Source organism: Bufo bufo, chromosome 1, assembly GCF_905171765.1.
Source record: "Bufo bufo chromosome 1, aBufBuf1.1, whole genome shotgun sequence".
In the NCBI taxonomy this organism is placed as follows: Eukaryota; Metazoa; Chordata; class Amphibia; order Anura; family Bufonidae; genus Bufo; species Bufo bufo.
In genome coordinates this window covers 757,292,795-757,436,973 of record NC_053389.1, presented here as the reverse complement: position 1 = coordinate 757,436,973, position 144,179 = coordinate 757,292,795, and the positions used below count along the sequence as shown (strand labels likewise).

General features: G+C 45.8%; 1 protein-coding gene and 1 long non-coding RNA gene across 7 annotated transcripts; one reads left to right on the top strand and one right to left on the bottom strand.

Moving 5' to 3' along the window:
- The first annotated feature begins 42,958 nt into the window (after nucleotides 1–42,958).
- TGOLN2 (trans-golgi network protein 2) lies at nucleotides 42,959–94,460 on the top strand. Of its 6 annotated transcripts, XM_040414564.1 has the most exons (7): nucleotides 42,959–43,100; nucleotides 77,881–78,125; nucleotides 78,180–78,422; nucleotides 78,681–79,175; nucleotides 79,233–79,484; nucleotides 89,191–89,274; nucleotides 92,836–94,460. In XM_040414564.1, exons 1-7 carry the CDS (start codon nucleotides 43,028–43,030, stop codon nucleotides 92,839–92,841), a joined length of 1,398 nt encoding a protein of 465 aa, XP_040270498.1. In that variant the 5' UTR covers nucleotides 42,959–43,027; the 3' UTR covers nucleotides 92,842–94,460. The 6 variants fall into 6 exon arrangements, with proteins under 6 accessions (XP_040270498.1, XP_040270497.1, XP_040270495.1 ...); XM_040414563.1 differs by having other exon boundaries at nucleotides 42,962–43,100; nucleotides 78,246–79,175; XM_040414561.1 differs by having other exon boundaries at nucleotides 42,962–43,100; nucleotides 78,213–79,175.
- Nucleotides 42,979–43,300, bottom strand: LOC120986178. Its single transcript, XR_005775649.1, has 3 exons — nucleotides 43,289–43,300; nucleotides 43,149–43,158; nucleotides 42,979–43,117 (listed from the first exon to the last, which is right to left on the bottom strand). It is a non-coding gene; the product is annotated as an uncharacterized LOC120986178 (long non-coding RNA).
- Nucleotides 94,461–144,179: the final 49,719 nt, after the last annotated feature.

Below are 144,179 nucleotides of genomic sequence, written 5' to 3'. Positions count from 1 at the left end.
GCATCCGAGCCGCAAACAATGCGGCCCAGATGTGGAACCAAACAACGTTTGTGTGCATGAGGCTTAAGGCCTCTTGCACAAAGCCGTTGTGGTTCCGTTCTGTGCATTGGGGACCGCAATTTGTGGTCCCCAATGCACGGGCAATATCCGTGCGGCGGCTGGGACGGATCCAGACCTATTCAACTTGAATGGGTCTGTGATCCGTCCGTTTCGCAAAAAGATAAAACAAGTTCTATTTTTTTGCGGAACGGAAGCATGGATCGGAACCCCATGAAAGCACTCCATAGTGCTTCCGTGGGGTTCCGTTTCGTGCTTCCGTTCCGCACCGCATCTCCGGATTTGCGGACCCATTCAAGTTAATGGGTCCGCATCCGTGATGCGGAATGCACACGGCTGGTGCCCCATGTATTGCGAAACCGCCGTATGCGGGGGCACAACGGCCGTATGCAAGAGGCCTAAGTGAGATAAATTCTGTAAACCTAGATGTGCCAAACTGTTCCACCTGTTGGTGCAATTTAGGCCAGACTCTAGGTGCACTCATATTAGTAAGGCCACATGCACACGACCGTTAGGTGTTTTGTGGTCCGCAAATTGCGGATCCGCAAAACACGGATGGCGTCCATGTGCGTTCCGCAATTTGCGGAACGGCACAGACAGCCATTGATATAACTGCCTATTCTTGTCCGCAAAACGGACAAGAATAGGACAGGTTATATTTTTTTTGCGGGGCCACGGAATGGAGCAACGTATGCGGACAGCACACAGAGTGCTGTCCGCATCTTTTGCGGCCCCATTGAAGTGAATGGGTCCGCATCCGACCCACCAAAACTGCGGCTTGGATGCGGACCAAAACAATGGCCGTGTGCATGAGGCCTAAATGTGGGCCTCATTTTTGAAAATTGACTAAAAACTGTTGCCCATAGCAACCAATCAGAGCTGAGCTTTCATTTTCTACTCTGCTCTGATTAAATGAAAGCTGTGCTGTGATTTGTTTTTATAGAAAACACTAACGGTTTTACTTTTAGACAGTTGTCATAATATTTTCCCAATGTCTTAATTAGACAACTCCGTTCCATATTTGCAATTGAGGGTGGGAGTAGTTGTGTCACGTGTCCCTCAGGCTGTTGTTCCTTGGGGAATCGGTAGAGTGAAAATGTAGTTTGAAGGATCAGGCCAGAAGTAAACGTATAAAAGTCTCTCTTTACTTTGCAAAATATAACTTGTGGTACATCCTGCAGTATTAAAGGGTTTCTGTCACCCTGCAAAACTCATTATTATTTTTTTGGATAGTTAGATTTCTCATAGTGCGATATAGCAGAATATAATGCTCTTACTTACTTTCATGCGGCCGATTCTTTATAAAACGAACTTTTATAATATGTAAATGAGGGCTCTACCAGCAAGTAGGGCGTCTACTTGCTGGTAGCTGCAGCAGCAATCCGCCCCCTCGCCGTGTTGATTGACAGGGCCAGCCGTGATCTCCTCCTCCGGCCGGCCCTGTCAGTAATTCAAAAATCGCGCGCCTCGCGTCATTCGGCGCAGGCGCTCTGAGATGAAGAGGCTCCTCAGCACTCCCTCAGTGCGCCTGCGCCGATGACGTCTTCTCTTTCGGTGATGTCATCGGCGCAGGCGCACTGAGGGAGTGCTGAGGATACGAGCCTCCTCATCTCAGAGCGCCTGCGCCGAATGACGCGAGGCGCGCGATTTTTGAATTACTGACAGGGCCGGCCGGAGGAGGAGATCACGGCTGGCCCTGTCAATCAACACGGCGAGGGGGCGGATTGCTGCTGCAGCTACCAGCAAGTAGACGCCCTACTTGCTGGTAGAGCCCTCATTTACATATTATAAAAGTTCGTTTTATAAAGAATCGGCCGCATGAAAGTAAGTAAGAGCATTATATTCTCCTATATCGCACTATGAGCAATCTAACTATCCAAAAAAAAAAAAAAGAGTTTTGCAGGGTGACAGAAACCCTTTAAGCACAAAGTGCAGTTTCTGGCACCCAAGGAGGAGGTATGGTAGCTGGTTGTGTGCCAATTAAATGGCACTTGTAGGCACTTATTAATAAAGGTGTCTACTGTGAGATTCAGGCCTGAGGTTAGTCTGGACTGGTGGTTGTTCTTGGTGATGGGTGTCTGACCTGTTTTCCCTCACCAGCTGCAGTGTCTGTGCAGCAAGCCGCAAAACGACACAGCCAGTAACAATGAACAGTGAAGAAACATCAGTTTGTAAAGAGTTGGTTGAATATTGCTGAGGCTTGCATGGCCTTGAGGTTCAAGCTACACCATGACTGCGTCTCAGTCGCTGCATGGCCACACCATGTGGCGGTACCCTTACCAGACTGCCTTACTAGACCACCTACCACGTGCCATTAATAGTACTGGTATATTCTTATATGGCAGAGAGCCCTATGACTCTGCCTGTAACCAACCCCCAAAAAATACATTTATATTAATCATTAAGTATTATTAGTAGGCACTTGGTTAGCGGCGTAACTTTGGGGCGTGCAAACAGTGCAGGCCCAGGAGTCTAGGGGATCTATAAGACCTCTCTTTCCATGTGAGGAGACCAGTACTATAAGCATGATAGGCGAGGGACCTGTTGATGATTTTGCATTGGGGTCCACCACCTACAAGTTATGCTTCTGCAGTTGGTGTACATTATAAAGCACATAATGCATACATTAAATGGGGTTTTGTTTATTATACTTTACAATGTGCGCAATTTCTTATTTATTAGATGTATGACATCATGTCTGTGTAGATTCAGACCAGATACATATTTACTGTATATACATTTATCTTAATTGTGCAGCACCCTCTAGTGGGCAAATGGAGCATGACATGAAGAAAGTACAGAAGGGCTTGTATAATGTCATTAGTGTTGCTAGTATTGGGGGAAACACTGTTTCTCATGCTGTGGCCACCTGCTGCCATAGGAAGTATTAAAGGCAGTGCTCCCCGGAAAAAGGTATGCAAATGGTTAGGTCGGTGGAGTCTGCTGGGGCTGTGGTAAGGGATTGGTGGGGTGAGCTGTACTGTGTTCAGATCCAGGGGAGGCTCCTGTTGGGAAAATAAGGGAGGTCCTGGTCCCTGTGGGCCTTCAAAATAGCTAAAGTTTCGGTTGTCCTGCAGAACTGAGACAAGGTCTGGTAGTAAAGTCCTGAACATAGGCAGACTGGGAACTTAAAGTGGCCCTGGTAAAAAAATAACTAAAAGTGGCCCTATCTTGTAAGCTGGTCCAAATTGACAGAAAGTGGGGCAACATAAGTAGGAAGGGCAAACACAAGTAAGCAGAGACAAAAGAAGTAGACCAGGCCTGCAATACTGTGTTGCAGCACAAAATACTGCCTCAGCAGAACCAAATACCACAGTGCAGCACATAATACTGCCTCCCTCACTGGAGTATTCGACTGTATCACCATCCTGAGGACAGTGATACAGTTGAGTTCAGGAGGGCACCTGCAGACGTTGGCCTGTGCCTGATGGTCTTTGCATTAATTAATGCTTAGAGCATCAGATCCTTATGTTTCCAGCTGGCGGCCATGAGGAGGGCTGAGGTGGCCCCGAGGGCATTGGCCCACCGGGAAATTTCCCTGTAGGGTCTATGGCCAATCCGCCCCAGTCCTGAACTGGGTAGATTAGATAGTAGGAGGATTAGTGTAGTGGGAGTCTTTGAGAGTCAGGGCCCAGGTGTGAATGCTGACCTACTGTCTGAGTGAGTGAAATGCAGTGGACCTAAATAGTGGTCTGTGGCCTTAACATAGTTCTGTTTGTGTAGCATAGCTCCTTGTATGGGACTTGCAGAAACAGCGTAGCCCAGGCAGCTTGCCTATTTCTGTAACTTTGGCCACCCCTGTCCACTGCTTATAAGAATTACTCTGATCTCAGCCACGAAAGGCTGGGATGGGAATAACCCTTTAAGAAATTGCACCAATTTGTGTATACTGAAACCGCCAAGATTGTGTACCCCATTGGAATGTTATAACCAATAAGCATAATGTGCATCTTAAAGTGACAGTAACCAAAATGCTTTGTGTGCCACTATATTGTAAGTTGTGTGCAGTAAAGTTTAACTATTTGCAATTTTCTTTTTTAAAAGCAAAGGGAAGGGAAGAAATTCCCAACCTTATACACAAGGACCATTTTACTCATGTCATTGTAAGACATATGGATGCCATGGGGGCGGGGGAAACACACATTTCTATTACCCAGAGAGGCAAACAGCTCCAGGATTTGGCACCTGTGCTACATGGTTGCTCCTTCACTTGGGCACTATCTCGGGGGTACTATTAGTATGCTGCAGAGAGCACCAGAGCTGGAGTAGGGAGTCTTATAGGCCATGCAATGCTCACTTACAAGAAAAAAAAAGCTGTCTCTGTAGCGTGACCTACTGGAAGTAGCTACCTTATAGTTAATGTGATAATAACCAGTCGGCACTCCATATTTTTCAGGTGGTGCACGCCTCTAGGGTAGTCATCCCAAAATACAAATAATGAAGAAAGAGCGGCACTCGCTTCTCCTTGCGATTACTGCAGATTTATTGGGACATTTGTCTCTGTACATGGCCTCACATGGTCACAGTAATCACCCGGTCCTTCTTCAATGCCTTATAGTTAAAGGGAACCTGTCATCAACTTTATGCTGACCTTGATGAGGGCAGCATAAAATAGTGACAAAAATGCTGATTTCAGCGGTGTGTCACACATATGCAAACTGCTGTAATTCCTGCACCGTTCACCTGATTTGGATGTAAATACCCTCAAATTAAAGCTGACAGTCTGCAGTTAAAGCACTTCTTGTTCGTTTCATTTCAAATCCATTGTGGTGGAGTATAGAGCCAAAAATGTTAGAATTATTTCGATGTCCTAATATTTATGGACCTGACTGTATATGTAAAGAGCTGAGCAGCCATATACACAGATGTACTGTGATGGTGACAGCTTGCAGATGGTGCCCGGTAATATGACGACAGTGGACATCTTGAGCAGCGGCTAATATCCACAGTGATTAGCCACAAATAAAGCAATGTGTCTCCGCAGTAATGGTTAAACCGAAGGATTACATGGCTGACTGGCTTGTCTTTATTGCTTGTTGAGTTAGCTTTAATCTGTTTTACAAGGTAACAAATAAACATGCTTCACTGGGGAGCGGAGCAAATAAAAGCTTTGTTAGCAAAATTAATTTCTGTGAATAATTACATATTTCCAAAGGGTTTAACTCACCTGCTACTCAGTGCATTAGCAATGTGACTGTGCGCTGCGGCGTAAATCCCCGCACAAAAGCCCCAAATGTTCTGATGGAGATTAGTAACAAGTCATTGTCTTGTCTATAAAACCCTTTCCTTCCCGTAACAGGTTAAATAGAAATCTGCAGTAAGATATATGAAGATCACATCACTGCAATTCTGTCCGATATCCCCAGTAGAAGCCATATAGACCAGTCAGCTAAGTCATTAAAACCACATGACTAATTCTGTGTAGGTCCCCCTCATGTGGCCGAAACAGCTACGGCCCATAGAGGCATGGGCTCCGTAAGATCTCCGAAGGTGTCCTGTGGTATCTGGCTTAGAGACTTTAGCAGTGGATCTCTTAAGTCCTGTAAGTTTCGAATAGCGGCCTCCATGGATTGGACTGGTTTTCCCAGCACATCACGCAGAGCCTCGATCGGATTGAGATTTGGGAGGCCAAGTCAACACCTTGAACTCTTTGTTATGTTCCTTAAACCATTCCTGAACAATTCTAGCAGTGTAGCCTGCTGAAAGTGGGATAAATAATTAGGGAATTCTGCTGCCATGAAGGTGGGTACTCAGGGTCAGACTGTGGTCTATTGGACCTACCAGAGGTAAATATTCTCAGGGCCCAAACCCCATATCAACAATAAAGCCTAAAAGACTTTAATTCAACGAAGTAGAGTGTAGTGGCAAGTTATTGGCTCCAATTTTTTTTTTTTGGGGGGGGGGGGGGGGGGCTCCACGATGGTATCAGTGCTTGTGCCCAACAGAGGATCCTCTCGTAACCTGGTGGGCCAGTCTGAAGCTAAGGGTGCTTGGTCTGCAACAATGTTTAGGTAGGTGGTAAATGTGACATTCACATGAATTATTAAAGGCAGATTTACTCTTCCTCCACTATTCCATGGGTGCCACATTATTCATGGTTTTAGATGCTTTCCTGCTCCTCACAAGACACTTTATAAAGAGTCTAGAAAAGGGGTCGTGTCCAGGTAGATGTATAAAGCGGAACAGTTTTTTGGTGAAAAATAATGTCGAAAAGTAAGTCAACCTGGAGCTGGAGTAATGTAGAGAAAAGAACCTAATGTCACAAAAGATGCCCAAATCTATCAGACAGCATGCATCATTGTGACAAATTTGGCGCATCTTGTGACTGACTGGACTACGTTTACACTGTGTAAATATTAAGCAGCATTAATATATGTGGTCCATAGATTAACTTATACTTGTTACCTACCATAGGCCAGCAGTCATCATGATGGTGACAGAGCCGGCCACAGATGTTCCTGTGAGGGGGTTATTGTTCTTACGTAGTCCTTCAAGAAGTGGCGGCTCACTGTGATGTCAAGCACGTCAGGAAATACAGGGCGAGGCTGGTGTTTTTCTATCGCCCAGTTCCCATCCTTTCAGAACTAAATGAAAAAGAATTAGATGAATAGTTCATACCATGAAGACAGTGACTATAACATGGTGGTGTATCTGAGAGAATTTATCAGATTCATCTCTTTCATGGCTCATCATTACTTCCCGCCATGAACATTAAAATGAGTGTGCACGCCAAATGTATTCTTACTGTACCAAGCATTGAAGAGGCTGCAGAGCTGAATCTTGTAATAATGTACTAACAACACAGTTACATTCTGTCGATTCCGGCGCTCCCTCACAGATTTACACCCCATAAAGCTCCTCACACAGTTCTTCAAAACCGGAAGCGTGGGATTCCTCTTCAGGCGCGCTTTTCCCCAGAGGAGATCAGGGAAAGCACCCTATTCTAAAAATGAGTCACAGCCTGTACTAGGCTTCCAGGCTCATTGTTAGTATATCCCAGTTCAGGCCACTAGATGGCAGCACTGAACTCTGATAAAGTGATTTCTATACAGAATAATGGAGCAATTTACATCTGATGATTGTAAGTTGTGGTCCACTTGGGGGACTTAACAAAAAGAAATTTTTTTTTAAAAAAAGTTTAGAAAAAAAAACATAAAAAATTTAATCACCCCCATTCCCCCCCCAAAAATAAACAAAAAAATATAGAATTTTGGGCATCGACGCATGCGAAAGCACCCATACTATTAAAATATATTTAAAAAAATAGCCCATATGGTGAATGGAGTAACAGAGAAAAATTTAAAAAAAGCCGTTTTGAGTTTTTTTTCCATCACTTTATCTCCCAAGAAAATTGAATAAGAAGTGATACACAACCCAAATGGTATTGTTAAAAACGACAGATCGTCCCGCAAAAAATGAGCCCCCACACATCTCCGTGGACATAACTATAAAAAAGTTATGACGGTCAGAATATCGCGATGAAAAGAAAAAAATAGTGAGCCCTGATGAGGCTTAGCTTGCTTCAGTGAGCGGGCCTATAGAGGTCCTGAGTGGGGGGGCTGTTAGGGTTGCCATCTTTCCTAACAAAAAATACTGGTTACACAAGTTAAAAAGGTTGGTGTGGGTTAATACGGGTGTTATTTGATCATATTTTACATTTTGCTCCATTTTTTTTCTCAATAAAATAAAACTTTCCACTGTTAGGGACACCTTGTGTATTTAAGTTTCATTTAGTATCTATTTTTAAAATGTTTCTGTGGGGATTTAAACACAACCTTCTACATTAGGGGCAAAAACCTTAACCACTGGGCTGTAGACCTCAATGCTATGCTCTTGCTGAAAAACCTCATAGAAGTTTCTCTTGTATTATACAAGATAAACTTCTATGAGGTTTTTCAGAAGTAACTTAGCATTGAGCTTTATAGCCCAGTGGTTAAGGTTTTTACCTGTAATGTAGTAGGTTGTGAGTTCAAATCCCCACAGAAACATTTAAAAATACTGGTTACACAAGTTAAAATGGTTGATGTTGGTTAAGACGGGCATTATTTGATCATATTTTACATTTTGCTCCATTTTTTTCTCAATAAAATCTACATTTTCACTGTTGAGAACACCCTGTGTAGTTAAGTTTTATTTAGCCTCTATTTTTAAAAAGTTTCTGTAGGGATTTGAACTCACAACCTTCTACATTGAGGACAAGAACTTTAACCACTAGGCTATAGTGCTCAATGCTATGTCAGTGCTGAAAAATATCATAGAAGTTTCTCTTCTGTTAAAAACAGCATAGAAATTTCTCTTGTATTATACAAGAGAAACTTCTATAAGGTTTTTCAGCACTGACAGCATTGGGCTCTATAGCCCAGTGGTTAAGGATTTTGCCCTTAATGTAGAAGGTTGTGAGTTCAAATCCCCACAGAGACATTTCAAAAATAGAGTCTAAATTAGACTTATATACACAGGGTGTCCCCAAGTATAATGACAATGCTTGGGAATACCCCTTTTATGTTCATAACACTTACTCCATATATGGACATATACATATATAGAGTCAGAGCAGGGACTCCTAAGCTGGAAAATTCCCCACTCTGGAGTCCCTGCCAGGCATGACTGAAGCAGGGGGCCCCTAGAGAATCGGGGTCCTGGGCAATTGCCCCGTTTGCCGGCCCTGACTAGCAATTTAGATGAAGAAAAGTGGTGTTGCCAAAAACCCTTGGATACGGATTGAGATTTAAGTGGATCCCTTCAATGGAATCTATAGACCCTGTGATGCTAACATACTCTAAAAGAGTGTGTGCCCTCAGAATATATAAAATCAAGTGTGTAGGTAGATAATATCATATAAAATCACATATGATCACTTTTAAAATCAAAAATATTAGTGACTCACTTCACCCAGGAGGGTAATGTGGGATAAAGCTCACGACCCCCACACTACACCTCCTGCGCCTGGGTCGCCCGTAGAGGTGTCAGAATCGGACAAAAGCACACTCAGGAGTCTTTTTCTTTCCTTTTATTCCAAAGCCAGGGTGGGGGGAGTGGAGTATGGTGGCAGCTGGAGTACTCGAGATAGCTATTAGCATCCACCATTTATGTCTATGATAAACCAGAATGATTGGGGTCTCCAGTTCACCTGTGATTTTAACCCCAAGGTATCCACATTTCTGGATCTACACATTGAAATCATAGCAAACAAGATTACTACCAGCACCCACTTCGAAAAGGTGGCTGCTAATAGCTATCTCGAGTACTCCAGCTGCCACCATACAAAATGGAAAAGGAATATACCCTTTGGAGAAATGAAGAGAATCCGGAGGAACTGCTCCGATGAAAAGACTCTGAAAACACAACTAGGAGTCCTCAAAGAACGTTTTGTGGATAAGGGCTACCCAAAAAGTCTGATCAAGGCTTCATCTCATAGGATTCTGAAATTAGATTAAAAAACAAGCTTTGAAACAAGCCCCCCCCCAAAACCATTGACCCAAAGGGATATCAATATAATCTCATCACTAGGTACAATAGAGACCACCAGAATATCAGAAAGATACTCATGAAACACTGGAACATTCTGTTAAAAGACCCTATCCTCAAAAATGTACTCCCCAAACTGCCATCCATCACATTCAGAAGGGCACAAACGATTAAAAATATCATCGCCCCTTCCTGCCCCAAACTGCGAGCACCCAATAAAACAATCCTTTCTCCCCCGACAAGAAAAGGGTGTTTTAGATGTGGGGTAAAAAGATGTAAATGTTGTGCAATGATTACCCATGGCACTAGTGAAATTGAAGTAGAAGGTTCATCAGGAATGTGGGCCCTTAAACAAGAACTTACCTGTGGGATGAAAAACATAATATATCTACTCAGGTGTCCCTGTGGCTTAAAATACATTGGTAGAACTACTCAAACCTTAAGGGAGAGAATGTCCGAACATCGCTCTAACATCAAACGCAAAGTTCTAACACATAGCGTATCGCGCCATTTTTCTGAAATACATGATGGCTCTTTAACAGGCCATACAGTAACTCCCCTGGAGACCATTACGTCATCCTACCAACAACTATGCCGGAAGGAGATGTATTGGATATATACACTGAATACCTTATCTCCTTTCGGCCTAAACGAATGTTTAAAATACTCTAATTACTAAGGAAACACTATTGAGATACCCGTAGCAGATATACGTTCCTCAAGGCCAACACTTCAAAACATATCTAGTTACCTCATAAAATTATATTTTTTAAACATGACTTTTTAAACACGACTATATAAGGTACCCATCTTTACGCCAATTATATATAGATTTTTTCGATATGTTTCAGATCTCATAATCTACACTCCGTCGAACCCCCCCTTTTTTACCGATGTTTTTATTTTTATATTTATTCTTATTTTTATTTCTATTTTATTATTTTTCTATTTTTATTTTTATGTTATTTGTATAATATAATTTTTTTATGATCTGTCACACACTTATTTTCACCCCGAATGGATGAATGACCCATCCACAAATGTATTTTACCCCCATCCATGCATATATCTTCTTTACTTTTTGACTAATCGCCTTAGTATGGCTATGTTCCACGATCTTTGAGCTCTCTGTATATGTTATATATATATATATATATATATATATATATATATATATATATATAATGTTTTATATATACACTCACCTAAAGAATTATTAGGAACACCTGTTGTATTTCTCATTAATGCAATTATCTAGTCAACCAATCACATGGCCGTTGCTTCAATGCATTTAGTGGTGTGGTCCTGGTCAAGACAATCTCCTGAACTCCAAACTGAATGTCAGAATGGGAAAGAAAGGTGATTTAAGCAATTTTGAGCATGTCAGGTTGTTGGTGCCAGACGGGCCGGTCTGAGTATTTCACAATCTGCTCAGTTACTGGGATTTTCATGCACAACCATTTCTAGGGTTTACAAAGAATGGTGTGAAAAGGGAAAAACATCCAGTATGCGGCAGTCCTGTGGGCAAAAATGCCTTGTGGATGCTAGAGGTCAGAGGAGAATGGGCCGACTGATTCAAGCTGATAGAAGAGAAACGTTGACTGAAATAACCACTCGTTACAACCGAGGTATGCAGCAAAGCATTTGTGAAGCCACAACATGCACAACCTTGAGGCGGATGGGCTACAACAGCAGAAGACCCCACCGGGTACCACTAATCTCCACTACAAATAGGAAAAAGAGGCTACAATTTGCACGAGCTCACCAAAATTGGACTGTTGAAGACAGGAAAAATGTTGCCTGGTCTGATGAGTCTCGATTTCTGTTGAGACATTCAAATGGTAGAGTCCGAATTTGGCGTAAACAGAATGAGAACATGTATCCATCCTCTGATGGCTACTTCCAGCAGGATAATGCACCATGTCACAAAGCTCGAATCTTTTCAAATTGGTTTATTGAACATGACAATGAGTTCACTGTACTAAAATGGCCCCCACAGTCACCAGATCTCAACCCAATAGAGCATCTTTGGGATGTGGTGGAACGGGAGCTTCGTGCCCTGGATGTGCATCCTTCAAATCTCCATCAACTGCAAGATGCTATCCTATCAATATGGGCCAACATTTCTAAAGAATGCTATCAGCACCTTGTTGAATCAATGCCACGTAGAATTAAGGCAGTTCTGAAGGCAAAAGGGGGTCCAACACCGTATTAGTATGGTGTTCCTAATAATTCTTTAGGTGAGTGTATATATCTTTTATTTTTTACTATATATTGACCTAGCTATAATTTTATTCTTTCAAGTCTTCTTTTCAACTCTTATGCCTACCTTCAATGTTTACTGTAAACAACCATATAGGATAATTATTGATGATAATTTTGAACTATTGAGTATTGATATCTATAAGAAAAACCATTTACCTATCTTTATAATTGTTTTACCCTTTACCTATCTGTATAATTGTTTTACCATTTACCACTTATTTATTGTCTACTATTAATTGCCCTTTATATGTATTATCTAATGTCTATCTGTATCAGGTTGGTCCCCCAGAGTCCTAACCAATTGAACATATAATCTTAATCATTGAAATATATAACATTATAGTCCACGAAGGCTTGTCAATACCAACAGGGTTGCGAGCAGTGATACAAGTTCCCGATCATGTGACTGGGCTCCCGATCACGTGACTTTGCGCCCACTATTCTCCAATAAGGATTTTTACAACTAAAACCCTTATTGTGGGATATATGATACTCCATCCCTTGATGATCGCCACTCGTTATTTACAAAAAGAAGGTTTTGCTACCCCCTCCGAGTGTACTTCCGGTCCTGGTGCATTCCACTGTGGAACGCAAATGAATATGACCAGTGGAGACAGCAGAGGACTGCAGCGAGCGGTACCTCAGATATTAAGCCACATCGTGCCACATCCCTATATGTGTTCTTTATATACATGTTTTTTTCTTCTCTGCTAAATATATCTATTTATTAACCCTAACTTGGTATCTTTCGATCTGATGATCTGTGGGACGTCACTTCCGGTGCGTTCCACTGTGGAACGCATACAGATACCGGAAGTGACATCATTGTAAGTGTTTTTGGCGGTTTTTCTTGTTATTTAAACACGATCGCCTCATTATGATTGTATCTGCTCCTGATGAAGGGGACCCACCTAGAGGCCCTGAAACGCGTTGAGCTGTCCACTCCCCCCACCCTGGCTTTGGAATAAAAGGAAAGAAAAAGACTCCTGAGTGTGCTTTTGTCAGATTCTGACACCTCTACGGGCGACCCAGGCGCAGGAGGTGTAGTGTGGGTGTCTTGAGCTTTATCCCACATTACCCTCCTGGGTGAAGTGAGTCACTAATATTTCTGATAATATTTTTGATTTTATATGTGATCATATGTGATTTTATATGATATTATCTACCTACACACTTGATTTTATATATTCTGAGGGCACACACTCGTTTAGAGTATGTTAGCATCACAGGGTCCATAGATTCCATTTGAGGGATCCACTTAAATCTCAATACGTATCCAAAAGATTTTGGTGCCTCCCCCCTGGTCTTTTTTAGTGTTTCTACGCAACACCACTTTTCTTCCCTATCACCTACCTTGGTCATCAAGGTTAGGTTGAGACCAGTGGCAGCCTGCCTGCCTACACTTGATTTTTTTCTATTATTTTCCTAAATTAGTAGAAACTTCCTAGTTTGCCCTCCTTTGGCGCCCTGCGAAGTTACTCTCGGACCCTCGATCCGTAGGTCTAGTGACCTTTTCTTCTCCCGCTCTGACTAGCACTTTAGATGACATTCACTCTACTATTCACGGAGTTGGTTTCAGGATGTATACGAGTTCATCCTCAGAAAGACTCCAGGCCTTCATCTTAACACTTAGTGGGAGTGATGATCTACTCATGGAACATGGATTTTATTTGGACTTGACTCTACGTGATATATTTTGTATCTGCTTTGTGTCTTTGCTTTAATTACTTAGGCCTATACATGTAATTACTTTATGGATATTCACCCCTACCGTCTTAATTGCCCTTTCCCCGATGCAGACCTATTTACTTTGGTACAGACCCATATGCTCTCTCGAATATGGTGCCAAAACATTTTTAATTTGGAGGGGCATGGCCAGCAGCGCATGGAGTGAGCCGCGTCTTAGCTCGGCTCCGGCGCTACAGCTCTGAGACGGCGGGTCAAAACGCATCATCCCCGCTCAAAAACTGCCTGCACCTAGACAAGCAAGTACTGACTCACCCGGTCATGACGATGACTCAAAGAAAGGTGGCCACGGGCAAGTTAACAGAGTTTTTCTCCGCAACAAGCACTCCACAAGATGGCAGCGGTGGCGCGCTGCGAAGGCAAGAGGAAGCAGCACGTGTAACAGGCTCTCCTGCAGGCACCCAGCCACGCGCGTCTCCTACACAGGGGCCCTTGCTGCAGTATCCTGCTTCCTCCCCCAACAGCTCAGGGATGCATTTTCTTAATACCATTCAGGGGGCTAGTGTGGCAACACCACATGTCAGCCATGAGTCCTCTTCAGGGCAGTTCTTTACAACTGATGGGAGACCCCTAGTACACTGGATAAAAAATGGGGAATGTTCAAACGCAATGTACCCACAGCATTATTCTAATATTAATAACACTGACACACTATGTTAACACCTTTGCAGAAGGAAATCTCCGAAGTTGGGAAATCGCACATCCCATTTAGAGAATAAAATTTCTGAATTTGCTAAAGCTCATAACGAGCTAGTGGACACTACCAATGAAAAAGATGAGTAGCGCAAAAGTAATAGACTTGGAAGACGGCTCTCGTCGCAATAATATACGATTCCGTGGGATTCCGGAAGCTATGAAACCTGACCAACTGCACAAATTCTTGACAGACTTTTTTACGGTTCTCTTACCTACTGCATCTCCAACTGAGCTCTTTGATAGGGCTCACAGAATACCGAAACCTAAAAGATTGCCAGCAGACATCCCTAGGGATGTAATAGCGCGCATTACTTTATATCATATTAAAGAGCACCTTATAGCTGCTGCACGCAACAATCCGGTAGTACCAGAAAGATTTTGCTCCGTTTTCTCTACACAGATTTGTCCGCAGCCACTCTTAGTAGACGTCGGGAATTCCAGGAAGCTACAAAAATCTTGAGAGAGCACAGAATTCCATATAGATGAGGCTTTCCAGCTAAATTGTTGATATCCAGAGAAGGAGGCAAGCTGGTGGCGTCCACTCCATCAGAAGATCTACAATTGATCTCTAAATGGAACTTATCTATACCTTGTGTATCTGTGACACCACCAAAACCTGCCTCCCCAACGCACTTGGAAGAAAAATGGACCAGAGCCAGGCAGAGGAGTTCTCCAAATGACTGAACATGATCGCGAGCAAATAAGCTTTCTTCTTTTTTCTTTTTTCCCTTAGGGAATAATCCTTCATTGTCTCAGGCCAGTATGGCGGAATCTGGGACTTTTTGTATCTCCCCCCTAGTAACGCCACTTTCCTTCTGATCTAGGCGTTAGGTGTTCCTTGAGATGGGACCCACGTTTTTTTGATCTACAGTTTAATGTTTATGTATTTGTTGTTTGTTCTTATTCCTTTTTTGTAGCCGGAGAAAACACTTCACTGCAACTCAAAAATCCTTGGAGCCTGAAATCGTGTAGGTCGCCAGTGATTTGGGTGAGTGGAGGTTGTCAACTAGCGGTCTTACTGGTACATTACAATGGTACTTAAATTTACTTCAATTAATTCTAAAGGCTTAAATAGCCCATTCAAGAGGTCTCAATTATGGTGGGAGGCGATTAAAACTAAATCTGACATCCTTTGTGTACAAGAGACACATTTGCTTGCAGGCGACCTTCACAGACTCAAACATAAGCGTTTTCCTATTATAATTTCAGCAACTGCGGATTCAAAAATGAGAGGAGTCTCTTTAGCAATACGGGATACTATAGCATTCAAGCTAATAGACTCTTACACAGATGAAGGGGGCAGATACGTGATCTTAATCTGTGAATTTAATAACGTGGTATACACTCTAGTAGCTGTATATGCTCCCAATAACAATAAACTTTTTTCAAGAGACTTTTCGCGAGGGTGGGGACAGTCAGGAAGGGATACCTTCTTTATATGGGGGATTTAAACTCACTTATGTGGCCTGAACTAGATTCCTCAGCGATCTCTAAAACAACTCTCCCCTCTAAGGTATTTTACCTAACGCAAAAAGAAGGATTATTAGACGTATGGAGGTTGAAACACTCCACTGAAAGGGATTATAGTTTCTTCTCCTCTGCTCATAAAACTTATTCTAGAATAAACCTATTCCTGACAGACTATAACACCTATCGAAGGGTGACATCCTGCACGATAGGTCACATAGAATGGTCAGACCATGCCGCTATCTCCGTTATGATCTCGGAGCAATATAACGCTCCTCCGACTATACCTTGGAGAATTAATGGAAGGATTTTACATTCTTCCAAATATCTACCCCAGTCAAAGACGACTCTTGAAGAGTACTTCTCATTTAATGATCGGGGAGATACGGGCATTACTCCAATTTGGTGTGCTCATAAAGCCTTTATTCGTGGTCATTATATTAGTATAGCATGCCGATGCAAAGCAGAGCGGGAGGCCCAGTGTGTGCAGCTTACTGACTATTATACATCTCACCCAAATGAATAAACAGTCTTATGACCAGGGAAGAGAAAAAGAACTTAAGGACTTGCACCACAGGTTGCATCTTCTTCAACTTCATAAGTATGAGCTAGCTTTAAGAAGACTTAAAGCATCATACTATGGCCATAATAACAAGGCCACCTCTCGTTTGGAATCTAGATTAAAGGCCTTACAGGCTAAATCCAAGATATCCTATATATATGATTCGAAAGGGGATACGATTTTTGACCCCAGAGGGATAGCAGACTCCATAGCCGGGTTTTACTCCAAATTGTATAATTTGAAGGAGGACACTAACACATCCCAACCTGATTCCAAAGCCATTGAAATGTTTCTTAATTTGGTGAAACTCACACTAATTGAAGTATCTCAACTGGAAATCTTATTATCAGAGTTTACATCTGCAGAAATTACTGTGGCCATTAAATCCCTCAAATCCAATAAAACTCTGGGTCCAGATGGACTTTCCAATGATTATTATAAACAGTTCTCCTCCATTTTGGGGCCATACCTTTGCAGATTGTTCAATTATGTTCGTGACTCAGGGTCCTTCCCCGAAGAATTACTTTCAGCAACGATAGTTGCATTACCTAAATCGGGGAAAACACCGGACAAAACTGAGAATTTTCGTCCGATTTCTCTTTTGAACATGGATTTGAAATTATTTGCAAAGATATTAGCTACTAGATTGGCGGATATTCTTCCTAAATTGATTCACGGTGATTAAGTGGGATTTGTCAAGGGTAGACAATCAGTAGACAGCACAAGGAGATTTCTGGACCTGGTGGGGAGGGTGGAAACCTGTCGAACGCCTTCTTTGCTGCTTTCCCTTGATGCTGAGAAGGCGTTTGACAGAGTACATTGGGGGTATCTAGAAGCTGTACTAAATAAATGTGGGATCATTGCCCTGGCACAAAAAGCCATATTGGCACTATATTCTATCCCATCAGCAAAGGTATTGGCCTCTGGTCACTTCTCCGATTCATTCTATATTACAAATGGGACGAGACAAGGGTGCCCCCTTTCCCCTTTAATATTCACATTGGTCATGGAACCTTTGGCAGAGGCTATCAGATCATCAAAAGGGATTTGTCACGGCTGTATGTGAGCAACAAGAGTATACACAGTAAAAAGAGCTACTGACAGGACCCAAACTAGGGAAGATAAAGGGTGACCCCTGTCAGACACTCAAAGCTCTCCCTATGCTGCTAAAGCACATGCCCGGATCCAAATGGCGGAACGAGGCATGCCCGCGTACCTAAGACTCATGACCACTGTAACCCCTACAATAGTGGAAGGGGCACGGCCACCGGTGCCCTGCTCAGTATATGGAGGGAACCGTGGCCACCTCAGATCCAGTCAGAAAATAACCAGGTACCCAACAATGTCTGCACACTTAGCTGAAGGAGCTGCAGCCGCAGAGAAGACGGATCCAAGGACAGCTGGCAATATCCGGAGTGCTTGCTGCAGCAGAACACAGGTCCAGTGAACTGATAGCCACAAGTGAAGATACTCAAGCAAGAGCTACAACTGAAATGAGAAATATAATCCACGCCCTACAATAGGAGGAGGGGTGATTTAAAGGCAGGGAAATCAAACGCAGGAGGAACAGCTGGGAGGAAGGAAACAGAAAGTAAAGACTTCATCACAGGGGCGGAGAAACAGAGCAGTGAGAACTCCTCCAAGCTCTAGTAGTGACATCATCACAGGGGTGGAGAAACAGAGCTGTGAGAACATCTCCAAGCTCTGGTAGTGACAGTACCCCCCCCCTCTACGGGTGGACTCCGGACACCCAGGACCCACCTTCTCAGGATGAGCCCTATGAAATGCCCTGATCAGGCGAGTGGCTTTAATGTCCGACACCGGAACCCACATCCTCTCCTCAGGACCATAACCCTTCCAATGAACGAGGTACTGAAGAGAACCGCGGACAATGAGAGAGTCCACAATTCTGGAAACCTCAAACTCCAGATTGCCATCAACCAAAATCGGAGGAGGAAGCAAAGAGGAGGGTACCGTGGGCTGGACATATGGTTTTAAGAGAGATCTGTGAAATACATTATGTATCTTCCAAACCCGTGGAAGATCAAGACGGAAGGCAACAGGATTGATGACTGACAAGATTTTATAAGGCCCAATAAACTTGGGACCCAATTTCCAGGAGGGAACCTTCAGTTTAATATTTCTTGTAGACAACCACACCAGATCACCCACATTCAGGTCCGGACCAGGCACACATCTCTTATCAGCCACACGCTTATACTTCTCACTCATCTTTCTAAGATTACTCTGAATCTTTTGCCAAATGGTAGACAAAGACGAGGAAAATCTGTCCTCCTCAGGTAAACCAGAAAGAGCCCTTCCCGAGAATGTCCCAAACTGCGGATGGAACCCATATGCACCAAAGAATGGTGACTTATCAGAAGATTCCTGACGACGGTTGTTCAGAGCAAACTCAGCAAGAGGGAGAAATGAACACCAATCCTCCTGGTTCTCTGCCACAAAACAGCGCAAATATGTCTCCAGATTCTGATTGAGGCGCTCAGTCTGACCATTCGACTGCGGGTGAAAAACAGAAGAGAAGGACAGCCGAATCCCCAGGCGAGAACAGAAAGCCTGGACCTGGACACAAACTGCGTGCCTCTATCGGAAACAATATCAGAGGGAATGCCGTGCAATTTAACAATATGGTCGACAAAAGCTTGCGCCAACGTTTTAGCATTGGGTAAACCAGGGAAAGGTACGAAATGAGCCATCTTGCTAAAACGGTCCACCACCACCAGGATCACCGACTTCCCCGAGGAACGAGGAAGATCCGTGATAAAGTCCATGGACAGGTGTGTCCAAGGACGGGAAGGTATGGGTAACGGGAGAAGGGAACCTGAAGGCCGTGAACGAGGGACCTTAGCGCGAGCGCACGTCTCACAAGCAGCCACAAAACCCTCCACCGACTTACGAAGAGCCGGCCACCAAAATCTCCGAGCAATGAGATCTACCGTGGCTCTACTCCCGGGGTGACCAGCAAGAACCGTATCATGATGCTCCTTGAAGAGTTTGTGACGTAGCTCAGGAGGCACGAACAACTTCCCAGAAGGACAACGGGCAGGTGCCTCAGTCTGGGCAGCCTGGACCTCGGCCTCCAAATCGGAATATAGAGCAGAAACAACTACCCCCTCCGCCAAAATGGGACCCGGGTCCTCGGAGTTTCCTCCTCCCGGAAAACAGCGAGAGAGAGCATCAGCCTTCACATTTTTGATCCCAGGTCGGAATGTAATGACAAAATTGAATCTGGAGAAGAACAGAACAGAGACCATCTGGCCTGTCTCGGATTCATACGCCTGGCCGACTCCAACATATTTTCTTTTATCGATGAACCAATGGAGCATTCGCACTGTGCGGCTTTTTGCTGAATGAAGACACGGGGCAACCCGGGGTTAATAAGTCAGATGAATGTCTGCACAGTGTTTCATCAATTACAAATTGATTGATGTAAGCTGCGAAAAAAGGTGTGTCTGGGTGTGTTGCAACTGATGTTGCTTGAAACCAGTCCCTCCCTATTGGAGGAGGGGTGCTTTCAACTCCTTTATATTGAGGGGCCACACTCAGCAATTTGTTACGACTAAGGGTACTCACCCGAAACGCGTGAACCCTGCCGTGTACCTGATGGTTATGTCTGTCTACTGCTTATAAATAATAAAGAAGAGCTGAAAGAGGACTTTATCTGTCTCCGGGATCCTTCCTTAACTTTTCACTTCCAAAGAAAGACCCTGCATGCGGTCAACCAGGCCAGAAAGCGGATCCATGTCAAAAAAGGACGGTTTTGGTGGATTATAATGTCACGGCTGTATGTGAGCAACAAGAGTATACACAGTAAAAAGAGCTACTGACCGGACCCAAACTAGGGAGGATAAAGGGTGACCCCTGTCAGACCCTCAAAGCTCTCCCTATGCTGCTAAAGCACATGCCCGGATCCAAATGGCGGAACGAGGCATGCCCGCGTACCTAAGACTGATGACCACTGTAACCCCTACAATAGTGGAAGGGGCACGGCCACCGGTGCCCTGCTCAGTATATGGAGGGAACCGTGGCCACCTCAGATCCAGTCAGAAAATAACCAGGTACACAACAATGTCTGCACACTTAGCTGAAGGAGCTGCAGCCGCAGAGAAGACAGATCCAAGGACAGCTGGCAATATCCGGAGTGCTTGCTGCAGCAGAACACAGGTCCAGTGAACTGATAGCTACAAGTGAAGATACTCAAGCAAGAGCTACAACTGAAATGAGAAATATAATCCACGCCCTACAATAGGAGGAGGGGTGATTTAAAGGCAGGGAAATCAAATGCAGGAGGAACAGCTGGGAGGAAGGAAACAGAAAGTAAAGACTTCATCACAGGGGCGGAGAAACAGAGCAGTGAGAACTCCTCCAAGCTCTAGTAGTGACATCCTCACAGGGGTGGAGAAACAGAGCTGTGAGAACGTCTCCAAGCTCTGGTAGTGACAGGATTACAGGCATTAACATCAATGGTGTAGATCACAGAATATGGTTATTCGCTGATGATGTCATTATAGCTTTAACCAATCCTCAGAAGTCTCTACCGGAAGTTATGAACCTTCTTTCGAAATTTAGTGACATTTCATATTATAAGCTCAACGCTAACAAGTCCCTTATCTTAAATATGGGGCTTTCTCCCGGTTAGCTTCTCAGCTAAAATCCCAGTACCCGTTTAAATGGTCACCTGAGGGATTGCCGTACCTGGGAATAACACTTACATTCCCTTCTAAAGAATTGTTTATCTGCAACTATGTTCCTTTGAATAGGACAATCAAATCTGATATATCCGCCTATTCTAAGGTGGAGGTATCCTGGGTAGGAAAAGTTGCAACTACTAAAATGATGCTCTTGCCCAAAATACTGTACTTTTTCAGGAACCTCCCTATTGTTATACCCAAAAAATACATCGCCGGCTTACAATCATTATTGAACGCTTTTGTTTGGAATAATAAAAAGCCTAGGGTAGCTGCATCTACTTTATACAAATCTGAGGCGCAAGGCAGTTTAGTCCTTCCTAATTTATTTTTTTATTACCATGCTGCAATACTTGATCAAGTAAGGTGCTGGTTAGGGGGTGATAATGTACCACAATGGGTTCAGATAGAAAATACATTATAGGCCCTACACCCTTAAAGGACTATTTATTGGCGATCCTTAAAAAAAAAACTTGTTATTGATTCTGTCATTGCCACCAATGAAAGCAAGTTTAGACTCATGGCTTAAAATGGTGGTAAAAACCAATTGGTATCATGGAATATATTTGACATCACCTTACATATGGTGGAACTGCTGATACCAGATATCTCTTTCAAATTGGATAGCTGAGGGAATTACCAAAGTCCGTCAGATCTGGAGTTCAGGTCAGTTAGTCCCCTTCTCAACTCTGGCTAGTTCCTTTCAGATATCCAATAAAGAGTTCTATAAATACTTGCAACTACGATCCCTTTTGGGCTCCCTTTCAAAAATCTCGAGACTCGCTACTTCAACTTTTGAGATATATTTTTTTGGCACATTCTGACCGTATTAAAGGTTTATCAAAAGTTTATAAACTACTTCTGGAACACAGTTCCACTGATGGGGTGTCGGGGTTGGTGAGATGGACATCTGAACTGAATCTACGTAATGAAGAAATTTTTTTGGCATGTGGCATTTACTGCAGCAAGGAAATTTTTGAGCTATGCAACACACCTTGAATCTACACATAAAATGCTATATAGGTGGTATATGACACCTCAACGCTTATCACAAATATATTTAGATGTATCAGCAACCTGTTGGAGATGTGAGAAGGCGATGGGTGACATAAAACACATCTTTTGGGAATGTGAAGCTCTTATTGTCATCTGGAATAAAACACTATCATTACTGAACATAATTTTGGGTACCTCCATACCCAAAGATCCTGCTCTCTGTTTATTACTAATAGGGATTGAGGATTTTCCAAGAGTCGATAGGGTCATAATATTTCATATTCTCACAAGACGTTAATAGCTAAACACTGGCGTTCCATCCACATTCCTTCACTTGATTATATAATACGTAGGGTGGGCTATAATTGCGCAATGGAGGGTATGATGGCTTCCTGATCATGATTTATGGATTGGTATTAAAATATCACTTGTTTGGACCATTGATGGCACAAGGATGTCCCATACACATATCATTGCCTTATATGAATTGTGGGTGCTTGTTATTTTATTTAATTATTTATATGCCAATTAATATTTACCTTTATATTTTATATATTATATTATTTATTGGGTGTCATAATCGTGGCTGACTTATCTTATATGCATGAATATTACAATTTTTTGATGACTCACGTTATAAGCATGGGGGTTATTGTACATGTATTGTGGTAAGGTGCAGGGTACAGTAATGGATGGCAGATATGTGTCACCGAGGTTCCTGGTCTCGGTGAGGTAAGAGCCGGATTTTATGTGTTAACAGCAGAAGCTGTTGACACCTTTAATACTTAGTATGGCTGCAAAGACAATCCGGGCCGGCTTTTACTGGGAGTAGGTAAAAAGTTGGGGGGTGCCTACTCCCCACGTTCCAGAACCAGGTTTTGGAGCTGGGATTTAAATTCCCAGGCAGCAACCTCAGCTGGGAGGAGAAGGAAGGAAAATCACTGTTAGTTTGGGTGGTTTTTTCAGTGTGTGGAGCTGAGGCCTGGACCCCGACACAGGCATACAGAGTGCCCAGCATCCTGTGAGAAAACTTTATGTGGCTGTGCGATCGGCAAGGACAGGACTCATTCCAGTAAAGGAGCCAGGTGAAGCTCTCTGTTATTTTGTGTGTGCAGTGCAGTTTCTAGGTAAAATTTCTCTGAGGGCGAGAGACAAAAAAACTCCCCCCCCCCATCAAAACTGATGAAATCATATCAGAAGAGTACTTGCAACCGTCTCACCATATATATATATATATATCTATATATATATATATTTTTTTTTATGTTTTATGCTTAACACAAGATTTATTGAGAGCAAAAGAAAATCATAAATTACTGCTAAAAGTAGCAGGCAGAGTGGTACAGGAGAACTGCAGTATAAAGGAAGGCAATACCCTTAGAAGAGTAGTCATGAAATACAATCATCAATAATGTGCAAAACCAAAAAACTGTCATGTTAGCATTTAATAACTAACTAAAACCCAATCACAGCAGGTCTCAACTAGCACAAGCAAGTAAATGTACAAAAAACAAGTAACATATAAAACCAGATTCAAAGCATACAGTAGATGGCAAATCGGATTACTGTATACTGTACATAAAATGCATGGAGGTTACACCATGCCGGACAATATACCGTATTTTTCGCCCTATAAGATGCACCGGCCCATAAGACGCACCTAGGTTTTTGGGGAGGAAAATAAGAAAAAATAATTTTTGAACCAAAAGGTGTGCTTTTGGTGGGTTTGGAAGTAATGGTGGTCTGTGGATGACGGACACTGTTATGGGAGGATCTGTGGATGACGGACACTGTTATGGGGGGGATCTGTGGATGATGGACACTGTTATGGGGGGGATCTGTGGATGACGGACACTGTTATGGGGGGATCTGTGGATGACGGACACTGTTATGGGGGGATCTGTGGATGACGGACACTGTTATGGGGGGGATCTGTGGATGACGGACACTTATGGGGGGGATCTGTGGATGACGGACACTTATGGGGGGATCTGTGGATGACGGACACTTATGGGGGGATCTGTGGATGACGGACACTTATGGGGGGATCTGTGGATGACGGATACTGTTACAGGGGGGGGATCTGTGGCTGGCACTGTTACAGGGGGGGGATCTGTGGATGGCACTGTTATATATGTGCCATCCACAGACCCCCCCCAGCCCATAACAGTGCCATCCACAGACCCCCACCCCTTAACTGTGCCATCTACAGATTCCGTGTGCCCCCCCCCGCCGCCGCCGCCCCCCCCCCCCCCAGTATACAAATATAAAATGTATTATTGAATTAAAAGTTATTAAACATGCCCCCCTCACTCCTAATAGTACCGTATGTCCTAATTGCTTCTGTATAATGCCGGCAGGCGGGCCGGGCGGCCGGCGCGTCACTTACTGACGTCACTTGCCTGCGCCGCCTGCTTCATTCATAAAGGAGGCGGCGCAGGCACGTGACATCAGGGAGTTACGCTGCCGCCCGCCCAGCCTGCCTGCCGGCATTATACAGAAGCAATTAGGATATACGGTACAATTAGGAGTGAGGGGGGCATGTTTAATAACTTTTAATTCAATAATACATTTTATATTAGAATACCGGAGTGGTGGGGCGGGGCTATAGTACAGTGACCGCACCGCCCCGCCGCTATTGCCGGCCCCCAGCTCCTCTTCCCAGTCCCTCCCCCGGCCCCCGCTCCGTACATCGCATCTAGCGATGTTAAACTGTCAGCATTCGCCCCATAAGACGCAGGGGCATTTTCCTCCCATTTTTGGGGAGCAAAAAGTGCGTCTTATAGGGCGAAAAATACGGTAACCTCTGTGCCATGCTGTACAATAAACAGTATAACCCCTACACAGTGCAGCGGTATATTGTGTGGCACAGTGTAGAGGTATACTGTATATTGTGTGGCACAGTGTAGGCTATATGTGTATAACATAAGCATATTCCACATGAAAACTTACAATTACTTGGCTTGGCCCTTGGGGATCTCGGACACCACTTCAACACTTTGGCCGGGGGCTCGGTGGAGCTGATGTTGTGCTTTATCCTAATGAGAAAGATTTCATAATAAGGATTTGGAGAAGGGGCAGAGGGATAGCAGAGCAGGGAGAGGCTGGTGCTGCTACTAGGGGGTCATACCATGGGGGAGTAATAAAGCCCACCATAATGCCCCCCCAGTAGAAATAATTCTCCTTATAATGTGCAAAACATACCCCCTTGTAATGCCCCCAGTTGAGCTAATGTTCCCATAATGTGCCAATATAAAATACCCCTTCTCAGTGCCCCCGTAGATGACCCCATAGTGCTCCTCTCCCCCTTCCCTATAGTACCCACCATAATGTGTCTGTCACGACCGCTACCCCAGCAGCAGTCGTGTCGCACCAGACGGAGGAGAAGGGGGACCCTTATCTACGGATGGGAATAGTATGGCCACCCCTGACTAACCCTAAGCTGGCACCTGTCTGCCCTGATACCCTAGACGGGGTGTGAACCCGTGCGGCGAGCAGGATGCCTAAACCCTCAGTCACCCTAAAAAGGCCTAGAGTGGGGAAAGGCCGATGGGAGCACTAGTCACCATCACTCATGTCTAGGAGAACAGCAGGGGAAGACAGCAACAAACAAACTATATCAGAGATAGACTTATCCAGTCACGAGCAGAGAAGGCGATTACAATCACGACAGTCCACGCCGGACAAGAGCTCCACAGCAACACCATCAAACGATCTCCTTCAAAGGTCAGAATAGAACTGGAAGTAAGGACTATATCTGGCAATGACTGCAAGTGAAAGTGAAACTAATATAGTAGCTGGGAGTGGCAGACAGGACTCACCTGAGAAGGATGCCTACAAACTCCCAGTCAGGACAAAAAGGTTCACAAGGCAAAACCCAGATGACATACCCTGAACCACGGAGCAAACTCACAAGCTATCGCGAGTAGCAAGTCGCTGCGACCTTCTCCTCCCAGACCTGTCTGGATCAGTCACAGTCGTGACAGTACCCCCCTTTCTACGAGGGGCCCCTGGACCCTCAAGACCAGGCCTCTCCGGATGGGAGCTATGAAAAGCCCGAATGAGTCTGTCCGCTTTTATCTCTGATGCTGGAACCCACATTCTCTCTTCGGAACCATAACCTTTCCAGTGCACCAGGTACTGAAGAGAGCGGCGAACATATCGTGAATCAACAATCTTTTCTACCTGAAACTCAAGACTGCCATCAACAACCACCGGTGGAGGCGGTAGTGGCAATGGTTCAGGAGGTTCTACATATCTCTTAAGCAGAGATCTATGGAAGACATTATGGATCCTTAGAGTCTGAGGTAGCTCCAGACGAAAAGCCACCGGGTTAATGATCTTAATTACCCTATAAGGACCAATAAATCTCGGACCTAATTTCCACGAGGGAACCTTCAACTTGATATTTCTGGTAGACAACCACACCAAGTCATTCACCCCAAGGTCCGGACCTTCAGAGCGCTTCCTATCAGCCGCACGTTTGTATCTACCACCAATTCTCTTCAAACTTTCTTGCACACTCTGCCACACTGAAGAAAGTGAAGACGCAAATCGTTCCTCCTCGGGAATCCCAGACGGCCCCCCCCTCACTAAATGTACAAAACTGAGGATGGAAACCATACGCACCAAAAAATGGTGACTTATCGGTGGATTCTTGACGACGATTATTAATGGCAAACTCGGCTAACGGTAAATAAGATGACCATTCCTCCTGATTTTCGGAAACAAAGCATCTCAAATATGTCTCTAGGTTTTGATTGGTACGTTCAGTCTGACCGTTGGACTGTGGATGGAAAGATGAAGAAAACGACAGATGAACCCCTAAACGAGAACAAAAAGCTTTCCAAAATTTAGAAACGAATTGGGTACCACGATCCGAAAAAATATCGGAAGGGACCCCGTGAAGCTTCACGATGTGGTCAATAAAAACCTGAGCCAGTGTGTTAGCATTAGGCAATGCGGCAAGAGCAATAAAGTGCACCATTTTACTGAATCTGTCAACAACTACAAAAATAACAGTCTTCCCCGCTGATACTGGTAGATCCGTAATGAAATCCATTGACAGGTGCGTCCAAGGCCTGTTGGGGATGGCCAGAGGTAAAAGACGCCCTGCCGGACGAGTATGATCTACCTTAGAACGAGCACAGGTAGCACATGCAGACACAAAATTCAACACCTCCTGGCGCCATTTAGGCCACCAGAACCGACGAGACACTAACTCAGAGGTTGCCCTACTACCTGGGTGTCCTGCCAGTGTGGAGTTATGGTGTTCTTTTAGTATCTCCAGTCGTAAATTTTCTGGCACAAACAGTTTACCCGAGGGGCAGGAGGCCGGGGCGTCCCCCTGAGCTTCCAACACCCTCCCCTCTAAACCTGAGTGTAATGCAGAGACCACCACCCCCTTTTGCAAAATGGGCTCTGGTACCTCAACATCACCCCCTCCAGGAAAACTTCGAGACAATGCATCCGCCTTAGTATTTTTTGCCCCTGGGCGATAGGTTATTACAAAATTAAACCTAGTAAAAAATAACGACCACCGAGCCTGTCTAGGGGTGAGACGTTTAGCAGACTCCAGATATAATAAGTTTTTGTGATCAGTAATCACCGTGACGGGATGAACCGCCCCCTCCAAAAAATGACGCCACTCCTCAAAAGCCAACTTAATAGCCAAAAGTTCCCTGTTGCCAATATCATAGTTCCTTTCTGCAGTAGACAATATCTTCGAAAAGAAAGCACATGGACGCCATTCACCAGGGGACGGGCCCTGAGATAGTACCGCTCCCACCCCCACCTCTGATGCGTCAACCTCTACAATAAAAGGAAGCAAGACTTCTGGCTGTACGAGAATAGGGGCCGAGGTGAATCTCTCCTTCAGAGATGCAAAGGTAGTTTTGGCTGCATGTGACCATTTGGAAAAATCGGATCCCTTTCGGGTCATGTCCGTCAGTGGTTTGACCACCAAGGAATAGTTTTTTATAAACTTTCTATAAAATTTGGCAAACCCCAGGAAGCGTTGCAATGCCTTCAGGTTCTCAGGCAGATCCCAGTCTATAATCGCCCGGACTTTCTCTGGATCCATACGGAAACCTGAATCTGACAACACATACCCCAGAAATGGCAGTTCTTTTACGGCGAACACAAATTTTTCAAATTTAGCAAACAATTTTTTGGCCCTTAATATCTCCAGCACTTGTCTCACATGGATCTTATGTGTATCCAGATCCGGGGAATAGACCAGGATGTCATCAAGATATATCACAACAAATCTCCCGATAAGGTGACTAAAAATATCGTTGACAAAATGTTGGAATACCGCAGGCGCATTAGTAAGACCAAATGGCATGACCAGATTTTCATAATGCCCTTCCGGAGTATTAAAAGCCGTCTTCCACTCATCCCCCTCTTTGATGCGAACCAGGTTATAGGCTCCTCTGAGATCCATTTTGGAGAACCATTTAGCACCAGCAACCTGATAAAAGAGGTCGGGAATGAGAGGAAGAGGATAGGGATCTCGGATAGTTATCCGGTTTAATTCCCGGAAATCCAGGCAAGGACGTAGGCCCCCATCTTTCTTTTTAACGAAAAAGAACCCTGCAGCCACAGGTGAAGAAGAGGGTCTGATGTGTCCCTTAGCCAAACTCTCCGAAATATAATCTTTCATAGCCTTCCTCTCCGGGCCGGAAAGATTGTATAACCGGGTTTTAGGTAGTTTGGCCCCAGGTAGTAGATTAATCGGGCAATCATATGGACGATGAGGTGGTAACCCCTGACAACCCTTCTCAGAGAACACATCCATAAAATCTGACAGAAAGGCAGGTAAAGATGTTACAGAGAGTGTAGAGCACCTACTACTCAAGCAGTTGTCCTTACAATGTTCACTCCACTCCACAATCTCCCCGGCCTGCCAATCCACCACTGGATTGTGAGTCACCAGCCAGGGAAGCCCCAATACCATAGGAGCCGGAAGACCGTCCAGGACATAACACGAGATATGCTCTTTATGGAGGTCCCCTACCTGCAGATGGATATTATGAATGATCTGAGTTAACTCTTTCTGAGTAAGAGGGGAGGAGTCGATGGCAAAAACAGGAATAGTTCTGCGTATCGGTTCTGGAGTAAAACCCAGAGCCTGAGCAAACCGTGAATTCACCAAGTTGACCCCCGCCCCACTGTCCAAAAAGAAGGAACAGATCTCAGTCTTATTGCCCGCCTCAACGGTAGCGGACAACAAAAACTGAGACATGCGTATGGAGGAAACGAATACGCCCAGACTGTTATCCTCCGCACAATCTGGGGACTCTAGTTTTCCCGCGGCTCCTTTGTTTGTGGTCTCCTGGGTTCTGAGGGACAAACCTTTACAAAATGACCCCTCCCCCCACAACGAAAACAAACCTCTGACCTACAGCGGAACTTAGGAGGATTCACCCGTCTAGTGGCGCCCCCTATTTGCATTGGTTCGACTGGATCATAACAAACCGATCCCTGCCCTATAGAGGCCTCCGTAAAATTTAATAGTCTCTCCCTGAGTCGTCTGTCGATTCTTATGGACAGAGACATAGCAGCCTCCAGAGACCCAGGGACCTCGTATACCGCCAGCGCGTCTTTTAATTTTTCAGACAACCCCTGGCAGAACTGACTCCTAAGGGCCGAGTCGTTCCATAACGTATCAGTAGCCCACCTACGGAATTCGGAACAATATAGTTCAGCAGACCGGTTCTCTTGCCGAAGTCTACGTAGCTTAGACTCAGCCAGTGAGACCCTGTCCGGGTCATCATATACGAGACCCAGGGCTTCAAAAAACTCCTCCACTGATCGTAAGGCCAGAGAGTCTGATGGTAGGGAGAAAGCCCAAGCCTGCGGATCTCCTTGCAGGAGAGAAATTACAATACCCACCCGTTGTTCCTCACCGCCGGAGGATCTAGGGCGTAACCTGAAGAACAATTTGCAAGCTTCTCTGAAGGTTACAAATTGGTCTCTCCCTCCTGAGAACCTATCAGGTAAAGCCACTTTTGGCTCAGGAGTACCTTGGTTTCCCGTAGCAACGGTGGAACCCAAGGATGGCTGCTGCTGCTGCAGCACTGTTGCTTTTAATCCTGCCACTTCAAGGGATAATCCCTGTAATTGTTTCGCCAAAACCGTAACCGGATCCATAGTGGAACAGAAAAATACAAAGCAAAACAGCAAGCAAAAAAAAAAGGAAATGTCACTTTTTTTTTTTAAAAGGCCAGATATACTGTCACGACCGCTACCCCAGCAGCAGTCGTGTCGCACCAGACGGAGGGGAAGGGGGACCCTTATCTACGGATGGGAATAGTATGGCCACCCCTGACTAACCCTAAGCTGGCACCTGTCTGCCCTGATACCCTAGACGGGGTGTGAACCCGTGCGGCGAGCAGGATGCCTAAACCCTCAGTCACCCTAAAAAGGCCTAGAGTGGGGAAAGGCCGATGGGAGCACTAGTCACCATCACTCATGTCTAGGAGAACAGCAGGGGAAGACAGCAACAAACAAACTATATCAGAGATAGACTTATCCAGTCACGAGCAGAGAAGGCGATCCCAATCACGACAGTCCACGCCGGACAAGAGCTCCACAGCAACACCATCAAACGATCTCCTTCAAAGGTCAGAATAGAACTGGAAGTAAGGACTATATCTGGCAATGACTGCAAGTGAAAGTGAAACTAATATAGTAGCTGGGAGTGGCAGACAGGACTCACCTGAGAAGGATGCCTACAAACTCCCAGTCAGGACAAAAAGGTTCACAAGGCAAAACCCAGATGACATACCCTGAACCACGGAGCAAACTCACAAGCTATCGCGAGTAGCAAGTCACTGCGACCTTCTCCTCCCAGACCTGTCTGGATCAGTCACAGTCGTGACAGTGTCCCAGTATAGTTTTTTCTATGATCTAATACAGCGGTCCCCAACCGCCGGGCCGCGGCCCAAGACCGGGCCGTGGAGGATTGTTAGCCGGGCCGCGACGATCAGGGCAGTCTTTAACTCTGTACTAATGAAGCGCTTTCATTATGGAAGCGCTTCATTAGTACAGAAGGACCAGGGAGCGGTGAAGGATCTGTACTCACCGCTTCCTGGTCCTCGGCTCGGCTATCGGCTGTGCATGGCTGCGCACAGCGTGAGGTCTCTCTGTGACCTGACACTGTGCCCCGCTATACACAGCCAGCCAGCAGCAGAATGAAGAGGATCGCGATGGTGACCAGGAGCAGGAGAGGTAAGTGTTTTTTTTATTTGCACTGGGGGCTGATGGCTGACCTGGGGGACATGGGGCTGACCTGGGGGACATGGGGCTGACATGAGGGACATGGGGCTGACATAAGGGGCTAATGGGGGGCTTATGGCTGACATGAGGGGCTAATGGGGGGCTTATGGCTGACATGAGGGGCTAATGGGGGGCTTATGGCTGACATGAGGGGCTAATGGGGGCTTATGGCTGACATGAGGGGCTAATGGGGGGCTTATGGCTGACATGAGGGGCTAATGGGGGCTTATGGCTGACATGAGGGGCTAATGGGGGCTTATGGCTGACATGAGGGGCTAATGGGGGCTTATGGCTGACATGAGGGGCTAATGGGGGTCTTATGGCTGACATGAGGGGCTAATGGGGGGCTTATGGCTGACATGAGGGGCTAATGGGGCCTTATGGCTGACATGAGGGGCTAATGGGTGGCTTATGGCTGACATGAGGGGCTAATGGGGGGCTTATGGCTGACGTAAGGGGCTAATGGGGGGCTTATGGCTGACATGAGGGGCTAATGGGGGGCTTATGGCTGACATTGGGGGGCTTATGGCTGACATTGGGGGGGTTTATGGCTGACATTGGGGGGGTTTATGGCTGACATTGGGGGGGTTTATGGCTGACATTGGGGGGTTTATGGCTGACATTGGGGGGTTTATGGCTGACATTGGGGGGGTTTATGGCTGACATTGGGGGGGTTTATGGCTGACATTGGGGGCTGATAGATGGCTAAAGGTTTGGGGGTTGATCTGAGCCATTGGGGGTCTGATCTGAGGTCTGATTAACATTGGGGGTCTGATTGCTGGTCTGACCTGAGGTGTAATGAAAACATTTTTTTTCTTATTGTTCTCCTCTAAAACTAGGTGCATCTTATAGGGCGAAAAATACTGTACAGTGCAGCAGAGACCAGTGCAGCAGAGACCAGTGCAGCAGAGACCAGTGCAGCAGAGACCATAGTCAGTTTATATAGTCATTATATAGTGTTATATATTTTAATATGCACCTTGTGTTTTGTTATGCGCGTGAATCAGTCAGCTCCGCCCACCCCCTAAGCCCCCCCTTCCCCCCCCCACCCGGTCCCTGGGAAAATTGTCTTGCATGAAACCAGTCCTTGGTGCAAAAAAGGTTGGGGACCACTGATCTAATATATTCTCTTGGCAATATATTCAAGATGTTCCTTTTTATGTGATCTGGGGGATCGGGAGCTCCTTCCTGTATTTGGCATGCATTTTGATGTGCAGGCGAGGGAGATAGCTCGGATGCTCTGGCCGTGATTGACTTCCGGTATTTGGAACGCATTGCGGCCGAACTTCCGGTTTGGCACCATCTTGCGCACGCGCAAATGGTACTTCCTGCACGCCGTTACACATCACACAGCGCCATGGTGTGTCTATATGGTTTCTGCACCGGGGATTTCAACGGGGCACCGCTACTTCTTTGCCCTCCCTCCAATCAAATTTATCACAGGTGACTCTTATTGCTCATTTACTAAGGATGTATTTATATGGGACACCCTTATCCCAACACATTGACCCCTAAGGAAGCTAGCATTGGCTGGTAATATTGCGTGGGGCGTTCTTACCTGCATACCATGTCCGCCAATGTTTTATTCACTCATTGAACATTTTGTCTGGCGGCATATGTGTGTTACATTTGGAACTTGAGTGTTGCAGGTATGTGTGGTGGACATATTTGTAGTCCACACACAATTATGTAAATTGTATACAATGATTTTAATCTTTTGATTTTGTGTTCTTTGAATAAATTGTTACTTTTATACAAGAGGTGCAGCCTTGTTTGTGGTAGTTCTTTGCTTTTGGTTTTCATGGTCCCCTATTAATATCGTGACTTGCGCTCTGTTATATCCATTGGGTGTGCCCCCTGATTATCCTTTATGGTCTCTATAAACAGCTGATGAGCGGGGGTGCCAACCCCCACCACCCTAAGGCCTATTGCACACGACCGTATGGCTTTTTCAGTATTTTGCGGTCCGTAAAAAACGGATTCGCAAAAAATACAGATGACATCCGTGTGCATTCCATTTTTTTGTGGAACGGAACATCTGGCCCCTAATAGAAGAGTACTATTCTTGTCCATTATGCGGACAATAATAGGACATGTTCTATCTTTAAACGGAACGGGAAAAGGGAAATACGGAAACAGAATGCATAAGGAGTACATACCGTTTTTTGGCGAACCGTATACAGAATGCAAAAAAGCGGAACGTAAACGGAAAAAAAAACGTTCGTGTGCATGAGGCCTAATGCTGATGGCCTATCCTACACTGACAGCATTTGTCAGTGTCATCTAATACGTTCCAGAACGCTAAGGGTTACATCAATATAATGCTATGCGATCCTATCAGTGCTACATAGGTCAGGACGGGAGCTCTCACAGACACACGCTGCGAGTTCATCGCATTGAACATGCTTATGTGAAACCAGACAATGCAGCACCAAGGGCAGCATTTATGGAACCTCACCAAAAAGGCCTTCCTCCCATATCTGCCTGAATTTTCCCATCAAGGTCCAGCAGATTTTGTGGAAGTAAATCAGTGCAGTAATGTGGACTGCTGACAACTATTTTCCTGCCCTTGATATCTGCTTGAATAGGTGTCACTTCCCATCCCGCACAGTGTATAGATGGCAGGCACACACACAGGCACTTGAATGGGTCCGCGAACCGTTTTCCGTGAAAAAAATAGGACAGGTTATATTTTTTTGACGGACTGGAACCACGGATCACGGACGCGGATGACAAACGGTGCATTAGCCGAGTTTTCAAATCACGAAAAACGGAACAACGGACACGGAATAAAACAACGGTCGTGTGCATGAGGCCTAAGTGAAATAATGTATTGAGCCCCCAAAATCTGTAGTGTGGCCTCCTAAATACAACATGTCATTTACAGTACTGGTCTATAGGTCATGGTGTAACCGCAGCGTCTGCATCCCCTATAGTTTTGCCCCTGTATTTAAATAGAAACCTTACGGTCATCGACATCCTGCAGTGGGGTTACAATGCATACATACAGCTGGAGTTCAAAAATTTGGGGGAATTTTTCAGAAAACAAAGGGGCACATTTATCAAGCTCGTCTGTTTTTAGGCGTAAGATTAGTCGGGCGTATTTAATTTGTCTGTCTTTCTTTTGGTGAGTATTTATTAAAAGTCGCACAGATGTTGATGAATTAGACTAGGCGTAGTGGTATTAGTCTGACCTCTAGTGGTTGTTTATCAGTACGAAAGATTCGTATTCACTAAGGCCTCATGCACACAAACGTTTTTTTTCTTCTTCCGTTTTAATGGCTCCGCCAAAAAAAGGAATTCTGTTTCCGTATTTACGTTCCGTTGAAAGATAGAACATGTCCTATTATTGCCCGCAAATCACGTTCCGTGGCTCCATTCAAGTCAATGGGTCTGCAAAAAAAAAAAAACGGAACACATACCTAAATGCATCCGTATGTCTTCCATATCTGTTCCGTTTTTGCGGAACCATCTATTGAAAATGTTATGCCCAGCCCAATTTTTTCTATGTAATTACTGTATACTGTATATGGCATACGGAAAAACGGAAACGGAAAGACAACAGAAACAAAAAAACGGAACAACGGGTCAGTTAAAAACGCCAGCCCTGGGGTGGAGCAAAAATTAGACTGTTCCTAATTCTTGCATAAAAAAGGCGCAACTACATATATAGGTAGGAAAAAAGACGCAAAAAATAGTCAATAGACAATAGTTTTTTTTTTTTAAAGAGGTACAGAACATAAGCTCAGCTATCACAGAGCATAAAAGAACAAAGTAACAGCAATACACATATTTGTAGTAATGTACACAGAGAAAGCAGCGTACAATTTAGAAACAAAAAACGAAACTTAGGCATGAGAGTACAGCATATGACAATGTATCATCCTTTTCGTTTAATAGGAGTATCAAAGGTATCTATATATTGGGCCAGATTTATCATTAGCTCAAGTCAGAATAATGGAGTGAAAAAGTCGCAAACTTTTGTGCACTCGCTTAAACTGCGCAAAAATATGCAACTTTTATTGGCTCTGCACTATGCTCGCCAGTTTTCTGAAAGTGGGCGTGTTTTCTTATGTAAATGAATCTCTAGACAGATTTATTATTGGGACTATTTAAAAAGTTGCAAAAAAATGTGCAATTTCACTCCAGTGAGGACCATGCTTATCTTATGCGACTTTTTTATAGAACATGCGACTTTTTCGTAAAGACGTGCGACTTTTGTAAAGCTGCTTACTGACAGATAAACTGCTACCGTCAAAGCACATTTATTACAGTCTTAAAGGGCCGATCATAAATCTGACTTGGCTAAAACTGACTTTAGCCATATGTGAAAGTGGAGTGAGCGGTCAGAGGAATGATAAATCTAGCCCATTGTGTGGTAAGGGAGGGGTGGGGGGCAGGGAAGGGAATGGTAGGAGGAAGTCCTGATTTCTGGAAAGTGTGCCTTAAAGCAGTCACAAAATAGCGTCTGGGAGTGGCGTGGCATGAGCACTTAAGAGCCAAGACAACCATTGGTTGAGGACCCTGGATCTGGACTGAAGATCTGGTGTGTGAATTATTTCATGTTGCATATGCTGTTCAGTAATGGAGGGGGTGATACTTTGCTTCCAATGACGAGCTATCACTTTACGCGTGGCTGTAAGGATATGTGCCACCACCCATCTCCGGTCATAGGGGATGTTTGAGAGCCCAATACACAATATAGCTAGTTCCGGAGAAAGGGAAATATTTAGGTCAGTTACTTCTGAGATAAGGGTTAGAGATTGTTGCCATAAAGGAGAGATAAGAGGACAGAACCACCACATGTGCCCCGATGTCCGCATCCCCGCCAACACATAGGTGAATAATCCACTTTTACATGTGCTAGTCTGTCAGGCGTGAGATACCCTCGTAGCTGGATTTTCCTATTTTGTTCTGCATGGTTAATGCATTTAGAGGGTTTGATTGCCCAAAATAGCGTGTCATGCCAGTCCTCCAGTAAGAAGGTGGCTTTAAGTTCCTCCTCTCATCTAACCATAAATGGCAATTTGTTTACATTATAGCGAGAGGATAAAAATTGGTATATTATAGACAACCCTTTTTTAGCAAAAGAGGCAAGGTTGAGGACTTTGAAAATTGCTGCATTTGAAGCAGGGGGATCACTGGGGGAGAAAGAGGGCAAAGAGTTAGGGAGGTGCCGGACTTGAAGATATTGATAAAAGAATGAATTGGGCAAGGCGTATTGGCCATGCAGTGATTCAAATTGTACTATGGAGCTTCCGCTATATAGCTTTCCAATGGTATCAATGCCTCTGGAGTACCAGGAGGAAAGAACAGGTTAGGAATAAGATATTCCAATGATTTTAGAGGAAATTCTGTCCTATCTAGAGTCCGCGTGAGAGTGGAGTTGAAGAGCAGAAATTTCCAAGCCGCTGAGGTGGCCTATTGGTAGATCAGGTTGGAATTGTCTAAGCGTTTGTGCAGCTAAGGGTACTTTCACACTTGCGTTGTTTGATTCCGGCAGGCAGTTCCGTTGCCTGAACTGACTGCCTGATCAGGCAAACTGTATGCAAACGGATGTCATTTTTTCTGACTGATCAGGCATTTTTCAGACTGATCAGGATCCTGATCAGTCAGAAAAATGCCTGATCAGTCAGAAAAATGCATTGCAATACCGGATCCGTTTTTCCGGTGTCATCAGGCAAAACGGATCCGTTTTTTTTTTTTTTTTCATTTTTAAAGGTCTGCGCATGCGCAGACCGGAAGGACGGATCCGGCATTCCGGTATTTTGAATGCCGGATCCGGCACTAATACATTCCTATGGAAAAAAATGCCGGATCCGGCATTCAGGCAAGTCTTCAGTTTTTTTCGCCGGAGATAAAACCGTAGCATGCTACGGTTTTCTCTTTTGCCTGATCAGTCAAAACGACTGAACTGAAGACATCCTGATGCAAACTGAACGGATTACTCTCCATTCAGAGTGCATGGGGATATGCCTGATCAGTTATTTTCCGGTATAGAGCCCCTGTGACGGAACTCTATGCCGGAAAAGAAAAACGCAAGTGTGAAAGTAGCCTAAAAAACATGTGAGAGAAGATCCTTTAATTAGTGCCTCTTCAAGTTGTAGCCACCTCTGCGGATTGGATGTCTGCCACCATTCCTTGGCTTGTGAGAGCAGTGAGGACCAGTAGTATATTTTCACGTCCGTCACCCCCAGACCTCCCCTACGCATAGCTGGATATAATGCAGATTTACAAATTCTGGGCCTAGTATGGCCCCAAATAAATTTCAACATCTCAGCTTGAATTTGATTTAGTACACATATGGGTATTCGTAGGGGAATACACTGAAGTTTATAAAGGATCTTTGGCAAAATCAGCATTTTGACCAGATTAATCCTGTCTATCCATGACAGGTTATGCTTAGACATGGCTTTATAATCATTCTTGAGTTCTGCATTCAAGGCATTGAAGTTCACCCTCACCAGCTGGTTTGTCAATAGGGGCAGCAAAATGGCAAGATAAGTAATATGATCCATCACGCACTTAAATTGAAACTCTTCCTAGATTCTTTCCCTAGAATCATCAGGTATGAACAGGGGCAAGACACTAGATTTGGTGACATTTATTTTGTAGTAGGAGACCCAAGAGAACCTTGGCAGGACGTCCCATACAGCCCGTAGCAACTTTTCAGGGTCAGTTATGGTTAAAATCACATCGTCAGCATACAATGTTATCGTGTGATATTGTGCGCCGACCAGAATGCCCCCTATATCACTACTCGATCTGATAGCCTCGGCTAGCGGTTCCATTATGAGCGCAAAAAATCAAAGGGGACAAGGGGCATCCCTGTTTTGTGCCATTTGTTATATGGAAAGTCCTAGAGAGGAACCCCGAGGCCAACACTGTAGCAGAAGGGCTTGAATATAGACCCATAATACCTTTGACAATAGGGCCCGAGAATCCAAATTTATGCAGCACACCTTCCAGATACCCCCAATCCACCCTGTCAAAGGCTTTTTATGCATCCAATGACAGGAACAATGCAGGGGCCCTGGTCAGCTCCGCTACGTGGAGAAGATCTATAATGCGTCTGGTCCCGTCTCTGCACTGCCTGCCGGCCACGGATCCCACTTGGTCTATTTTCACCAAGGCTGGTAAGACTTTATGAAGTCTGGAGGCTAGTATTTTTGAGAATAATTTGATATCCGTGTTAAGCAAGGATATAGGTCTGAAGTTGCCAGGAGAGTCAGCTGGCTTTCCGGGCTTGGGTAATGTGACTATTGTCGCATGTAACATCTCAGGAGGTATGTGGCCCGTACTCACGAAGGTATTAAATAGTCGCTGCAGGTGTGGAACCAGAGAAGTCCGGAATACTTTATAATACTTGTTTATGCATCCATCAGGCCCAGGAGCAGAATGCAGTTTGGCTGAACCTATTGCTTTTTCTACTTCTTGTAGAGTGATAGGGGCATTCAGAGTGTCTAGGTCGGGGAAGAGTTAGTGGATCTAAAAAGGCTGCAATATCTAGTACCATCGTTACGTAAGTTATACAGGGATTCATAAAAATCCGCAAAAGTGTCTGATATTTTCTGGGGATGGGTCACTAATTGGGAGTTAGCTGTCTTAAGGTGAGCAATTCTGTTTGCTGCAGTCCTGCGTTTTAGGGCTCTTTCACATGAGCGGATGCCGCGCGTGTCATCCGCAGCGTGAAAGAGAGCCAAGCCGCGCTCCGGACAGCAGAGACACGGAGCATTAACATGATTGATAATGCTCCGTGCCTCTCTGTGATCTTTTCACTTCATGGTGACAACTTTATCTCACTGTGATTTTGTAGTAAAAAGATCACAGAAAGGCAGGGAGCATGCTTGTTTAAATCTCCAGAGTTATAGGAACATGATCAGACCATGTTGTGACACCTATTCTGGAGTCACTAGATTTATATGGTAGATCTATGGAGATAAGGAAATAGTCTATCCTAGATTGTGAGAGAAATGTATAGTCCCGTTCTCCACCATGGTGGTGCCTCCATATATCATGGAGTTGAGTTTCTGCTATAAGGGATTTAAGATCTTTTCTATGTGTTGGGGTTTGACTGCTGGAGTCCAACTCAGCATTTACCAGAATATTGAAATCGCCTCCCACCACAATGGAGCCTGAAGCCACAGCTCTGAGTTTCCGGAAAAGACAGCGGAGAAAAGATACCTGTTTAGTAATGGGTGCATAAACTGTGGCTATAGTTATTGGTAAATTTTCCAATAAAGCCGTCAGTATAATATAACGTCCCTTGGTGTCTACAATCCGGATCCGTCTGACAAATGCATTGAAATACCGGATCCGTTTCTCGTGTGTCATCCGGAAAAACTGATCCGTTATTTTTTATTTTTTTTGCATTTTTAAAGGTCTGCGCATGCGCAGACCGGAAAACCGGATCCGTTTTGCTGGAACACTTAATGCCGGATCCGCACTAATACACTTCAATGGAAATTAATGCAAGATCCGGCATTCCGGCAAGTGTTCAGGATTTTTGGCCGGAGAAAAAACTTCAGCATGCTGCGGTATTTTCTCGAGCCAAAATACGTAAGAGGGACGGAACTGATGCATCCTGAACGGATTTCTCTCCATTCAGAATGCATTAGGATAAAACTGATCAGTTCTTTTCTGGTATTGAGCCCCGACGACGGAACTCTATGCCGGAAAAGAAAAACGCAAGTGTGAAAGTACCCTAAATAGATCGGAAAAAAGTTTCAAAAGTAAGAGGGGGAGATTTATCACAACTGGTGTAAAGTAGAACTGGCTTAGTAGCCCATAGCAACCAATCAGATTCCACCTTTCATTTTCCAAAGGAGCTCTGAAAAATGAAAGGCGGAATCTGATTGGTTGCTATGGGCAACTACAGTAAGCTAGTTTTCCTTTACACCAGTTTTGATAAATCTCCCCCAGAAATTTGTGAATTAGTCTAAAAAAATCTAAATAGTCAAACGAGACGCAAAAGCTTCCAAAACAGGTGCAATTTCAGTAGTAAATGCAACAAAAAAAATAAGACTGTCTAAAACAGCATTTTTTAAACTAAAAACAGGTGCAAACACTTTAGTAAATGTGCCCCAGTGTCTGCACCTGTTTTCATGAGTTATAGGCCTCATGCACACGACCGTATTTTTATTCCGTGTCCGTTGTTCCGTTTTTTGTGATTCTCTGAGGACCCATTGACTTTCAATGGGTCCGTTGAAAACTTGGCTAATGCACCGTTTGTCATCCGCGTCCGTGATCCGTGGTTCCAGTCCGTCAAAAAAATATAACCTGTCCTATTTTTTTCGCGAAAAAACGGTTCGCGGACCCATTCAAGTCAATGGGACCGCTAAAAAACACGGAGGCACACAAGATTGTCGTCCGCGTTCGTTTTTTTTCCTATCATTTGCATGGCAAACCTGTCTTAGATTTTTTTTTACTTTCCTTCATGTCTGGTGATCCTCCAAAAATAAAGGAAGACACACGGAAACAAAAACGGAAACAGGTCACGGAACAACGGAACCCCATTTTGCGGAACGGAACACAACAACGGTCGTGTGCATGAGGCCATAAGCCTGTTTACGACTTTCTTATATTTTTTAAAGGGGTTCCCATATCCCCTTCTTCACCCAGACAGACCCTCTGTGTTGAGCATCAGAGCATTTCTTGCTCCAATGCTCTCCCTTGCCCTGCGCTGAATCGCGGGCGGTTTGTTCACATTTTTTGCTAGGCTGTATTACAGTCTTGGGCAGCGCTAAAGCTCGCCCATTAGTTCCGGTGACGTCACCGGGCTCACTGCTAGGCTGGAGCCTCCACCTAGCATAGCCCGGTACGTCACTGGATCTTAAAGGGGTTGTCCGGGATTGAGGACTTTGTTCCATTAGTACAAGACAGACAGACACATAACATACATCCATGTCCTACCTTTTCCACATGTTTCTGAAGCTCAGTTTTCTTTTAGGAAATTCTTCGCCGGAAGTGAATTTTTCTTAGACGTACCGGGTCCCTTGCAGGAGCGCTGAAGCCTCTTCTTCTGGCTGCTTAGGGAGCCCGTAAAACGGCTAGGGCAGCGCTAAATCCCGCCCATCAGAGCTGGTGACGTCACCGAACACACTGCCGGGCGGAGGCCTCTGCCGGGCAGTGTGTTATTGTAAACAAAAGAGCCTTTGCCCTGCACGATTTAGCGCAGGGCAAAGGAGAGCATCGGAGCATGAACTGCCCCGACGCTCAAGTCAGGGGGGGCTGCCGGGGTGGAAATAGAGGTTTAAGAAAAAGGCCTTGCCCTGCGTGATACAGCACAGAGTACAAAATGCTCCGATGCTCATGTCAGAAGGGCTGAGTGGAGGAAGAAGGGGTTATGTCTGGACCCGGACAGTCCCTTTAAGTATCATTTACCAACTGATTTTGTGCTTGTTTTGGAGGCTTTCGCGCCTGTTGCACCTATTTGGAGTTTTAAGACTAATTCAGAAGTTTTCTAACTTTTGTGCCTATTTTCCGACCTATTTATTTAGGTGTGCCTTATTTAGGAGTAAAAACAGCCTAATTTCTACTCCACTCCAAGGCAGGCCTATTTTTCTGCCTCGGTTATCAGTTGCGCCACATTCTGCCTACCTTCATGGAGATGTGCGCCTGATTTCAGCTCACTTGCGCCACATTTTCATGTACATACTAATTAGACCCGTCTTACTGACTATGAACCCGTCGTCCTGATAAAGAACCGCCAGTACAGTGTTCATTTTAGGACATGGTCAGATATCCTAGTCGGTCAGAGTCAGGTATTGGGGTGAGTATTATTCTGATACTTGACCATGTCCTAAAATGAACACTGTACACCAGAGGTCACAAAGAAAAACACGATTTATTAAGGGATAATAAATGAGGCGCAAATTAAAGACCGGTGTTGCCAATATGCCTTTTTTTTTTACTCCAAAAATGGCGAACATGATAAATGTGCCCCCATGTGTTCTATGCAGGGCGTGACTAGGACAAAAATGTAGCCCTGGCACACACAGCCCCAGCAGCCCGCATACGATGTTGAGACTCTCATCACTTCCTTAACCCCCTTAGAATGCAGCCTATTTTGGCATTAAAGGAGTTGTGGTTTTTTTTTGGCCTCGCCTCTGGGTCCTGGCTGCTTCACTCCCCGATCTCAGCTGCCAACAGTCGTTTCATGCAGCTGCAGCCAATAACTGGTCACAGCGGTGACCTGCCTCTCGTGTCACGTGACCAACTGACATGATGCAGGTCATCTCTGCTTCCAGTCATTGGCTGCTGCGGTGCCAGCGTAACACAAATGACTTCTTCAATAATCTTTGCATCATTTTTTTTACTGCACTTTATAGTAAAAATAATAGTAAACATGGTCAAACCATTGGTGTCAAGCCACGCCCCCAAAATACATGAGGGTAGATTTATCAAATGTGGTGCAAAGGAAAACTGGTTTTGTTGCCCATAGCAACCACCTTTTTTTATTTTCTAAAGGAGCTCTGAAAGGCCATAGCAGAGGTCACTCAGCTTTCCAGGAAGGCGAACATTATACGATTTCACACAAAAAAAAGACAATTATTCACATTTTCTTGAGGAACTGGCTTTCAGTGCCATGGATTACACTACATTCCTGGAAGTGTTCCGTGCATTCTTCCACACTCCCCCACCAGGTGGCGCCCGAAAACACTCCTCATGAGCGGCCATGTTTGTACACCGCAGATCCTCCTCCGCCCCCGGGTGTACCAACGTGGCCGTTCTCTGTGTCACCGGAAGACTTACAGGAAGTGTCAGAGACCGTTCACCAGGCATGGCTGTCCGTGTGTGCTCCGCGCTGCTCTTCTCCGTGCTGCTGCTGGCGGCTGCCGTGTCCCAAGGTAAAGGTGAGAAACAATACACACTGTACTACTGCGGGGGCCGGGGACTGTCACTTTAAATGCACTTCCGGTCTGCGGTCCCTTCCACCTGTCATCCGCGTCCCCCCGGTCCTTACCCCTTGCTGACTGCCCTGTATTAATAATAATACTGGTCCTACAGGCTGTGATTGCTATTTTGCAGATTATTACATAACCCTGATGATGATGATGGATTATGTAAGGAATGATAATATATGCCATAGGTATGGAATATTGCCAGTGGTGGGGGAGGGGCATTAGAGGCCTCAGTACAAAGATGGCCGCGCCCTGCAGGACCCCGGGTGCCCCTTCTATATGGTGACCGGTCTGATTTGTGACATTCTCCATTGGGATCACGGCCATTTTAGCACATTGGTGGACCCAGTGCAGAAATTTCATGAGTGCCCCCCTGTTATTGCCCCCTCACAGTAGTTACACCTCCTTAGTGCCCGCTCCCAGTAATGTGCCACCATACAGTAGTTACACCCCCTCACATTTGTTTCTCCATCTTAATGCCCCCTCCCATTAGTTACATCCATGTAGTGCCCGCTCCAAGTAGCTATGTGCCACCACACAGTAATTATGCCTCCTTAGTGCCCACTCCCAGTAATGTGCACCATACAGTAGTTACATCCCCTGACATTAGTTTATCTGCCTTAATGCCCCCTCCCATTAGTTACGCTCCTGTAGTGTCCGCTTCAAGTAACTATGTGCCACCACACAGTAGTTATGCCTCCTTAGTTCCCGTTCCTAGAAGTTATGTGCCACCACACAGTAGTTATGCCTCCTTAGTTCCCGTTCCTAGAAGTTATGTGCCACCACACAGTAGTTATGCCTCCTTAGTTCCCGTTCCTAGAAGTTATGTGCCACCACACAGTAGTTACACTGCCTTAGTGCCTGCTCCCAATAATTATGTGCCACCACACAGTAGTTATGCCCCCTTAGTGCCAGCTCCCAGTAGCTATGTGCCACCACACAGTAGTTATGCCCCCTTAGTGCCAGCTCCCAGTAGCTATGTGCCACCACACAGTAGTTATGCCCCCTTAGTGCCAGCTCCCAGTAGCTATGTGCCACTACACAGTAGTTATGCCCCCTTAGTGACAGCTCCCAGTAGCTATGTGCCACCACACAGTAGTTATGCCCCCTTAGTGCCAGCTCCCAGTAGCTATGTGCCACTACACAGTAGTTATGCCCCCTTAGTGCCAGCTCCCAGTAGCTATGTGCCACCACACAGTAGTTATGCCCTCTTAGTGCCAGCTCCCAGTAGCTATGTGCCACTACACAGTAGTTATGCCCCCTTAGTGCCCACTCCATGTAGCTATGTGCCACCACACAGTAGTTACGCCGCTTTAGTGCCCGCTCCCAGTAGTTATGTGCCCCCTCCCATTAGTTATGCCCCCTTAGTGCCCGAACCAAGTAGCTATGTGCCACCACACAGTAGTTATGCCCCCTTAGTGCCCGCTCCCAGTAGTTATGAGCTCTTGGCTATATTCACATCTCCAGTAACCTGATCTGGCAGAGACCAGCCTACCGGAGTTCACCGGATCCGGCATTGCACGATACTGCTGTTCACCGCCAGACTCCATGGACTTTAACGGGAAGCAGCCACTTTCCAGCATGAGTGCCAGGTTTCGGCCAGACAAACCCAGTGGCATGCGGTCTGCAGATGAGTCGGGCAGTGATGGCACACAGGAGGTTCAGTGACGGAAGGTAAACAGGATGGGAACCGTCGGCTCTGCTTCCCCCTGCTTTACTAGAAGAAGCTTCTGCCGGCGCTGACCCGAGGCCATCATGTGTGCTGTTCTCCTCCTGCTTATGGGTATAAAAAATATGTAAAAAAAAAATCTCAAACTGCATCCAAACTGCTCAGTGTGAATCCGTCGAGCGGTTCACCACTTGTTTTCCACCTGGGCTATTCCAGTTGAATAACTAAGCACTGTATTCGGACGTGTCCATCGCTCAATCACACTGCGATGGCGCAGAACCCGGACGAGAAGAACGAGTATATCCAGTTCTTATTTCTAGTTGTTTCTGAAACGCCGTCCCGTCTGCAGCGCTGCCCATTCACATCAGTCCGGTCCGCGATTGACCGGTCTACTGACTGCTATGTATAGCCGCACGATATTTCTGGGGTATTTTTGCGCCCAGGTTTTTGCCCGTAAGTGTTATAGCAAGTCAGTCAGTGCGCTTTCAAGACCCTTTAACACAGACAGATGATCAGGGTGGGCAATACCGATTGTGAACCTATCACCTGCCCACATAGAAGTCCCTTAAAGGGGTTCTCTGCAATTTTTAAATTGATGGCTTTTAAGATAGGTCATCAATATCCGATCTGCGGGGGTCTGACTCCCCTGTCCTGCAGTACCAGCTTCCTCCACTACACAGAAGATGGAGCTGTGTACTTTTGTTGCTACTGAAATAAAGCGGATTGGTGAGAGGGCTGGGAGTCCCTGATGACTATCCTAAGGCTTAGCCATCGGTATAAAAGTCCTTTAAAGTGTATCGCCACCTTTAGTAGGCAAGGAAGCGCCGAGCGGGGAGCGTGGCCCTAGAGACTGGGAGTGAAGCAAGGGCAGCGGTTAGGGACTTGTGTATCCGTCCCCACACAGCTCACATGAAGCTTACATCATCTCCACCACTGAGGCAGGCCATGGAGATGATGACACACTGTGCTTCTACCGCCATCTGGATTCTAAGTGACAGGAAACTTTATTAACCTGTCATTATTATTATTTTAGCCCACTAGTGTACATCACTTTTATAATGCACTGATCTTGGGTACCTAGCTGTGGCGTACAGTCTGGCAGGCCTAGGTGCCTATTTTATACCCCCAGCTGCCATGACAATGCATCTTGCAATTGCGTTCACAAGGGCGGGCGATGGTGACAGAGGGAGTCGGCACCCCCTGTCTAATTCAAAAGGAAATCCCAGCAGTCGTCAATTGTGAATAAGGATATTCTTTTTATTCAGTCATAATAGTATGTCTTATGACGCGTTTTGGCTATAGCAGCCTTCATCAACAAAGGTGACATACAAGTGTTCAGTACCATCTTATATAGCAGGTATACAGGTGATGCACTGGTGACGTCAGACGCAGCTGAGATTGCACCAATCAGCAGCTTGGCTTCACAGTGTGCAACTGCAAATCACGAAACACAAAACCTGACGATTCAGTGAATAATTCAAACAAGTGAACAGAATTTTTCTCTCTCAAATAGATGAGGATGGCGTATAAATAATATAAAATAATAGAATACAATAAGAATCAGTGATCGAAACCAAAAATCCTAAGCGCATGACTTCATAATCACGATTCAAACCTCTAGGTTGTAAGGTGTCTAAGGTGCGGATCCAGTAAGCTTCTCTCCGCAAAAGGAGTTTTTTAATGTCACCACCTCTCCTAGGTCTCTTGATCTGTTCTAAAACCTGAAACCTCAATTGTGATATTGTGTGTCCACATTTATCAAAATGATAAGGTAATGGTAACAATACATTTTTCGTTCTAAGGCCCCTTTCACACGGGCGAGTATTCCGCGCGGATGCGATGCGTGAGGTGAACGCATTGCACCCGCACTGAATACCGACCCATTCATTTCTATGGGGCTGTTCAGATGAGCGGTGATTTTCACGCATCACTTGTTCGTTGCGTGAAAATCTCAGCATGCTCTATATTCTGCGTTTTTCACGCAGGCCCCATAGAAGCGAATGGGGTTGCGTGAAAATCGCAAGCATCCGCAACCAAGTGCGGATGCGGTGCGATTTTCACCCACGGTTGCTAGGAGACGATCGGGATGGAGACCCGATCATTATTATTTCCCCCCTCGCCTATGACAGCACCCATGGATAGCATCCGCCCCCTTCCTCAGGACAGGAAACAGGAAGCACAGCCTCTTCAAAAGGGATGTACAACCCCCAACATGCCAGTTCTGTTTCCTGTCCTAAGGGACAGGGTGGATGCACAGCATGAAGAGACAGAGCTGCGGGAGCACCTTGGTTTTGTTACCCGTGGGAGGAGGGCCTACCCGAGCGGCGTAAGCCTTCCTCGGAAGCCGCTGCTGAAGCCTGGACCTCTGGACTCCCCCTCGTTCCGGTCACTCCCCCGTCGGGGCCGCCCTGTGTGTCTCCAGCACGGCGAACCGCTGCGGCCGTGCTGTATGTTCGGCTGCGGTCTGGTGTTCGCGACGCCATCACTTCCGGGTAGGTCAGGCCGGCACTGACGTCATTAGTTGGCGCCGGATCCTGGCCTCCCGATTCTGCAGAGGGAGGAGGCGTGGCCTTGGGCCGGAAGAGGAGGGTGCCGGTACGCGCCCGGCAAGTTCAAATCCAGCCAGCTCTCACTGCAGGCTGGTGTTTTTTGGCCTGCAGTGACCTCCATAGACGAAAGCCAGTGGCAGAAAATGGAGCCCACACAGCGCGCAGAACCCATTGAAACCACCAACGAATCCTTGGTACCGGTGGGGGTAAGAGGGGTGAATGCCCTGCTTTTTTCATTTATTTCAGATCTTGATGGGAGTCTTTGTTTATTTTATGTGTTTAGACTTCCAAAGAGAAAAGGGGGTCAAGGTCCAAGGAGCGGGGCTGTGCTATTTGCAAAGGAAAGCTACCGTCCGGTTGGGGTAAGCCTGCGTGGGAAAATTGTTGGAGGATGAGGCCCCCTCTCTCTTATCAAGCCTAAAAAAGATTATCAAGGATGAGGTTAAAGAATCAGTGAAGAAGTCCTTGAGTAATCTACTTGAAGATCGCCCTTGCACTTCCACTGCTGTCTCTAATCCCGCTTCAAGTGATCAGGAGTTGTTATCGGGATTAGAGGAGGAGGGAGAACTTCCGTCCTCGGATCACTCCCAGGATGAGCAACTGGCAGGGAGACCTCTGTTCCTTCCAGAGAACATTAATTCCCTAGTCGGGATCGTCAGGGCAACTATGGGGCTTGACGATCAGGCAGAACCCCAGTCCATGAGAGATTCCATGTTTGAGGGCTTAGGGCCTAGGACGCTGAAGTGTTTTGATGTACATGAAAACATAACTTCGGTAATTAAGAGTGAATGGAGTAGGCCAGATAGAAATTTTTTTTGTGCCGTCTGCCTTAAAAAGGAAGTATCCCTTCGAAGACAAAGCCTCAGCTGACTGGGATAGAGCCCCGAAGCTAGATGCTCCGGTAGAGAAAATCTCTAAGAGAGCAGCACTCCCGTTTGAAGACTCGGGTACTCTGAAGGATCCAATGGACAGAAGAGCCGAGGTCTATTTAAAGAAGAACTGGGAGGCGACAGCTGGCTCATTCAGGCCCGCTATAGCCGCCACTTCTGTTGCTAGGTCTTTAAAGGTTTGGATGAAAGAGATGGAAGAGCAAATAAAGATGGGAGCGCCCGTGGAACAATTGCTCTCGTCATTTCCAACTCTGTATAGTGCCATCGACTTTTTAGCAGATGCCTCAGTGGACTCCCTGAAGCTGTCAGCGAGAGCCGCAGCTCTTTCAAATTCCGCCCGCAGAGCGATTTGGTTAAAGGACTGGAAGGGAGATGCAGGTTCAAAGGCGAAATTGTGTGCTATTCCCTGTCAGGGGGAATTTCTCTTCGGGCCCACGTTGGACGATCTGCTGGAAAAGGCTTCTGACAGAAAGAAGGGTTTCCCTTCTATGCATCAGCAGCCTCCTAAAAAGCCCTTTCGTTCTCAGACATCCAGATTTAACTTCAAGAGAAGAGAAACTCCCAGACAGTCTGGTAATGCGGCTAGAAGGAACAAGGGGTTTCTTTTTTCAGGTGGAGAGGCCTCTAAAAAACCTCCGCAATGACGCCAGACCCCCGGTTGGAGGTCGTCTCTCCCTCTTCGCAGAGCAGTGGCGGAAGATCTCGAACAGCCCTTGGATTCTTTCAATCATTTCAGAGGGCTATTGCCTGAACTTCCTAAGAACTCCTCCAGAGAGATTCGTTTTGACGGACTATCGCTCCAGCCCAGAGAAGCTAGAAGCATTAAGTCTGGAGATTTCGGATTTACTGAAGAAAAGGGTCCTGCAGGAGGTCCCAGCTCAAGAGAGGGAGACGGGATACTATTCAACGCTTTTCCTTGTAAAGAAGCCAAATGGCACCTTCCGTACTATAATAAATCTGAGGCTGCTCAACAAATACCTGGTGTACGAGAGGTTTCGTATGGAGACTATCAGTTCCATAATCCCAAATTTATTTCCAGGCTGCTACATGGCGACCCTGGATCTCAGGGACGCTTATTACCACGTTCCAATCCATCCCAGTCACCAGAGGTATCTAAGAGTAGCAGTTCAGTTCCCGGACAGACTCCTACATGTACAGTTTCGGGCCCTGCCGTTTGAGTTGTCTCAGGCACCCAGGCTTTTCACAAAGATTGTAGCAGAGATGATGGCTCATCTGAGGGAGAAGGATCTGATTGTCATTCCCTATCTAGACGATTTCCTCCTTCTCTCTCGAGAACCAGGTCAATTAATCGATCAGATTTCCTGGTTCAGGGAGGTGCTGGTGAAGTTGGGTTGGGAGTTAAATCTCCAGAAATCCAATCTTGTGCCAAGCCAGATATGCACCTTTCTGGGGCTACTCCTCGACTCCCAGAAACAAACGTGTTTTCTTCCAACACGGAAAATTTCTCTGCTAGTCTCCAGGGTTCAGGACATTGTAGCCCGCCACTCCATCTCTTTAACCCCTTAAGGACCGGGCTCATTTTCACCTTAAGGACCAGGCCATTTTTTGCAAATCTGACCAGTGTCACTTTAAGTGCTAATAACTTTAAAACGCTTTGACTTATCCAGGCCGTTCTGAGATTGTTTTTTCGTCACATATTGTACTTCATGACACTGGTAAAATGAAGTCAAAAAAATTTTTTTTTTTGCACAAAAAAATACCTAATTTACCAAAAATTTGAAAAAAATTAGCAAATTTCAAAGTTTCAGTTTCTCTACTTCTGTAATACATAGTAATACCCCAAAAAATTGTGATGACTTTACATTCCCCATATGTCTACTTCATGTTTGAATTGTTTTGGGAATGATATTTTATTTTTTGGGGACGTTACAAGGCTTAGAAGTTTAGAAGCAAATCTTGAAATTTTTCAGAAATTTACAAAAACTCAATTTTTAGCGACCAGTTCAGGTCTGAAGTCACTTTGCGAGGCTTACATAATAGAAACCACCCAAAAATGACCCCATCTAAGAAACTACACCCCTCAAGGTATTCAAAACTGATTTTGCATACATTGTTAACCCTTTAGGTGTTGCACAAGAGTTATTGGCAAATGGGGAGGAAATTTGAGAATTTCATATTTTTGTCAAATTTTTCATTTTAACCCATTTTTTCCACTAACAAAGCAAGGGTTAACAGCCAAAAAAGATTGTATCTTTATTGCCCTGACTCTGCCGTTTACAGAAACACCCAATATGTGGCCGTAAACTACTGTACGGCCACACAGCGGGGCGTAGAGTGAAAGGTGCGCCGTTTGGTTTTTGGAAGGCCGATTTTTATGGACTGGTTTTTTGACACCATGTCCCATTTGAAGCCCCCTGATGCACCCCTAGAGGAGAAACTCCCTAAAAGTGACCCCATCTAAGAAACTACACCCCTCAAGGTATTCAAAACTGATTTTACATACGTCGTTAACCCTTTAGGTGTTGCACAAGAGTTATTGGCAAATGGGGATGAAATTTGAGAATTTCATTTTTTTGCCTAATTTTCAATTTTAACCCATTTTTTCCACTAACAAAGCAAGGGTTAACAGCCAAACAAGACTGTATCTTTATTGCCCTGACTCTGCCGTTTACAGAAACACCCAATATGTGGCCGTAAACTACTGTACGGGCACACAGCGGGGCGTAGAGTGAAAGGTGCGCGGTTTGGTTTTTGGAAGCCAGATTTTGCTGGACTGGTTTTTTGACACCATGTCCCATTTGAAGCCCCCCTGATGCACCCCTAGATTAGAAATTCCATAAAAGTGACCCCATCTAAGAAACTACACCCCTCAAGCTATTCAAAACTGATTTTACAAACTTTGTTAACCCTTTAGGTGTTGCACAAGATTTAATGGAAAATAGAGACACAATTTCAAAATTTCACATTTTTGGCAGATTTTCCATTTTAATATTTTTTTTCCAGTTACAAAGCAAGGGTTAACAGCCAAACAAAACTCATTATTTATGGCCCTGATTCTGTAGTTTACAGAAACACCCCATATGTGGTCGTAAACCGCTGTACGGGCACACGGCAGGGCGCAGAAGGAAAGGAATGCCATACGGTTTTTGGAAGGCAGGTTTTGCTGGACTGTTTTTTTTGACACCATGTCCCATTTGAAGCCCCCCTGATGCACCCCTACAGTAGAAACTCCAAAAAAGTGACTCCATTTTAGAAACTACGGGATAGGGTGGCAGTTTTGTTGGTACTAGTTTAGGGTACATATGATTTTTGGTTGCTCTATATTACACTTTTTGTGCAGTAAGGTAACAAGAAATAGCTTTTTTGGCACGTTTTTTTTTTTGTTATTTACAACATTCATCTGACAGGTTAGATCATGTGGTATTTTTATAGAGCAGGTTGTTACGGACGCGGCGATACCTAATATGTATACATTTTTTTTTATTTATGTAAGTTTTATACAATAACTTCATTTTTAAAACCAAAAAAATGTTTTAGTGTCTCCATATTCTAAGAGCCATAGTTTTTTCAGTTTTTGGGCGATTATCTTGAGTAGGGTCTCATTTTTTGCGGGATGAGATGACGGTTTGATTGGCACTATTTTGGGGTGCATATGACTTTTTGATCGCTTGCTATTACACTTTTTGTGACGTAAGATGGCAAAAAATGGCTTTTTTTACACTGTTTTTATTTTTATTTTTTTACGGTGGTCATCTGAGGGGTTAGGTCATGTGATATTTTTATAGAGCCGGTCGATACGGACGCGGCGATACCCAATATGTATACTTTTTTTTTATTTATGTAAGTTTTACAGAATGAGTTCATTTTTGAAAAAAAAAAAATCATGTTTTAGTGTCTCCATAGTCTAAGAGCCATAGTTTTTTCAGCTTTTGGGCGATTATCTTGAGTAGGGTCTCATTTTTTGCGGGATGAGATGACGGTTTGATTGGTACTATTTTGGCGTACATGCGACTTTTTTGATCACTTTTATTACCTTTTTTGGGAAGTAAGGTGGGCAAAATTTCAATTTTCTCATAGTTTTTATTTTTTTATTTTTATGGCGTTCACCGTGCGGGGAAAGTAACATGACCATTTTATAGATCAGGTCGTTACGGACGCGGCGATACCTAATATGTGTAGTTTATTTTTTTTTTTTTTATTTTTATTCAGTGATAAATGTTTTTTTTTTTAATCTTAACTTTTTTCACTTTTTTTTACATTTTTGTGACCCAGACCCACTTGGTTCTTGAAGATCCAGTGGGTCTGGTGTCTGTATAATACAGTACAGAACAATATATATTGTTCTATACTGTATTTTACTTACACTGAACAGATCTATGCTTTTAGCACAGATCTGTTCAGCACCATGGACAGCAGGACGCCTGAGCAGGCGTCCTGTTGCCATGGGAACCCTCCCCGTCTGCTCAGAACTTCGCAGACGGGGAAGGGTAAGCACGGGGCTGAGGGGGGCTCTCTGGGGGCTCTCTCCCTCTCCATCGGGGGGCTGCAAAGGCACAGCAGCCCCCCGATGGAGAGGGAGTGAGCTCCCTGACCGATGACAGTTAACTTTTTCCATACAGCGGTCCGTACGGACCGCGGTATGGAAAGGGTTAAACGGCTGACATCTTCACAGATGTCAGCCGTTTATACCAGGGTGCCAGCAATGTGCTGGCACCCTGGTACAACCACTAGAAGCCAACGATCGTTCATGGGGAGGCGGGCGGGGGATCGCGATCCCGCCTGCCGCACCGCCCGCCTCCCGCAACGCCCCCACCGCCTGCGACACCCCCCCCGCACCACCCTCCGGCATAAAATCGTGCAGGGGTGCAGGGGGGGGGTGAAAAATATTTATTTTAGCCACTCTAAAGTTTCTGATCCCCGCGGTCAGGGACCGCAGCGATCAGAAACTGCAAAAAGCGCAGCAAACCGCAGGTCTGAATTGACCTGCGGTTTGCTGCGATCGCCGATACGGGGGGGTCAAATGACCCCCCCCTGCATTGTTACGGGATGCCGGCTGAATGATTTCAGCCGAAATCCCGTTCCAATTAACCCCTGGGGCGCCGGAATACAGATTTTAAGTCAGGACGTACCGGTACGTCCTGGGTCCTTAAGGACTCGGGAAATAGGGCGTACCGGTACGTCCTAGGTCCTTAAGGGGTTAAGAGAAGCTATGTCAGTTCTAGGCCTAATGACGGCCGCAATCCCGGGGGTGGAATGGGCCCACTTCCACTCGAGGTCACTTCAATTGCAGATCCTGGGGGTTTGGGACAAAGATCCCCAATCCTTGGATTCTCTCTTTTTCCTTTCAACCCAAACGTTAAACGATCTAGAATGGTGGACGGTGCCTTCCAACCTTCAAAAAGGAGTCCCTTGGTCAAGGAAGGATCCCCTTACTCTGACTACAGATGCAAGCCCTTGGGGTTGGGGAGCTCACACAGATTCTCTACTTCTGCAGGGACAGTGGAATCAGGAGATAGTTCCCAAATCTCACAATTTCAAGGAGCTTCTAGCGATCCTCATGGCCTTGAAGAGGAGCCTCCACCTCTTAAAAGGCAGAAATATTTTGGTCTACTCAGACAACATGACGGCAGTAGCTCATATCAATCGTCAGGGGGGGACCAGATCTCCAGACCTAATGTCTCTCACCAAAGAGATTTTCGAGCTAGCAGAGGGTTTCCTTCCATCAATCAGAGCAGTACACTTAAAGGGAAAGGAGAATGTGACGGCGGATTTTCTGAGCAGGCATTGTGTTCGACAGGGGGAATGGTCCCTGAATCAACAGGTCTTCAGCGACATTGTGGCTCTTTGGGGTCTCCCAGTGGTAGATCTCTTTGCCACAAGGGGAAACAGAAAAGTGAAAAGTTTCTTCTCTCTGTCCCCATTAGAGCGGCCCACGGCGGTGGACGCATTGGCCCAATCATGGAGAGTAGGCCTCCTGTACGCCTTTCCTCCTATAAAACTACTCCCAAGAGTCCTGAGGAAGATTCGGGAGGAGAAGGCCCTAGTAATTACTATAGCCCCCTTTTGGCCCAGGAGGGTCTGGTTTTCCTGGCTAAGGAGGATGTCAGTAGCGGATCCCTGGGTACTTCCTGTCTTCCCGGGGCTACTAGTGCAGGGGCCGATACTTCATCCAGAGTTAGAGAGCCTGCACTTGACAGCCTGGCTGTTGAGAGGCGGATCCTAGAGATGAAGGGTCTCTCTGGGGAAGTGATAAACACCCTTTTGTCCAGTAGGAAAGCTGTTACTTCTAAGATCTATTTGAGGGTTTGGAGGGCCTTCCTTAGATTTGCAGATAAGCCAGTTAATGTCTTGGAGCCCCCCGAGTTGCCTCTAGTCCTTAGCTTCCTCCAGGAGGGCTGGAATAAAAAACTGAGGCCTAGTACTTTGAAGGTTCATATCTCTGCCTTAAGTGCTCTCTTTGAGTATAAGTTAGCAGACCACCCCTGGATTAAAAGATTTGTAATTGCAATGTCTAAACTTGCTCCCGTCCAGAAGTCTAGAGTTCCCCCCTGGGATCTAAATCTAGTCTTGTCTGCCTTAACCAGGGATCCCTTTGAGCCTATTAAGGATATCTCAATAAAGATCCTAACCTATAAATTAGTTTTTTTGCTAGCCATTACTTCAGCTAGAAGAGTGAGTGAGATATCGGCCTTCTCAATCGAGAGACCATATCTTAATATTTTAGAAGATAGGGTTATTTTATCTCCTGACCCTGCCTTCCTTCCAATGGTTTCATCATCCTTTCACCGGTCTCAAGATTTTTACCTTCCTTCTGTTCCTCACCCAAGAATCAGAAGGAAAGGGAATTCCATTGCCTCGAGGTTAGAAGGTGTCTAATTCAATACCTTTCTGCCACTCAGGACTGGAGGTCGTCCTCTAAACTTGTGGTTTCTTTTCAGGGACAGAAGTAGGGCTCCCCTGCTTCCTCTCAGTCCATTGCCAGATATATAAAAAAAGCCATTTATCTTGCATATTCCTCTAAAGGGGTTCCTCCTCCTGCCGGGTTTGGAGCACACTCAACAAGAGCGGTGTCTACATCCTGGGCAGAAAGAGCTTCCGCTTCTATTGACCAGATTTGCAGAGCTGCTACGTGGAGTTCTTCTCATACCTTCTTTAAGCACTATAGACTGCAGCTTCCTTCACAGGGAGGTTTAGGGTTTGGGCGTAAAGTCCTCCAAGCAGTTGTCCCACCCTAGATAATCTCGCCTAGATATCCATGGGTGCTGTCATAGGCGAGGGGGGAAATATAGGATTACACTTACCGGTAATCATTTTTCCTTGAGCCTATGACAGCACCCGCCTAATTCCCTCCCAAAAAAAAATAAAATATATATATATTTATATATTATAGAGAGAGATATACGTGTGTGTTTACATATACTTCTATGTACACACGGATATAAGCATTTGTTCTGTTGTAGATTTGTTGTGGTGTAGTCTGGTTTTTGTCTCCTTAGTTCTTGGAATAGGACTGGCATGTTGGGGGTTGTACCTCCCTTTTGAAGAGGCTGTGCTTCCTGTTTCCTGTCCTGAGGAAGGGGGCGGATGCTATCCATGGGTGCTGTCATAGGCTCAAGGAAAAATGATTACCGGTAAGTGTAATCCTATATTTTTCCTTATAACATGGTTATAAGGGAAAATAATAGCATTCTGAATACAGAATGCATAGTACAATAGGGCTGGAGGGGTTAAAAAATAAATAAATAACTCACCTTAGTCCACTTGATCGCGATGCCCGGCATCTCCTTCTGTCTCCTTTGTTGAACAGGACCTGTGGTGAGCATTATTTACAGGTAAAGGACCTTTGGTAACGTCACTCCGGTCGTCACATCATGATCTTTTACCATGGTGATGGATCATGTGATGATCGGAGTGACGTCATCAAAGGTCCTTGACCTGTAATGGACGCTCACCACAGGTCCTGTTCAGCAAAGGAGACAGAAGGAAATGCCGGGCATCGCGATCAAGTGGATTAAGGTGAGTTAAATTATTTATTTTATTTTTTTAACCCCTCCAGCGCTATTTTACTATGCAGTCTGTATGCAGAATGCTATTATTTTCCCTTATAACCATGTTATAAGGGGAAATAATACAATCTACAGAACACCGATCCCAAGCCCGTTCGGGTTTGGGTACCAAACATGCGCGATTTTTCTCACGCGCGTGCAAAACGCAGTACAATGTTTTGCACTCGCGCGGAAAAATCGCGGGTGTTCCCGTAACGCACCCGCACATTTTCCCGCAACGCCCGTGTGAAAGAGGCCTAATTGAGGACTTCTGTTTCCCTATCCTATCCCTAACCGCCTGTATGGTTTCACCTATGTAGGCTAAACCACAAGGCTATTTTATCATGTAGAGGACATTGGTTGATTCACATGTAAAAAAAAAAAAAGCCCCTGGCTTTAAATGCTTGTCCCGTGTGTGGATGATAAAACTCTGTGCCCTTGATAATATTGTAACATTGGAAACAGTGGAGACAGGGGAATGTGCCCCTCTTCACTGCTCCCAATCTGCTCTGTCTCATAATAGTTCTAGGACTACCCAAGTCGGCCACCGCTCCCATTCATTTCTATGGGGCCGACGGAAATAGCCAAGCCAGCGCTTGGCTATTTTTGTCGGCGCTCCATAGAAATGAATAGAGGGCGGCAGATAGGGACCCGCACCTGTCAGACAATGGGGGCATATCTTACAGGGGTTATCCTGTAATTTATATTGATGACCTATCCCGACACCCGGGACCCCCACCGATCAGCTGTTAGAAGAGGCTAGCACTCCGTGAGCACCGCGGCCTCTTCCTAGGCCATTTGATGTAACCGTACATCGGTCACATGGCCTGGTTGCAGCTCAGCCCCATTGAAGTGAAGGGGGCTGAGCTGCTGTACCATGTACGGCGCTGTGCTCGAACCGCCGCGGCAGCTCCCTGTAACAGCTGATTGGCTGGGGTGTCGGGAATCGGACCCTGCCGATGTGATAATCTACTTATCGGGATTACCCCTTTACGTCAGTGCCACGCGGTGTTAGAGCGGCCTGTTTGGGGTCTGTTCAGCTCCTGAATTAATGCTGCAGGAGCTGACTAGACTCGGCACAGACTGCACCGCTCCACACCGGAAAAAGTCTCATGCTAAGAAATTAGCGTGCGACTCTTTGCAAAGCATAGTAATGCTGCCTTGTACAGGTTTCTATGACGCCCGAACGTTAATGCAACCTCAGGTCAGTATTATTTATTTCTCATTGCTTCTTTAAAGGGGTTGTCGTGTGGCATTTATCACGTAGAGAAAGTTAAAGAGGACCTTTCACCGATCCTGACATTGTGAACTAAGTATACAGACATGTAGAGCGGCGCCAAGGGATCCCCCTGCACTTACTATCATCCCTGGGCGCCGCTCCGTTCTCCCGTTATTTCCTCCGGTATGTTCGGGGACTTGGTTATAGTAGGCGGGTTCTGCTGGGCGTCTCCTTCTCCTAGGCTGTAGCGCTGGCCAATCGCAGCGCAGAGCTCACAGTTTTTTTCTCCCAGGCTGTGAGCTCTGCGATGCGATTGGCCAGAACTACAGCCTAGGAGAAGGAGATGCCCAGCAGAACCCGCCTACTATAACCAAGTCCCCGAACATACCGGAGGACATAACGGGAGAACGGAGCGGCGCCCAGGGATAATAGTAAGTGCAGTGAGATCCCCGGGCGCCGCTCTACATGTCTGTATACTTAGTTCACAATGTCAGGATCGGTGAAAGGTCCTCTTTAATACAAGGCACTTACTAATGTATTGCGATTATCCATATTGTCTCCTTTGCTGGCTGGATTCATTTTTCTATCACATTATACACTGCTCGTATCCATGGTTACGACCACCCCGCAATCCAGCATAGGTGGCCATGCCTGCACACTATAGAAAAAAGGACTGCTCTCTCTGGTGGCCGGGACCATAGGAGGGCACATACGCACGGCCACCTCTGTTGTATAACAGGGTGGTCATAACCATGGAAATGAGCTGTGTATAATGCCATGGAAAAATGAATCCAACCGGCAAAGAAAGCAATATGGATAATAACAATACATTGTTTTAACTGCATCTACATGATAAATGCCATTTGCTGAAGTGAGACAACCCCTTTAACGCCATCCTGTCCACAGCACCGTACCAGTCACATCATTGCCCGTCACCATAGGGGCTCCCAGTTTATTTTCCCTATCTCAGACCTGCACACTGAGTCAATTTCATAGGAAGCCAAATAACCTATAAATGTCTTCAGATGAGTGGGAGGAAGCCAGAGAACCAGTACGTGACTGTAAGCAGGTCACATAAGTGGTGGTTTTAGTCAGCAGATCTACTTGGAATCCCCGATATTGCCTCCTAACAAGTCACTGATATCTGAGGTTGCTTTGATGTTTACCTGGCAGACCTTGTGTCTGATAAGCGGTGCCAGGAGAGACTGACCACCTATTTTTGTTCCCCGTTGAAATAAGTCAGCTGTCTGATGTGCTGGCTAATTTCTGTGAATACAGGCTGATTTTCTCATCATCTGAAGGCCACCAGTGGTCCTCTAACCTATGGCTTCCAGCGGTGACACTACAGCGGCCATCATGCTCTTATCGCTCCCTGGTGGCTTCCGAGACTCATATTAGCAGCAGATCGGTGGTGGCTATGTGTATTGCCCTTTATTGGGCATTGAGGTTATTCCCGTCACTCTAAGGGCCCATTCACACGGCCGTGTTGCCGACTGCAAACCGTGGGTCCACAAAACACGTGCATCGGCTGTGTGAACTACGCATAACGGTGCAGACCCATTGACTTGAATGAGTCCACGATACGCAAAGTGCGGTGAAAGATAGGACTTTGCACGGATCGGAAGACTTTCCGTGAGCTTCTGGGTCTGTGTCTCCGCGCCGCAAAAGATAGGGCATGTCCTATCTTTCGCTGTATCTTGTTCAAGTCAGTGGGTCCTCATCATGATGCAGAGTTCCCATGACTGGTGCCCGTGTTTTTCAGACCGCAACCGGGCAATAGCGGCAACACGATTATGTGAATGGGGCGTAACAGATGGGAATATCCTCTTAAATCCATTTAGGCTGCATTCACCCAATGGTGAAAAATAACAGCCATTCAAAAAAAGATAAACTGTCCATTTTTTTGGGCCATTGCGCGTCCATTTCCAGCGCGTCTAACGCTTGTTACTTCTGGTTTTTATCTTTTTTTAAGAACTGTGTTCTTGTAGCAGTCAGATATTATTCATTCGCTCCCTTGCACCCCCACGTTACACACAGCAGTGCCGCCATAGTTTCTTTTTTCTCATTATGCTCACATATTATTCACCGTTCCTCAAGGTTTTTTTTCATTTTACATAAGCCCCAGCTCTCTTCCACATATTAAAAGATCTTGGAGAACCCCTTTAAGGATTTGTTGTTCCTGTATATTTTCTAAATGGCGGTTGAAAATCGTCAAGTTGATAGTCAGTGGAGTCCGTCTGGACGTGTATATAGGGACTTTTGTTATTAACAGGCAATGTGAACAGCCCCATAGACTTCTCTGTTTCTGAAAATGACTGACACTTGGTTTTCACTATTGTGTGAATAATGCCTAACTTCTTCTCTGCTTTGTAGTTCTCCACTTCTCCATTTCTTGTCCACCTGCCTCAGTATGGTATGAAGTGTTCTTCTTATGACTTCCATTCTAGACTTTGCTGGTCAGAGATCTTTGACTTTTCACTTTTGCATCACATGGCAGCCACAGTCATGGCATGTCCCCACCACAACCTCGTTTGCCCCCCAGAGACCCAGCCTCATAGGCCCTCCATGAATCCAGCCTGTGCTTTGTGCAAGGCTTCTTCTCTTTTCATCTAATGTCTGTCACCCCTGCGTATTGGCTGCAATGTCAGCTACAGTATCTCACAAAAGTCGGGACACCCCTCACATTTTTGTCAATATTTTATTATATTTTCATGGGACACTTTGATACAATGTGAAGTCGTCAGTGGACAGCTTGTACAGTGTGAATTTGGTGTGCCCTGAAAATAACTCAAAACACAGCCATTAATGTCTAAACCGCTGAGTACACCCCTGTGACAATGGCCAAATTGTGCCTAACGTGTCAATATTTTGTGTGGCCTCCATTATTTTCCAGCGCTGCCTTAAAGTGGACCTTTCATGTTTTTATTTTATTTTGGATAAATACCTTTTACTTGCAGGGTAATGCTGCCACCCTGCCTGATTTTTTTTTGGGGATTTTTTTTTGGGGATTTTTTTTAATATCGCTCCTGCGCCCCGCGGTTTTCGTGCTCAGTATGCTAATACTGAGCATCGGTACAGGGTGGAGGAGACGCCAGGGTTTCTCAATGGGCATCTCCTCCCTGGCTGTAGCTCGATCCAATCACAGCGGGAGAAGGAGACGCCCATTGAGAAACCCTGGTGCCTCCTCCTCCCTGTACCGATGCTCAGTATTAATATACTGAGTGGGAAAAATACAGGGGGGCACAGGAGCGATATTTTAAAAGATAAGGCAGGGTGGCAGCATCAGTGGGGGGGGGGGGTACCCTCCCCCTCAAGTAAAGGTATTTATCTCAATTAATACAAAACTATGAAAGGTCCTCTTTAACTCTCTTGGGCATGGAGTTCACTAGAGCTTCACAGGTTGCCACTGGAATCCTCTTCCACTCCTCCATGACGATGTTATCACGGAGCTGGTGGATGTTAGAGACCGTGCGCTCCTCCACCTTCCAGCACCTTTACCCTCAGTTTCTTTGGCAAGGCAGTGGTCATCTTGGAGGTGTGTTTGGGGTCATTATCATGTTGGAATATTGCCCTTCGGCCCAGTTTCCAAAGGGAGGGGATCATGCTCTGCTTCAGTATGTCACAGTACATATGAGAACACACCAAATGTACACCGTTATCCAAGCTGTACACTGACGACTTTACATTGCATCAAAGTGTCAGATTACAAAAATGTGAGGGGTGTACTGACTTTTGTGAGATACTGTACATCTAATGCTGCCTTTCTGCTTCCTAACTTCCATTCTATCTACCGGTACGTCCTGTGGACACAGATAATGCAGTGGGAACGGACATCTGGCATAAAAAGATGCTTGACTACCCATGTTTAAAGGGGTTGTCCCATCTTGGATATTGGGGGCATATCACTAGGATATGCCCACAATGTCTGATAGGTGTGGGTCCAACGTCTGGGACCTGCACCTGTCCTTGGATCGGAGCCCGCAAAGTGACAGAGGGTGCAGTGCGCATGCAGACCCGCTCTCCATAATAATCCTTATTTCGATAGCGCCAACATATTCCACATCGCTTTACATTCAGTGGGTTCGTGTATAAACAGAGTCCTAAATAACATAGCATCAAACACGTCGGCAATTAAAACAAGAGGAGCGAGGGCCCTGCTCACAAGAGCTTACAATCTATGAGGAGACAGGGGTGACACAAAAGGCAACAAGTGCTTGTTTGATGCAGTGGTCCGGCCATCTTAACACAATAGGGGAGTAGATCTAAGGCCGCATGAGCCGTCACCAGCCGATATCTCGAGCGCTTCTCAGTGCATGGGGTATGGATGTCTGCTGATGGATCAGGTTCAGAAGAATGATGATGGGGGGGTGAATGGAGAAGAATTGGATTAGGCTATGTTTAGGACATTCCAGAGAACTGGAGCAGCTCAGGAGAAGTCTTCGAAGGTTCGGATTATGGTGGATTTCAGCCGTAAGTCTTTAGCTGAACGGAAAGCACAGGTAGGGTGGTAGATAGAAATGAGGGAAGAGATGTAGGGGGTGCAGCACTGTGGAGAGCTTTGTGGTTGAGAATGAGAAGTTTAAATTGAATCTAGTTCTGTATGGGCATTTCTGTGGGAGTGCCGAGTGGCGTGCGCTCGATGAAGTGATCATGACCGACAGCGTTTGTGATGTTATCACATCATCTCGTGAGACACGGTGCAAGAGGTCGCCCCCCTCATAGGCAGGTCGGATGTCTGAGGCAAGATACTCATCTCGCCTCATGGCAGAAGTGGGTCTGCCACCAGTGAACATGCATAGTCAAGTATAAAAGTACTGGTGACCTGTAATTGAGCTTAGAGATGAAGCACCAACTGGGATTAATGATTATACTTGACCATGCACGTTAACATTAAAGGGGACTTGCCATAGGGTAAGTCATTCATAGCCCTTATACAATTCAACTGAATGGGATGGGCTGTTGCAGGGTGGATTTGATTTAAATCACTAGTCAGTAAGGCTTGATTTAAAGGGAACCTGTCACCAGGATTTTGTGCATAGAGCTGGGGACATGGGCTGCTAGATGGCCGCTAGCACATCTGCAATACCCAGTCCCCATAGCTCTGTGTGCTTTTATTGTGTTAAAAAACCTTTTTGATCAATATGCAAATGAACCTGTTATGTGTCCTGTGTCCGGAAAGGAGCCCAGCACCGCCCCGCGTCCTCCGAATCTCCTCCTTGCTGGCTGACGTCACAGAGTTGGAGCGCCGAAATCTTGCGATGCGCGAGCTAGCGCATGCGCAGTGTCGGCATCATGTTCATTCCCTGTGCTGGCATCAGCACAGGGAACAAACTGCGCATGCGCTAGCTCGCACATCACGAGATTTTGGCGCTCCAACTCTGTGACGTCAGCCAGCAAGGAGGAGATTCGGAGGACGCGGGGCGGTGCTGGGCTCCTTTCCGCTGGACTCATCTCCGGACACAGGACACATAACAGGTTCATTTGCATATTGATCAAAACGTTTTTTTAACAGAATAAAAGCACACAGAGCTATGGGGACTGGGTATTGCGGATGTGCTAGCCGCCATCTAGCAGCCCATGTCCTCAGCTCTATACCCAAAATCCTGGTGACAGGTTCCCTTTAAATCATAGTTTTCTACATAAAGACTAATTCTTGCTGGTATAACTTATAATATGCAAGTAGATGAAGATTTTTAGAATAACTACTTTTCATATTAGTTTGATTAGGTTGATTCTGCATTCATAGGTTTGTAGAAGTTAGGATTAAGGTCTTTTTCTCCACTCTGTTCATGTTATAACATTTTTGCTGTGAAGAAGAGGCATGTGATCTCTGCTGAGTCAAATTCAGTTTTGAGAACTGCAAAAGTAAACCAAGCATCTGTGATAATATCTTGTAGGCAGAGAAACTGCCCAATAATCTTACAAAAACCTCTGGAAGAGCATGACATTGTGAATAGATTAATGGAATTTATTTACCCCAAAAATTAAACATATACAGCCTTATTCTACATAATTAAAAAACAAATTTTTATTTCATGATGGAATAACCTTTGGATGGTAATATATTTTCCTCAAAAAGCATTTTATATCTTAAAAAAAATCCGATATAAATCCCAAAAATCTGATTTAAATAAAAAAAATCTTTTTAATGATTTTTAAAAAAAAAATCATAGATTTTTCTCCACCCTGGGCTGTTGTAAGTACACTGCGCGCCTCTGCAAAGGAGACGACCCACAGCGGAAACTTCAAGTAGTTGATCGACCGGGTGTCGGGAGTAAGACCCTCACCAGAGGATAGGTTATCGGTATTGTAGCGCTGCACAGCCCCTCTAAGTTATAGAGTACGCTTATTCTGTGAATCAATATCATATCAGTGGGGCTCCGACTCCCGGCACCCCAAAATCAGTTAAGGGCAATCCACAGCATTGAACACCATTTGGTGGATGTAGTCAGAAGCAGAAAGCTCCGTCCCCTGTGTTGTGGCCACGCTGGGGTACTGCGGCTCAGCTTCCATTCAAGTGAATTTATTGCTGTTTATTTTTTAGGACAGGCTGATCCCAAACTGCATATTGCAGTCAACAAAAAAAAAAACACTAGTGCAGATGCAGACTAATACCGGCATACTGTGACCAGATGTCACCCCATACTATGTCTGAATAATACCACCACGCCATGACTGAATAATGCCGGTCAGTGGATTGTCAAGTCTTTTATTATTTGCTTACGAGAATAGAAACATAGAATGTGTCGGCAGATAAGAACCATTCGGCCCATCTAGTCTGCCCAATATACTGAATACTATGGCCCTATCTTATATAAAGGATGGCCTTATGTCTATCCCATGCATGCTTAACCCCTTAAGCACCGGGCTCATTTTCACCTTAAGGACCAGGCCATTTTTTGCAAATCTGACCAGTGTCACTTTATGTGGTGATAACTTTAAAAGGCTTTTACTTATCCAGGCCATTCTACTTTCAATTTTTCTACTTCTATAATACATAGTAATACCTCCAAAAATAGTTAATAATTTACATTCCCCATATGTCTACTTCATGTTTGGATCATTTTGGGAATGCCATTTTATTTTTTGGGGAAGTTACAAGGCTTAGAAGTTTAGAAGCAAATATTGAAATTTTTCAGAAATTTTCCAAAACCCACTTTTTAAGGACCAGTTCAGGTCTGAAGTCACTTTGTGAGGCTTACATAATAGAAACCACCCAGCCCTCAAGGTATTCAAAACTCATTTTACAAGCTTTGTTAACCCTTTAGGTGTTCCACAAGAGTTAATGGCAAATGAAGATAAAATTTCAGAATTTCAATTTTTGGGCACATTTTCAATTTTAATCAATTTTTTCCAGTAACAAAGCAAGGGTTAACAGCCAAACAAAACTCAATATCTATGGCTCTGATTCTGTAGTTTACAGAAACACCCCATATGTGGTCGTAAACTGCTGTACGGGCACACGGCAGGGCACAGAAGGAAGGGAACGCCATATGGTTTTTGGAAGGCAGATTTTGCTGGACTGGTTTATTTACACCATGTCCCATTTGAAGCCCTACAGTAGAAACTAGGGATCGACCGATTATCGGTTTTACCGATATTATCGGCCGATATTCAGGATTTTGACCGTTATCGGTATCGGCATCTATTTTGCCGATATTCCGATAACGTATGTGGAACACAGAACGCGCTGCTCTCAGCGCTCTCTGTGTTCCCTCCGCAGCACAGGGGAGAAGGAAGCAGTGTCTCCCTCCCCCTGTGCTGCTGCTGCCGCTGCCGCCAATGACAGGAGAGAAGACAAGAGGAGGGGAGGGGCTGTGGCCACCGCTCCACCAATGAAGATGAGTCTTTCATTAATTCATATACAGGAGGCGGGAGCTGGCTGCAGAATCACATAGCCGGCTCCCGACCTCTATGAGCTGTAGCTGCGGTCCGCGGTAGTTAACCCCTTAGGTGCCGCGGATCGCAGCTAACGCTCATAGAGGTCGGGAGCCGGCAATGTGATTCTGCAGCCAGCTCCCGCCTCCTGTATATGAATGAGAGACTTATCTTCATTGGTGGCGCAGTGCGCCCCCCCCGAGCCCCCCAGTATTAATCATTGGTGGCGCAGTGCGCCCCCCATCCCAATAGTAAAAACATTGGTGGCGCAGTGCGCCCCCGCACCCAGTATTAATCATTGGTGGCAGTGGCCACAGGATCCCCTCTCCCCTGCTCCTCCGATCGGAGCCCCAGCAGTGTAATCCTGGGGCTCCGATCGGTTACCATGGCAGCCAGGACGCTACTGAAGCCCTGGCTGCCATGTTCAGCTCCATGCTGCTGTGTGCACAAAGCACAGAGCAGCAGGGACAGTGTGAGATCCTATTCACCCTGATAGAGATCTATCAGGGTGAATAGGACAAGGGTTCTAGTCCCTAAGGGGGCTAAAAGTTAGTAAAAAAAACAAAACACAAAAATATTAAGTATAAATGAAAAAGATTTACAAAAAAAATAAATAAATACACGTTAACAATAAACATATTAATTTTCAGCAGAATGTGTAGGAAAAATTTTTTTTCTCAAAAATGAAAATTCCCAGAATATCGGTATAAATTATCGGCTATCTGCCTGAAAATTCACAAATTATCGGTATCGGTATCGGCCCTAAAAAATCAATATCGGTCGATCCCTAGTAGAAACTCCAAAAAAGTTACCACATTTTGGAAACTATGGGATAAGGTGGCAGCTTTGTTGGTACTATTTTAGGGTAAATATGATTTTTGGTTGCTCTATATTACACTTTTTTTGAGGCAAGGTAACAAAAAATTGAAATTCTGAAATTTCATCTCCATTTGCCAATAACTCTTGTGGAACACCTAAAGGGTTAACAAAGTTTGTAAAATCAGTTTTGAATACCTTGAGGGGTGTAGTTTCTTAGATGGGGTCACTTTTTCTAGAGTTTCTACTAGGGATCGACCGATTATCGGTTTGGCCGATATTATCGGCCGATATTGAGGATTTTGAACGTTATCGGCATCAATTTTGCCGATATACCGATAACGTATGGGGAACACAGAACGCGCTGCTGACGGCGCTCTCTGTGTTCCCTCCGCAGCACAGGGGAGAAGGAAGCAGTGTCTCCTCCCCCTGTGCTGCTGCTGCTGCCGCTGCCGCCAATGAGGGGATAGAACATAGAGGAGGGGAGGGGCTGTGGCCGCTGCGCCACCAATGAAGATAAGCCTTTCATTCATTCATATACAGGAGGCGGGAGCTGGCTGCAGAATCACATAGCCGGCTCCCGACCTCTATGAGCAATAGCTGCGGTCCGCGGTAGTTAACTCCTCAGGTGCCGCGGATCGCAGCTACCGCTGATAGAGGTCGGGAGCCGGCTATGTGATTCTGCAGCCAGCTCCCGCCTCCTGTATATGAATGATCGATAGACTTATCTTCATTGGTGGCGCAGTGCGCCCCCCCAAGCCCCCCAGTATTAATCATTGGTGGCGCAGTGCGCCCCCCACCCCCATCCCAATCCCGGCCAATAGTAAAAACATTGGTGGCGCAGTGCGCCCCCCCCCCCCCCCCCCCCCCCCCACCCCCACCCAGTATTAATCATTGGTGGCAGTGGCCACAGGATCCCCTCTCCCCTGCTCCTCTAATCGGAGCCCCAGCTGTGTAAGCCTGGGGCTCCGATCGGTTAGCATGGCAGCCAGGACGCTATTGAAGCCCTGGCTGCCATAGTCGGCTCCATGCTGCTGTGTGCACTATGCACAGAGCAGCAGGGACAGTGTGAGATCCTATTCACCCTGATAGAGATCTATCAGGGTGAATAGGACAAAGGTTCTAGTCCCTAAGGGGGTTAAAAGTTAGTAAAAAAAACCCACAAAAATATTAAGTATAAATGAAAAAGATTTATAAAAAAAAAATACACATTAACAATAAACAAAAAAAATACACATTAACAATAAACATATTAATTTTCAGCAGATTTGTGTAGGAATTTTTTTTTTTTCTCAAAAATGAAAATTCCCAGAATATCGGTATAAATTATCGGCTATCGGCCTGAAAGTTCACAAATTATCGGTATCGGCCCTAAAAAATCAATATCGGTCGATCCCTAGTTTCTACTCTAGGGGTACATCAGGGGCAGTGGCGTAGCGTGGGTTGCCAGCACCCGGGGCAAGCCATGTATTGCGCCCCCCCCTCCCAACCTGTGGACACGCCCCTTTTACAGATAATGTAGCAGTCCTATATAACACCACAGATAACATGGTGGTAACTCTCTAAGTACAGATGATGTAGTAGATGGGTATAAGGCCCCAGAATTCAGAACACACACAGTGTGACCTGAAGTCTGGGGCCAGGATGCGGCAGGGTGGGCCAAATTCTCAATCCACCCCCCAACCCTACCGTGAAACAGATATATGTTTGGACATTACATAGATCACTACAAAATATACAGTATAATACAGCACCACACCACTCATCCAGTGCCATCTCCTGTGATGTAGACTTTCCTCGGCGTCTTCATTCGGAGATGAGACCGCCATGACACCTTCTTTCAGCCGCGTCTCATCTATGCAGAGTTGTATTATTATTAATTATTATTATATATAATGGCCCCCAATGTATAATGGTCCCTCTGTAATATTAGGATATATAATGGGCCATTATATATCCTAATATTACAGAGGGGGCCATTATATATTATACAGAACTGTAATAATACAGGGGGGGGGGGTTATATATATATATATATATATATATATATATATATATATATATATATGTGTTATGGCCCCACAGTATAACTATAAATTATAGTTATACAGTGGGGCCATAATATATAATAATTATACAGGGGGGGGCCATTATATTTTAGAATTATACAGAGACAGAGGGCCCATTATTAATAGCCTCTCTGTATTATTATAATATATGATGGCCCCCTTGTATATTATATATAGTGACCCCTCTGTAATATTAGGATATATAATGGCCCCCTCTCCAGGGCTCCAGATGGCGACCAAAATGGTCGCAAATGCGACCTAGAATTGCTAAATGGCGACAAGACTTTGTAGTCTTGGCGCCTTTTGCGCCTAGACCTCTGCCGCTTTCACATTACTGACATGGCACGCGCTGCTGTCAGCGCGTGCCATGTTCTTTTCAACAGCACAGGGAAGAAGGAGGGGCTATGGCCACTGCGCCACCAATGAATATCCTTTATGCTTAATACAAACGTAGGCTGCCATGCGGGTGCCGTACACATCCCATACCCAGCACCCAGCTGTCTGCACGCTGCGATCCACTGCTATTAACCCCCCAGGTGCGGCATCTGAGGGGTTAATAGCGGCGGATCGCAGCGCGCAGTCATAGAGGCTGGGTGCCGGGTATGGGATGTGTCCGGCACCCGCAGCCTGCGTTTGTATTAAGCATAAACTATATTCACCCCTCCCCCCCCACAACCCCAGTATTATAAAGTAAAATCATTGGTGGCGCAGTGCGCCCCTCAACCCCCCCAAAGTATTATAATCATTGTTGGTGCAGTGCGCCCCCAACCCCCCCCCTAAGTATTATCATTGGTGGTGCAGTGCGCCCCCCATCCCCCAAGTATTATCATTGGTGGCAGTAGCAGCTTCCGATCGGTGCCCCAGCAGTGTAAGCCTGGGGCTCCGATCGGTTGCCATGGCAGCCAGGACGCTATTGAAGTCCTGGCTGCCATAGTCAGCTCCATGCTGCCGTGTGCACAAAGCACAGAGAGTGGGTGAAGTCGTAATCACCCTGATAGAGATCTATCAGGGTGAATAGGACAAGGGATGAAAGATCCTAGGTTCTAGCCCCTAAGGGGTTAAATAGGTATTCAATAAAATGTAAAAAAAAAAAAAAAGGTTAAAAAAACAAACACCAAAATATTAAGTTTAAATCACCCCCTTGCCCAATTTTACATCTAAAATATATAAACAATAAAAAAAATTACATATCGCCACACCCGAAAAAGTGTGAACTATTAAAATATGTAAAAATATCTCCTATGCGGTGAACGCCGTAACAGAAAAAAAAAAAAAAATTGCAATTTGACATTTTTTCGCCACCTTGGCCCAACAAAAATTTGGTTAGGACTGTTCTATTATGGTCCAGACGTTCCATAAAATCTGGAATGCGCGCGGCTTTTTTGGCGTTTTTTTTTTTTTTTTCACGTGGTATCGAGTATCGCAATACTTTTTTATGGTATCGAAATCGAGTCAAGATTTTGTTATCGTGACAGCCCTAGGTAAGACGTGTGTTTTTTAAATTTTTTTTATTATACCGTAATTATATGTATTTTAAGTTTGGCGACTAAAAATTTTAGTTTGGCTCCTAAATTTTTCAGGTTAGGAGCCAATGGCTCCTTGATATTTTTTTTAGTCTGGAGCCCTGCTCTGTATAATTATTATATATTATGGCCCCACTGCATAACTATAATATATAATGGCCCCCTGTATAATAAGTCATGGCCCCTCTGTATAATATAAAACTGTGCCCATTCTTTCTAAATATACTGGCCTCCTTTGTATCTCTTCTGCATACCTCCATTTGGCCCCCAGTAATTACATTAAAAATAAAATAATACTCGCCTCTCTTCATCACCTCTTGTAGTCTTTTCTTGGGCGTCCCGGCGCAGGCGGTCAGGAACAAATCACCCTGCCCTCCTGCGCCGCGTCATCGCGTCATCTCGCGAGACCCGGCGCAAGAGGTCTCAGTGATATAATCGCGATCTCCTGGACTCCTGCGCCGCTCTGCTGCTTCTTAAAGCTTCAGGCCAGGCGGAATGGAGGGGATGGGATGGGAGCCATAGAATTTGCGGGATGAGGTGCCGATTTTATTGTTACCATTTTGGCGTACATACGACTTTTTTTTAATCAGTTTTATTACCTTTTTGGGAAGTAAGGTGGGCAAAATTAAAATTTCATCATAGTTTTTATTTTTTATGGCGTTCCCCGCGCGGGGAAAGTAACATGATTGTTTCATAGATCAGGTCGTAATGAAAACTTCAAAAGGACACATCTTTTCATTTTAAACCCCCCCGCAGCCCTCATTGTTATTTGCCCGCGGGCTGTGCTACACATGTTTGATATCACAGGACCCCCCTTGGCATTGTCACAGAGTGCCTGCTGAATGACTTCAGCAGGCACTCTGTTCCGATCACCACCCGCCGCGCGGCGGTGATCGGAAATACACAGGACGTACCTGTACGCCCTGTGTCCTTAAGTACCGGGACATCAGGGCGTACCTGTACACCCTGTTTCCCCAAGAGATTAAACTCCTTCACTGTATTTGCAGCTACCACTTCTGCAGGAAGGCTATTCCATGCATCCACTACTCTCTCAGTAAAGTAATACTTCCTGAAATTACTGTATTTTTCGCCCTATAAGACGCGCTGGCCCATAAGACGCACCTAGGTTTTTGGGGAGGAAAATAAGAAAAAAAATATTTTTAACCAAAAGGTGTGCTTTTGGTGGGTTTGGAACTAATGGTGGTCTGTGGATAGCACTATTACTGGGGATCTGTGGATGACGGACACTGTTACGGGGGGATCTGTGGATGACGGACACTGTTACGGGGGGATCTGTGGATGACGAACACTGTTACGGGGGGATCTGTGGATGACTGACACTGTTACGGGGGATCTGTGGATGACGGACACTGTTACGGGGGATCTGTGGATGACGGACACTGTTACGGGTGGATCTGTGGATGACGGACACTGTTACGGGGGATCTGTGGATGACTGAAACTGTTACGGGGGATCTGTGGATGACTGAAACTGTTACGGGGGGATCTGTGGATGACTGAAACTGTTACGGGGGGATCTGTGGATGACGGACACTGTTACGGAGGGGATCTGTGGATGACGGACACTGTTACGGAGGGGATCTGTGGATGACGGACACTGTTACGGGGGGGATCTGTGGATGACGGACACTGTTACGGGGGATCTGTGGATGACTGAAACTGTTACGGGGGATCTGTGGATGACGGACACTGTTACGGAGGGGATCTGTGGATGACGGACACTGTTACGGGGGGGATCTGTGGATGACGGACACTGTTACGGGGGGATCTGTGGCTGGCACTGTTACAGGGGGGATCTGTGGCTGGCACTGTTACAGGGGGGATCTGTGGCTGGCACTGTTACAGGGGGGATCTGTGGCTGGCACTGGTACAGGGGGGATCTGTGGCTGGCACTGTTACAGCGGGGATCGGTGGCTGGCACTGTTACAGGGGGGATCGGTGGCTGGCACTGTTACAGGGGGGATCGGTGGCTGGCACTGTTACAGGGGGGATCGGTGGCTGGCACTGTTACAGGGGGGATCGGTGGCTGGCACTGTTACAGGGGGGATCGGTGGCTGGCACTGTTACAGGGGGGATCGGTGGCTGGCACTGTTACAGGGGGATCGGTGGCTGGCACTGTTACAGGGGGGATCGGTGGCTGGCACTGTTACAGGGGGGATCGGTGGCTGGCACTGTTACAGGGGGGATCGGTGGCTGGCACTGTTACAGGGGGGATCGGTGGCTGGCACTGTTACAGGGGGGATCGGTGGCTGGCACTGTTACAGGGGGGATCGGTGGCTGGCACTGTTACAGGGGGGATCGGTGGCTGGCACTGTTACAGGGGGGATCGGTGGCTGGCACTGTTACAGGGGGGATCGGTGGCTGGCACTGTTACAGGGGGGATCGGTGGCTGGCACTGTTACAGGGGGGATCGGTGGCTGGCACTGTTACAGGGGGGATCGGTGGCTGGCACTGTTACAGGGGGGATCGGTGGCTGGCACTGTTACAGGGGGGATCGGTGGCTGGCACTGTTACAGGGGGGATCGGTGGCTGGCACTGTTACAGGGGGGATCGGTGGCTGGCACTGTTACAGGGGGGATCGGTGGCTGGCACTGTTACAGGGGGGATCGGTGGCTGGCACTGTTACAGGGGGGGATCGGTGGCTGGCACTGTTACAGGGGGGATCGGTGGCTGGCACTGTTACAGGGGGGATCGGTGGCTGGCACTGTTACAGGGGGGATCGGTGGCTGGCACTGTTACAGGGGGGATCGGTGGCTGGCACTGTTACAGGGGGGATCGGTGGCTGGCACTGTTACAGGGGGGATCGGTGGCTGGCACTGTTACAGGGGGGATCGGTGGCTGGCACTGTTACAGGGGGGATCGGTGGCTGGCACTGTTACAGGGGGGATCGGTGGCTGGCACTGTTACAGGGGGGATCGGTGGCTGGCACTGTTACAGGGGGGATCGGTGGCTGGCACTGTTACAGGGGGGATCGGTGGCTGGCACTGTTACAGGGGGGATCGGTGGCTGGCACTGTTACAGGGGGGATCGGTGGCTGGCACTGTTACAGGGGGGATCGGTGGCTGGCACTGTTATATATGTGCCATCCACAGACCCCCACCCCATAACAGTTCCATCCACAGACCCCCCCAGCCCATAACAGTGCCATCCACAGACCCCTACCCCTTAACTGTGCCATCCACGGATGTTATCCACAGATCCCCGCCCCCACGCCGCCCCAGTATACAAATATTAAATGTCTTATTCAATTAAAACTTATTACACATGCCCCCCAACTTTTAATAGTACCGTACATCCTTCCTAACAGCTTCTGTACAATGCCGGCAGGCAGGCCGGGCGGCCGGCCGGCGCGTCACTCACTGACGTCACTTGCCTGCGTCGCCTGCTTCATTCATAAAGTAGGCTGCGCAGGCACGTGACATCAGGGAGTTACGCTGCCGCCCGCCCGGCCTGCCTGCCGGCATTGTACAGAAACTATTAGGATGTACGGTACTACAGGAGTTGGGGGGGCATGTGTAATAACTTTTAATTGAATAAGACACATTATATTTGTGCAGCACTGGAGCGGCGGGGCAGGGCTATAGTACAGTGACTGCACCGCCCCGCCGCTATTGCCGGCCCCCAGCTCCTCCTCCCAGTCCCTCCCCCCGCTCGCTCGTACAAACCGTACATCGCAGCCAGCGATGTTAAAATGTCAGCATTCGCCCCATAAGACGCAGGGGCATTCCCCCCCCCCCCCCATTTTTTGGGGGGAAAAATACGGTACTTTTAAACCTTTGCCCCTCTAATTTTAAAACTATGTCCTCTTGTAGCAGTTTTTCTTCTTTTAAATATTCTCTCCTCTTTTACCTTGTTGATTCCCTTTATGTATTTAAAAGTTTCTATCATATCCCCTCTGTCTCGTCTTTCTTCCAAGCTATACATGTTAAGGTCCTTTAATCTTTCCTGGTAAGTTTTATCCTGCAATCCATGTACTAGTTTAGTAGCTCTTCTCTGAACTCTCTCCAAAGTATCAATATCCTTCTGGAGATATGGTCTCCTGCTGCTCTGTGACATTGTCTGCCTACCTTTAAGTCTTCTGAAACAATGACCCCTAAATCCCTTTCCTCAGATACTGAGGTTAGGACTGTATCACTGATTTTATATTCTGCTCTTGGGTTTTTACGCCCCAGGTGCATTATCTTGCACTTATCAACATTAAATTTTAGTTGCCAGATTTTTGACCATTCCTCTAGTTTTCCTAAATCCTTTTCCATTTGGTGTATCCCTCCAGGAACATCAACCCTGTTACAAATCTTTGTGTCATCAGCAAAAAGATACACCTTACCATCGAGGCCTTCTGCAATTTCGCTGATAAAGATATTAAACAATATGGGTCCCAGAACAGATCCCTGAGGTACCCCACTGGTAACAAGACCTTGGTCTGAATATACTCCATTGACTACAACCCTCTGTTGTCTGTCCCTCAGCCACTGCCTAATCCATTCAACAATATGGGAGTCCAATCACAAAGACTGCAATTTATTGATAAGCCTTCTATGTGGGACAGTATCAAAAGCCTTACTGAAGTCTAGATATGCAATGTCTACTGCACCTCCGCCATCTATTATTTTAGTGACCCAATCAAAAAAATCTATAAGATTAGTTTGACATGATCTCCCTGAAGTAAATCCATGCTGTTTTTCATCTTTCAATCCATGGGATTTTAGATGTTCCACAATCCTCTCCTTAAAGGGTTTCTATCACTTTGTTTCACCTATTTAGCTTTCAGACACTAGCGATCCGCTAGTGTCTGCTTTATCTAACCATCCTAATATAAGAGCTTATTGTCCTGCCGTTTAGCTAAAAAAATAACTTATATAGATATGCAAATGAGCCTCTAGGTGCTATGGGGGCGTGATTAGCACCTAGAGGCTCCGTCTACCTTAACAAACATCCGCCGCCCAGCGCGTCCCTCCAGCCCGCCCATCTCCAGCTGAAGCGATCCTCTCTGTGCGCGTCTCTGTTCTGCGCATGCGCAGTGAATGTCTGATCGCTGCCCTGCTCAGACATCTCCACTGCGCCTGTTCCTCGGAGCACTATGACGTCATCGGCGCAGGCGCAGTGGAGATGTCTGAGCAGGGAAGCGATCAGACATTCACTGCGCATGCGCCGAATACGAGGAGCATCGCATTACGGAGGAGATGGGCGGGCTGGAGGGACGCGCTGGGCGGCGGCAGTTTGTTAAGGTAGACGGAGCCTCTAGGTGCTAATCACGCCCCCATAGCACCTAGAGGCTCATTTGCATATCTATATAAGTTATTTTTTTAGCTAAACGGCAGGACAATAAGCTCTTATATTAGGATGGTTAGATAAAGCAGACACTAGCGGATCGCTAGTGTCTGAAAGCTAAATAGGTGAAACGAAGTGATAGAAACCCTTTAAGTATGGTTTCCATTAATTTCCCCACTATTGATGTCAGGCTTACTGGCCTATAGTTGCCCGATTCCTCCCTACTACCTTTTTTGTGAATGGGCAAAACATTTGCTAATTTCCAATCTTCTTGGACGACTCCTGTTACCAGTGATTGGTTAAATAAATCTGTTAATGGTTTTGCTAGTTCACCGCTGAGCTCTTTTAATAGCTTTGGGTGTATCCCATCAGGCCCCTGTGACTTATTTGTATTAATTTTAGACAGCTGACTTAGAACCTCTTCCTCTGTAAAGACACATGCATCAAAAGATTCATTAATCTTCATTCCTAACTGAGGTCCTTTTCCTTCATTTTCCTTTGTAATAACTGAACAGAAGTATTCATTGAGGCAGTCAGCTAGTTCTTTATCTTCTTCCATATACCTTCCTTCTTTTGTTTTTAATTTGGTAATTCCTTGTTTTAGTTTCCTTTATTCATTTATGTATCTGAAGAATGCCTTATCGCCATTTTTCACTGACTGAGCTAATTTCTCTTCTGCCTGTGCTTTAGAAGCTCTTATAACTTGCTTGGCCTCTCTCTGCCTAATCCTATAAATTTTCCTGTCATCCTCGTGTTTTTTTTTCTTTTATAATTACTAAATGCTATCTTTTAGTTTTTAATGATTTTAGCCACTTCTGCTGAGTACCACAGTGGTCTCTTCCTTTTTTTGCTTGTACTGACAAGCCTAATGCAATTATCTGTTGCCTTCAATAGTGCCACTTTTAAGTAGAGTTGTTGCGATACCAAATTTTTGATTCGTTTTCGATACCATGAAAAAGTATTGCGATACTCGATACCATGTGAAAAAAATAAACCAAAAAAGCCACGTGCATTCTGCATTTTAAAAAATGGCGAATCGCGCAGTTTTTATTTATTTTTTCTGTTCCGGCGTTCACCGAATAGATTTTTTTTATATTTTAATAGTTTGGACTTTTCTGACGTGGCGATATGTGATATGTTTATTATTTATACATTTTATATGTGAAATTGGGAAAGGGGGTGATTCATACTTAATATCTTTTTTCCTTTTTAAAAATTTGAGAGGGGCCGGCGCACTGGGCCACCAATGATTTTAATGGGGTGGGGGGTTGAGGGGGGGGGGGGGGGCACTGCGCCACCAATGATAATTACCCCTTAATACAGGAGGCAGGTACTGGCAGATCAGCGGCAGTTAACCCCCCAGGTGCCGCACCTGAGGGGTTAACTGCCGCTGATCGCAGCTCCCTGTCAGGGGCAGGGTACCGGCAATGTGATTCTGCTGCCGGCACCCGCCTCCTGTATTATGTGTTAAAGACTACTTTTCCTGGGTCCAGACTTTAAGTATTAGGCTACACAGAGCGGCGCCCAGAGATGTCCCAGCACTTACCATTATTCATGGGCGCCGCTCCGTTCGCCCGCTGTGCCCCATTACGGTCTCCTCTCCTGCTCCATATGCTAATTACTATCGGAACGATGGAGAGGAGACATCAGCTTCTCTAGTGGGCGTTCCTACTCCCTGCGCAGCGATTGGACAGCGCTACAGCCAGGGAGAAGGAACGCCCACTAGAGAAGCTGATGTCTCCTCCCCATCGCTCCGATAGTAATTAGCATATGGAACAGGAGAGGAGACAGTAATGGGGCACAGCTGGCGAACGGAGCGGCGCCCATGAATAATGGTAAGTGCTGGGACATTGCTGGGCGCCGCTCTGTGTAGGAAAAGTCGTATCATTGGTCGCGCAGTGCGCCCGCCCCTCTCTTCTCATTGGTGGCAGTGGCAGCACAGGGGGAGGGAGGACTGCTTCCTTCTCCCCTGTGCTGCTGAGAGAACATGAGCGCGCTGACAGCAGCACGCTCATGTTCAGAGATACTAGACTGCGCAGCAGAGCAGCCCAGTATCGAAAAAATGGAAATCCCGGTATCCTATCGATACCGGGACAAAAGTATCGATTGGGTATTGAAATTTCGACACCCGCAACAACCCTACTTTTGAATAGTCCCATTTCTCCTGGACTCCATTGAAACTGTTCCAATCTGATAGGGACTCGTATACCACTAATCTAATTTTAGAGAAGTCAGTTTTTCTAAAATCTAAAACTTTTGTTTTTGTGTGGTGTGACTCTGTAGTTATAGTAAACCACACTGACTGGTGATCACTAGATCCCAAGCTTTCCCCTACAGTAATATCAGATACCAAATTCCCATTTGTGAATACTAAATCTAAAATAGCCTGCTTCCGGGTTGGCTCCTCAACTACTTGCTGTAGAGATAATCCCAGTAGGGAATTTAGAATATCTGTACTTCTGGCAGAACTTGCTATTTTGGTTTTCCAGTTTACATCAGGTAGAGTAAAGTCTCCCATAATGATAACTTCCCTTTTCAATGTCATTTTAGCTATTTCCTCAGCTAGTAGATCATCTAATTCTTTGACTTGGCCAGGTAGTCTATATATCGCACCTACACGAGTTACCTTTATGATTATCAAGCTGCAAGGTAACCCAAACTGACTCTAAATTGGTCTCGCTAACTTGTATTAGATTAGATTTTATGCTGTCTTTCACATACAGGGCCAGAATGTGTCTGATGTGTTTAGAGGCTATTATAAAGATGGAAAGATCAGTGAGCAGCTTCTTATATATTCTTATGTTGTCATGTTCTTTCAACAGGTGCACCTTTAAATCCACCTGATAAAAGCCTTGATGACAAGACGCCTTTGAAGACTAATGCAGGGAATCCCCGGCCAGAGGACTCCCAAGCCAAGAGCCAGTCTGAAGCAGGAAAGTCCCAAGTTCAAGCAGTAAAGTCCCAAGCAGATGGGAAACATGACGAAAAAACACTGCCTAAAGCAGAGCAGAATCAGGAGAAGGGACCAGGAAACGCCCAGGAGGAGGCACCACTTGTAGAGGGAAAGGCGCAGCCTAAAGCGGGGGAGACCCAGAAGCAGGCGCAGCCTAAAGCGGGGGAGACCCAGGAGCAGGCGCAGCCTAAAGCGGGAGAGACCCAGGAGCAGGCGCAGCCTAAAGCGGGAGAGACCCAGGAGCAGGCGCAGCCTAAAGCGGGAGAGACCCAGGAGCAGGCGCAGCCTAAAGCGGGGGAGACCCAGGAGCAGGCGCAGCCTAAAGCGGGGGAGACCCAGGAGCAGGCGCAGCCTAAAGCGGGGGAGACCCAGGAGCAGGCGCAGCCTAAAGCGGGGGAGACCCAGGAGCAGGTGCAGCCTAAAGCGGGGGAGACCCAGGAGCAGGCGCAGCCTAAAGCGGGGGAGACCCAGGAGCAGGCGCAGCCTAAAGCGGGGGAGACCCAGGAGCAGGCGCAGCCTAAAGCGGGGGAGACCCAGGAGCAGGCGCAGCCTAAAGCGGGGGAGACCCAGGAGCAGGCGCAGCCTAAAGCGGGGGAGACCCAGGAGCTGGAGCAGCCTAAAGCGGGGGAGACCCAGGAGCTGGAGCAGCCTAAAGCGGGGGAGACCCAGGAGCAGCCTAAAGCGGGGGAGACCCAGGAGCAGGAGCAGCCTAAAGCGGGGGAGACCCAGGAGCAGGAGCAGCCTAAAGCGGGGGAGACCCAGGAGCAGGCGCAGCCTAAAGCGGGGGAGACCCAGGAGCAGGCGCAGCCTAAAGCGGGGGAGACCCAGGAGCAGGCGCATCCTAAAGCGGGGGAGACCCAGGAGCAGGCGCATCCTAAAGCGGGGGAGACCCAGGAGCAGGCGCATCCTAAAGCGGGGGAGACCCAGGAGCAGGCGCATCCTAAAGCGGGGGAGACCCAGGAGCAGGCGCATCCTAAAGCGGGGGAGACCCAGGAGCAGGCGCATCCTAAAGCGGGGGAGACCCAGGAGCAGGCGCAGCCTAAAGCGGGGGAGACCCAGGAGCAGGCGCAGCCTAAAGCGGGGGAGACCCAGGAGCAGGCGCATCCTAAAGCGGGGGAGACCCAGGAGCAGGCGCATCCTAAAGCGGGGGAGACCCAGGAGCAGGCGCATCCTATAGCGGGGGAAACCGAGGAGCAACCTGGAGCGGGGGAGACCCAGGAGGAGGATAATGAAGAAACACAGCCAGAGGACGATGATGAAATAGAAGATAATGAAGATAATGGTGTACTTGACATGAATTTGGAGTCTGATGTGAATAACAACATTCCAGATCAACAAGAAAAAAGTCCATCTGGAAATCAAGAGAACAGTGTTTTCCAAGAGGAGTCTGAAAGCAGCCATTTCTTTGCTTATCTGGTTACCTCGGCTATCCTTGTGGCTGCACTGTACATTGCTTACCACAACAAACGCAAGGTAAATAGCAATCTGTCTATAGCACCAGCATATTCTGCAGCACTTTATATTTCAGAGGGAACATTCAAAATAAAAATCAGACATTACGTCAGAATAGACTAATCAGCCATTCAGATGATAGGAGTGAGGTCCCTGCATCAGAGTGCTTGCATTATACAACAGTTCTGCCGTCTTTTTAAGGGGGTTATCCGAGACTAAAAACTGCTCCCCCATATGCCGGGCCCTCGCACTGAATGTACTTAACTGGCTGCCCGCTCCGCCGCTGCTGCTACTACCCGTGCGCGGATGAAAACATCCAGTGGGGGGGGGGGCGGAGAAGCCAATGGCAGGCTGGAACGAGCCTCCCTAGTATCACCCGCTATGCTAGGGAGGATGGTCCCTGTTCATCCACCCACGGGGAGAAGCAGCAGCGGTGGAGCGGGCAGCCAGTTAAGTACATCAGTGTGAGAGGCCCGGCATATAGGGGAGAATTTTTTAATAACCCCTTTAACTAAAAAAGTAGTCCTAAATCTTGGTTCAGCCAAGCATGTATGTGTTTTCTATAGTGAGAGAAGAGAAAAACGCTGTCAGACAGTGGCAAGCCTTAGGTGTTTGGCACCCGGGACGGGTTCTTTCTCTGGCACCAGACCCCCTTCAATACTTTAACCACTTCCAGACCGGGCCATTTGCCCCCTTCCTGACCAGGCCTGATTTTCAAATCTGACATATGTCACTTTATGTGGTATTAACTTTGGAACGCTTTTACTTATCTAAACCATTCAGAGATTGTTTTCTCATGATGCATTGTACGTCATGTTAATGGTAACTTTGAGTCAATATGTTTTACCTTTTATTTATAAAAAAAAATCCAAAAGTTAAATTTGTAAAAAAAATCACTGTTTTCTAAATTTGAATCTCTCTGCTTTTAAGGCCTCATGCACACAACCGTTTTTTTTAAGGTCTGCAAAAACGGAGTCCGTAGGTCCGTGATCAGTGTCCGTTTTTTCTTCCGTGGGTCTTCCTTGATTTTTGGAGGATCCACGGACATGAAGAAAAAGTCGTTTTGGTGTCTGCCTGGCCGTGCGGAGACAAACTGATCCGTCCTGACTTACAATGCAAGTCAATGGGGACGGATCCGTTTGACGTTGACACAATATGGTGCAATTGCAAACGGATCCGTCCCCCATTGACTTTCAATGTAAAGTCAGGAGTTAATATACCATAGGATCGGAGTTTTCTCCAATCCGATGCTATATTTTAACTTGAAACGTCCCCATCACCATGGGAACGCCTCTGTTAGAATATACCATCGGATTTGAGTTAGATCGTCAAAACTCAGACCCCGACAGTATATTCTAACACAGAGGCGTTCCCATAGTGATGGGGACGCTTCAAGTTAGAATTTACTAAGAACTGTGTACATGACTGCCCCCTGCTGCCTGGCAGCACCCGATCTCTTACAGGGGGCTGTGATCCGCACAATTAACCCCTGTAAGAGATCAGGTGCTGCCAGGCAGGAGGGGGCAGACCCCCCCCCTCCCCTGTATTTAACTCATTGGTGGCCAGTGCGGCCCCCCTCCCTCCCCAGTATTATATTCATTGGTGGCCAGTGCGGCCTACCCCCCCCACCTAATTAAAATCACCTTCCCCCATCATTGGTGGACAGTGCGGCCTCCCCTCTTCTCCCCCCCCCCCTAATTAAAATCACCCCCGCCATCATTGGTGGCCAGTGCGGCCTCCCCTCTCCCCCCCCCCCCCCCCCAATTAAAATCACCTTTCCCCATCATTGGTGGCAGCAGAGAGTTCCGATCGGAGTCCCAGTTTAATCGCTAGGGCTCCGATCGGTAACCATGGCAACCAGGACGCTACTGCAGTCCTGGTTGCCATCGTTACTTAACAATTTTAGAAGCATTATACTTACCTTCGCTGTCTGTGACCGGCCGGGCGCTCCTCCTACTGGTAAGTGAAAGGTCTGTGCGGCGCATTGCCTATAGCACAGACCTGTCACTTACCAGTAGGAGGAGCGCCCGGCCAGTCACAGACATCGCAGGTAAGTATAATGCTTCTTAAAATTGCTAAGTAACTGGGACTCCGATCGGAACTCTCCGCTGCCACCAATGATGGGGGGAGGTAATTTTAATTAGGGGGGGGGAGGGGAGGCCGCACTGGCCACCAATGATGGGGGGGTGATTTTAATTAGGGGGGGGGGGAGAGGGGAGGCCGCACTGGCCACCAATGATGGCGGGGGTGATTTTAATTAGGGGGGGGCGGAGAGGGGAGGCTGCACTGGCCACCAATGATGGCGGGGGTGATTTTAGTTAGGGGGGGGGGAGAGGGGAGGCCGCACTGGCCACCAATGAGTTAAATACAGGAGAGGGAGGGGGGCTGCACTGGCCACCAATGAGTTAAATACAGGGGAGGGGGGTCTGCCCCCTCCTGCCTGGCAGCACCTGATCTCTTACAGGGGGCTATGATACGCACAATGCACCTGAGGGGTTAATTGTGCAGATCACAGCCCCCTGTAAGAGATCGGGTGCTGCCAGGCAGCAGGGGGCAGTCATGTACAAAGTTCTTAGTATATTCTAACTTGAAGTGTCCCCATCACCATGGAAACGCCTCTGTGTTAGAATATACTGTCGGATTTGAGTTTTCACGAAGTGAAAACTCCGCTCTGAAAAAGCTTTTATGCAGACGGATCTGCGATCCGTCTGTGTGAAAGTAGCCTACGGCCACGGACGCGGAAGCCAATCTTGTGTGCATCCGTGTTTTTTCACAGACTCATTGACTTGAATGGGTCCGTGAACCGTTGTCCGTCAAAAAAATAGGACCGGTCATATTTTTTTGACGGACTGGAATCACGGACGCGGATGACAAACTGTGCATTATCCGAGTTTTCAACGGACCCATTGAAAGTCAATGGGTCCTCAGAAAATCATGGAAAACGGAACAACGGACACGGAACACAACAACGGTCGTGTGCATGAGGCGTAAGACAGATAGTGATGCCTCATGAAATACTTATTAATTAACATTCCCCATATGTGTACTTTATGTTGGCATCATTTTTGGAATGTAATTTTATATTTTTAGGAAGTTATAAGGTTTAGAATTTTAGAAGCAATTTTTAAAATTTTTACGAAAATTTTCAAAATCTACTTTTTCAGGACCAGATCAGTTCTGTAGTCATTTTGAGGAGCTCACATAATAGAAACCACCCATAAATACCCCATTTTAGAAATGACACCTCTCAAATTATTCAAAACTCGTTTTAGAAATGTTGTTAACCCTTTAAGTATTGCACAGGAATTAAAGGGGTTCAGCTCTGAACCCGGACATACCCATAATTTCACCCAGGCAGCCCCCCTGATACTCTCCCTTGCCCTGTGCTAGATCGCGCAGGGCACGGGCTCTTTTACTTACAATAACACACTGCCAGGCGGAGGCTTCCCCCCAGCAGTGTGTTCGGTGACGTCACCGGCTCTGATGGGCGGGCTTTAGCACTGCCCTAGCCGTTTTAGGCTCCATTCACACGTCCGCAAAATGTGTCCGCATCCGTTCTGCAATTTTGCGGAACGGGTGCGGACCCATTCATTCTCTATGGGGACGGAATGGATGCGGACAGCACACAGTGTGCTGTCTGCAGCCGCAGCGGAGCGCGCCCCCGATTTTGGTTCCGCAGCTCCGCAAAAAGATAGAGCATGTCCTATTCTTGTCCGCAGCTTGCGGACAAGAATAGGCATTTCTATGGGGGTGACGGGCTGGTGTGTTGCGGACCCGCAATTTGCGGGTCCGCAACACACCACGGACGTGTGAATGTAGCCTTACAGGCTAGGGCAGCGCTAAAGCCCGCCCATCAGTGTCGGTGATGTCACCGGGCTCACTGCTGGGCGGAAACCTTCTCCTTGCAGCCCTAAGGAGAGCTCGGTTCGTCACCGGAACTCCACAAAATGCCTTTGCCCTGCACGATTCAGCGCAGGGCAAAGGAGAGCATCGGAGCATGAACTGCTCCGATGCTCAAGTCAGAGGGGCTGCCTGGGTGAAATGGGGGTATGTCCAGGTTCAGCTCTAAACCCAGACAACCCCTTTAAAGCAAAATAGAGGTTAAATGTAAAAAGTTTTTTTTTGCTGATTTTCCATTTTTTTTATCAATTGTTTCCTGTAACACATCAAGGGTTAACAACAAAACAAACCTCAATATTTATTACCTTAATTCTGCAGTTTGCAGAAACACCCTATATGTGGTCATATACCTCTGTATGGACTAACAACAGGGCCCGAAAGGCAAGGGAGCGGCCATATGATTTTTGGAGGGCAGATTTTGCTGGAATGGTCTTTGGATGCCATGTTGCATTTGAAGAGGCCCTGAGGTACCCTCACAGTGAAAACCCCCAAAAAGTGACCGCATTTTGTAAACTACAACACCCAAGGAATTTTTAAGGGGTGTAGCGAGCACTTTGACCCAACAGGCATTTCATAGAATTTATAATCCTTGGTTATGAAAATGAAAAATTTATTATTTTTATTTTTTTACAAGAAAATTGTGCTTTAGGCCCAAACTTTCTTTTTCACATAAGATAACAGGAGAATATCCCCCCACAATTTGCTACCTACTTTCTCCTGAATACAGTAACACCCCAATTGTGGTCGTAAACTGTTATTTGGGGATACTCCAGGGCTCAGGAGGGAAAGAATTTGAATTTCCTGTCATGGTTTTTAAGAGCGTTAACTTTTTTATTTTTTTGTTGACTGAGCTGCATGAGGGCTTATTTTTTGTGGGACAAGCTGTAGGTTTTATTGGCACCATTTTGGGGTACATTTGGCTTTCTGGTCGCTTTTTTATAAAAAAAAATTTTGGGAGGTGAAAAAAAGCTGTTTGGTGTCATATATATATATATATATATATATATATATATATATATATATATATATATATATATTTTTTTTTTTTATTATTATTTTTTTTTACAATGTTCACTTGATGGGGTAGATCATGTGATAATTTTATAGATCCTGTCGTTATGGAAGCAATAATACCAAATATGTCTATTTTTATTTAATTTTTTCTATTTTTTAAATGACTTAATTGAGGAATTTTTTTTTACATGTGAGAATTTTTTTTTAATAAAACACTATTTTTTATTTATTTTAATTTTAGACTGTGTCCCCCATACGGTCATACAAGACCTCTGGGGTACATTTAACTTCATACAGCGATCTAGAAGGCAGGAACACCCAGGAACGGTCCCTGCCTTCTCTCTGGGGTCACGGACAGCGGGCCCCTCACACAGTAGCTGCACGATTAGCGTGCAGCTGCAATCTCTGAAAAATAGTTTCAAAATGTCCAATTGGAGATAAACCCGACCGCACAGGATGTTTATTGTGTATAGATGGTTGGGAAGTGTTTGAAAAATTGTGCTACCGCACAGTAGTATTGCCCTCATTGTAGTTATGTCCAGATATTTGCTTCCTAATAATATCCACATTGTGCCTCCTCACGTTAGTTATGCCCACACTGTGCCCCCTCACAGTATTTATCCCCTCATTGTACAACCTTCACAGTAGTTATGCCCAGATTGTGTTCCCCTTAAAGGACTTATCCCTTCATTAAGCCCTCTTCTCAGTAGTTATGTCCTCTTTGTGCCCCTTTCACAGTAGTAATGCCCTCTGTGCCCCCTTTACAGTAGTAATGAGTATTGTGCCCCCTTTATAGTAGTTAAGCCCGCTGTGCCCCCTTTATAGTAGTAAAGCCCTCTGTGCCCCCGTTATGGTAGTTAAGCCCGCTGTGCCCCCTGTATAGTAGTAATGCCCTCTGCTGTAATAAAACAAAAAACACAGTAACTACTCACCTTGTCCCGTTCTTGATGATCAGATCCCCTCCAGCTCTCACCCTGCAGGCACAGATCGCTCTGCAGCACTGTGTGGGAGGAGCACATGCAGATTTCCGGGGTGCTGCAGGCTTCTCCCACACAGGCTGGCAGTGTGATCCGTGCCTGCAGGGTGAATGGTGGAGCAGGGACCAGAAGGCTTCCTGCTTCATCATTCAGTGCAGGAGAGACACAGCGCAGGGAGCTGAGCAGTGAGTGACAGGACCGCAGCTCCTGGCGCACTAACAATGAGCGCTTCCATCTGTAGGCAGAATGTAGAGCCCAGGTAGGGTAATAGACAGGAGAGAGATATAGGGTGGAGCAGCACTGTAGAAAGCTTTGCTGACAGATCCCTTTAAACCACGGCTGTAGCACGACTGAACAGCCAGCCTGTAAAAATCTCATATACTGCAATAGTACTCTGTAGCAGTCTATGGTACATGCGGTTAGACGCCCCCCTAAGGGGACAAAAAAATACTGTAAAAATAGAAGGGGTTGTCTCACTTCTGTAAGTGGCATTTATCATGTAGAGAAAGTTAATACAAGCCACTTACTAATGTATTGTGATTCTCCATATTGCTTCCTTTGCTGGCTGGATTCATTTTTCCATCACATTATACACTGCTCATTTTCATGGTTACAGACCACCCTGTAATCCATTAGTGGTGGTCGTTCTTGCACACTATAGGAAAAAGCGTCAGCCTCTCTGGTGGCCGGGACCATGGGAGCGCACATAGGCTTGTGTTTTTTCCTATATTGTGCAAGCACGGCCACCACTGATGGATTGCAGGGTGGTCTGTAACCATGGAAACGAGCAGTGTATAATGTGATGAAAAAATGAATCCAGTCAGCAAAGGAGACAATATGGACAATCGCAATACATTAGTAAGTGCCTGGTATTAAATTTCTCTACTTGATAAATGCCACTTACTGAAGTGAAAAGGAATATCCCACGGCGCAAAAACCACCCAGTGGTTGCATTAGAATGATGATTAAGCAAGCGGTACAACGCGTTTCGGGGATATACCCCTTCTTCAGGTACAAATGACTTGCATACATAAAAGCAAATGGCATACATTTAAATACTTTGTAAAAAACCGCCAAAAACAAAGGGGGCGGGAAAGGAAGGCTCTCAAAGCTTGGGAAAGGGAAGGGGGAAATTGTGTACATACTTAAATAATTTCTTTTGTTCAGTTCTCATTAGGTCTATAGTCATAAGATCGACCCTCAGAGTGGTGCGATCTCTGATTCTTAGTTTACTCATGAGGGTAATAGTTCCGGGAAGCCTGTGTGGGCGCAGGACCTGGGAGAGTCATGTGATCCGATCACATGACCTAGTGCGCAGCATGTGACCTCCGTCAGCTGGAGGCAGCAAGGAGAGTGCAACCGCATCAGGAGACGGCCGGTCACGTGATCCAGCGGTCGGTCACGTGATCCGGCGGCTGCGTATGTCACCCCCCGTCTCCCGGCAACCAGATTCTGATGCCACCTCCAGAGAGGGGGAGTGTAAGGTTGGCTGGGAGGAGGGAGGTTCGTCCCTTCGTATCATGCTATTGAAGAGCTGACTAAAAGAAACTCATTTGATACTTCAATGACCGTAATGGTGCTAAAAAATACAATCGATAGAAAGTAATACTAGTGTTTAACTATTTCAGGGAATACAGTAATCCTTGATATAATGAAAGATATTTTGGATACAGATAAGGACCCCTTTCTGAATATATCCCCGAAACCCGTTGTACCGCTTGTTTAATAAAAAAGAACCCTCATTCTAATCCAACCACTGGGTGGTTTTTGCGCCGTGGGATATTCCTTTTCTCTATTGAACTACTGGCTTTCTGAGGGATTCCAGGCATCCCTGAACAGAAGTATTCATCCCGGGCTGCATACCATCCGTCGTGAGGGGCTTATGCCAACCTGACACATGTCTACATTAGAGTTGGGCCTAATATAGCACAACTCTACCAGGTGAGCCTCCATTTATTGGAGATACTACTTTTTACCCATTTAAGACGTTATTACCCTATGGTGCGCCATTTTTTGTTCTACAGTTGAACGAAGCCTGTTTTTATTACTTACTGAAGTGAGGCAACCTCTTTAACTTGGAATCACACCCTTTCCTAATTTTATTTATAAAAGTAAAAAAATACCCATACCACGTCCTAAAATATCCGATCTATGAAAAATATAAAACAATTTTTCCTGCGCGATGAATGCCTTAACGGGAATAAAAATGTGTGATTCACCATTTTTTTTGTTCACCTTGTATAAAAACTGATCAAAAGGTCGTATGTACCCTGAAATACTCCTAATAAAAACTACGGCTCAGGCTACTTTCACACTAGCGTTCGGGGCTCCGCTTGTGAGCTCCGTTTGAAGGCTCTCACAAGCGTCCCCGAACGCAACCGTCCAGCCCTAATGCATTCTCAGTGGACGCGGATCCGCTCAGAATGCATCAGTCTGCCGGCGTTCAGCCTCCGCTCCGCTCAGCGAGCGGACACCTGAACGCTGCTTGCAGAGTTCGGGTGTCCGCCTGGCCGTGCGGAGGCGAGCGGATCCGTCCAGACTTGCAATGTAAGTCAATGGGGAGGGATCCGTTTGAAGATGACACTATATGGCTCAATCTTCAAACGGATCCGCCCCCATTGACTTTCAATGTAAAGTCTGAACGGATCCGCTCAGGCTACTTTCACACTTAGAAATTTTTCTAAGTTATAATGCAGACGGATCCGTTCTGAACGGATGCAAACGTCTGCATTATAGGAGCGGATCCGTCTGATGAAACATCAGACGGACCCGCTTCGAACGCTAGTGTGAAAGTAGCCTTATATCGCAAGAAGCAAGTCCTTTTGCAGCTCCGTAGACGAAAACATTAAAAAGTTATGGGTGTCCGAATATGATCCAAAGAATTTTTATTTTTTTTATTTTTCTTAATTCAATGTTGTAAAACAACCCCAAAAGCCATGGTGGAAGTGCGTTTTTTTTTCTTCAGTTTTTAATTTCAGCATTTTTCAGTGCAAGATATAGGAATTAAATGGTGCCATTAAAATACAACTCGTCCAGCAAAAAAAATAAAAAAATCTTCATAATGCTGTGTAAGCGGGAAAACAAAAATGTTATGAATCTAAGTTGGGGTGAAAAGGAAAAAAATGAAACCGCAAAAATAGAAAATTGGCCTGGTCATTAAAGGGGTTGTCTGAGGTATTAAAAAAAATATATAGCGCTGTAAATCTGATGGTCAGCAATATAGAACTAAGCTAAGACTCAGCAGCATGTTGTATGTGTAGGACTACAAGTCCCAGCTGTACTATGACACTGCTGATACACACAGGATCTTCTCCCTGCTTGTGCAATGCTCTGCAGAACTCCTCCATAATGCAGTCACTGTTATATATGACATCCAGCTCTGCCTGCAGCCCCTGTAGCGATAATCACTAGCAACATATAGGGGGAGATTTATCATTCCCTGGGATCCTGAAAAGCGGCGTTAACAAGTGCGACTTTTAAAAAAAAAAAAATCGCATCTGCCACTTTTCGCCGTCCTAGCCACTGTTCTGGAAGGGGGCGTGACCAGGCACTTTGACAGATTTATCCTCATGTAGGCGTAAATGAAGCCAGAAATTTCCGGCAGCTCTGAGCAGTCGTAGATTTCTGGTTAGGCACACATACTGCAGGAGAATACGCCTACATTTATGACGAGGCGTGCGTCTTGTCATAAATTAGGCGCATCTTTTGGCAGCGCAGGGGATATCGGAAAGCGCTAGTCTTAATAAATCTCCCCCATGGTGCCGAAATGAGTGTAGTCGATGTTTTTGACATTTTATCCCCTTTTGTATTTTTATTTTTTTTCCTGCCTTTCTCAGATCATCGCTTTTGCTATTGAAGGAAGACGCTCAAAAGGTGGCAGGCGGCCAAATTCAGGGGAGTACCAGAGATTGGATCATAAGGTGAGAGTGACCTGAATGTGGAGTACAACATATCATTCTTCTACAAGGGAGGTCTGACGGCAAATGGCTTTACCAACAATGAATCCTAAAACGTATGCGGTGACACAGCGTGGACTGGGAGACGAGTACAATAAATGACATTCGCCCTCTGTTACAAGGGTATACCGAGTAATACTATACTACACGTTACACGCAGTGCCACACTGCCATTAATAAGGCATCACTAATCAATCAATGAAGGTTGCGAGCAAGTATGGAGGGTGGGAGAAAAGGGACATGGAGGGGAATTTATAGACCTGAAAAGACACCGGGGGAAGGAGAGCATTGTGCATGTTTTCGTTTTATTCTCTGTCGCTCTGGATAAGGCGACTTTCACACTAGCCTTTTTGCTGGATCCGGCAGGGTTCAGTAAAAAACGCTTCCGTTACTGATAGTACAACCGCCTGCATCCATTATGAATGGGTCTGGTTGCATTATCTGTAACATAGCCAAGACCGATCCGTCATGAACTCCATTGAAAGTCAATGGGGGACGGATTTGTTTTCTATTGTGGCAGAGAAAACAGATCCGTCCCCATTGACTTGCATTGGGGGTCATGCCGGATCCGTTTTGCTCCGCAACCCAGGATGGAAAGCAAACTACAACATGTTGCGGTTTGCTCTCCGGTATGGGAACGCAACTAAACGGAACGGAATGCATTTTGGAGCACTCCGTTCTGTTCTGTTCAGTTTTGTCCCCATTGACAATGAATGGGGACAAAACTGAAGTGTTTTTTTTCCAGTATTGAGATCCGTCATAGGGGCATAACTAAAACGCTAGTGTGAAAGTAGCCAAAGATCAGACCAAAATGGTGTGAAAAAAAACAAAAACTTACGGCCAATAGAAATCTGCGAAGCAAAAGCAAAAAATACCCATGTTCCTTAAAGAGAAGTTTTTTTTACCCAGTTTGAGGCCACCTATCCACCAGCATGCTGTTATTCAGCTGGGGTTTAGGGTCCCAAACCTGCCTCCTTGCAAAGAATAGTAAATGAAAATAGATATTACCGGGAGAAGAGTCCAGGACTCTCCACCCCCCTGAACCATGGGGGCGCTTGAGCACTGTCCTGATGAAGTCGAGGAGGGTAGGCCTCACTTCACTGTGCATGCACTACACATGGGACAAATGCACAGTGAAGCGAGACATACCTTACTAAGCTCAGCAATGCAGTGCGCCTACAAAAGAGTCCTGGACTCTTCTGATATGTTTAATTCTCATTTACTATTCTTTCCGAGACGGATAGGTTTGCTATATAGGTAGGTTTAAGATACTAAACCCCAGCTGCATCACTACGTGCTGGAACTTTAGAGGCGTCAAACCAGGTGATGGGGTTCCCTTGAAGACCACAATCGGCTTGCTCCCTATGTGGTTAAATCTGTTTGTAAGGGTTTTGCCCTCCAAAATGGCACGAGCAGAAGGTCTCAAAAAACCCATACGATGGCAGGTGCTACGTAAGATTTCTTGTTGGAACGGGGAGCCCTGCCATGAGAAGGGCAAAGCCGAAAATAAACTGCTTCATTCGGAAACAATACATGGGTCTGTAATTTCACTTTTTAGTGAGAGTAAAAGCCGCCCTGCTCAGATTCACCTGTAGGTGGCGCTGTATGCTCTGAAGTTCATCGGCCATATTTGTATTAAACAGAAAACAGACGGCACCAGATCAAGAGCCTTGGTGGTCAGGAATCACATGAAAGAGGCCTTCTAGCCACGTGTGGCACATTGCGGTCACCCTATATACAGTCATGTACATAAATATTGGGACATCGACACAATTCAAAAATTTTTGGCTCTATACACCACCACAATGGATTTGAAATGAAACGAACAAGATGTGCTTTACCTGCAGACTGTCAGCTATAATTTGAGGGTATTTACATCCAAATCAGGTGAACGGTGCAGGAATTACAACAGTTTGCATATGTGCCTCCCACTTGTTAAGGGACCAAAAGTAATGGGACAGAATAATAATCATAAATCAAACTTTCACTTTTTTATACTTGGTTGCAAATCCTTTGCAGTCAATTACAGCCTGAAGTCTGGAACGCATAGACATCACCAGACGCTGGGTTTCATCCCTGGTGATGCTCTGCCAGGCCTCTACTACAACTGTCTTCAGTTCCTGCTTGTTCTTGGGGCATTTTCCCTTCAGTTTTGTCTTCAGCAAGTGTAATGCATGCTTAATCGGATTCAGGTCAGGTGATTGACTTGGCCATTGCATAACATTCCACTTCTTTCCCCTAAAAAACTCTTTGGTTGCTTTTGCAGTATGCTTTGGGTCATTGTCCATCTGCACTGTGAAGCGCCGTCCAATGAGTTCTGAAGCATTTGGCTGAATAGGAGCAGATAATATTGCCCGAAACACTTCAGAATTCATCCTGCTGCTTTTGTCAGCAGTCACATCATCAATAAATACAAGAGAACCAGTTCCATTGGCAGCCATACATGCCCACGCCATGACACTACCACCACCATGCTTCACTGATGAGGTGGTATGCTTAGGATCATGAGCAGTTCCTTTCCTTCTCCATACTATTCTCTTCCCATCACTCTGGTACAAGTTGATCTTGGTCTCATCTGTCCATAGGATGTTTTTCCAGAACTGTGAAGGCTTTTTTAGATGTCGTTTGGCAAACTCTAATCTGGCCTTCCTATTTTTGAGGCTCACCAATGGTTTACATCTTGTGGTGAACCCTCTGTATTCACTCTGGTGAAGTCTTCTCTTGATTGTTGACTTTGACACACATACACCTACCTCCTGGAGAGTGTTCTTGATCTGGCCAACTGTTGTGTAGGGTGTTTTCTTCACCAGGGAAAGAATTCTTCGTCATCCACCACAGTTGTTTTCCGTGGTCTTCCGGGTCTTTTGGTGTTGCTGAGCTCACCGGTGCGTTCCTTCTTTTTAAGAATGTTCCAAACAGTTGTTTTGGCCACGCCTAATGTTTTTGCTATCTCTGATGGGTTTGTTTTGTTTTTTCAGCCTAATGATGGCTTCCTTTACTGATAGTGACAGCTCTTTGGATCTCATCTTGAGCGTTGACAGCGACAGATTCCAAATGCAAATAGCACACTTGAAATGAACTCTGGACCTTTTATCTGCTCATTGTAATTGGGATAATGAGGGAATAACACACACCTGGCCATGGGACAGCTGAGAAGCCAAGTGTCCTATTACTTTTGGTTCCTTAAAAATAGGAGGCACATATGCAAACTGTTGTAATTCCTACACCGTTCACCTTATTTTTTTTGCCTTCCTCTGGATCAACTTGCAGGATGACAGGCCGAACTGGATGGACAAATGTCTTTTTTCGGCCTTCTGTACTATGTTACTATGTTAAATTAAAGCTGACAGTCTGCAGTTAAAGCACATCTTGTTCGTTTCATTTCATATCCATTGTGGTGGTGTATAGAGCCAAAAATGTTAGAATTGTGTCGATGTCCCAATATTTATGGACCTGACTGTATATAGGATTACATTTTGAGGTCATATCTATGAAGCTGAATGACTCTTCTGCTTTGTTTTTCAGATTTGATGTCTTCAGCGCCACCTGTCAGCTAGGAGGTTGCCATGCAGAATTGTCAGATTTCTCTCCACTTTTATGAATGCCAGTGAATTAGCACCCAGTGGCACCCTGGTCCTATAGATTACCCACCTGAACTTGCTGCCGTCTATGGAAGTTCTCTCTGATGCTGTATTTGCACCTTCACAAATGTCTCCTTAGATCTGTCATGGCGTCGACGGGAATGTTTTTGCAAAATCCGAGTAAATAGTACTGTATGAGAAGCGCTAATGTTATAACCGTTCAGTGGCACTAGAAATATATTGTAATGTATGTGTGAGAATGTGAGAGCATCAAATCACAAGCAAATAGAAGGTCCTCTTCTGTCAAGTGCTTACAGATGTCATTGACTTGTGTCATATCCCTGTCTGTTTCCAGGAAAGCTGGGTGGCAGTTGACACGGCCACCATTACAGCTCCCATTTACATAGCTGCTGGCCAACATCTATCACTTTTAACACCTCTGCCATCAGCTAGTCTTCCTGAGAAGAAAAGGATCGGGCATGTTGAAATCCAACTGCCTGATCACCCTTCTTCAGAGAAGAGTCTGGATGCCCACATATACATTAGATGGTTGCCTGGTTCAGCCGAAATTGCCTGACACGCACTTCTAATGTGTTTGGTAAGCTTTAGATGTTGCCACTCTTAGCAGTGGTCATCACCTAGCTTTCCCAGGCACAGATATGACCAAAAAATGACCCTGTATGACAGAAGAGAACAACTCAAGGAATTTTGTTTGGTGATTATCTGATCTTAGGAAAAATGCTTTTTGTAATATACTGTATGTTATAGAGAATTATGCTATATGACGTAACTTTTTTTAGGAACCCCCCCCCCCCCTTATTGTATACATTAATTGTCATTGAATCCACCCACTTAGTTTTCAGGTGAGACAGCCCAGCACCTTAGGATGTACCTGCCAGGGAGACAGGCCGCCCTGTTTAAAGGGTGAGCTGTAAGGTCTTGCGGGACAGCGGCATATGGCGTCGGCTCGGCAGCCCCAACCGAGCAACTCTTTTTGCCTTTCTCGTGGCAGGTGCACTTTAAATATGAATAGCCCTTTTCAGGCGGTAGAACATCCCCCTTTTTCAGGTGAATTTTTTTTTATCTGGGAGTTATTTAAGGTCTTGTTCACATCCGTGTCATGGTTTATGAACTTATATCAGGGTCTCTCCAGTACCATCAAGAAATCCATTGTTTTGCCAGACTCGTATAGCACTGCATGCCAGATGTGAACAGAGCCTTACCTTTATCCTGCTCAGGGCAGAGCTTTCTCCTATTACTCATCTATGGCTTTATATGGAGGGATAGACAGATTCACTTTGTATATTTGATATCTGCACAACTCGAGCTATTACCGACCTATGACCACCATGATGTTCCCTTGCTGAGCATCATGGGAAATGTGGTTCAGTAATCGCTCGACTCTTCGCTTTAGAGAGAGAATTTAGAACTGTGTTTTGCAAAAGTAAAAAAAAAAAACCTGTGTTTTACAAATGTAAAAAGTGAGAATTCAATATATAATGTACCTGCTGGTTGTGTGGTAGATAGGTGTCATAAAATGGTAACTTGCACTAAAATAAATAATTTTGCTTTTTAACAGTTGGTTTTAGGGCAGCGCAATAATCTGTCTATACACGTAGCCACTGTGAGACCTCTTCTCCAATGAGCGGGCCGCTAGATGCTCTTTTCCTATAGTTTCGTTAAAATTGCTCATTTAAAGGGGGTCCTGATAAAGTAGACATTTGCAGTAATGCTTGTGCACATGATGGTAGTAAAATGGCTTCAATATATATACTATATATCTTAACTTTAAAGAAGCACTCCCACAAAAATGTTGACTTCTTAGAAAGGTACATGATGTAAGCCGTAGTGAAGGCGGTTTTCTTACCGGTGACTGTATTTGTGAGTTATAACCTCCCTTGTGATCCTTAGCTTTGTCATGTGACCAACACTCTGATCTCCAACTGACACAGGACGGGAACTCAGTTACAGTGCTGCCCAAATTTTTACTTAAAGTTACTTTTATTCAACCAGCAAGTAATAAGGCACACAAAAGCTCGCTTGGCCTTTGCAAAAGCTCATCTGGACAAAGTAGACTTCTGGTCTTCTGTGTTATGGTCAGATGAAACAAAAATTGAATTGTTTGATCACAATGATGTTTCCTTCATTTGGCGTAAAAAAGGAGAAGCCTTCAACCCAAAGAACACCATCCCCACTGTCAAACATGGTGGTGGGAACCTAATCACAGTAAACGGCCCCATGAAAAAAGAGCAATACATGAGGATTCTCAACGACAACATCAGGCAGTCTGCAGAGAAACGTGGCCTTGGGCACCAGTGGACATTTCAGCATGACAATGACCCAAAACACACAGCGAAAGTGGTGAAGAAATGGTTAGCAGACAACAACATTAACGTTTTGGAGTGGCCCAGACAGAGTCCAGACTTGAATCCAATTGAGAATCTGTGGAGGGAGCTAAAGATCAGGGTGATGGCAAGAAGACCCTCCAACCTGAAAGATTTGGAGCTCATTGCTAAAGATGAATGGGCAAAAATACCTGTGGAGACATGCAAAAAGCTGGTCTGCAATTATAGGAAGCGTTTGATCGCTGTAATAGCCACTAAAGGCTTTTCTATTGATTTATTAAGAAGGGTATGAATAATTTTGGACTGGACACTTTTTGCTCAAATGTAAATAAAAGCTGAGAAATGTTTTTTTTTCCACAATAATGCCTCTTGTACATCGTCTAATTATCTTCTGGGAGACACCTATGTCATTTCCCGTCAAAAAATTACTTGCTGGTTGAATAAAAGTAACTTTTAAGTCAAAATTTGCCAGGGGTATGAATAATTATGGGCAGCACTGTACTTCTGCATTCATTCCTATGACCCAGACATTGAGGCTTCCATAGGAATACATAGAGAAACTGATTTCCTGTCCACACGTAAGATGTTGTGTTATTTGGAAAGTCTGATAGTTGGTCACATGACACAGCTGAGGATCCGAAGGGAGGTTATAACTCACAAATACAGTCACTGTTAAGAAGATTACTAGAGATGAGCGAATTTCCGCTCCTCTGCATAACGGAAATGGGACAATTCCATTTTGCAGCCCATACACTTCTATTATGACGGAATGAATAACGGAATGTTTCTAAAGGTATTCCTTCATAAAATTGCGTTATGGTCCGTGGTAATGGAATCCATAACGCAATTCGCCTTTTACCAGCAAACTAATTTATCAAAATATGAACTTCGCTTATCTCTAAAGATTACCTTCACTATTGGTTCCATCATGTACCTTTCTAAAAGTTCAGAGAATAAAAAGTTTTGTGGGAGTGCTTCTAAAGTTGCTCAACACCTATGCAGGTGACGTCGGTGCGACTGTTAAGAGTAAGTCTATATCCGCTCACTTAGGGCTCTTTCACACCTGCGTTATTGTCTTCCGGCATAGAGTTCCGTCGTCGGGGCTCTATGCCGGAAGAATCCTGATCAGGATTATCCTAATGCATTCTGAATGGAGAGAAATCCGTTCAGGATGTCTTCAGTTCCGGAACGGAACGTTTGTTGGCCGGAGAAAATACCGCAGCATGCTGCGCTTTTTGCTCCGGCCAAAAATCCGGAACACTTGCCGCAAGGCCGGATCCGGAATTAATGCCCATTGGAAAGCATTGATCCGGATCCGGCCTTAAGCTAAACGTCGTTTCGGCGCATTGCCGGAGCCGACATTTAGCTTTTTCTGAATGGTTACCATGGCTGCCGGGACGCTAAAGTCCTGGCAGCCATGGTAAGTGTAGTGGGGAGCGGGGGAGCAGTGTACTTATCGTCCGTGCGGCTCCCCGGGCGCTCCAGAGTGACGTCAGGGCGCCCCAAGCGCATGGATCACGTGATCGCATGGATCACGTCATCCATGCGCATGGGGCGCTCTGACGTCATTCTGGAGCGCCCGGGGAGCCGCACGGACTGTAAGTATACCGCTGCCCCGCTCCCCGCTCCTACTATGGCAACCAGGACTTTAATAGCGTCCTGGGTGCCATAGTAACACTGAAAGCATTTGGAAGACGGTTCCGTCTTCAAATGCTTTCAGTACACTTGCGTTTTTCCGGATCGGGCAGGCACCTCCGGCAACGGAAGTGCATGCCGGATCCCAACAACGCAAGTGTGAAAGAGGCCTTAGTCCTCCTATTGCAAATTGAGCGCAAGTCGTACCCCAACGCAGTCCACACTCCCTGGTTATACACTGCCACCACTTATGAAATACGGGCAATAGGTGCCCAACTGCACACAGGGGGTTAAACGCTTTATTAAAGACTGTGGATTTGTTTTAGCGCACACAAGGACCAAACTTATTGAAATATTAAAGCTTTAATAGAATAGGCGCAGTGCTTACAAAAAGTACAAATACAGGCAAAACAGATAAAGATAAAATGGTGAAATAACAAAAGGACAGACATTTGCAGTCTTTATAGTCTCTTCTCCTTCCCAGAGGGCAGGAGGCACTTGGGTAACCATACTCGGAGAGATCTGACCCCCAAACATTTGAATCCGTTTTTTATTGTACTAGTCCTATTTGATACCTTTAGTCCTGAGCTCAGATTTCTAGAGCGCTCCAGTAACTCACTAGGCAAATGTGAAGTTGGTGATTGGACAAGGGAGGATGAAATGGTTCATAGACCTTTTAATTCGAACAACAAATCTGCGGCCCCCGAGTTTAGCGCCCTAGGACCCATTGTTGAGTAGAGGTTTGCCTTGGTTACGGTATAAGTACAGACAGTATAATGTGATTCACATAGCTAGACGGTACAGTGGTTATACATAGATATTTATTTATTAATATATTTTTTTCTTTCAGTATAGACTTTCATTGACTGTAGTCAGGGGAAACGAAAAATGTACCCAAAGTGCGTGTGTGGTATAAAACCAAAAGACCCAACACTTACCCTGTAAATCCCCTGCCGTTCCAGCACCACTCCAGTACTTCCAGCTGGGCTTTGCTTATTTGGCAGCAGTGATGATATCACATCAGAATGGTCAAGTAAGAAAAGCTGATGGGAAGGACCGGCAGAGCGGAGGAGGATTTACCTGATAAGTAATGGGCCTGTTTTTTTTTTTTGGGTGGTTTTCACGGCGTAAACCCTTGGATAAATCTTGTCCGATTTAGGGACTGTTAAGAGACGTGAAGTCATAGTTTAGAAGTAGCCAACGGAATTCTGACTACAATTCTGAGGAGGGCAGACTTAAAGGGCATCTGTCTGCAGATTTGTACCCATGAAACTGGCTGACCTTTTACATGTGCACTTGGCAGCTGAAGACATCTGTGTTGGTCCCATGTTCATATGTACCCTCATTGCTGAGAAAAATTATGTTTTAGTATATGCAAATGAGCCTCTAGGAGCAACAGGGGCGTTGCCATTGCACCTAGAGGCTCAGCTCTCTCTGCACCTGCCGCACCTTCTGCACTTTACATGACCAGGCTTGATGACCTTTTCACTGCCTGGTCCTGTCAATCAAAGTGCCCTCTGCAGTTGCAGTTGCAGAGAGAGCAGAGCCTCTAGGTGTAATGGTAACGCCCCCGTTGCTCCTAGAAGCTCATTTGCATATATTAAAACATCATTTTTCTCAGCAATGCGGCCACATATGAACATGGGACCAACACAGATGTCTTCAGCTGCCAAGTGCACAGGCATCAGGTCAGCCAGTTTCATGGGTACAAATCTGCTGACAGATGCCCTTTAAGTGTCCGGCCATTTAAATTTTTGGGGGAAAAACCCCCTGCAAGGTATAAAATAATAAAAGAAGTAATATTCACCTTGCCGATTCCCTGACACTCTTGTTCTGATGCTTCCTGGGTCCCAGTCACGCCCGCCAATCCCTGGCTGTAGATGTTAACCCATATCACCCTTTGTAAAAACTAAAATTCGCACTGGTGTCAGAACATTTCCAAAAACTCTTTTCGGCTCCGACCTCTGTCCTGTTTTGTGCCGACACCTCTTGCCACATGTAATAAGTGATATATTTTTTATTTTTTAACGCCTCATAGCATCCAGTTTAGAGCCTCGCTTTACATAATTTTTCATGTTTAAGGATAGGGTTGTATACTATGTGATTTTTATTTCTTTCTTTAAGGTTTTAAGATTTGTTGTTGTATATGTACAGTATGTCATCATTTATAAAATGTGTTCATCCACAAATGGCAATTGTTTTATGAATATGTGGGATGATATGGTAGATTTGTTGATGATGCATCGGTGGGTGCCAGTTACCCGCACACAGTGAGGGCGGACATTTTAGTGAAGGCCTATTCATGGTGGGTCTCTGTGCAGACCTGAAGTAGGGGTTTTGCCCATGGCGACCAATCAGATGACTGATTTCATATTGTAACCTGCCTAAAGCTGAAATCTGATTGGTTGGAATGGGCAACACCTCCACTGAGTTTTTGCATTAGGTCAGGCTGGATGAAGCCAGTGAGATACAAAATGGCTGCCTTCTCTGTTGAGGTGAAAGGACCTTACCGCATGCTTGTGGGGTCACTGTCGGTGACTTGACTCAGGGACCATTGAAGCACCAGTCCATGTGCAGTGCAGAATATTACATATCAACAGTGTGAATCTCAAGGAGAAAATCTACTTGAAGTGACTGAGACCTCGACATGATGGAGATGCTATGGAGATTACAATGTCAGCGAGGTCAAACAGTAAACATAAAGAGGGGCGGTCACCTCTCCTGACCGGTCTGTTTTAGTACACACTTGTATTTCCAATTAAAGGGATTGTCCAGATTTCGAAAACACGTCCATGGGTTGTGTCTGGTACTGCAGCTCCGCTCCATTGAAGTGAATGGGGCTGAGCTGTAATACCCCACACAACCTGTGGAGATCTATTTTTGAAGAAAGCAGCCATCTTTTAAATGTTGGTTCAGAACCGTTCACTCTGCATTGGGCCGTTCCTCTGTTATTCCTCCTGGAAATGTTTGTATAAATGAACAACTGGGCGTCGCCATTTCCTTTCTCAATAAGACGCGCCCCTACATAATCTGTACTGACTGTGTAGGGACACCTCCTAGTGGCAGGGACTGTATTGACACCCAGATGTGAAATGATGCAGACATTTTTTAGGAGGAATAACACAGGGACGGAACACAGTAGAATTAAAAGAAATGATGATCCAGCATTGTATTCATTAATTTTTTTCCTCAGGGAATACAACGACTTACTAAGACACCTGGGAGAGTTGTCGTGCATGTAAAACCTGCTTAAGATCTTGCATTTACTAGGGGTTTTTATTAATTTATTTGTATAATTTCACATAATTAGAATTTCAACTATTATTGTTTTTTCACATCTTCCATGTCAATCCTATAAATGTTCTGTGCCACTTCAGGTCGGGGGTTTTTATTCAGGAATGAGGGAGTGAATGTGGTGTTTTATAAAACTATAGAAAGATGAAGCGATTAATGGTATTTTGGTCGATTTGAAATAAACCTGAGGAATTTGCACCTTTCACAACTTGATTTCTAGTTATTTCTACACCTCTGTGTAATGTTCTTGATCTTGTGGTTTATTTTCCCTCATACGCCGTAGGGCGTGTGGAATTTTTAAATGATTTTCTTACTTTTTTTTTTATTATTATTGTTTGCTTCCCTTTTTGCCTTTTCTATCATGTCATGGATATAGCACTGGTCCTTCTTTGCTACCAACATTTTTTCCAGTATGGCGTTCCCCCTGGAATTTGAAGGGATTCGTTGCCTTTCAGCCTCAAGGACATTAATGTAATCGGGCACTGACAACAAGGCTTAGGCCGGTACGTAAGATATAATATATAGAAACCTTTTTCCCCCCAAAATATGCCGAAGCTTTCCAAATGGTGAAGTGTGGCTCACCTGATATTCCCATGTATTCTTAAAATAAAAGCCAGGAACAGTGTCAAAACTGCCACCCAGCACTTAACACTGACAACCACCTTCATGCAATTTTATTTCAAACATTAAAGGGGTTTCCTGGGATTTTGATACTGATGACGTATCCTCATCAGTATCTGATCGGTGGGGTTTCGACACCCGGGACCACCGCCGATCAGCTGTTTGAGAAGGCATCCGGCACTCCTGTAGCTAACCAAGCACAGTGCCGTACATTCTGTAGCGGCTGTGCCTGGCTTCACACTCAGCCCCATTCATTTCAATGGGGCTGAGCGCCATACCAAGCACAGCCGCTACACAATGTACGGCACTGTGCTTGGTAAGGCTACTTTCACACCAGCGGTTTCCCTTTCCGCTAATGAGATCCGTCATGAAGGAAAACGCTTCAGTTTTGGCCCCATTGATTGTGAAGGGAATGGAGTGCACCAGAATGCACTCCGTCTCATTGCGTTCCCGTGACGCTCGCAAACGCACAGCAAGCAGCGTTTTTAAGTGCGTCCTGGGATGCGTAGCTCGACTGATCCGTCATGACTCAATGTAAGTCAAGGGTGACGGATCAGTTTTCTCTGACACCAAAGAAAACTGATCCGTCTCTAAAGTCAATGGGGGATGGATCCGGTTTATGTTAAAGATAATACAACCGGATCCGTTCATAACGGATGCAGACGATTGTGTTATTATGACAGAAGCGTTTTTTGCTGATTCATGACGGATCCAGCAAAAACACTGATGTTAAAGTAGCCTTAGGGCTCTTTCACACCTGCGTTGTTGTGTTCCGGCATAGAGTTCCGTCGTCGGGGCTCTATGCCGGAAGAATCCTGATCAGGATTATCCTAATGCATTCTGAATGGAGAGAAATCCGTTCAGGATGCATCAGGATGTCTTCAGTTCCGGAACGGAACGTTTTTTGGCCGGAGAAAATACTGCAGCATGCTGCGCTTTTTGCTCCGGCCAAAAATCCGGAACACTTGCCGCAAGGCCGGATCCGGAATTAATGCCCATTGAAAGGCATTGATCCGGATCCGGCCTTAAGCTAAACGTCGTTTCGGCGCATTGCCGGAGCCGACATTTAGCTTTTTCAGAGTGGTTACCATGGCTGCCGGGACGCTAAAGTCCTGACAGCCATGGTAAAGTGGAGTGGGGAGCGGGGAGCAGTGTACTTACCTTCCGTGCGGCTCCCCGGTCACTCCAGAGTGACGTCAGGGCGCCCCAAGCTCATGGATCATGTGATCACATGGATTACGTCATCCATGCGCATGGGGCGCTCTGACGTCATTCTGGAGCGCCCGGGGAGCCGCACGGACTGTAAGTATACCGCTCCCCGCTCCTACTATGGCAACCAGGACTTTAATAGCGTCCTGGGTGCCATAGTAACACTGAACGCATTTGGAAGACGGTTCCGTCTTCAAATGCTTTCAGTACACTTGCGTTTTTCCGGATCCGGAGTGTAATTCCGGCAAGTGGAGTACACGCCGGATCCGGACAACGCAAGTGTGAAAGAGGCCTTAGCTGCAAGAAGGGTGCCACGCTCACAGCGTTCCCTTCTCAAACAGCTGAGTGGCGGTGGTCCCGGGTGTCAGGCCTCTACCGATTAGATACTGATGACCTAGAGATGAGTGAATTTCATATTTTGAAATTCGTTCACACTTTGGTGGTAAAAGGTGAATTGCGTTATGGATTCCGTTACCACGGACCATAACGCAATTTTATGACGGAATGCATAACGGAATGAGTTTAGGGGCATTCCATCATAATAGAAGTCTATGGGCTGCAAAACGGATCCGTCCCGTTTCATGAGGATAGGTCAGTGGTGGGCAAACTTAGTCATCTGAGCCAAATATCAACAAAACAGCGATTGAAATTCCTTTTGAGAGCCAAATTTTTTAAACTTAAAATATATAGGAAGGTACATTGTTATTAACTTAATAAGGGTATTCCTAACCATCTCAACATACCTTTCTCAATCCTTGACACTACATCTTCTTTCACTCCACAACGTTTCCTAAAATTAACTAAATAAACTTTACTTAAAGTTGATGATGCCTCTCATCATCCCCATTATTATCCATGATGCCTCTCATCATCCCTATTATCCATGATGCCTCTCATATCCCCCATTATGATTCTCATCACCCCCATTGCCTCAGATCAGTCCCAAGTTTCATAAAATAATAAAGCACTTACCTCTCCTGCTCCTGGACGCCGCTCCTCAGCGCCCGCGCTCTGTGTTCCTCCTGCAGTCGGCTGTGCTGTGAACTGGCGCACACAGCGTGACGTCACAGAGCGCCTCACGCTGTGCGCAGCCCTGCTCAGCCGAGCACGAGGAAGCTGTGAGTACAGAGCCTTCACTGCTTCCTGGTCCTCCCCCTCCTGCAAATTTTTGCTATGGGCAACGAAAATGCGATCGCACTGTATGTGCGAGCCCGCACCTAGAAGAGACAAATTCAAAGGGCTAAAGAGCTACTTGTGGCTCGCAAGCCGCAGTTTGCCGACCACTGGGATAGGTCATTAATATAAATATTGCGTACTACCCCTTTAAGCTTTATTCATTTAAAACTGGACAATCAGTTGGGCATTTAAAAATGTCGCCCGCTCAACAGCATTCACCTGGGACTAATGTATATGATCGACGATAAAGTCGATTACATACATTTAACCCCTCCGATGCCATGGGCAAATGTGACCATGGCATCTGGGAAGTTAAAGCGCACAGACACCTGGCCGTTCTGCGGCTCACCCCCAGCGAGGATCGGGGGAATCGGATGTAGTGGTACAGGACTGCCGAACATTAGTTCCTATGGAGAGCCTGCCTGTGGCAGGGCTCCATAGGAACTTAGGCGGTCAATTATTAAGACCAGCATTTTAGCCCCTGTGCTGGCGTTGGATTGCCGAAGTTATGTAGAGGCACCGGCCCCTACATAACTTTAGCATATCCACCGCTGATTCTAAATGCATCAAGTGCATTTATAAGGGGCAGGAGGTCTAGAGCCTCTTGTCCCTTTGACTCTGCATGACCCCAGGCGAGGGGTAAGGCTGGCTTCACATTGGCATTTCTATTTCCATTGTTCTACTCCATTTTAAGAGCAGAAATGTGAAAATAATGGAAGCAGCGTTTCCATCAAGTGACTGAAATGAATTCCACCTGATGACCCCCATTGACTGTAATGAGATCTGGTTTCCATTAGAAAACCTGGCACATTACTTGACAGAAAAGCACGGCGTGCTGAGCCATTTTGTCCCATATTTTCATGGAATCTGTAACGGAGCCTCCAATGCAGATGTGCGTGAAGCCTAACCTGGACATCTGTGCCTGTGATATTTGATGACGTACACATGCAGTACGCCAGTCCTGCAGGGTGAGCGAATGTGAGGTCACAGGGGTAGTTAACAAACCGAGGGTTGCTCTTGGTACTCACAGTTTTTATTTACCCTGGGCAGGCGTACAGCAGTGATGGAGAGGCTGGCACAAGAATCCTCTGGGGCACTCTGTGTATAGGGACCATGCCAGGTGGTAGGTGAGGTGCCCTGGGTGTTGGAAGTTTAATGTGCCGGTGGCAAGATCCCTTATAGTTCGTGACGCCAGTGCCGGTAACAGTGGCACACTGATTTGTTGTAGGAATAATTGAGGTACACAAAGCTGCAGTGAACCAGAACTTCTTTTTACTGAACAGTTCAACTATATACAGTCTTCAGTTAGTTCCATATGTATAATGTTGAATACAGGCAGGCTTCATGCAAATGGAAGGCAAAGTCTTTGCAAGATTCACAGAGGGAATAAACACTTACAGATCAGGCTGTACTTTCCTCAGATCCTGTCTGGCTTTCACCAAGGCCTGTATGCCCTATTGCTGGCTTTATCCTTGGGTAGAGAAACCTTCCTCTGGTATATATCCTCTTGCTGTAAATATCCTTCTGCCCTTCAGCTTTCTATTTGGCTGGATAAGAATGGCTCTGCACTGTACTTTTCAAGGTGCTAGGTATCTTCAGGAGGGAACCTCTTCTCCTGGAAGCAAGCTAGGACCTTGGGCTATCTAGTTGCATGTCAGAAGCTGCTTCCCAGCTATCTTCTGGTTAAAGTGCACACTGGCTTCTGATCACACTCTCCCTCTCTCTGGACTGGACCTGACTATATATACTAGGGGGTTCCCTAGCTCCCTCTACTGCCTAGGAGGAGGAACTACACCCCTAACAGGCCTGGTACACAGGAAATAATATGAAAATACACATTACAATGCAATGTAAAATACCATAACCATGTTCCACAGGAGGTGGAGAACAACGTGACCCAATTGACCCTTGTGTAGTGCCCACCCTTACGTAGTGGGACACTACATACATCAGCCAGAATAGTTTTTGTTGTTCTGTTCCGTTAAAGAACAGAAAAATTGAAAAAATGTTTCCGCTGTCCAGGGGCGGACTAGGATCTTAAAGTGGCCCCATTTTGTAGGCAGGGGCAACACAAGTATTTGGGGTCAACAATACCATAGTGCAAAATACCTTCCCAGCAGAACCAAAAAACGTAGCAATGTAGCACAATATACTTCCCCAAAAGCTGGTCCTCTGTGGTGGCCATCAATAGCTGCCCTCTTCTGTCCTCCTCCTCCAGTTGTCTATGGAGCAGGGGGCTTAGGAGGTGAGGTGCGGGCCACAGCAGTTAAATTCAGGAGGACATGTGCGGTCACTGGCCGGGTACATGATTACCTGATTCTCACAACGTTAATTACTGTTGAGAGCTCATTATGTACCCGGTCAGTGGCAGAGAGGAGAACTTGGGTGACCCCCTGGGGCATCAGCCCACCGGGAAATTTCCCTGTGGGGTCTAGGGCCAATACCTCTATTATCACTAGGGATGAGTGAATCGACTTCGGACGACACATACAAAGTCGATTCGCATAAAAATTTGTTAGAATACTGTATGGAGAGAGCGCTCCATACAGTGTTTGAATGTATTGGCTCCGATGAGCCGAAGTTATTACTTCGTGAAGTCTCGCGAGACTTCGGGTAATAACTTCAGAAATTAATTTCTACTGTTGAAAACCTTTTTACTGAACTCTGTTTCGGTTCCAAGTGGTACCTATTTGTTTGTGTGCATAATCCCTAAGGCTGGTAGCAGTTGAAAATTTAAACTGAGCATGTGTGACCACCTCAGTGAGTGGATGGAGAAACATGGAAAAGAACAAACAGCAGGTGGCGCTATACAGATACATTTTATTGAATAATTCAGTGGCTTTCTACATTCTTAATGACATGCAATTACAAAAGTATTCAGATCCAGGCACTGGTTTGAAAAATGTAGAATATTTTTATGGCACAACCCCTTTAACAGATCCATATTTTTATATTTTTCTGTTACTCTGACACAATGTAAAAGTTCCCCCCCATCAATAGGATCATACTTGCTCTCTGATTGTCACATCTGTCCGTTTTTCTAGTAAAGGAGTGAGATGATCCCTCGCCCATCTAATCTCCCCTCTGCACTGAATTAGGCCGTTTTATTAACCCCACGACCCAGACATTTACCAACATCTGGATCACAGCGACAAATTAGACGCACTGAATATACAAAAATCTGTAAAGCGGGGGCAGAACCTGGCTGTGTAGCTGGATGGCTGCCTAATCCTGTGCTCCTCATCCAGACTGGTGATATAACCCCTTAATTTGTATCCAACAAACCCACAAATGGGGAAGCCTGGCAAGGACCGACCCAAAGACCAACCTGAACCAACTCTGGTCCACCTGAATTAGCCACATATGGAGCAATTTCTCAGAAAACAGCCGAGATCTCACTCCTCTGAAGCCTCCAAGATGGCACCACGCACGCCACAGCATTCAGATGCAGAGGATCACTCGGAAGCCGGCAGCGCATCCGACATCTCGGATTATAGACCCCCTCAGAGAAGTACAGCTTTCTCTAAATCTGTCCTCAAGGATCTATTGGACACCGCGCTGGTGCCTTTAAAGAAAGACTTAGAGGACATAAAAGAAGACCTCCGCCATCTTGGTCACCGGGTAGTGTCACTAGAAAACACACAAGACGCCATCCTGAACATGAAGGCAAAACATGTGCAGCTTTACAGGCCCATAAGGACCTGATCAACGATGCGTTACTTCGTATTGAGGACCAGGAAAATCGAGCCGTCGCCGCAACTTACGGATCCGTGGCCTACCTGAAACGATCGCAGCTGAGGTGCTCCATAAGGTAGCGTACGAACTTTTCGTGAATTTGCTAGGTCCGGATAGAGCGGCGAAAATAGTGATTGAGCGTATTTATCGCGCCCTGAGGCCCAAACCTAAGCCCACTGATCCACCTCACGACGTCATCTGCGGACTCCTCAGTTATGTGGACACGGCTGACCTCATGAAAGCCGGTAGAGAAGCCGACCACCTCATATACGAAGACGCCACTATTTTATTTTTTCAAGACCTAGCGCCGTCCACTCTGGCCAAATGGCGCATACTACGCCCACTATTAGATGCTCTCAAGGCCTCAGCCACTCCGTTCAGGTGGCTATATCTTTTTGGGCTTGCCATTTTGAAGAACGGTAGACAACTCACTGTTCGCTCACCAGCTGACCTGAAGGCTATCTGGGGTCCGCTTGGGATTTTGCCCATTAATGTTCCATCCTGGATGCCAGCAGACCAAGAGGATCCGCTTCCGACACCACCACACGCTGAAACATGGCACCGCGTCTCCCTGGGAAAGACCGAGAAGACCAAGAGGGATCGCCCAATACCCGCGAAGACTTGACTCCTTCATCCTTCGTCTGATTTGCTACCTTGTGATATCCCCATGATACAGTGACTTTCCACCTATGTCACGCCGGCTTAAGACTGTCTGCTGACCTCCATGATGGCCATGCCACCTGACGGCAAGTCTAACACTATCTGCAATTTAAATACTCGCTTCGATCAAAATGCTAGGCCTTGTTGTTGTTTACCTCCTGCTCTCTTACATATTCCTATGCCTAGTCTTATGTGATTCTCACCTCTCCCCCCCCCCCCACCCTTTTTACTGTAATTTTCCGGGGTTACACCAATGTCTCCCACATCTTGGATGATCCCTCCCCCCCTGATAGCCTCTCAATGGCTCTCAGAAGCCCTACAGGAGCCCCCCCTGACAGATCCCGGCTTTCCGCCATGATGAGAAAGGATATACTCCACCTCAGGTGCCTTGTAGGACTCCCAATTCCTTCTATATTGTGTATATTGTTTCAATGTACCCATTGTTCTCCTCTCTCCCATTGTTTGAAGCAATGTTCGTTCATACCTGATTCTTTCCCCGTCCCCCTTTCCCGGTCTCTACTCATCGCCCTGATGTTTATGATATCCAGGTGGTCTCTGTTCAAGCTAATGTTTCTTTACTTGATGCTATGGTTTCCCTCATAGTTTCTTCACTCAACGTGCGGGGTCTGAATGAGCCATGGAAGAGGTCTCAGGTCCTATCACTACTACAAAAAGTCTCCATAGCTTATTTTCAAGAAACCCACTTTAAAACCGGTAAGATTCCAAATTTGTCACTTAGGAGATTCACACAATGGTTCCCCAGCTCCCACAGCTCTGCTAGCAGAGATGTCAGCATAGCCATCGACAAGCAGCTCCCTTTTAAGCATTCAGCAATCACTTCCGAACCTGAAGGGTGTTTTCTGTTTGTGAAGGGATTTATCGCTGATACACCTGTTACATTAGCTAACATATATGCTCCTAATAGGGGCCAGGTCCCATGGCTTGTTCAGACCCTTACTCAATTGTCCTCCTTCAAAGAGGGCATACTTATCTTGGGCGGTGACTTCAATGTGGCCTTAGAACCTATTCTCGACTCTTCCACAAAAAAATCATCAATGTCACACAAGCTTCTGAGACGCTTAAAGATTACTCTGACAAAACTGGATGTTTTAGATATCTGGCGCACCCTAAACCCCTCAGGCAGAGATTATACATTCTATTCCCATGCCAAGACTTTCTTTCATAGACTTGACTATCTTTTCCTATCTTCAGCTCACGCCTCACGGGTCATTAGTGCTAAGATAGGAAATATCACACTATCTGACCACGCCCCAGTCTTCCTAAATTTCTCACTAACTGGCCTCCCAAAGAAGGAATGGACTTTGCGCCTTAATGACACACTCATATTAGACCCAAATAATGTCTCTAAATTGTCATCCACCCTCTCGTAGTTCTTCAACCTTAATGCCGAAGGCCCTTCTCCCCCTTCTCTTTCTATTATTTGTGAATCGCATAAGGCCGTGATTAGAGGCGAATTACTCGCCTTGGGTTCCTATATCAAGAAAAAACGCTCTCAAGCCCTAAGCGCCCTTCTGGCCCGTATTGCAGCACTTGAACTAACACAAACATTCCCAAGCTCTAAACATTGCAGAGGAGCTATCTGAAACAAGAGCGAATTTAAAAAACGTACTTAATATTCCCTCCGCTAAGCTCCTATTCCACACCAAACTTAAGGCTTACGCTCATGGCGATAGGGGGAATAAACTAATGTCAGCACTCACTAAACAATAGCATGTTGATTCCTTTATCCCCTCTATTAAAGACGCTAATGGCGTCTGGCATAAGTCTACTCCTGACATAGCAAAATCCCCTCGCAGTCGTCCCTAGAACTAATTGCCAACGCCACTGATAGATTTCTCTCTACATTAAAACTCCCATCCATCACTTCCTCACAAGCCTCTCAACTAATAGCCCCTGTCACAGATTCTGAAATCCTTAAAGTTTTATCCTCCATCCCCTCGGGTAAAAGCCCTGTCCCTGGCGGCGTTTCTCTTCCTCCCCAATCACTCTCGGCCCACATAACCATAATTCGTAAGGAAAACAAGGACCCCCTTAGCTGTAGCAATTATCGCCCGATTTCCCTGTTGAACACAGATGTAAATTGGTGGGCTAAGTGTCACGGCGGGGAGTGGGGGAAACTCCCCACCGTATGGTGTCAGAGAGTAAAGGGGGATCAGCCTGGACAAAAGGAGAAATAAGGGAGCAGGTCACCTCCTACCGCATCTCTAATCCTCTCCCTGACTCCTCACTGTATGAGTGGACCCCGATGGTAGGATGACTCATACTCAGGATTCCTAGAAACCCTAAGTCGCCCTTGTAATCCCTCACTTAGGAGCAGGGGAGAGACAACCTGTTCATCCCAGTCATGGAGGAACAGGAGTCTCTATCTGAGGCCAGGCTGCAAGGAGAGGGGAACACATACAGTTATAAGGAGATGGCAGGTAAGTGAAACCAGTAACACACTTACCTGCCACAGACACACTGACTGGAACCCGTGCACAAGTGCTGGTGTCCACACCAACATTAAAAGGACACAACACAAACCACAAACTACACAGGAACCTAGGACACCCATAGCTGCAATAAACGTGAGACACCATAAGAACATCTATGACCACAAGGGTGGCCCTCACTGGACAGATGGACTATGAAGACCAGGAGGATAGCTCCAGCATACACCATAGCTGGAGTACCCCTCAGCTTCAGGCATCCAGCAGAGGCTAAATAGCCTAAGCAGCCACACCCACACACACATAAACCCAGTGTTAACAAAACACTAGGAAGGGAGTTAACCCTTCCAACACCAGACAAGGGAAGGAAGCCACTTAAAGAGGAAGTGCACACACAAGCATAGGAAGCTACACGTTGCCGCCGGCAACAGCATGCGTAGCAACCATGTCACGGCAATCACCCAGAAGGCCGAGACACCGCCACCGCATGCTCTAACAGCAATACATTGCCGCAGGCAACCGCAAGTGTGGCAACAGTGTCACAGCGTACACCATAGGCCGTGACACTCCCACCCCTCAAAGCACTGGGGGGTGTAGGGCAAAGTAAACCAGCACACAGCCAGTACACCAAGGAATGCATCCAGCACACAACACACGCACCTGAACCACTGAGGAATGGACGAGGAGGGACGCAAACACCAGTGACGGTTCACACCAACTGCGACCAACTGTCACAGGGAACCGCACTGATAACAGCATCTCGCCTTTCACCCTCCCTCCGGAGGTTAAGCATGTGCGCCAGAAAATGGCAGGCGACACATGCTGGGCCCTCTTCCGAAGGCTCCAAGCAAGGAGCCATTGTGGTCATACTGTCACGGCGGGGAGTGGGGGAAACTCCACACCGTATGGTGTCAGAGGGTAAAGGGGTTATCAGCCTGGCCAAAAGGAGAAAAAAGGGAGCAGGTCACCTCCTACCGCATCCCTAATCCTCTCCCTGACGCCTCACTTTATGAGCGGACCCCGATGGTAGGACGACTCATACTCAGGATTCCTAGAAACCCTAAGTCGTCCTGGTAATCCCTCACTTAGGAGCAGGGGAGAGATAACCTGTTCATCCCAGTCATGGAGGAACAGTAGTCTCTATCTGAGGCCAGGCTGCAAGGAGAGGGGAACATATACAGCTATAAGGAGATGGCAGGTAAGTGAAATCAGTAACACACTTACCTGCCACAGACACACTGACTGGAACCCGTGCACAAGTGCTGGTGTCCACACCAACATTAAAAGGACACAGCACACACCACAAACCACACAGGAACCCAGGACACCCATAGCTGCAATAAACATGAGACACCATAAGAACATCAATGACCACAAGCATAGGAAGCTACACGTTGCCGCCGGCAACAGCATGCGTGGCAACCATGTCACGGCAATCACCCAGAAGGCAGAGACACTGCCACCGCATGCTCTAACAGCAACACGTTGCCGTGGGCAACCGCAAGTGTGGCAACAGTGTCACAGCGTACACCATAGGCCGTGATACTAAGATCCTGGCCCAACGTATTCAACTGATCTTACCTGATATCATTAACAGGGAACAGGTTAGCTTTGTCCTTGGTAGACAGGGGAACGAAAATACTACACGCCTGCTTCACCTACTGAACTGGGCACGAAGCACTTCTACACCCTTGGCCCTACTAAGTACAGATGCAGAGAAGGCCTTCGATAGGGTCAGCTGGCGTTTCATGTTGCGGGCCCTGTCGAAATTTGACCTTCCTGACCAATTCATTGCTGCAATCTTTACTTTATACTCTGCCCCCTCTGCCAGTGTCAAAGTCAATGGCACCCTTCACCATCTCCAACGGTACGAGATAGGGATGTCCACTCTCCCCAGCCCTTTTTGTCATTGTTATGGAGACGCTGCTCTGTAAAATCCGTCAGAACCCAGACATTAAAGGCCTTACCGTTGGCTCCCAAGCCCACTTGACGGCCGCCTTTGCTGCCGACTTCTTGATCATGACTTCCAACCCCAAAACGTCCTTTCCTAAGCTGCTCACCCTTTTCGATGAATTCGGCTTTATCGCGAACTTTAAAATTAATTACAGTAAATCTCTCGCTCTTAATGTCTCCTGCCCTACCGGTATGGTTAACATTCTTAAGCGCACCACCCCCTTCAACTGGGCCCCTCAGGACATAACATTCCTTGGTGTCCACATCTCAGAAAATGTTAAAGATCTATTCACCCTCAACTATGCCCCATTACTTAATTCCATTAGATCACATCTACAGTCCCTGAAACTCCCATTCATCTCCTGGATAGGCAGAAAGAATTATTTTAAGTCCTTTATAGTCCCCAAATCTCTTTATTTACTCCAGGCACTCCCAATCTGGTTACCACACTCTTTCTTCACAGAAATACACTGTGTGTTTTCCTCTTTTCTTTGGAGAGGCCGATCGCCTAGGATTGCTTTTTCTGTTCTGGCCAGAGAGAAGAGATTCGGAGGCTTCGGCCTTCCTGACATCCACCTATATTACACGGCTCTCCAACTATGCAGAAGCGTGGCCCTTCTCTCTGGTCAGACCGAGAATCTTTGCTCCCAACTTGAGCAGACCCTGCTCACCAATAAAGAGAAACTTGTCCTGTGGGGACTTCATTCCTGCTCCCCTAATAACACATTCATCTCTCCCATTTGGAAAGGCATGCTTGTAGAATGGTCTAAACTATACAAGTCCCAAGCTCTCAAACTCCCTAACCCTAGACTGCCACTACATCTTTTACAATCCCATATCCATCCCGCCATCCTGGAACCTTCGGGTGTTTGGTCCCTACCAGCGATGGACTGGCCATCGGGAGTACCGGGAGAATCCCGGTGGGCCGATCGAATTATGGGCCGGCCAGGGCCGCCATCAGGGGGGTAAAGCTCCAGTAACAGCAGGCAGTGTGGGGGCGGCGCTCACTCACTGACGTCACACGCCTGCTCCTCCCACTAGGCGGCGCAGGCGCGTGACGTCAGTGAGTGAGCGCTGCCGCCCGCACTTGTTACTGGAGGCTGGAGGCGGGAGCTGAATGTAAGGTAGTAAAGACTCTTTACTAAAGAGATGAGCGCTGTGCCCCCACGTGTAGTAGAATACCTACCTGGAGCCAGAGCAGACTGTGCACAGAAAGGGCACTTTGTCACTGTGGACAAAGTATGGCACTTTCTGTGCACAGATTGGCTCTAGGTGGGTACAGTGTGGCACTGCAGTCACTAAGGGCACTATTTATCTGGGCATAGTAGGGCACTATCTGCCCACATAGTCAACATATGGCGCTCTGGGCACTGCCATATAATAGTGTGGGTACGGCGATATTTGGTTCTATGTGGGCACTGTATGATTGTGGGCAGATAGTGCCATACTATCCACAGATAAATGGCGCATTTAGTGCCTGTCGTGCCCACATAGTGCCATATAGAACCCATACTCGGAAAGCGCCATACTTGTGTAGACAGAGTATAATTATAGGCAAAGTATGGCACTTTCTGCCCACGTTTTAGCTCTAGGTAGGTATGATATGGCACTTTGTGGGCACTGTAGACACTAAATACACAACTTATCTGAGCATAGTATGCCCAGGTCTTCCCACGGTCATACAGTGCTCAGATAGCGCCATGTTATGCACAGATAAATGGTGTATTTCTTGCTTATGGTGCCATACAGTACCTACCTAAAGTGAAAACCTACAGTACTTTGGCCACAGTCATACAGTGCCGACATAGAGCCAAAGTATGGCACTTTCTATGCACCTAGGTAGGTACTATATGGGTACAAATGCGCTATTTTTCTGTGAATAGGAGGGCACTATCGTGCTCTATGTGGGCACTGTATCACTATTAGGGCAGATAGTGCCATAGAGACAAAATGTCTCCCAGCACATTATACATGGCTCGTCATCATGGTTACGACCTCCCTGTAATCCAGCATTAGTGGTCGAAAAAAGCACCAAACTATGTGCACTCCCACAATCCCGGCTACTCCTATAGTGTGCAAGCATGACCACCGCTGCTGGATTACAGGGTGGTCAAAACCATGGAAACGAGCAGTGCATAATGTGATGGAAAAATGACTCCCGCCAGCAAAGGAAGCAATATGGACAATCACAATACATTAGTAAGTGCCTTGTATTAACTTTCTCTACAAGATAAATGCCACTTGCTGAAGAGACATAACCCCTTCAAGGATGCGTGCACTGATATGCTGTAGATTTGCATCCATTAAATCCACACTATTTACAGCATACATTGACCTGTGGTGCGGTTTTAAGTCTGCAGTCAGTTTATGCTGCGGATTCCCTCCTTTGCAGTGCACAGATCTGCTGTAAAATCTGCATGTAACTCACATATTTTGTTGTGGATTTTGCTGCTGCAAATTACGCCCTGCACGGATGTGCCCCTTGCTTTCTTTCATTTTGTATGCATAGGTGGTGCCCTATGTGGGCTCTGTATGGCACGCACTGTGCACTGTTTGGCAGTGGCTTGCCTAGTAAGGTGATCACCATCACCATGCTCAGTTTTTATTATCCCCACAGCCTGTGTTAAAATTAAAGTTACTGTCTGCAGCCTGCAGGATACCGATTTATTAATGTATACTACTGTGAGTGGCGGGGAGGGGGATCTATGGATGACGGCACTGTTATAGGGAGGGGGATCCGTGGATGGCACTGTTATGGGGGGGGGTCTGTCATGTGGATGACATTGACACTTATGGGGGGGGGGGGTCTGTGGATGACACTTATGGGGGGGATCTGTGGATACCATTATTTTTTTGAGTGTGTTTGGGAAAAATAAAGTGGGCCGGTCTGGCTGAAGTCCAGGGCCACTTTATTGTCCCAGTCCATCCCTGGTCCCTACTCACGAATCTCACCTTGCAAGACATATCTAGGCCTGATGGTGACATGGATTGGGATGGGATCCTTGGCCTACCCAAGGTCAAGGCTACCTCCTTTCTTCACAATATGAACTTCCTCAGAGACATTAGGTCCCTCAAATTGCCACCCACCCACCCTGACTCTCCTACCTGGTTGGAAAAAAGGTTAAGTGCTGCTCGAGCCCCTCATAAACCTCTTTCTTCAATGTATAGGGAGCTGCTCTCCTCCTCACCTCCTGAACTCCATTTTTTAGGATCTTGGAAAACAGAACTTTCTATTTGTCTCTCTGATCCGGAAAAGGCCTTCATCCTCTCTCATTCACATGGCTTTAATGGCTGTATTAGAATACAAGAGAACTCATATAAGTTGCTCACAAGGTGGTACAAAACACCAGAATTCTTGCATAAGCTCAACCCAGAGGTCCCGGAGTTATGCTGGAGGTGTGGAGTAGAAACAGGTTCGCTATCCCATATTTGGTGGCATTGTAGGAAAATACGTCCATACTGGACTCAAATAGAAGACTTAATTAATGAGGTCTGTTCCTCTTATATTACATTAGACCCTAAACTAGTCTTTCTATGGTGCCCCAATAGATCTCTCACACCATCTAAGTCCAACCTTCCGACTATGCTTATTACGGCAGCCCGTTTGTTGATCCCTTCACTGTGGAAAAAGGAGTACCCCCCTCTATTTCAGCCTGGATCGAGAAATCAGATCAGATCTAGAGGTTTGAAGAATTAGCACATTGGGAAACACATTTTCGCACTCAATTTCTCAAAATCTGGCACCCCTGAAAGAGCTTCAGAAAGTTCCAATATTAGAGTAGAGTCCATACCCCTTCTTCCCCCCCCCCCACTCTCTTTTTCTCTTCACTGTGTACTGTTCACATTACTGTAATACTTGGATTACTCAGCATTGTGATCATTTTTGCCAATTGCTGATGTTGTTGACTCTTTTTTGCCTGCAGTCACCACTTATCTGCACTATTCTTAATAAAAAGAGATTTGGTTAAAAAGCTGTAGTCTCCATTTTGCACTGTCGTCCTGTTCATACTGGATCTGTAATACACGCAGAGTACTTCTTTAGTGATACTCATTACACTGCGTTCATAGTAATAATGACTGTCACTAGAGAGGAATCTAATATTCCCATAGCAACCAATCAGATTCCACCTTTCATTTTCCAGAGGAGCTGTGAGAAATGAAAGGTGGAATCTGATTGGTTGCTAGGGGCAACTAAGCCAGTTTTACTTTACACCAGTTTGTTAAATCTCCCCCATTGACTATCGTGTCTGCACTTGTTTTTTGGCGGAAAAAAAGTAATTTTTCTTACCGTAAATTCTCTTTCCTTTAGTCCAAAGCAGCAGCAACCACAGGGATTTCCAATCCCTAGCTTAGAACCTCCTACTGTGTAATTCTAAATAAATCTAAGAGAGACAATAAACCACTCCGGTCTGTTTCAAGAATTGTTTTATTGGGTGGGTATTTATGTGCTGCTGCTTTGGACCAAAGGAAAGAGAATTTGCGGTAAGAAAAATTACACTTTCCTTGTCGTCCTTCAGCAGCAGCACCCACCGGGATTGAGCAATTAATCCTAAGGGAGGGCTCACATTATACCGCGGACTCTATTACCGCTCTTCCAAAAACCGTCTATCCAGCCTGTAGTGCTTCACAAACGTGTTGGAAGAGCTCCATGACGCTGTTTTACAGATCTGGTCTATGGGAACCAAATTTTTCTCCACCCACGACGTAGCCATTGCACGAGTCGAGTGAGCCTTTATAGGCTTATGCACCTCAAGACCCTTCTGCTCATAACAGATAGTGATAGCTTCCCTTATCCATCTGGATAAGGAGGCTTTTGTCAGCTTTTCCCCTGTTTTCTTTCCTGAATGGGAAACAAACAGGTGGTCCGTCTTTCTGAACGCATTCGTTCTTTGGACATATATCTTTAAGGCTCTGCTCATGTCCAGAGAGTGAAGTCTATTCTCTTCCTCCGAAGACGGATCGGGGAAGAAAATCGGCAACTCAATCTGTTGATTTAGATTAACAAAAGATGGAACTTTAGGTTGAAAAGCTGGCAGAGTTCTTAGTAGCACTTTAAGAAATATCAAGTAAGGCTCCACACACGCCAGGGCCTGTATCTCACTCACCCGTTTGGCCGAAGTGATTGCTACTAAGAAGCAAACTTTCATGGATACAAACTTTAAATCTGAGTCCTGCAGTGGTTCAAAAGGAACATTGCATAACTGATCCAGAACCACACAAAGGTCCCACTTCGGAATCGGGTCGATGATCTGAGGTCTGATTCTTCTAACTGCTTTAACAAACCTCTGTATTAGCGGTTCCCTGAATAATTGCATGCCTAACTAAGCCGATAAGGCTGATATATGCACCTTAAATGTTCCCGGCTTTAGGCCCTTGTCGAATCCTTGCTGCAGGAAGTTCAGGATATCCTGAATTGTAGGAGAATGGGAAGATACTCCATTTCTTCCACACCAAAGATCGAACACCTTCTTGACTCTGAGGTACACTCTATTTGTTGTGCGTGCTCTGGACCGTAAAGGGGTCCTTATTACTGCATCTGACAAACTCTGACGTGTTAAAAGGGGGCAGTCAACATCCAGGCCATCAACTGTAGACGGTGTAGATGTGGACAACATCTGCCATCCTGAGTCATCAGGTGTGGAATCTGTGGAAGTCTCCAGAAGGTGTTCCTGCTCATGAACATTAGTGGGGTAAACCAATCCCTTTTGGGCCAGTATGGACATATTAGGAGACCTGGTCCCGTTTGATCTTCTGCAAGACCTTTGGGATCATAGGAATGGGCAGAAATATGTAGGCCAGCCTGAAGTCCCAAGAGACCGAAAGGGCATCTAGGGCCCAAGGGTTGTCTTCCCTGAACAGGGAGCAGAATAGAAGCACTTTCGCATTGGCTCGGGTAGCCATCAAATCCACCTGGGGACGACGCCAACACCTCGTGAGTTGAAGGAATATTTCCAGGTCCAGTGACCATTCCCCCAAAAGGGGCAAGTCACGGCTTAGTCTGTCGGCGACAGCATTCTTCCTTTCTCTGATGTGCACAGCAGATAGCTGTTGAACATTGGCCTCTGCCCATACAAAGACCCGCTCCACCTCTTTGGTCATGTTGTCTGATTTTACTCTTATGGATCGTCCCTGGACCAAGGGGTGGAACTGTGTTAGGGTATTGTACACTGCTCTCATTTTTCTGAGGTTCGAGGATTGCAGTCTTTCCATTGGGGTCCAAGCCCCTTTCGCCCTCTGACCCCTCATGTGGGCACCCCATCCTGTAGCCGAAGTATCGGTTGTAATCTCGGTCCATTTGGGAAGGGCAAACTTCCTGCCATTGTTTAGAGCCATCCACCACCTCAGGGAGTCTCTTGAGACTACTGTCATCCGATCTAGAGAATTGAAGTCTCAATCCCACTTCTGCAGAATTTCCCATTGTATGACTCTTGTGTGCAAATTTGCCCACGGGATTGCCTGGCTGGCAGCCGTCATAAGACCCAGTGTCTTTATCATCTGACGAAGGGATATCGGTCTGAACTGCCTCAACATCTGTATATTATGGCACAGAACGTTCATCTTCTTTGCTGGAAGGGAAACAGTCATCTCTTTGGTGTCCAGAATGAACCCCAGGAACTGCTTCTGCTGAGATGGGATGATACTGGATTTCTGTCTGTTGACTATCCAGCCTAAGGCCTGAATCCTGTCGAAAATTAACTGAAGATGCACGTTGAGCATCTCTGCGCTAATCCCCTTCACCGGCCAGTCGTCTAAATATGTGATTATCGTTATCCCTAATTCTCTGAGGCCTGCAACCACCGCTGCTACCACCTTTTTTAATGGGAATGGGGCTGAAGAGATCCTGAGCGGGAGTGCCGTGAACTGCAGATGACATAGCTGTTTCCCCAAATAAACTACTATGCGCAGGAACTTTTGATGCTTCCTGTGAATAGGAATATATAGATAAGCATCCTTCAAATCTATTGTTGCAAGGTAATCTCCTGGTTCTAACAGATTTAGTGCGGATTGAACAGTTTCCATACAGGACTTTTTCTTGCGTATGAACCTGTTTAGATACCTCAAATCCACAATAGTCCTCCACCTCATCTGAAGTTTCAGGACAAGGAATACCTTTGAATATATGCCCTGAAAGATATCTCCTTCTGGGACCTGCTCTAGTACAATAATCTGAATGAACTCCTTTATGGCCTGCTCTATAAGGCCCCGTTTCTGAACCTGTAGCCTGTGAGTTATATTATACCTGTCTGGGGGCTGGGAGTACATTTCTATACTATAGCCTTTTTTTACAGTCTCTAGGACCCATAGGTCCTTCACTAACTCCTCCCATTTTGCATATAAAAGGCTTAACCTACCCCCCACAGGCATACCTCTGGGGTCAGAAGTCAAATTTTCATTTGGAGGAAGGGACTCCTCTTCCACGGCCTCTTCTTCGCAGTGTGGAGGATCCTCTGGAGATACCGCCTCTCGATGCAGATGTCTCTCCTCTCTCCGATCTTCTGCGCTCCGCGCCTCTACTGGACGCACAAAAGGAAAAATACCATTTCTTTTTTGCAGCATAAGGAAGGGACTTCCCCTTTTTATCTGACAGATTTTCCATGAGCGACTACAGCTCTGGTCCGAAGAGCCTATTCTGTCGATATTCCATTGCACAAGTGTATTCTTCGAGTGGACATCTGCCCCCCACGGTTTTATCCATAAGGATCTTCTACCTGCCGTAGATAGCGCCATGGATCCAGCTGCAAATCTGGCCTGCTGTATCAATACATCACAGAGGAAATCAGAAGCCAGAGCAACCTTCTTAAAGGATAATAAATTATCATCTCTTGATACACCTCTATCTACAGTTGTGTTCAAAATAATAGCAGTTTGTTTAAAAAAGTGAATAAAGCTCAAAATCCTTCTAATAGCTTTTATTTCCATACACACAAATGCATTGGGAACACTACACATTCTATTCAAATTAAAATCAAAACATGAAGAAAAATATATCAAATTTGTGTTGTTCCTCTAAAAAAATGTAAGAAAAGTGAATATTAGACTGTTAAAAAAAATAGCAGTGTTTGTATTCTTTACAAACTCAAACATTCACTATGTAAACTGAAAAATGTTTGAAGATTTTGCTTTCCTTTGAATCACTTAATTAATATTTTTTTGTATAACCACTGTTTCTGAGAACTGCTGTACATCTGTGTTGCATGGAGTCAACCAACTTCTGGTCCCTGTGAACAGGTATTCCAGCCCAGCATGATTGGACTACATTCCACAGTTCTTTTTTATTTCTTGGTTTTGCCTCAGAAACAGCATTTTTGATGTCACCCCACAAGTTTTCTATTGGATTAAGAACCGGGGATTGGGCTGGCCACTCCATAACGTCAATCTTGTTGGTCTGGAACCAAGATGTTGCACGTTTACTGGTGTGTTTGGGGTCGTTGTCTTGTTGGAACACCCATTTCAAGAGCATTTCCTCTTCAGCATAGGGCAGCATGACTTCTTCAAGTATTCTGATGTATTCAAACTGATCCATGATCCCTGGTATGCGATAAATAGGCCCAACACCTTAGTATGAGAAACATCCCCATATCATGATGCTTGCGCCACCATGCTTTACTGTCTTCACAGTGTACTGTGGCTTGAATTCAGTGTTTGGTGGTCGTCTGACAAACTGTCTCCGGCCACTAGACCCAAAAAGAACAATCTTACTTTCATCAGTCGACAAAATGTCTCTTTAGGCCAGTCAATGGGCTCTTTGGCAAATTGTAACCTCTTCAGCACGTCTTTTTTTAAACAGTGGGACTTTGCGGGGGCTTCTTGCAGATAGCTTGGCTTCACATAGGCGTCTTCTAATTGTAACAGTAGTCACAGTTAACTTTAGACCTTCTTTGATCTTCCTGGAGCTGATTGTTGGCTGAATCCTTGCCATTTTGGCTATTCTTCTATCCATTCGAATGGTAGTTTTTCGCTTTCTTCCACGTCTTTCAGGTTTTGGTTGCCATTTTAAAGCATTTGCGATCATTTTAGCTGAGCAGCCTATCATTTTCTGCACTTCTTTATATGTTTTACCCTTTCCAATCAACTTTTTAATCAGGGTACGCTGTTCTTCTGAACAATGTCTGGAACGACCCATTTTCCTCCGAATTTCAGAGAGAAATGCACTGTAACCTGTATGTACAACATTTGCTGCCTTTCTTCCTTCCTTAAATAAGGGCAATAATTGCCACCTGATGCCAGTTCTTCCGCTGGGGTAGCCTGTGGGGAGTCAGTTTCTGGACAAGAGAGTAGGGGAGGGCAGAGGCCAACTGCGCTCTGCACAGATGCCAGCTCTTCTGCTGAGATGGGGTCAGGGAATCCTACCCCCAGGACCTTGTTGCAGATCAGCTGTGGAGAGGAGGGATCGCTTACCTCCTCCTTCTGGCATTCCTGCGGGGTTGGTGGGGGATCTCTACCGGCCGTCCTGCATTCTGGTAGGCCTGGCGCAGAGACTGTGGTCCCATCTGCACCATCGGAGTTAGGGGTGCTGTCCCCCTGTGGTTGGGTAGAGAGACCGGTTGTCTCCTCTCCCTTCAAGGTACACTGCCGCTGGGGAATGGAGACGATGCTCTTCTCTTCTTGCAAAACATACTGCCGCTGGGGAATGGAGACGATGCTCTCCTCTCCCTGCAAAACATACTGCCGCTGGGGAGAGGAGACAATGCTCTTCTCTCCCTGCAAAACATACTGCCGCTGGGGAGCAGGACCGACTGTCCCTACTCCCTGAAAATTCGACTGCCGTTGGGGATCTGGGCCGACCGCCCAGCATCCCTGTAGGCCTGGTGGAGAGACCTCGGTCCCATCTCCACCTGCCATATGGGGTTCCCCCCAGGACCAGTCTATGAGGTCTCCTACCTCCGCAGCTGGTACTGAAGCAGGTGCTCAGCCATCCAGGGGGAGTGCCGAATCACATACCACCAGAGTGCCTGGTAGGCGTCGTATAGGCAAAGCTCCTTCCATACCAGGCTCTTGAGTTCTGTCACCCACTCATCCAGGGGCTGCTCTCCCAGAAGGGGCATTCGCAGGGCCACTCGCATCCGCAACTGCTGCTCCTCACTGGAGAGACTCTCGCCCCGCCGACGTTGTACATCTTCCAGGGCCTCGTGCCAGACGCCTTTCTGGACTGCATCCCTCCAGTCCGGGTCATCCTCCTCCTCGTAGTGGAACGCTGTCCGAAGACTAGCCGATTCCATCCTGCTGTAGCCAGGGGCGCTGTACGGATACTAGCGTTGCCCTCAATATATTCCACGAACGGTGTCTCCGAGCTGCTTCTCCTCGCACTAGGACGCCATCCCAATGCTGCCACCAATGTAACGGATCTCCTGGGACCCCGACCAGGTACCTCCGTTGATGGATGCTCCTAGTGCTTCCCGAGGACTCCAAGCACTCGACTCGACACCGTAACCACAACAGACCCCATGAACCGCCGCAGCTTGGTTGGGGTCTCACCGTCCTCCACCAACGCTGAACCCAAGACCGGGCTTCAGCTTCCAGTGGGTGAACCTCTCCTAAATCCAGAGAGCAGGAACTATGAACAAGCTCTTACAAGAGCTAGTAGTTATAGCAAGGGTAGTATAGCAAATCTTCAGCGTATAGCAATCCCCAGTGTCGATCAGTTACCCAAACACCAGCCTCAACATGATGAAGGGTAAAACAGGAACTCTTTATTGAACACACAAGCATTTACTTATATACACATTTTCCAACAAGGGTACCACCCTCGTGGACCTGGTTGGGAACTGAGGACATAACATAGCAGCCAATCCTTTACAGTTTAAACACAAAAACTACACATTCAACAAACATGATGGCATTGTCTGTGACGCAATTAACAAACACAATGGCATTGCCTGTGACGCACTCAATAACAGAATAGGCATTGTCTTTGACGCAATCAACATAATACAATTACCAAAACACAATGGGCTCTGCCTGTGATACAATTACCAAACATAATGAGCTAACTTAATCACTCACAGGCAGAAAACACACATTTTTCCCCAACACACAGAAAACACCTCAAAACGCCACATATCCCCATAATTTATACATCCATGGATAGCTCTGATCTGGGTGAAGAACATATCCAAAAATCACCCAGATCCGAGCAGGGGTTCCCAAATTCCATGGAAGTCACATTTGGCCGAATCAGTTCCACAGATTTAAGCTGTGCGGCCGGTCTGTCTTCTCCTTCAAAGTTAGTATATGGGCCATAATCCTGAGGCAAGAGGCTGGTAAACAGGCCCCTCCAAAACCCAGTGCGAGGTTATTTTCGCCACAGGTAACTTCTGCGCAAGGCATTATCCAATCTTCTATCCATCAGATCCGTAAAATAAGACCCATCCTTGTTAGGGACTAACGTGCGTCTAAATAATTTTTATATGGCGACTACTTTAGGGGGTTCTCCCGACTGTTTCTCCTCTTCTTGCTCCGTCATACACATGGTCTTAAACTTTTAATTAAATATCGGCCCCTTATTCGGCGTCTTCCACTCATTAACCATAAGCCTCTTTACCATAGGGTCTACCTTAAAGGCTCTGGATTTTTTAGGGATACCATCGTCCCCTATTATCTCAGCCTGTAATATAGCTTCAGGCTCTAAGTATTTATAGCTTCAGGCTCTAAGTATTTAAATAGCTTTGACATTCTCTGTAATGGAAATACATTTAATTCCTGATCACTATCTTCGGATTCAGAAGAATTAATCTCATCAATGATCTTGTATTCGTCAATCATGTCAGATTCTCTGGGGGATGAATCCACCTTCTCAGAAATATTCCCCTGCCTTAACTCCGACTGAGAATTTTCAGCTTCATTATCCTTTGCTGCTGACTGTTTGAACTAAATGCATCATGGACAAAATCCTTCATCCACAGCAATACATCCTTATTGCATAAGGGCTGATCCTCCACAGGAAAGTCGTTAGCTCTGCAGTCCGAGCAGAAATAGAATTCACTGCCGTCAGGCAGGGGGGTGTTACAAGATCTGCACTGCAGGATACGTGTTTGCGTTTCCCAGCAGACTTCCTTGCAGAGGAGCTTCTGTCTTCAGCAGTGGCGACTCTAGGAACAATATATAGAGGGGGCACATAAGATATCACAGTCAAAAATGGGGGGCACTAATCATTTTCACCACTTAATCATACTACTGAAAAAAACAAAATAAGTATATATAAATAAAATTACAAAATACGAGAGTATTGCGGTATGCAGGGCTGTGAAGGGAAAAGTTCCAGAGCACACAATGACAGCCCCAGAGCCTTTCTACTGCCTGGCCAACCGTATGCTGCCACAGCGTCAGCCCAGCCTGCAGGACATCAGAGAGGCCTGGGGTCCCCATTTTAGCACCACTACATTTACATTTATTTATTATTTAAAAAAAGCATCATACATAACAAAAAAAAAGGGACAAAAGCCAGAATATAATAAAAGACAAAAACAGACATTAAACTTACCTACATTTATAATAAAACAATTCACTTACAAAAGAAGCTATTCAGTCGTCTGCTGTGCCGTCCTCTGCTTGCTTCCACAGATTTTTCCCCCTCCTTTCTGTCCCTCCTCAGTGCGCAGGCGCACTGTTATGGGGGATCTGTGGATGATACACAGTTATGGGGGATCTGTGGATGACACACAGTTATGGGGGATCTGTGGATGACACTGTTATGGGCATCTCTGGATGACACTTTTATGGGGATCTCTGCATGACACACTGTTATGGGGTCATCTGTGTATGACGCACTGTTATGGGGGCATCTGTGGATGACACTGTTATGGGGGATCTGTGGATGACACTGTAGCAATTGTCCCCCACACTGCCCCCACAGTAGTAATTGTCCCCCACACTTCCCCCACAGTAGTAATTGTCCCCCACACTGCCCCCACAGTAGTAATCTGCCCCCACAGTATTAATTGACCCCCACACTGCCCCCACAGTAGTAATTGTCCCCCACACTACACCCACAGTAGTAAGTGTGGGGGACAATTACTACTGTGGGAGACAATTACTACTGTGGGGACAATTACTACTGCCCCCACAGTAGTAATTGTCCCCCACAGTAGAAATTGTCCCCCACACTGCCCCCACAGTAGTAATTTTCCCCCACACTGCCCCCACAGTAGTAATTGTCCCCCACACTGCCCCCACAGTAGTAATTGTCGCCCACATTGCCCTCACAGTAGTAATTGTCCTCCACACTGCCCCTACAGTATTAATTGTCCCCCACACTGCCCCATGTAGTAGTTTGCTCCCCATGTAGTAATTTGCCCCCCCACTGTCCCTTCAGTAATATATACTCCTGTGCCCCCCAGTAATGTCCCCCAAAGTTGGCACACAAAAAAAAATAAAAGCTAATACTTACCTATGTCCCAGACTCCTGGCACTCACTCATAGATGGTAGGCAGGCATGCACGTCACTGTGCTGCCTCCCGGCACAGGCGCGCGATGGCGTCATCACGCCCGCCTGCGTCAGGATTTTACTATCGCATAGGCATCAGGCCTAGTAGGTCTGAAGCCTATACCGGTGATCGGCGGGGCAGGGAAGTTAACTATGTGCTCCCGTGCCCCGTCGTAGTTTCTGGGCGTTTGGGTCGGCGTTGGGTCCCCCAGCGATGCCGGGCCCAGGGCTGCAGACCCAAACGCCTCAGCCCCAATTATAATCAGCCACTGATTAGTACAGACCCAGGGTATCAGCAGGCGGGCTCGCAGGGGGGCAAGGAATAACCTGGGGGGGGGGCAATTGCCCCCCCCCTTGCCCCCCTGTAGCGACGCCTATGGTCTTCAGAACCCTGAGACATCTACAATAGAGCAGAGTAAAGCAATGGATAATTCTGCTTTATTGCACTAGACTTACAGCTAACACCACAAGTGAGGACTAGCCGTTTGGCCGAAGTGATTGCACCCTCCACCTGTATAAGGATGCTGAAAGGCCAAACATAGGAGAGAGGAACACCACAGTGTAATCCTACCCACACAGACCCCCGCAGGGGGAACACTGCAGTACGCAGCCCTGCAGGGTATTGCGATGGTGAGGTCACGGATAATAGGCAAACGAGGGTTGCTCTTGGTTACTCACAGTTTATAGGATGACCCTGGGCAGGCGTACAGCAGTGATGGAGAGGCTGGCACAGTAGTCCTCTGGGGCACTCTGTATATAGGGACCAGGCCGGTGGTAGGTGAGGTGCCCTGGGTGTTGCAGGTTTAATGTGCCTGTGGCAAGATCCCTTTAAGATTTGTGATGCCAGTGCCGGTAAGGGTGGCACACCAATTGATAGCAGTAATAAGTGAGGAACACAGTTTATAGTGAACCAAATCTTTCTTTACTGAAGCAGTTAACTATATACAGTTCTTTTAGGTTCAGTTCCATATGACAGATGCAGTGTCAAGCAGGCTTTTACAATGATGGCAGGCAACAATGTTCTTGCAAGATACTCAGAGGGTTAAATACACTCACAGATCAGGCTGCACCTTTTCCTCAGAAATCCGGTGCACTATTCCTCAGAACTCCTGTCTGTCTTGATCCCAAGGCCCGTATGCCCTATTGGTGGCTTTATCCTTGGTAAAGAAACTTCCTCAGGTATATGTCTCCTTGCATTAGATCCTTCTGCCCTTCAGCTCACTTGTCTGGCTGGAAACACTTCTGCTCTGCTCTGTACTGTACTTGGTAGGAACTGCAGGTTTCTCAGGAGGTAAACTCTTCCCCTGGTAACAACTTCTGAGCTAACTCTGGCTCAAGAACCTCAGGCAGGCTAGACTGCTCTCACTAGCCTCCTGGTAGCATCTAGAAGCCTGGGCTGTCTAGTTGCATGTCAGAAGCTCCCTTTAGCTGCTGCCTAGCTAAAGTCCACAATCACTTCTGACTCTACACTCCTTTCCCTGAACAGGACCTGACTATTTATATTAGGGGTTCCCTAGCTCCCTCTACTGTCTTGGAGGAGGAACTACACCCTAACAGGCCTGATACTCAGATACAACAGGGAAATACACATAAAAGCATAGCAATACACATTAAAATGTGGTATAAAATACAATGCCACTGTTCCACAGGAGGTGGAGAACAACGTGGCCGAATTGACCCTTGTGTAGTGCCCACATTTACCTAGTGGGACACTACAACACTAAAGAAACAATTGCCCTAATTGTCAGCCTATTAGTCATGGAAAAAAAGAAATTCTGCCAAGACAGCCCTTACAGAACTTTACTGCCTAATTATATGTAACAGCATTTTGAGAACCCAGCCAAGGATTGAAACAAGATGTACAATGCAAAGGGCTCTTACCTTCCGGGATTGCGGCGGAGTGTAAGCTGTGTACCGGGGTGGGCTCCCCAGGATACAGCGAAGTCACAAACAAGGAAAACGACTCTGACACCAGCTCTTGTACAAAAACAGAAACTTTACTGAATAGTGGTATTAAACAGGATATCACATACAGTCCCAAATGCAGTGAACATAAAATCAGATTATATACACTCAGCCTGAAGGCTGAGACCCATGTGTAGCACAGCATGGCGCCTTACGATGGTAGCCGGAAAACAGTTGCGCAATTTACCAACTGTGAGCAGAGTTAACTCTGCCTTGTCAAACCTGTTATTACCCTGAAGAACAGGAACAATCCTGTGTGTGTGAGATACAGGCTAGCCCGCGGTGCGACACAGCGGCTTACAATCTTACCGGCCTATACAGGGATTTACCCAAAAACTGGTAATGTGGCACATGCCTAATATATATATCACTCCCGATAAACACGCTGGGGTAACTGGAGATTATGGTGAAGTCCTCTCTGTTCTCCGGAGCGAACCAAAACTTTAATTGATAAGTCCTCCACAATTCCTCCACAATTTTACGGGTTTTGTTCCCACGGCGATCCATTTAAAAGAAATGTAAACTTTGAAAAAAAATATTTTTGCATCTCCATATTCTGACCTTTATACATTTTTATAGTCATATCTAATGAATACTCATTTTTTTGAGGGACAATCTGTAGTCTTTATTCATACTCTTTTGAAGTGTGCATGACTTTTTGATCACATTTTATTACTTTTTTTGGGTAAGAGAAGCAATGAAAAAATGACAAATTGGCCATTTTTACCCTTTTTTCTGTTACGCCATTCACCGTATTGGAAAAATATTTTTATATTTTAATAGTAAGGGTGTTTTTGGGCGTGATGATACCTATGATATTTATATTATTTGTTATTTAGTTTTTTTTATTATATGGAAAGGGGGGTGTTTTAAACTTTTATATATATTTTTTTATTTTTTTGATATATTTTTTAACGTCTTTTTTTTAACTTTTTTGTAATGATTTTGAAGCTTGTATTTGAGCCTACAAAATCTATTTTTAAAATTTGAACAATCATATTTTTAATTTTACTTTATTACTTTAAAGACTTTATTACTGTCTATTGCTCCTTTCTTATGTTGGCCTGCCACCTGGTGGCCAAAATAAGAATTGCTGTTTGAATGGTCTCAGCCTCTTCAGTGAGGCTGAGTGCTTTGAAATCAATTTACGGCATCCTCACTAGCCACAGAGGATGCCGGTAACACCTCTGAAAGCGTGAGCGTCCGGGTTTTTGCGCATTTACAGTATAGACCAAAAGTTTGGACACACCTTCTCATTCAAAGAGTTTTCTTTATTTTCATGACTAGGGAGGCATCAAAACTATGAATTAACACATGTGGAATTATATACATAACAAACAAGTGTGAAACAACTGAAAATATGTCATATTCTAGGTTCTTCAAAGTAGCCACCTTTTGCTCTGATTACTGCTTTGCACACTCTTGCCATTCTCTTGATGAGCTTCAAGAGGTAGTCCCCTGAAATGGTTTTCACTTTACAGGTGTGCCCTGTCAGGTTTAATAAGTGGGATTTCTTGCCTTATAAATGGGGTTGGGACCATCAGTTGCGTTGAGGAGAAGTCAGGTGGATACACAGCTGATAGTCCTACTGAATAGACTGTTAGAATTTGTATTATGGCAAGAAAAAAGCAGCTAAGTAAAGAAAAACGAGTGGCCATCATTACTTTAAGAAATGAAGGTCAGTCAGTCAGCCGAAAAATTGGGAAAACTTTGAAAGTAAGGGCTTTTTGACCATGAAGGAGAGTGATGGGGTGCTGCACCAGATGACCTGACCTCCACAGTCACCGGACCTGAACCCAATCGAGATGGTTTGGGGTGAGCTGGACCGCAGAGTGAAGGCAAAAGGGCCAACAAGTGCTAAGCATCTCTGGGAACTCCTTCAAGACTGTTGGAAAACCATTTCAGGGGACTAGCTCTTGAAGCTCATCAAGAGAATGCCAAGAGTGTGCAAAGCATTAATCAAAGCAAAAGGTGGCTACTTTGAAGAACCTAGAATATGACATATTTTCAGTTGTTTCACACTTGTTTGTTATGTATATAATTCCACATGTGTTAATTCATAGTTTTGATGCCTTCATAGTCATGAAAATAAAGAAAACTCTTTGAATGAGAAGGTGTGTCCAAACTTTTGGTCTGTACTGTATATGCCATGATCTCACTTGTTCACGGCATCTAAAGACATTAATTACTGCCTTCGGCATTATTTCCGCTCGGGGTAATTAGCTGCAGGTCTCTGCTGTTTAAAACAGCAGAGACCTACCGGCCATGACGACCGCTGCACGTGCGAGCGGGCGCCATATTTGCCTATTGCTCCAGCACCGTACATGTACCCGCGATGCTAGGCAGGCTTGTCCCCGCCCCCGCCTGCCATTGGCTGCTTCCCCCGACACCAGATGTTTTTATCTGTGTGCAGGGAGAAGCAGCAGCGGCGGTGTGGGGACTAGGAGCAGAGCCGGGAGCGGGGTAAGTATATTACCGGTGAGGGGCCCGGCACATGTGTGTGTGTGTGTGTGTGGGGGGGGGTTCTTGAAATTGGATAACCCCTTTAAAGAGTTTCTGTCATCAGAAAAATCGTTATGTAGCTGGCTGACATTAGCGATGTGCTAATGTCAGCAGAACATAACTGTATGACTTATATCTCCCTGAGTGCCGCCGTTCGCGCTAAATAATGACTTTCATAATATGCAAATGAGCCTCTAGGTCTACAGTGTCCCACATATGTGTGTGAAAAAGGGACACTTCAAATATCTGTACTTATTGAATTGTAATGTATGTTATTCTTTATTTTCTGGCTAGAAGTGTAATTGCATTCATTCGCCCCTAGGTGGTGCTGGCACCACATAGTATATATATATAGTGGGGTGTGTCTAGCTTAGGGGGAGAGAGAGAGCAGTATGTAGTCAGAGTAAGACGCAAGGCCATGGAAGAAGGAGACAGGCCAAATTCACCATGTAGCTGCTTCATTTTCCTCTGGGCCCTGATCAAGCCCAGAGAAGATATCTGCAGAGGACCAGCACCAGACATTGAGTCTATACACAGAGATGCAAGGAGACTATTGAGGGTAACAGCTAACTAAGGCTTATAGACCTCATTAGCACCAGTGACCAGGAGAAGCCCACAGAGTGCCTGGACACAACCAGACAGCTTAGGCCAAGTTGTCATTATCACTGACTTAACCTTCCGGGTGGTAGTGAGAAACCATAAAACCGTTTTCTAGAAGAGTTTTCTGGCAAAGAATGAAGCAGATGTGTTTGCCTGCCGTGAGGGGGACGCCCTTAAAGGAAAACTCATAGATAAATAATTATTAGCATCTTTAGTGCCAGTGTGCTGGGAAGTAAATATAGGATTCTATCAGGATCCTGCAGCACGCCACAATCCTTGCCTGTCAAAAGTCTACTCCTAAAAGGACAATTCCTTATAGACATTTGCCACTCCCAGAGAATAGAATACCATTGAGCTTTTTATGCATACAAAAGCTGTCCATTGATGAACTGTACCAACTGTCCAGAGACTATTGATCTTCAGGAAATGTTCAACTGGTTTACAATTACTGACTCCTCATTCTTACAACTACTACTCTCAACATTTGCACCTAACGGTGCTGGCGTCATGGACCAGGGGCCCAGCCGCAAGCATCCTAAACATCACCAACATCAAGGGCACCTTAACCAACATCTGGCTGGTGTTCTCTGTAGCCGAGAGTGCCCCGGAGGATCTCGTGCTGTCCCATCCACTGCACTGCCGACCCAGGGAGGCATCTGCTAACCTTGAGTACAAATAAACTATTGCACGCCTCACATGTTTTCCCCTGCGGTCCGGCAAGCTGCAGGTGCTAAAAGGGCTTTGCTGCAGCACCTAGAGGCTCCGCCCTTTTATACTTTCTTGCTTTAGCTTTCTACGAATGTCTTTAATGTATGATTTCCACTTCTCATACATTCTGGCTAACTTTGTTCCTTTTAATGCTGCTTCTTGCTCCAAATTTTCCAGTATCTTTGGCGTTGGTTTTCTGGCACGTGATGAACGTCTTAGTTCATCTGCTTGGGCTATATTGGTTTGAGGCAAGACTAATGCTGCATCAGACTCTTCTACCTCAGACAGGTTCCCATGCTCTTCAACTTCTACTCTATCTATCTTTGTATCCTTTAACAGTGGCATGGTAATACTAGGCTCAGACATTTTACTTGCAATGCAATACTGACAATCAATACGAATAATAAGATGCCTTTAACTTTAAATGCAATATTGACAAATGCAGAAATAAATGACTTTCACTTTAAATGTAACAGCGATAAATGCAGGCAATAAATTACTTTCACTTTAAATGCTTTAGAGTCCATATACTACAAACTGTCCTTTGTTTTTACTTTAAAGTCTCTTATTTCTGAACACAATAAAAAATGTCTCTTTATGCCAAAGCCTATATGCACTGATAAGTAATAAAAGGAAAGCACTGACCTTTTTCTGAAGAGCAGGAACAAATGTCAGTCTTAAAGGAGACATGTCTTTTCTTGATGTGTTGCGATACTTGCGCTGACTTGCGATGCTCTGTGATGACTTGCGATGCTCTGTGCAGACTTGCGATGCTCTGTGCTGACTTGCGATGTGCTGGCTTGGATACGCTGCTGCAGATCTTGGACCTAGTGGCGGGAAACTAGCTGGCTGCAGTACGTGGTCTCTCCGTGGATAGCTGTGCGGGCACTCTAGCTCTGGACTTTGGCCTCCCACCATGCGTCTTTTTCTCTCTCTAGGGATCGCAGGAGGGTTGGCGCTCTTTCTTTGACTATTTTGCCTTTGCCGGTCTGCCACTTTAAGATTCGGCTGCAGTTTGACTAATGCACACGTTCTATGGCCTTTATGGTAGCTCTGCTGCGGTGTCTTGCTCACTCACAGAACAGTTGCTGCGCGGCGGTATATGCTGGCGCTCCTCTGCTCTAATGCGCTCTTTACTGTGCAAGTTGAGGAGCGCTATCACTTCGCCCTCTGAGGGTAATAGTTCCACTGTGGCAGGCGCAGCACTATGAAGTGCTTTTTGCGCTGTGGCATTAGAAGAATTTTGATATCTCTGACTTTTTAGTCCAACCAGACTGTCTATTACTCTGTAATTCCTCTAGTGCCGTTCTATGGAAGGAGTAGGTTTAAAGAGGACCTTTCACCTGGAAAAACATTGTGAACTAAGTATCCTGACATATACAGCGGCGCCCAGGGATCTCCCTGCACTTACTATTATCCCTGGGCACCGCTCCGTTCTCCCGTTATGTCCTCCGGTATCTTCGCTCAGTAAAGTTATAGTAGGCGGAGACTTAGGACTCTTGGTTATAGTAGGCGGAGTCTGCCATTGTTCTGCTGGGCGTCTCCTCCTCCTAGGCTGTAGCGCTGGCCAATCGCAGCGCAGAGCTCACAGCCTGGGAGGTTTTTTTCTCCCAGGCTGTGAGCTGTGCGCTGCGATTGGCCAGCGCTACAGCCTAGGAGGAGGAGACGCCCAGCAGAGCAAGGGCAGTCTCCGCCTACTATAACTTACTGAGCGAAGATACCGGAGGGCATAACGGGAGAACGGAGCGGCGCCCAGGGATAATAGTAAGTGCAGTGAGATCCCTGGGCACCGCTGTATGTCAGGATACTTAGTTCACAATGTTTTTCCAGATGAAAGGTCCTCTTTAAAGAGCACACCAAATGCTTGAAATAACTTCTTTATTAACTTCAACTTTTCTTCATATAACACTGCCGCCTCTGCAGCAGATAGTCCATGTACATAACAAAATGGTGGTATCCATTAGATGGTGGTTCAACTGTTCAATCTTGTCATTCAACATAAAATGGTGGATTTTTTTTTTTTTCTCTCTTCAGTATCTGTACTCTCACTTTAAGTTATTTAAGCACTTTATGATCTTTCTGAGAGGTATATCTGAGGTTTAACCAATAGTTCTACTTGCTCTACTTGGTTTGCAGTTTGCTCTATACAATTGCTTTGAGCAGTTTGCTTTTATGGCTTAGTATGATCTGGTATGAGCAGTTCGTAATTTGGTGGAACTGTAAGTAAACACATAACTAGTTCAGTATACAGTTCTAATCACAATACTAACAATAGGAACATATCATAACTGTTCTAAATACCTATTTTGGCCTCTTTGCTTCCAAAAAACTAAACTCTGGTTGGAACTGTGTGTCTGTTCAGCTCCTCTCTCTGGTGAATCATGATTCCAGCTAGGAGATTTCCCACACAGACTCAGTGTGAGGCTGGCTGTGATTGGTCAAGACTCCTGCTCATCAACAACAGTTTAGGCTACTTTCACACTGGCGTTTCTGGGTCCGCTTGTGAGATCCGTTTCAGGGCTCTCACAAGCGGCCCAAAACGGATCAGTTTAGCCCCAATGCATTCTGAATGGATAAGGATTCGTTCAGAATGCATCAGTTTGCCTCCGTTCAGCCTCCATTCCGCTCTGGAGGCTGCTAGCAGCGTTTTGATGTCCGCCTGATGATGCGGAGCCAAACGGATCCGTTCTGACTTACAATGTAAGTCAATGGGGACGGATCCGTTTCCACTGACACAATATGGTGCAATTGAAAACGGATCCGCCTCCCATTGACTTTCAATGTAAGTCAAAACGGAACAGTTTGCATTATCATCAATGTTGTTCATGGTAATGCAAACGGATCCGTTTTGAACGGATCTAAGCGTTTGCATTATAGGTGCGGATCCGTCTGTGCAGATACCAGACGGATCCGCACCTAACGCAGGTGTGAAAGTAGCCTAACTCTATGCTTTCTGTTATTTCTGCTGTGTCACTGAGCTTACCTTACATTCATATAATGAATCTTAAAGGCATATTATCTTTTCTGCTTCTGTGAACACAATATATATAACAGTTATATGACATCCAAAACATGAAGTCACAGTAAATAACTCTGCTTTTGTCTTTAACATATAAATATAGGAACTGTATTAAGGTTATTGGCAGGTCTAGCTGTATACACATATAAGCCATATTAGCAACCTAGGACAGGTCTTAGCTGGCCAGCTACACTCACACCGCTGTTTCTTCTATAATTGACACTGGGGGTCGATATATAATTCATGTATGCTATTTAAATAATGTACTATATACACTGGTGGGATTATACGCCCCCAATGTGAGACCACAACACTTTCTGAATAGATTGTTTAGGAAAGTGCAGTCTTTGCAGAAAGGTAGAGTGCTCATCTGTGGCGATTTTAACATGGTCCCTGACCCTTCTCAAGACACAACCACCTTATCGAGAAACAACCCCACTTTCTAGCACATACACTGCTAAAATAATCACTATTTTATGTATGGCGTATACATCACGCCTCTGAAAGAGACTACTCTTATTTCTCTCATTCTCATCATTCCTACTCACGCATTGACCTCATTCTAGTGGATAGGAATACTCTCCCGGCTGCAGCAGATTCTAGCATAGGTTCGATCACCTGGTCGGATCACGCACCGATACTAGTAGACATCGTAGAACAATTTCAAAATACCCCAAATCCAATCTGGAGACTAAATGAATATCTGCTTCCAGACCTTAAATACCAGGCAGAGGTGTTGCAAGCACTAGAGGAGTATTTTCAGTTCAATGCCAAGTCAGTGTTTGACCCTTCTGTAGTGTGGGGGAGACACACAAGGCCTTCATTTGGGGTATACTCATTAAAATAGGGCATAGGGATAAAAGCACCTATCAGAACTCCCAGCACAAATTAACACAACAGTCACCAGTATTATCTAAAAACCTTAGGGCTCTCAGAATGAAACTTAGAGAGTGTATGCTACACCAATATAAACTTTCACTTAAGAAAGTAAAAGCTATGTATTACTCCCAGGCAAATAAGACTGGTAGCCTATTAGCGTAGAGGATCAAAACCAGGGCCCTGAAATCACGCATTGCATATCTTTGGGACTTCTCGAGGACCCAGAAGATTTATGATCCTAAATCTATAGCTAATAGATTTATGTTTTACTAATCTCAACTCTATAATCTGGCTGAAGAAGTGGACTTTGTTCCGGTATTATCTCATGAGATTGAAGATTTTCTTCAATCCCTATCTCTACCCTCTCTGAATGAACAACAGTGTGAATCCCTATGTAACCCTATAACCTCTGAAGAAATCTCCTGTATAATTAGCCAACTACCTCATCAAAAAAGCCCTGGCCCAGATGGCCACTCAAACTCCTACTATAAATTGTACTCTGAGATTTTGACCCCTCACCTTCATGCAGCCTTGTCTCGTGTCGTGGTGGGGAGGGTAATATGCCCAAAGAAATGTTAGAGGCGGTCATAGTAACCTTGCCAAAACCAGGGAAAGAACCATCGGTCCCTCAGAACTTCCGACCCATCTCCTTATTAAATACTGATTTTAAAATCCATGCAAAACTGCTGGCTAACAGACTAGCCAAGATCATACCATCTTTGGTGCCCATGACCAGGTCGGATTTGTACAAGGCAGACAGATTACTGATAACTCTAGACGAATACTAAATCTACTAGATGATAGCAACAGATCATCGGTGTCTGCAGTGTTTGTCACTTTGGATGCTGAGAAGGCATTTGTCACGACCGCTATCCAAGCAGCGGTCGTGTCGCACCAGACGGAGGGGAAGGGGGACCCTTATCTACGGATGGGAATAGTATGGCCACCCCTGACTAACCCTAAGCTGGCACCTGTCTGCCCTGATACCCTAGACGGGGTGTGAACCCGTGCGGCGAGCAGGATGCCTAAACCCTCAGTCACCCTAAAGCCTAGAGTGGGGAAAGGCCGATGGGAGCACTAGTCACCATCACTCATGTCTAGGAGAACAGCAGGGGAAGACAGCAACAAACAAACTATAACAGAGATAGACTTATCCAGTCACGAGCAGAGAAGGCGATCCCAATCACGACAGTCCACGCCGGACAAGAGCTCCACAGCAACACCATCAAATGATCTCCTTCAAAGGTCAGAATAGAACTGGAAGTAAGGACTATATCTGGCAATGACTGCAAGTGAAACTGAAACTAATATAGTAGCTGGGAGTGGCAGACAGGACTCACCTGAGAAGGATGCCTACAAACTCCCAGTCAGGACAAAAAGGTTCACAAGGCAAAACCCGGATGACATACCCTGAACCATGGAGCAAACTCACAAGCTATCGCGAGTAGCAAGTCGCTGCGACCTTCTCCTCCCAGACCTGTCTGGATCAGTCACAGTCGTGACAGCATTTGACCGGGTGAATTGGTCATTTGTCTTCTCGGTGCTCCACACTATGGGTTGCCCGGAACAAATGGTTACAGCAATTAAGGCTTTATATACTGTGCCATCGGTCCGTGTATTGTCAGATCCATTCACTCTATCAAACGGCACGAGACAGGGATGCCCCCTGTCGCCCCTCATATTTATTTCATCATTAGAACCCCTAGCTTAAGTAATCCGCCAGGCCAATGACATTGACGAAGTGCAGAATGGCGACAGGCAACATTGTCTTTCACTCTATGCAGATGATACAATTCTCACTTTAGCAAATCATACAATATCCCTAAAAACAGTGATGAGAATCATCCGTTCATATGGAGCCCTCTCCTATTATAAAATTAACGAGAGTAAATCCCAAGCTCTTCCCTTTCTGATTCCACATAAGACACTGGAGTATCTAAAAGCTCAATTCCCACTAGACTGGCAAGAATCTGAAGTGCAATATTTAGGGTTCAGGGTTACATCTACTCCCCAGAGGTGATACGTGGCGAATTTCCCCCCTCTTCTTTCGGATCTGCAGACAGATTTGGATAATATGGCTAAAACTGAACTATCATGGCTTGGCCCCATTGCAGCATTTCAACAACATGCACTCCCTAAGCTGTTGTATCTGTTTAGAACCATCCCTATACCGATTCCTGCTTACTTTTTTACCACTATGAACAGAATGATAAATCAATTTATCTGGTGTAAAGGAAGACCTCGTATAGCAAAAAGCGTCATGAGTAGATATAGAAGATATGGGGGTTTGAGCTTACCTAACATCTTTGATTACTACCTAGCCTCGAGAATTAACGAGTTGAGGGAATGGTGGGTGTCAGACACCTCCAAGCACTGGGTACATATTGAACAAACACAAGCCCCATTGCAGAATTTAAAAGCACTACTCATGGCCTCTTTGCACAAAGGCTTTTCTATCTCTATATCCCTTACTTTATTTCCACTTCTATAGTCCTTTGGAAGTCCTACCACAAAAATGGAAATGGAACACCAACCCCTTTGACCCAGCTAACTCCGATTGATTCTTTGCAGTGCCTCATTCCAGACTTGTCGTTAAAGTCCTGGAAGGACAGAGGTATCGGAAAAGTAGATGATCTATTGACCCAGTCCTCCTTAAGGTCATACACAGAACTGCAGCAGTCATAAAATATCCCACATCAGGAATTCTATAAATACCTGAGAATTAGGCATTTTCTGAGAGAGAACCCTACATTCATAGGTAAAGTGAATTTGTTGCTTCTCAGACAATGGTCCTTAACAAATGCTATACCGACAGGGATAAAACCGATATACTCGTACTTAGGAGGCAAGGATTTCTTCACCAAATCGGCTCCCTTCCTGTCATGGGAGGCTGAATTGAGGAAGACCTTTTCCCTAGCTCAATGGTCCACAGCCATCAGATTTGCAGTATCGCGTCTAAAATGTACATCACATTTTGAATCTTACATGAAGACAGTACTTAGGTGGTGCTTTACCCCAATAAGACTTAGCCATATTTTTCCAGGTACAGCTCATGTCTGCTGGAGAGGTTGTGGAGGGAGGGGGACGCTTCTACATATATTGTGGGACTGTCCCAAAATATCAGATTTGTGGTCCCTGGTCTTCAGGTGCGTTTGGATATAGGGTGGCCCCGGACCTAGCCCTGTTACTGACAAATCTCACACAGATTCCGCGTGGTTATAGGACAATTGTGATGCATTTGTTCTTGGTCACCAAGCTCGCGATTACAAGAAATCAGAAAAGCACTATTATTCCTACCTATCAGGAGGTAGTGAGAGCTGTGGAAATAACAAGATCATATGAAAGAATGATCGCTCACAAGAACTTTACACTCACAAAATATGAAGAGGATTGGCCGTCTTGGGCCTGTCTGTATCCAATAGCACCCCCCACACCACGACCAAATGGCGGGGGGATTCAGGAATCAGGAACGGTCTCTGCTTAAACTTGTAAGTTTAAAGTCAAGCCTGATGTATATGCCTTGACAATGCCTATGGTAATTCTCTACCTTTTCTTTTCTTTTCTTTGAAGTTCCTTTATAGACGCTACTATTGCTTTATGTCATGCTCCTTTATATCTTATTGCTGATATACTAATCCCACATGATCTTATATGTCAACAAAGCATAAATGCTCACTGGGTGGTAATACTCTGTATAAATGCAATGACAATACTTTGTTTAAATGTATTGGATAATTTGTTGAAAAATCCAATAAAATACTATTAAACATTAAAACAAAAATAGGGTTTGTAGACATAAAGCTACATAAGCCAGTCGCCGGCATTAGGGTGCAAAATGCCTGGAAAATAATAGGTTCTGAGACATAAAGGTGATAAAAGGACATGAATCAGTTTCTTAAATGTGATAGGCCTGCCTAAAGGTCCCTTCAGACGGGGCAATTTAGCAGGTAACTATTGGTAAGGAAGCATTTCTTCCTGGCAATTGGATGCTCGTCAGTGGATGAGACCACTGCATTTACATGCAGCGATCTCCTCCACAGTATGGGGAGGAGCGATCACTAATGCCACCGGCAGCAGAGCGTGATTAGACAGCACAATCTTCTGCCGGCAAACAATGATTTAGGTGCCTACACAAATGATTCAATTACATGATGAACGAGCGCTTCGTTCGTTCATTAGGTATTCAACGGCACCTTTACACTGGCGGATAATCGCTAACAAGCGTTCCTATGAATGCTCGTTACCGATAATCTGGCAGATTATTGGCCCATATAAAGGGCCCTAAAAGAGGTTGTCCTGGCTTTTTCATATTAATGACGTTTCCTTGGCACCATCGCCGATCAGCTGTTTGAGGAGACGGCGCGCACAGTGCGCACGTGCCATCTCTCTTCCTGCTCTCCTCTGTATGTCTATGGGACAATAGCAGTGAACAGGAAGGGAGATGGCACATGCTCACAGCTGATCGGCGGGGGTGCCAGGTGTCTGACCCCTGCCGATCTGATATTGATGACCTATCCTGAGGATAGGTCATCAATAGATAAAGCCCGGAAAACCCCTTTAAGAATACACGTCCGGGGTACTGCATTCTAGATAATTGGTCAGCACTTGAGAAGATTGGAAAGGGGGGTTTGGATTATGGAAGAAGTAACGGTAACCATTCATCTTCAGTAGCTGTTGCTGAATACTCTGAGCTGACACCTACCTCTCCCAACTCTTCCATTCACATACAGGCTTAATTTGACCGACAGCTATCTCTCTCAACTTTTCAGCGGGGAGAGAAGATAAAAACACTGCCAGATAGCTCTGGTGGAGGTTTAAAGAGGACCTTTCATGGGTCCAGACATTATAAAATAAGTAGCATTTTAGGTAGGGCATCAAACAGGGATTTAATAGAGCTTACTATTATTCCTGGGCGCCACTCTCTTCGCCCGCTGTGGCCCCCGTTAATTCTCGCGCCTGGTATGCTAATTAATAGCATCGGAACAATGAGGAGGAGACACCAGGGTTTCTCAATGGGCGTCTCCTTCTCCCTGACTGTAGCACTGTCCAATCGCAGCGCAGAGCATCACAGCCAGGGAGAAGGAGACACCAGGGTTTCTCAATGGGTGTCTCCTTCTCCCTGGCTGTGACGCTCTCCACTGTGATTGGATTGCGCTACAGCCAGGGAGAAGGAGACGCCCATTGAGAAACCCTGGTGTCTCCTCCTCATTGTTCCGATGCTAGTAATTAGCATACCAGGCGCGAGAATTAACGGGGGCCACAGTGGGCGAACGGAGCGGCGCCCAGGAATAATAGTAAGCTCTATTAGATCCCTGTTTGATTGATGCCCTACCTAAAGTGCCACTTATTTTAGAATGTCTAGACCCATGAAAGGTCCTCTTTAACAAAAGGTTCTGGTGAAAAAATGAATTCTCTCTCATCATCTATCGAGGGATAGTCAGGAGCTCCCCATACACATTGTTGGCCGGTCCTAGGTTTGGCTGACAATACACTAATGTGTATAGGGGACTGTAGTCTTGGATTGCTGGCAGAACGTAGAGCCCAGTTAGGGTGTTAGACAGATAGGGAATGTAGCGAGGAGCAGCACTGTAGAGAGCTTTGTGAGTGACAGTGACTGGCACAGGGAGGAGGCATCGATGTAGCTGTGTTGGACAGATAGATGAGCCTGACTGCTGCATTCATAATAGATTAGAGAGGGGAGAGTCTAGCTATAAGACAGGAGGCATTTTATACTGAAAGGGGTATTCTGATTGTGACAGGTTATCCCATAAACTGTTAGATCAGTTGGGGTCCTAACACTAGGACCTCCACTCATCACGAGAATTGGGACCCTGTACTACTCGGGTCCTAACACTAGGACCTCCACTCATCACGAGAATTGGGACCCTGTACTACTCGGGTCATCCCAAAATGAATGGAGCAGCAGTTTGTGCATGAACACTGCCGCTCCATTCATCTCTATGGGAGTTCCGAAAGCAGCTGAGTGCTGTCCTCGGCTATTTCAAGAAGTCTTAGAGTTGGGCGATATCAAAAATATTCCCACGATAACGATATTAAGAAATTTATCGAGATAACGATATATATTGCGATAAATGCCCATTTAGAATTTTTTAAAAAGCTGCGTGCATTCTGCATTTTATGGGATGTCCGGCCCATAATAGAACAGTCCTATCCTATTTTGGAGGGGACAAGGTGACTAAAAAAAATGGCGAACTGCGTGGACTTTTTAAAAAAAATTCTGTTACAGCGTTTCCTAATAGAAGATATTTTTTAATACTTTAATAGTTTGTACTTTTTTTGGACGTAACGATACGTGATATGTTTTTTTTTTATTGTTTATATATTTTATATGTAAAATTGTAAGATTTAAAATTGTAAGATTTTTTTTATTTTTTTTGTTTTGTTTTTTACTCTTTATTTAATAACTACAGTTGTGTTCAAAATAATAGCAGTGTGTTTAAAAAAGTGAATAAAGCTCAAAATCCCTCTAATATCTTTTATTTCCATACACACAAATGCATTGGGAACACTACACATTCTATTCCAAATCAAAACATGAAGAAAAATATCAAATTTGTGTTGTTCCTCTAAATAAATTGAAGAAAACTGAATATTAGACAGTGCTTGTATTCTTCTTTACAAATTCAAACATTCACTATATAAACTGAAAAATGTTTGAAGATTTTCCTTTTCTTTGAATCACTTTACTGATATTTAGTTGTATAACCTCTGTTTCTGAGAACTGCTGTACATCTGTGTTGCATGGAGTCAGCCAACTTCTGGCCCCTGTGAACAGGTATTCCAGCCCAGGATGATTGGACTACATTCCACAGTTCTTCTCTATTTCTTGGTTTTGCCTCAGGAACTGCATTTTTTATGTCACCCCAAAAGTTTACTATTGGATTAAGATCCGGGGATTGGGCTGACCACTCCATAACGTCAATCTTGTTGGTCTGGAACTAAGATGTTGCACGTTTACTGGTGTGTTTGGGGTAGTTGTCTTGTTGGAACACCCATTTCAATGGCATTTCCTCTTCAGCATAAGGCAGCATGACCTCTTCAAGCAGGGGCGTCGCTAGGTTAAAACATTCGGGGCCTGGGCCCCGGATGTTTTGTCCCAGGCCCCGAATGTCCTGCCTGCCTGCTAGATACAACTGTATTGCCGTACACAGAACGGCAATACAATTGAATCTAATACAATGGGAAGAGGTGAAGGACCTGTGGTGACATCACAGGTCATGTGATCAGCAAAACAGGCTGTGATAGGATGACCTGGATGATGTCACTATCATGAGACCAGTGCTGGATTGGACCGGAGTGAAGAGGAGAAGGAGCCTAATGCTGATGTCTGTACATGAGGAGAGGTAAGTGAAGGGAGAGGCAGAGCAATGCTGGGAGTTGTAGTTATTTAACTGGGATGTATGTTAGGGCTGAAGGGAGGGATGTTATTGACATGGAACTGTGTGCTTGAGGTGGCTGGGGGAGGGAGTGATGTTATTTACATGGGACTGTATGTTGAAAGTGGATGGTGGGGGGAATGATGTTTATGTACATGGGACTTAATGTTTAGGCTATGTTCACACTTGCGTTTGGGGATCCGCTTGTGAGATCCGTTTCAAGGCTCTCACGAGCAGCCCCAAATGCATCAGTTTAACCCCAATGCATTTGTTCGGCTCCGTACGGCAGCCCGTTCCGATTTGGAGGCGGACCCCAAAATGCTGCAAGCAGCGTTTTTGTGTCCGCATGGCCTTGCGGAGCCAAACGGATCCGTCCTGACTTACAATGTAAGTAAATGGGGACGGATCCCTTTGCATTGACCCAAAATGGTGCAATTGTAAACGGATCCGTCCCCCATTGACTTTCAATGTAAGTCAGGACGGATCCGTATTGGGACTTAGAAATTCAAATCTAATACAAACGAATCGGTCCTGAACGGATGCATTAGTTTGTATTATCGGTGCGGATCCATCCTGTACAAGTACAGGACAGATCCGCACGAACGCAAGTGTGAAAGTAGCCTTAGGGGGTGATGTTTACATGGGATTGTGCATTGGAGGCGGCTGGGGAGGAGGTGATGTTATTTACATGGGACTGTATGGTGGAGGGAGGATTATAACTGTAGGGGGCACTGCAGATCCAGGGGACATTATAGGTGGTCTTATTACTACTGGGGGCTCTATAGGAGGGTCTTATAGATCCGCCTTTTTTCTACTAAGCGCACTATGGGGGCCTTATTACTACTGAGGGGTCTGTAGGGAGCTTTATTACCACTGGGGGAACAATAGGGGGCCTTATTTCTACTGAGGGGTCTGTAGGGAGCTTTATTACCACTGGGGCAGCAATAGATGGCCTTATTTCTACTGGGGGCTCTGTGAGGGTATTATTAATATGGGAGGGCTCTTCTAATAATGGGGGCATTGTTGAGGAGCATTATCACGGTTGGGGCAGTGTTACTAATGAGGGCATTCTAGAAGGGAATTACTATTGGTGGGACTATGAGGAGCACTATTACTATGGGGGGCAGTAATGTTTCTTCAGGATAGTATTTGGGGGTATTGGCTCATGGGCTCCGGTGCAAGAGTTCAGCTTGGGCCCCCCTTCCCTCAGTGCTTTGTGTGTCTTCTTATGCGACACAAGTGTCTTTGGGCCCCTTCATGCTCCTGGGCCCGGTAGTGACTGCTACCTCTGCACCCCCTATAGCTACACCCCTGGGGGGGGGAGGGGGGCACATCAAGCAGCAGGATAACACTGTGGGGACTCCAGTTGGGGGATAATGATAGAATGTGAGGAAGCTAAGATGTCTGTGTGTCACACTCTGCAGAGACGAGGCGGCTGAGAGAAGTTGTCCAGACCAAGTGGAGAAGATGATGAGAGAGAAGATCTACAGAGAAGATGATGACAGAGAGGAGAGACGTCACCTGGAGGCCCTGGACGTGACAGGTAAGTGCTGCTGTATAGCAAGTACATCAAAGTGCGGGGGGGGGGGGGGGGGGGGGGATCCAGGGGGCCCAAGTAAATTCTTGCCCAGGGTCCAATCAATATTAAAGACGGCCCTGGAAGCATGGCACCCTATAATGGGGCAGAATCATCGCTGAATCTCCCATTGAAATGAAT

Coding starts and splice junctions, on each gene's coding strand:
- TGOLN2 (XM_040414559.1), top strand. CDS start 43,028: ATGGCTGTCCGTGTGTGCTCCGCGCTGCTCTTCTCCGTGCTGCTGCTG. Junction 43,101..77,880: donor TGCCGTGTCCCAAGGTAAAG/GTGAGAAACAAT, acceptor TTCTTTCAACAG/GTGCACCTTTAAATCCACCT. Junction 79,485..89,190: donor CTTACCACAACAAACGCAAG/GTAAATAGCAAT, acceptor TGCCTTTCTCAG/ATCATCGCTTTTGCTATTGA.